This window comes from Eulemur rufifrons, chromosome 15 (assembly GCF_041146395.1).
Source record: "Eulemur rufifrons isolate Redbay chromosome 15, OSU_ERuf_1, whole genome shotgun sequence".
Classification (NCBI taxonomy): domain Eukaryota; kingdom Metazoa; phylum Chordata; class Mammalia; order Primates; family Lemuridae; genus Eulemur; species Eulemur rufifrons.
The window spans coordinates 63204657-63348835 of NC_090997.1; the positions used below are offsets into that span (position 1 = coordinate 63204657).

At 44.1% G+C, this 144179-nt stretch overlaps 1 protein-coding gene across 2 annotated transcripts; it reads left to right on the forward strand.

Annotated features, from left to right (window-relative positions):
- The first annotated feature begins 65898 nt into the window (after positions 1 to 65898).
- GPR6 (G protein-coupled receptor 6) lies at positions 65899 to 68305 on the forward strand. Of its 2 annotated transcripts, XM_069488644.1 has the most exons (3): positions 65899 to 66058; positions 66294 to 66398; positions 66674 to 68305. In XM_069488644.1, exons 2-3 carry the CDS (start codon positions 66331 to 66333, stop codon positions 67782 to 67784), a joined length of 1179 nt encoding a protein of 392 aa, XP_069344745.1. In that variant the 5' UTR covers positions 65899 to 66058; positions 66294 to 66330; the 3' UTR covers positions 67785 to 68305. The 2 variants fall into 2 exon arrangements, with proteins under 2 accessions (XP_069344745.1, XP_069344746.1); XM_069488645.1 differs by lacking the exon at positions 66294 to 66398.
- The last annotated feature ends 75874 nt before the right edge of the window (positions 68306 to 144179 follow it).

Sequence of the window (144179 nt, forward strand, 5' to 3'; positions counted from 1 at the left end):
TCGATAGCTTATCACCCTGGCCTGCTTTCAGCAATAATCCTATCAAGTCAGTTCAACTAGAGACCCTTTATCCTTGATGTTTCCTTCTAGTAATTTCCATCCACTGATCCCCACCCTGCTCCTTGATTATGAATCCTCGTTTATCCTTGCTGGAGTCGGAGTTCAGTCCAATCTCTCTCTCTCACTGCAAGACCCTATCCCAGTTGCCACGGCCCCCATGAACAAAGCCTGCCTTCCCACCTTTGGCAAATACTATGAGTAATTCTTTCTTTAACAGATCAAATGAGGTAATACTCCTTTAGGAAAAACTATTAGAGTTAAAATGTCACTGCTTTTCCTGATTCTTGTAATTAAAGTCTATTAGCCTCATTCTAGGGGAAGATGATGAGTTTTAATTTTCAATGAATGATGCAGCGTGTGAATCAACAGAGAGGAGGGTGGTGATATTAACGCACATGACCTCCGTTGCTGCTTTTCCTGACGGCCCGGCCACCAGCCACTGCTCTTCACAGGTCAGCAGCTCCAGGTCGGTGATCCAGCCCCGACCTCCCAGCAGGAGAGGTGGGGGTGTGAAGGGTGTGAAATTGTAGCTGGCAGGTGGCGGGAGAGAAAGGCACAAGAGGGAGAGGGCAGTGGTCTTGTGGAGAGCGGGCTGAGGGCTGCCAGCCACACCCACAGTTCCTTAGTGTTGGACGTGCTTCCAGGGTGCGGGCACAGGAGCTATATGGACAGTGAAACTGCCGTGCGTGCAAATGGAGTCTGAAACTTTCGGGTGTCCTAATGCTGGGTCAATAAAAACCCTTTTTTCAGTCTGTATTGTCAAGTAAAGCACAGAAATAAAGAAAGTGAAACTTATACACAGCTGATTATACGAGGAACTCAAAGTCGCAGATGATTGAGGCTATCTCTTTCTAAGGCCTCCGTGCTCACCCCAGACCCTCCTCACCTTCCCCCTCCCCAGGAAATGAACTTGAGTCCACCTTTTGCGAGCATGGCTATGCTGAGGATGGGAGCCGTTCACAGATTAGCCAAGTTCATATCTTATCAAGTTGGCTTTGCTGCTGGGTGCATTGTTGGGGGAGGTTATGGTATGGGTGGGGATGAACCCAGCGGAGTTCTGTTCTCCCCGCCCTCTCCTTTCCTCTCTCTGGTGATGACATTGAGGTTGTTTTCCCGAGTGGCAGCCTTCCTACGTCCAGCCTTCTGGGCTCATGTTTGTTTTATGCATTTATTCATTAATTCATTCGTTCACCAAATGAGCACCTGTCCTGTGCCAGGCAGGTGCTAGGAGCTAGAGATACAAACTCAAATAAACACCGACTCCAGCTAGCTCTTTGAGAAATAGCCATCTTTAAATGTGCACATACAAGGATATAGCGAGCATTTACTATATGCCAAATGCTGCTCCAAACATTTGCTATGTGACGATTCAATTAATTTCTACAACAACCCTTTGAATAAATAACATTAGCATCCCATTTGATGCGAGAGGAATTAAAGCCCAGAGAGGAGAGGTAAATCACTCTACATCATCACACAGCTTCTAAGTAGAGGGACCAGGATTCAAACCAGGCATTCAAGCCCTTGACTGAGAGCTCTTAACCACTCTGCCCAAACTATAGTGTCTCTTGCCAGACCCTAAGATAAGGCAGGGCTGCTTTGGGGCATGTGTAACAGAATATGGCAAAAAAAAAAAAAAAAAAATTAGGCGTAAAGGACTTCCCCCTGAAGTCCTTTGAAAAGGCACAGTGTTGACACACAACTTAATGAGTGGACAGCAGTGAACAGAGGCAGTGGTCACAGAGGGGGCCTCCACCTGTTTTAAGGTTACCGAGGTACCAAGGCATCTCCAGGAAGCAGCAGCAATTGCCTCCTTGGCCAAGGAGGCAGTGGCATCTCAGGGGCATCAGTAGCTGAGGGCATGAGGAGCTGGGCGCCCCATGTGGCAGGGTGGGCGCAGGGGCCTGGGCAGCTAGGGTACCAGGTGCTTATGGGAGAGCCCCCTGGGGAAGAGACACCTGAGGGACTCCTCTAAAGAAGCCAGGGTTGATTCCACATCTTTGCAATTGTGAATTGTGCTGCAATAAACATTTGAGTGCAGGTGTCTTTTTGACAAAATGTCTTCTTTGCCTTTGGGTAGATACCCAGTAGTGGGATTGCTGGATGGAATGGTAGGTCCATTCTTTGAGGAGTCTTTATACTGTTTTCCATAGAGGTTGTACCAATTTGCAGCCCCACCGACAGTGCATAACCGTTCCTTTCTCTCTGCACCTGTGCCAGCATCTATTGTTTTTGGACTGTTTAATAATGGCCATTCTGACAGGGGTAAGATGGTACCTCATTGTGGTTTTAGTTTGCATTTCCCTTAATATTTTGAAATTAAAAATAATTAAAAAATAAAATAAAGGAGCAAGAGGTGCCCGGAGTGGAGAGGTGGACAAGAACAAGAGATCCACTCTCTCTACGTGTTCATTTGCCCCCAAGTGCAGTGAGAACTATGGAAATAGAGTTGTGTCTAGAATCTCTGGTTCTATCCTGTGGAATTGTTCTGCTTCTTCAGAGATCTGGGCACAGGTGCTTATATAAAACTAAGTTTCACCCACAGTGACAAGAAAAGAGCTTGACGTGGAGATTAAAAGTGGGGCGAAAGCAACCTTGCTTCTCCTGAGACCCTAAGCCCTCAATGTCTAAACGGGGAAACTGGAACCCAGAGGTGCCAGGTGGCTTCCAGGCCACATGGTGAGGGCGTTTCTCCAAGTCGGGACCCTCATCTCTTTCTTGTCTGTGTTTTTGTGTCTGCATCAGATGTTATATATTTAATATCGTCTGACCACAAATTCCATGAGGATGGGATTATTCTTTGCCTGTCTTTGCACCCATCTCAGCATTAACACGTGCCTGGTATAGCATAGGCCCTCAAGGAACACACGCTGAATGAATGCATTGCTGGTGGTTGTTCTAGAAGAAGTGCAGCTGGAGAAGTGTGTGCCTCTGGCTGTTTGCTGGGGCCTGAGCTCCTGCCTGTTCCCAGCATGTGTATGTGGCAGGCATACAGGGTCCTCCAGCCACTAGAAAGATCCTACCTCCTAGAAAGTTCTGGTTCAGCAATCCACCTTGCACTTGCAGGAAAATGTTTCATAAAAGAAAGGGGGTTTAGTCTCTGAGCGTGGCTGAATTTGCTACTTATTTATGGCCTTAGAGTTACTTCTTCAATTTTAGTGCTTCCTTCAAATCCTTTTTTTTTTTTTTTTTCTAAAAATGACCTGACTCCCCCCTCTATCCTGTTGCTGGAAGACATGTCTCTGTAACCTTAAAATACCTTTCTGTCTCAAACATTGCTCTTGGCTGTGCTTCCTCAGTGGGAACCAGGTTTATGTCCACAGAAGTGTTTTTCCTTCCCTCCCTGTTTATTGGTTTGTTTGCTGCCATTAAGTACAGTTCTGTGGTTTGGACTTTTTTCTTTTTTTTTTTCATTTTTTTATTGAGCCAATATCATTCAGTGCTGGGAGGCAGAGAAGCTCACGAAGGCTCCTCAGGCAACATCCTGATCCAGCCTGATCGTACACTCAAGATTCATGCAAATCCCCTCCATGAGAGCGAAGAGAGCTGTGCCCCATCCATCTGCTGGTAGCGTGCTTTGCACCTGACCTCGTCCTGTGGGACACTCACCTGGCCAGGCCACTGTCCTCCTTGGCAGAGTGAGAGGCTATCTGCTTTCCTGACTCGGGGAGTTGTGTAGTCTTGTTAGAACCACCTGGGAAGCTCAGGTAAAATGCCAGTGCAGGGCCCCAGCCCTGGGATTCTGCTTCAGCGGGTCAGGGGCTGGGCCTGGCAATGCTCAGAGTTCCCCAGGGGATTTTCAAGGGCAGCCCAGGCTGAGAACCCACACTCCAGATTCAAGGCAGGACTGAGTGAGGTGTCTCTGTTGCCATTGCATGAGAACTCTCATGAGATTGGATAAGCTGCCTTCTAAGGTTTCTTCTAACTTGGAGAAATCACTGGCTCGGTACGTAATGGTGGTTCGAATCCAGGTAATTCAGTGAGGGGAAGAAAGGCTTGATTTATACAACCACATTACTCAACAGCTCTCAGCTGGTGGCTTAAAATAAAAAAGTTAGAATCCAGCAGTTTTAAGCCATTGCGAAACCAGTTCTGTTTTAAGACATGAGCAATAATAAATGATACATAACTAGAAAGCATAGGATAGAAATTAGAGGCCCTGGCCTCAGTTCTATCTTTTTTTACTTGCAATGTGGCTTTACAAGAAATTGCTCTGATTCTGTGTCAGCCTCACATTTGGCCTCTAGATTTGCTCTGAAGATCAAACTGTGAGTGCCTGGAGATGTGGTGGGCTAGGCTGTACCAGCCTTAGACCAGGAAAGAGGATCTGTCGGGACCCCTGAGCTTCAGAGGGCCCAGCTCTGACCTGCCACCAGGGCCCTCCCCGGCGGCCAGAAATCCACCGGATTAAAAGGATGTGCCAGCTCTGAGCCTTGGGTCCTTCCCTTTCTGGGCCAGGCACCAAGTATGTGGGACCTGGTACCCTCTAACTCAGTGTCCCTGAGCCCACTTCTGGGCCCTGAGTGGGCCTCTTCCCCCTGCCATCCTCCCACACCGACCCCTACACTGGCACTTATATCCCTGAAGGTTGGGGGTGGCCGATGGTGGTTTTTGCAGGTGTGTGGACATGTAGGCTGAGGTGTAGGAGCTGGAGCCAAAGGTGAGATGACAGGTGTAAGGATGCCATAGTCTGGCCACTGTTGGCCACCACACGTAGGCATGGCACTGAGATTCTAAATCTGAACTTGGCCCTTCCAAGTTGTCACGAGATATAATTGTCAAAATAAGAGGATAGAACATACTTTTCTTGGCAGTTTATTAGCTTGATTTATAACTTCTAAAGAGTTAGACGAATGGTCCATGGCCATGCTTTATACTCCTGCCCCGGTGTGCAAACTGTAGGGCCGGTCCGTGTGCAGGCTCTCGGTGCAGCGCTGGGGTGTGCACAGGGCTGCACGTGCAAAACACACAACGGCCTGTCTCCACGGGTCAAGGGGCTGTCTGCATTGTCATTGTGTGTTATGAAGAAGGTGTGTGTGTAGATCATTTCCACTTGCTGAGTGTTTCTGTGCATCCCCATCAGATTTTCCACTGCTCGACTTGGAAATGCACGTGCTCTTACAGTCACGTGGCCCCCTGGGACCACAGCAGTCACTTTGTGAGCAGTACGCTGGTGATAACACCTCCACAGCAGTTTTCTGAACAGTCAGGGGAATATGAACAAAGGAAAGAATTTCTTCTTTAGTGGAAAAATATTCTAAAAGCACGTGCTTCCTCGGCAGTCAGTTACCCTGCGTAGGTGCTTCTTTCACAGCATTTGCAGACATTTGTTTATGTTCCTGTCTCCCCGACTAGGTTCTGAGCTCTTCAAAAGCAGGTATTATTAATACATCTTCATCCTCTTTAGATTTCCGGCACCCAGCCCCAAGCTCCACATATAGATAATGAGCATTATGTTGTAGTATAATAAAAAGTATATATTTAGTCTTACTTAGTCTCTGGTTACTGGCACAGGGCGCCTAAAACCCTTGGAATTTCCTGAGTGATGGGAATGTCTTTTGTCTGCTAATGAGCTGACTTAAGGGGTAGGGGGCTGGGGGAGCCACCAGAAAAACCAGTCAAGTGATGAGAGGGTTAGACTTTCCAGCACTCCCTTCCTCTGGGGAGAGGAGAGGGGCTGGAGACGAGTTCAATCACCGATGGGCAATGATTCCATCAGTCACATCTCTGCATTGAGGTGTTGATTAGCCTCTCGAGCTATGAGCCCAGGGGAGCTTCTGGGTTGGTACCGTATCCATGTGCCGGGAGGGTGGCGTACCCCATTATTCCCCCACACTCTTCCATTTGGCTGTTCCAGCATTGTATCATTTGTAATAAACAGTCATTGTAAATAAAGTGCTTTCTTAAGTTCTGTGAGTCATTCTAACCATTTATCAAATCTGAGGTGGCATCACAGGAGCCCCTAAATGTGCAGCCAAGTCAGACAGGAGTGCAGGTAGCCTGGGGACCCAGGACTCGAGACTGGCATCTGAAGTGGGGGCAGGCTTATGGGACTGAGCCCTTAACTTGTGGGGTCTGCACTAACTCTGAGTACTTAGTGTCAGAATGGAATTGTTGAACACCCAGTTGGTGTCAGAGAATTGGAAAACTGGTTGGTGTTAAGACACTATATTTGTTGTTCGAAAAACAACACTACATGGATACTATACTAATAATTGAGAAAAATTGTAAAGCATGAATTAAATTTAAGTGGGCACTTGACTCTATTTTTGTTAAACATTAAGAATTCTATGGCAGTTTGACATTCCTTGTGTTGAAAGATAGGGCCCGTGTCACCTTCTTGAATCTGGGCAGGTAGAGTGTGACAAAAGTGATACCCTTTACTTCCAAGGCTAGATCATGAAAGGTCATGTAGCTTCCACCTGGTTCCATCTTGGAATTCTTGCTCTGGATGTCCATTTTGGAGCCCAGCTGCCATAGTGGGTGATACCCCAGCTAGCAGGCAGGGCCACATGAGGTGGTCTGGTCTAGCTGAACCCACCCATCAAAGCATTCCCTGCCAGGTGCCAGCCATGGGAGCCAAGAAGCCCCCAGATGTTTGAGACATCCCAACCATCTGACTTCCCAGCTGAGACCCCAAAATCCTAGAGCAGAGACATGCCTTATCCAAATTCCCAGCCCACAAAATCCATGAGCATAATCTCATGGCTGCTGTTTTACACCACTGTATTTGGAGTAGTATTTTCACAGGAACAGTAACTGGAACACAATGTTCTCAACATTGTGTAATGACCAGCTGTTTAAAACTCCTTTTCTTTATTTTGAGTGATTCTATTTATTCTAAGGGCCAGTATATTGCAAACATACATAAAAATTAGAACCTCAGGATTCTGTTAACTGTTGGTTATTGAAAGAACAGGTGATTTTCTTAAGATAATATATTATGGCTCTTCAGGGGGCAGGGAAATATTTTCACATATGGCAATTATTTTACTACATAAGTCTTTCCACACATCTCTGATTACCCCTTTAGATGAATTCCTAGCGAGGGATGCACCCGGTAGAGTGGTGGGCATGCTTTAGAGGCCATCGAGTCGCATGACCAAGCTGCATCTCACTTCTAGCTCAATGTCCTTCCGTCCCCCCGGCTTGGGGACCCCTGCTGGGAAGCAGGTACTCGCTGTTCTTTCCTGCTTCCTCCTCCCCCTCACTCTGCTGCTTCCAGGTCCTCTGGAGCAGGGGGTAGGGAAGGGTGGAAAAGGTAGAACAGGGACAAAAGCCTTTTTCACCTGGGAAGGTTCTTTCTTGGGCTTTTATGTCCTGTGAGTAGATGCTCAGCCCCTTGTGGAGCACTTGGGTAAGTCCTCTGGGAGATCTTTGGGATGCCTCCCTTAGCACAGTTGCCTTGAATGGGGGATGTGCTTCTATTGCCTGCCCCCAATTCCAGCCCATGCTAGAGAACCCCACAGGCTCTTGCTGCTGGATCCATCTCTCTGCAGACACTCATCTCTGGGCAGCACGAGTCTGGCTTCCTTCCACGACATCCACAGGGCCACAGGCCATGCGTGCATCTCCATCACACAAGAGCAGGTGGGGGCAAGAGCAGGTGCTTCTTCTCTTTGCTGTGCCATCTCTAACACGCTCAATCAGTACAGAATAGGAATCAGCAATTTCACTCTTAAAGCAAATGTTCAGGGATGAGATGCCTGTGTCTCCTTGCAGACACTCCCAAACCCTAAGACTCATTTGGGTAAGGGCCTGGGGAGCATCCTTCCCTGGGCCAGGAATGCCCTATCCAACACCCCCCACCCCAATTTCCATATCTTGGGCTTCCAGAGACTGGAGTGGGGTGGATGTGGGGGTAGGGACACAGGCTGGGGGGCTGAGCACTGTGGGGCTGGGTTGCGGAGCTCCCATAGGATGGAGAGATAGGCAGGGCCTCTACTGCTCACTTCTTTGCCTTGAATTCTGATAATCAGACAACAAAAGCTCCATTTGACATGCTCTTATTGGTCAAATAATTATAGAGTATTCTCCATGAAGGAATAAAATGTTGCCATTCAAAATCCAAGGATATCCATTTATTGACATATGTTTAATGATAGATATATTGCTAAATGAAGAACTTACATGCCCAAACCACATAATTCCACATTTGTAAAATACATATTGTATATTAATAGATGCATAGAAAAAAATCATTAGAAGAACATTCACCAAACCATTGTCTTCCCAGAGGGATAGAATTACAGGTGATTTCATTTTTCTCTGTGCTTTTTGGGGTTTTCAAATTTTTGGATGACCACATGTTATTCTGATAAATACAAAAAAAGTTTCTGAAATATAAAACTAAGTGTTAACCTTAGTTTAACACTTATCCACAGCCCCCTACTAATGTTCTTTTTCCTTATTAACTTTTGAGTTTTCAGTATCAATGGAGCTGTTCTCCTTCAAATCAAATGAAGGAGCAGAAATAAAACCCTCACGTGCTGGTGCTAAATTCTCAGCAGGCAGCAAGAGAACACGTGTGCGGGGCCTGCATCAGCAGAGGCCAGTGGGGCTCAGACGAGGCAGACCTAGCAGTGAGGGTTTCAGGAAGAGTCCCTGGAGCAGCAGTCTGGAACCACCTGGCAAACTTTTAAAACTACTGATGCCTGGGAAGCAGGATTTAAAAAGCCAGAGTGATCCCAATGTGCAGCCAAGGCTACAAGCCCATCTTCCTCATTTTCCAGGCACCTTCTCCAGGAGTTTCCTGTGTCCTCTCCTATATTAATTGTCTGGAAGTATTTGATTACAAATGCAGTCTCCAGAATTATAACTAGAAGTAGGGGACAGGAAGATAAGAGTTTTAGGCCATGTACTGGATTGGAGAGTGTCCCCAAAAGATTCATATCCACCCAGAACCTTAGAATATGACTGTGCTTGGAAATAGGGTCTTTGCACATGTAATCAAGTGAAGGTGAGGTCATACTGGATTAGGCTAATGCTAAGCCCTAAAGCCAATGGCTGGTGGCTTACAGAAGAGGGAGATTTGGAGACACACAGACACACACAATAGGAAGAAGGCCGTGTGAAGATGGAGACAGAAATCCATCTGGGGTGATGCAGCTACGGACCAAGGAATGCCAAAGATGCCTGCCACCATCAGAAGCTAGAAGAGGGCCAGGTGCGGTGGCTCACACCTGTAATCCTAGCACTCTGGGAGGCTGAGTCAGGAGGATCGCTTAAGGTCAGTAGTTCAAGACCAGCCTGAGCAAAAGCGAGACCCCTGTCTCTGCAAAAAATTGAAAAATCAGCTGGGCGTGGCGGCACGCAACTGTGGTCCCAGCTACTCAGGAGGCTGCAGCAGGAGGATGGCTTGAGCCCAGGAGTTTCAAGTTGCAGTGAGCTATGATGATGTCACTGCACTCTAGCCCAGACAACAGAATGAGACCCTGTCTCCCAAAAAAAAAGCTAGAAGAGAGACACAGAATGGATTCTCCCTTGGAGCCTCCAAGACGACCGACCCTGCCGACACCTTGATTTTGGACTTCTGGCCTCCTGAACTGTGAGAGAATAACTTGTTATTTTAAGCCACCTAGTTTGTGGCAATTTGTTACAGCAGTCCTAGGACAGTAACGCAAGCGGGTTCAAAAGTCCACCCCAGAAGCAGGGGACGATGCCCCCAGCTGTCCCTGTGAGAGGCAGAGGCACCCCTCAGCACAGCCCTTTTCTGGACCACGAAGGACTCTGCTCTGCCTGCCTAGCCCTGTTTGTTTGCAGGGGAAAAAGATGCATCTTCGATCATACATGTCAATTTTCTTTCAATTATGTGTACACAGGACCTATTTGGTTTGCAAGGTGGGGAAAAAAAAAACACTATACGTTTTGTTCCATTGCTTTTCTAGCTCAGTCAGGAGACCTTTCTTATTAGATTCACTCACCTGGGAACTAATGAGAATTGCAAGCCTTTGAAAAGCAATTACTTCTAAGTAAAATAAGCACTTCTCTGAAAGAGTCAGCTAAGGCCGTACGTACTGTAAACAAGGCACTATATGAGTAGAAATTTGCTATTTCGGCTTCAATCTTGAAAAATTCCTTTCATCAAGACGCTCTTTAGCAGAGAATGAGAGAATTGATGAGACCTTGAGTGGTCATTTGCTTTTTTCTCCAGCTTTCCGACGGACGGCACCGACTCTGTAAGTTAAGTGCCACTCCATTGAGTAAATAATGATTGCACGCCCTAGGTCTACCATAGGGGCTGGGACTGCACAGATGCTGCTGCCCCGGGACAACCACAGGGGAGGTGCGCGAGTCACGGCAGAGCGGCTAAGCACAGCGCATGAGCCAGGGCATGGAATGACCTTCCAATTAGACACGGTGAATTGAACATGAGTGTTTCTCTCTGCTCCCTCCTGAGACTGCGCTAAGATGAGAGTAAAGAAATAAAAATAAATGTACACAAACCTAAAGGGACCAAGAGGACTGGGGAAGAGGCCACGAGGAATGAGGACCATCACTGAATTGGGTAGGATGGAAACTAGAGGAAGCGTGGGAAGAGAGAAACCCCCTCCAGAGGCTCTGAGGGTCAAAGCCGACCTCACAGGACTCTGGCGGAATGTTGGGAGAACAATATAAAACTCCTGCACATGAAAAATATATCAGCAAGAGAAACAAAAAATGAACTGATTGATTAATTATATGGAAAATCACATTCAGAGGAGTCCTACAATTTTGGTGGAGAATTTGCGGTAGTGTTACAGCAACTGTTACAACGAGTGGTCCCGAGGACAAACCGAGTGGCACACGGAGAGTCGGAGAATCAAGGTTTATTCGCCGTTTATTCGCCGGCGGGGTCAGAGGGGTCTCACCACCAAATTCTGAGCCCTGTCTACCTGATTTTTCCCACTTTTATTCAGTTGGGGTGACCCGAGGGGTTGGATCTCAAGTGACTAATGCCTGCCAGGTAATAGGTTAGTCGATATGTCAGGTAATAGGTTAGTATTATGTTGATGCCCCAGGTAATAGGGTAGTTGCTGCACCAGCTAATAGGTTTAGTGTTATGCTGATGCACCAGGCAATAGGCTTAGTGTTATGCTGATGCACCAAGCAATGGATTAGTTGATGGGCCGGGTGTTAGGTTAGTATTATGCTGATGCAGGTCTTCCGTGAGGGGTGGGGGTCTCCGGTGGCTGCTGTGCTAAGTAATAGATGGGGGTTTTCCTTATTAGTAGTAATTTAAAAATTAAGCTTTAAAAAAAGAAAAACTCAGTACCTATGGGAAAGAAAGGAAATGGAATTGTAGTATTTGGCTTGGCAGTACAACAACAGTCATGTGAGCCAAATAACATAAACACTGAACATTCACTGAGAATGGTGGCATCACTGAGCTGGAAACAGGGAAAGTGGTGGTAGGACATAACATAAAAGTACTAAATCCTTACAATAAGGAGCCAATAGTTCATGTATAAAATGGATAGATCAGGGAATCATGGTGTAAACATTACTTAGAAGCACTGAGGGGCCCCTAATACGAGACAATTGAACGAGTGGCGAGTGCTTTTTTTCCCCCCAAAGCTGTGCTCAAGATAGGGATTGGTGCAGAGCTATCGACTACTATTTTTATCATAACCTTTTCAGTACCATTGGCTTTTAAAATTACGTAAATGTCTGACTTTGTTAAAAAAATTTTTTTAAAGCTTAATAAAAGGAGGTATACTGAGGAAGCCTTGATTAACTTTATGTGGAACGTGCTCAATGTCAGTCTGCTCTGGCTGTGGTGACAAAGTGCCAGAGACAGAGTGGCTTAAGCAATAGAAATTTATTTCCTTACAGGTGTGGAGCTGGGAGCCTGAGGTCAGGGCAGACGCGGTCTGTTTCAGGTGAGGGCTGTCCTCCTGGCTGGCAGGGAGGCAGGGGGGAGACAAGGCACAGGGCCCGGCTGCAGCCCAGGGTGTGCGGGGGTTGGGGGTACCTCTTTGCACTCATGGCTGCCCCAGGAAGGATGTCCTTAAGCACAAGCCTGGCTTTCTTCTGCTCCTTCACCTCCAGGCCTCTGGGGAGTGGAGCAGTTTGTCTGGCTCTAGAATAACCTGGGGCTCCTGGGGGTGAGTTGTGCAGGTGGAGGTAGCCTGCCCTGCCCTGAGATGTCCCCAGCCTACTGGCTGATGGACCTAAACCGCATCCTCCAGCTTAGCCTCACTCAGCAATAGATATTCTTACCTTTATATGCCACTTTCCTTTCTTTAATTCTTTTATTTTTCAAATTGTTCCCAACATGTGCAAGGAAGACGGGTGGCATTTTTGAGCCTCCTCAGAGACCTCAACAATGTGTTTGGGACACTAAAAATAGTACAGGCTTGTTGGAGCAAAGGCTGGGTGGGGAGCGGACGGAGAGGGGGCGGCAGGGAATGGGGGGGTAGGCGGGAGAGGTCAGGAGCAGGAGTGGGAGCGTCCGGGCAGCCGAGGTGCTGGGCTTCATTCGCTGCGCACCTGGCTGCGGTGGGAAGGATGGTTCAGAGTGGTGATACTGAAGGCCAGGCGACAGGTGCGGAGGTGACACAAAAATGCCCGCATGGAAGCCAGGACCTTGGCAGAGGACATGGCAGGGAGTGGGGGATAAATGTGAGTTATAGCTGAAAAGCAGAACCAGTAGGATTTGGTGATGAGTTGAGTGAGAGATGGCGTTGATTGTGACTCCCACATTTCTGATACAGTAACTGCGTGGAAAATACCTTTCTTTTCTCAGAGATCCTGCAGCTCACCTGGATGACTCAACCCAACAGGGCTGGGGGTCCAGGTGCCTCGGGACACTAACTTGGGAGAAGGGTTGCTGGTGCCTCTCAGACCCTCCCTCCCAGCAACGTGCATGTAACCCACAGCCCAAGTCCTTTGGCGATTCTACTCCTTCAATTCTATTAATAATTGAAGTGTCTAATCCTCAATTCTCCAATGGAGAGGTTAGAGAATCAGAATACTTTTTAAAAAAAAAAAAAAACACCTTTTTTATCTTGAAAAATATTTTAAACTTACAGAACAGTTGTAAAAATTATACAGTGATTTCCCATATACTCTTTACTTAGATTTACCAATTAACATTTTGGCACATCTCTTCCTCTATTTGTCTGTCTATCTATCTATCTATCTCTATGTAATTATGATTACACAGAACCATATGAAAGAAAATGGCATATGTTAAGCCCCTTTAGTCCTAAATGTTTCAGCATATATCTCCTAAGAACAAGGACATTCTCTTCATAGCCACAGTGCAATGATCCATTTTAGGAACTCTAACGTTAACACAATATTATTATGTAAAATACTGTATGGTCTATGGTCAACTTTCACCAATTGCCCCAATAATGTCTTTTATGGCAACTTTACCCCCAATTCTAGATCTATTGTGTGTTACATTTAGTTATCACATTTCTCTTATCTAGTTTAATTTGGAAAATTTGCAGAATTATTTTGTCTTTGTCTTTCATGACATTGACAGTCTTGACAAACACAAGCCAAATGTTTTGTAGAATGGCCCCAGTTTGGATTTGTTGGTGTTTCCAGATGAATATATTTAAGTTATGCATTTGGGGCAGGATTACAACATAAGCAATACTGTGTCCTCAGCGAATCACATCAGAAAACACACCGATGTAGGTGTGTTCCATTATTGATGATGTTAATTTTGATCACTTGGTTAAAGTGGTATCAGCCAAGTTATTCCACTATAAAGTTACCCTTTATTCCTTTGCAATTAATAAATCATCCATGGGAAGATACTTTGAGACTTTCACTTCATAGTTTCAGCATCCATGAATGATTCTTGACTGAATCAATTAGTACTATGATGTTGCAAAATGTTGATTTTCTAACTCCATCATCCATTATAATTTTATTAGATAGCTTTCTATTTTAAAGAAGAGCCTGCCTCTCTTCCTCATTTATTTAGTATAAGTATGAATAAAATATTTTTCATGGGCTATAATTCATCACTATCCTTATTTGTTTTGATGTTCAAATGGTCACAGATTTGGCCAGTGGGAACCCCTTCAAGATGTTTCCTATGTTCTTGCAACATGCTCCCATCATTTTATGAGCATTTTCTTACTTTTAAGAACAGCAAGATGTTCTTGTACTTTCCCTGACCAGCCCTGGAATCAGTCATTTCTCCAAGAAGTCCTGGTTTCGTTTAGTGGGAAATGAAATTTAGAAACCAAGATCTGTGCTCACTGCCACTGGAGTGTCATTGCCATTTCAGTGGACAGAACCAGGAGTACCCACTAATCCTAATCTGAAAGCACAGTGTTCTTCCCTGCTTTTCCCTGTTTTATATTTGTGTCTTCTTTCTCTCATAGTGAGAATCCTGAATCCCCCCCATGCAAATCAAACTATTTACTTTTGTTCGCTTCTACGGTAACAATGTACAAATCATTCCAGAGTTGCTATATCCATACCTCTACCAACAACAAACCTACTAAGTCATAGTTCCAGATTTGTTAGATTTTTTTTTTGTCTTTAGATTGAAGGCATGTAGTTAAAGTACTCACCAAATTTAATTGAATCAATTACTTCTATTTTTCTTCTGTGTAATTATATTATTCATTTCAAACCCAGTCATTTGTTGCTATTTAAGTTCAGTTTTCCTCAACTCTCATCCTTGTTGGTTTAATTATATTTATAAATAAACAAAACATTAGCACATTTCCAAAGTCAAAACTAGATAAAATGTTATACTCAGAGAAGTATCACTCCCTCCTGTATTCCTTCTTCCCCCTCCTGCCCCTCCCTTATAGGTAACCAATTTCACTAGTTTCTAATCATCCTTCCTATGTTTCTTTTTTGTAAAATACACCCATACACATTTTTATTTCCCCTTAGGAGTCAGAGTATTTTTGTTCAACAAAAATATGGAATAATATCTGGTAGATGCAGAGTTGTGGTCCTCAAAGACAAGGAAAAATATATACAGGAGAGAATATCGAATGTATGACTTACGTGACAGAATGGTTGAATTGCATGAGAATTTAGGACTTTCTTTTGTCCATCCCTGGTCACTCTCTGATGGCCAGTCATCCCTCCACAGCTTGTGTACCTCAGGAGGGGTTAGCAGGCAACGCAACATAGTCTGGAATCCAAGACTTACCACTAACGGTTAGTTATTGGGCACATCACATAACTCCTGTGAACCCTACTTACCTTACTGTCAAACGCATATACTGGTACCCACTTTATAGGGTGGTTGAGAAGGTAAAATTGCTTTAGCAAAGCATCTGACATACTTCATACGTTAAATTTTTTCACTTTCATTATTATTAATGTCACCTTGGGGCAGCTGATTGACTTCCTGAGTACAGACAGGGTTGCCAAACAAAATACAGGACACCTGATACATTTTAATTTTAGATAAACAACAAATACTTTTTTATTATAAGTATATATAAATTTTTAGTACAAGTTTATACAATATTGTGCAAGACATGCTAAAAATTTATTTGTTGTTTTTCTGCAATTCAAATGTACCTGAGAATCCTGTTTTTTCTCTTCTTTTTTTCCTTGTGCTAATCCTGGAAGCCTTACTTGAGTGCAGCTGAGGGATCTGGGCTGTAAGTGCTAAAGCTACTCAGACAGGGGTGAAATCCCGTGGAGGCTGGGAAGTCTATTCAGCTTCTAGCTGAGTCTTCCTAAGGTATAATTTTCAAAAAGATAAAATCATACTCTCACACAAATATAAAAGGAACACATCATGTATTTTATTTGACTCATTAATTAATTAAGGAACCAGTAAAATGTTAAAATTGGTTCAAAGGAAAATGTGAAGAACAAAATGTGTGTGTGTGTGTGTGTGTGTGCCATCAGGAATGCTGAAGTGAGTGCACCGATGGATGTTAAACTAGTTAATATCCTATAACACAATAAATGTACATTGGTCTCTTTCTGCTGGATAGAAAACTATGATATCTCTACTGGATACCAGTTGTTTGCATTTCGATAGATAAGAATCATTTCCATTACTTTTAGTTTTCTTTAATTTCTACTCCTGTAGGGCTGTAAAATTGCCCGGTCATTAGAGAGATAAAGGGTCCACTAGACAGTGCCCAGCATGTATCCCTGAAAGAACAGTCAGTGATAGGCTTGGCCCATTTCCAAATCTTTAACAATTTTTCCTGACAGTCTTTACTAATACTTTGCTCCCAGAATTCTGCATAGGAGAATAAACTCCAGTTCGAAATTGTATATTCTGGTTTAAAATATTGGCTTTGTAGTTAGCAAAGATGGGGAATTGAATAAAACAAGAAGCAGACTTAATTTTTAAAAACAAAAGTTGTACTGCCTCCAATTCCTCCTTCCACTATTTAATAAAGTGTATCTGAACCTGGTAAATTCTTAATGAGACAGTTGCTTTTAATCATGTGGAAATTTCTATTCATTTCCTAATAGTAACTTTTAAAAATATCAAAAATGATCACTTAATGAAGAACAAACACTACCTTGAGAAGACTGCCAGCAATTCCATAAACTCAAAAGAGCTTGTTGGTCTGAGTTTAAAAACAAACACAAAACAAAACAAAACAAAAAATGGCTAATAGACAAAACCTTGGGGAAAATATTTTGAAATCAAAGATTTTACTCACCCAGAAAAGGAAATAATTCAACTAATTTACATGGCAGATATATTTTGTGAATAAGCTCCAAATTAAACTTTTTGCACTAGAGGAACCACACTTTAAAAAACTTTCTTCTCTTTTTAAAATTGTGGTAAAAGATACATAACATAAAACTCACCCTTTTAACCATTTTAAAGTGTGCAATTCAGTGGTATTAAGTATTTTCACAGTGTTGTGCAATCATTACCACTATCCATTTCCAGAACATTCTCATCATCCTAATCTGAAGCTCTGAACCCATTAAGCAATGACTCTCCATTCCCCCCACTCCCAGGCCTTGATAATCTCTGTTCTACATCTGTCTCCATGAATTTGCCTATTCTAGGTAACTCATTTAAGTGGAATCATACAATTCTTGTCCTTTTGCATCTGGCTTATTTCACTTAGCATAATGTTTTCAAGGTTCATCCATGTTGTAGCATGAGGAACCACGTTTTATAAAAACAAGCCAATATCCCAAAGATGACTAGGCAAGAGGAAGAAATATATCCCCATTCAACTCCCCACCTCTGCCCTTGGGTTATCCATCTTATGAAAGATATTCGTCAATGTTAATATTTACTTTTAAAGTGCGGGGATGGGCTTTACTTTCCTTTGTGACACCTCATTCCCTACTTCATCAAATGATGTTCAGAGAGACCCTTCCTTTGACCATTTATTAAGCCCCCATAAATTCCTGTGGGAGTCAGGAAAAGAGCCCTGGACTAGATGTGAACTCAGACAACTCAATTAACTTCTAGGGTCTTCAGTTACCAGTGAGATGGAGATAAGAAAAGTTGTAACCTGACCAAGCATGGTGAGAATTGAAGGATATGTGAAAGTGCTTTGCAAACTTTAAAATATTACACCAATATCAAGTAAAGCTTATCAGAGTAGGTCCTTGAGGGACATGTGAATAAACGGCTATCTTTTCACGCAAAGCAGCTGCAAAACTATTTTCAACATAATCCTTGACCTTGAGGCAGGAGCAACGAGACCACCAGGATGGCTGTGGTGTCTGTTTTACATGAGATATTTTTCTTCCTGCAGTCTCACCCTTGGAGGGTCCCAACATTAGCTACTCACTGAGTTATCATAGGACGTAACTAAGACTTTATAAAATATTATCTTGCTCATTGCTTTGTGAGACCAGCAGACAGTCAACTCCAGGTGGCTCGCTGATGGAGAATGGACGAACGTGGAGAGCCCCCACAGAAGCAAGCTCTCATTTTGCCAATAGGTTCAATCTTCCCACCACTGTGTGTCCGGAGTTGCTAATGAGTGGCAAAATCGACTGCTCTCACCTCTTCTCCCAGCAAGGGCTCGCCTCTAGTGGAACTGCTAATGAGCCCGGACGCTGTCCTCAGCGGGAGGCCGAGGAGGAGAAGTAAAGAGTCCTGAATTATCCACTCACTGTCACGGAATATTCTAGCACCGGCTATCAAACTGCAACAACCATCCTCTCTCCAGCTTCTTCTGCTTAGCCAGAAGTCTCTAGAATCTGCTTTTTGCACCAGGGTCTACACAGGTATCTCGTGTCAATCCTCACACCTTCAACAAGCTCAGATCAGAGAGGATTTCAGTGACTCAGATTTATTTTGACCACTGGCCCCTGAGGAAGCAGAGAGCCCTTTCACCAGGGAGCCGGCCGCCCTGGCCTGTGTCTCCCCAGCAGCCTGGCTAATGGCTCCTCTAGAAATGCTGAGCACGGTGGAAACGCTTAAGGTCAAGGAAAGGTTAGAAACATGACCTCAATTGGGAAGGTTGGAGAGGCTGCCAGAAGAGGTCAACACTGGAGCTGTGCTCACCTGTGCCTGCCTGTTGGAATGTGTGTACACACGCGTGCGCGCGCACACATTCTAGAAGGGTGTGGGAGGGTGCACAGCAGGCGGGGACATACTTCGCTGCAGGGGAATGCAATGGGGGTGAAGGTGGGGACACAACTGTCCAGCTTGGCTGTTCCCCCCGCCCCCCGTCTGATTGGTAATAACAAGCGTGAATAACTTTCGTATTAAAAAAATTCCATAAAGCCAAAATAAAGCCAAAGAGAGTAAACAATCTGGGGTTTTCTTGTTGAACAACAGTATTTCCTATCCTGTAAAACATTTCATTTTACGGTGGAGTTGCATCATTCCCAGTCTCCTGAGAGCCTAAACCATAAATGCGGATGTGTTTGCCCCTTTCTAGGTAAGAAGAAAGAATGAATTTCAAAACAAAATTGGCTATTCCATGGCACCCAGGGCTGCAGTTACCTGAGAAGAGAGTGTTGGAGACGGGAGAGCCCGGACGGCGCGAAGTGCAGCTGCGTGGTGGGTGGTTACGGCTCCCGGTCGGTGCGGCCCTTCCGCGCAGAGGCACCGCGGGGACACCGGGTTCACGGGTACAGTAACCCGGGTGGTTATTAATGCAGCTAAGTTGCTGTGGCCTCTGCAGCAGCTTCACAACTGGGAGCCAGCAACGACTTCAGTTCGGTTCACTCTGAGGACACAAAGGGCCCATTCTGAAGTTTCTCCTGCCCGCGGCTCCGTGTACCTGGAAGGCGCAGCCTGGAGCTGCCATAAATTTAGCTGTAAACCAAACAGTTTGGCCTCAAGGCTCATCTTCTCTGGCCTCCTAAAATCTCACAGCCCGTCTTATGCTCTTTCCTCTTCTATGAGCTTCATGCAATTCTGGAGAGAGAAAACAGTAGTCAGAAAAGTAATCTTCATGACAGAAATTTTTATAATTTAGGGAAGGAACTCATGAATATCACTCCCACCAAAGATGACAACGAATGCAAGCAGAATAAAAGAAAACCTACACGGATCTTTAGTTGCACGGCTCTGGAGAGTCCTTGGGGAAATCATGCCTCAGAGTAAAACGGCAACATCAGTTAGGTGGTACAGTAGTTAGTTCTGTCTCCCAACAGCAGCACTAAAGAGGTCCTGCCACAGATTTTAGTTAGATCTGGAAGATAAAGGATGAGAAAAGATAAAGGAGGGACTCCCAAGACAGGGCCGGTGGTTACCTTGTATGTAACAAGGGATTAGCTGATATAACAGAAGATCCTTCCTGAGAGCAAGTATTGATAAACTGTAGACAGCACCTCCAAGAACCATCAGAGACTCTCCTTCGCTTGATAGATGCTCTCTTCTTTCCCTGTGTTGGTGTAGATTGCACCTTGCCCATGGGGATCGAAGGCACCTGGGCTCTGTGGACTAAGACTCTTCTCATAGCTTCTTGTTTTGGTCCCTAAGACTTTCTGCCTTCGGCCTTACCAGGCTTCATCTCCCACTTACTGTCACTGATGGGCACACGGCCTGGGCTGCTTGCTACACAGGGCCATGTGCTATCCTGCTTTGTAGACTTAAGAATGGACACAGGGTTCCAGGAAGGTCTCTTCTGATTTCTTTTATCTTCACCCACAGGGATGAGTTAGTTACCAGAATGTGATATATTCAGATTTATCATTCCTTTTCCAACTTTTCCCAAAAATACATTTTTGCCCCTTGTAACCTGCTTGGCCTGACATCACATATTGAATGAGTCAGAGCTGTCTCACTTAAATGCAGCTAACACTAAAATTGTGCTATCGATTTCTGATGCTCTCTTTACTTTTTCCTTGTTGTTGGTTTGTAAAAGTTGCTTCAACTAATATTACTCTAAATATGTGATGCTGGTATTGGCCCTGTCTCCTTCACTTGCCTGGTTTAGAGTTATCGACGTCAAATTTTTTTTTTTTTTAAGATTTCAAAAAATGGATTTTTCCAACTAGACGAGGGCAGAATGGTCTGCGGAGACCCTGAGAAGGACTCAGGCCTGAGAAGAGCTATGATGTCTCCTTGGTCACCTGGCAAAGTCCTCTCATCGTTCAAGACTCAACCTAGAAATTATCTCCCTAAGAATATACCCTTGGCCCCCAGGCCAAAATGGATTTGCCTCTCTTTGTTCTCAGTTAGTACCTACCACAAGATTTCTCTCCAACTATGCAACATAGGCTCCAGAAAACTCCTAGAGAACCCAAGAGTTAGGAATGTAACACCTTCCAAGAAAATGCAGGCTGGAGAGTATAGGTTATAAGTGACTCCATTACTCTATTAAGTTCACTAAAATAAAATAATAAAGACAGCACTTTAGATAAAGAGAATATTAATGATATTTATATATTCTGCATTAGTAATCGTGTACTTTGTATGATTAACATCCATTTGTTAATAGAAAAATCTTTAGCCTCTCCCTTCCTCGGCTATTTCAGTGAAATGCTTAAAAGAAAATATTTTGCTTTTTTATACATAGTAAAAGGGATTTACTTTTCTGCTTTTCTACCTGAATATTCAAAGCTTTTCCGATTTTGTATCTTGGAGCTGTTGGCTCCTGTCTCCCAGCTCTCACCAATTCAAAATAGCTTGGATCATGGAGAAGTTTAGCTGCACAGATGTATCTCAACTACCTCCCTCTTACACAGTCCCTGGGCCTGTGCTCTGCCCATGAGAGCTTCACACAAAGCCCTCACCCTCTGCCTCGAGGGTAAACATCTCTGTTTCTCCTCTCTCGACTTCAGGAAGCTCCCAGTTTACATTCCCTCAGTTTCCTTGCTCTCTCCCCCAAGAGTGCAATGAAAATGTCTTCATTTCTGCCCTGTCATTCATAGTATCTCCCTTGTCCTTTCTCAGCCCCAAGCTCTGTCTCTCCTCCCCTCCCCTCTAATTATCTCCCATGGGAATGATTCGATGCATAGAGACCAGAACTAGAATTCGAATGGGATCCTCCAGGATTTCGTGCCAGGGAAGCTGAGATTCTGAGGGACAGCCGGAGTGATCATCTCTTCAGGGTCTGTCTCTCTCATGGACTGTGCGTTCTTGAGGGTGGGGGCATTTTTTAATTTGCCATTTTGTCTTTAGCACCAAGTAGAGAGCCTGATAGGCAGGAAGCCCCTGGTTCATAGTGGCTGAGGGGACACATGCTTGCCACTAGAGCACTATTGCACCCTGGTCTGGTCTATTTCTGTTGGATAAAATGAATGTTTTGGATGTCCTCTCCCCAGTTATAATCTCTGCTACTAAATTAGAATACCATAAAAAAAGGAAGGGCAGGAAAAAAAGAAGACAAAGGAGCTAAAAAACAGGCTCTACCTAGCTAAATGTGGTCAGGGTAGGAGAACCAGGCTGGCCAGGGAGTCTTTGCAGAGCTGCCAGGAGGTGGCGGAAGGCTCGGTGGCTCAGGAAGGAACTTCAGAAACATGCCACAAGCCTCCCCTGCAGCTGCAGACCCCTGCTGCTGTCTCCAGCCTGCTGCCTGCTGTCGCAGTGAGAACTGGGGGATTCTGGCCCTGCGCAGGCTGCCCTTTCCGTACCAGATGCCTGGGATGCAGCCCGTGTGTTGGATTGGAACCCCAGGACCAATGCGTCTGCACGGATTGTCCTGCCGCATCTCTCCCCAGCCCTTCTCCAAGGTCCAGTTTCACAGCTTCATGTGAAGCCATTAACACAAATGTTCACTCTGAGTTCTGATTTAATCTCAGCTTGGGTACTTTCCCAGGCTGCCCGATGCCAAGACACGCACAATTACAACCTCTCTGGCTGGCTGACTGGCGCGAATGCACTCTGGGGGTGGGAGCCTGCTGCTTTTATAGGAACTAAGCGACACTGTACTACTTCTTCTCTCGCACATGAAAAAGGGGGAAAAGCTGAAAGAAGCTGTTTTCAGAACAAGTCAGAGAAGCCAATGCCATCCTATCAGTAGGAGGCAGGCTGGGCTGCCATGGGGATGTTGTGTGGGGCGGGGCGGGAAACAGACAGAGACAGGGAGACTCTTGCCACTGGCGACATGGAGATGGCACACTCAGAGAAACCACTTACCTTCACTGCTGCAGCTGCTGAGAATGCCCTCAATAACCACAGCAGACTCAGGGATACGTTCACAACAGAATTAACACATGGAGTCGTATTAGTCCAGGGCCTAGAGGAAAATAACATTCCCCAGATTATAGTTAATTCAAGATCCCTTCAAAATACTGGATCTACTTTTTTGAGGCACCCCCTCGTGGAAAAATTGACTTGACTTTTTATTTAGAGCAGTTTTAGGTTTGCAGAAAAATTAAGCAGAAAGTACAAAGTTTTCATATATTCCTCTGCCCCAATATAGTTTCCACTGTTAATGTCTTACATTAGTGTGGTACATTTGTTATAATTGATTAGTCAGTATTGATCAATTATATTTTTATTATATATCTATATACATTATGTTTTTAACATAAATTATATATTTATTATTATTACATCAATTAAGGTCCATAGTTTACATTGGGGTTCACTCTTGGTGTTGTACATTCTATGGGTTTAGAAAAATGTATAATGACATGTATCCACCATAATAGTATCATAGAGAGTAGTTTCATTGTCCTGAAAATCCCCCATGCTCTACCTGTTCATCCTTCCTCTCCTCCCTCCCAACCCTGGCCAGCATTGATTATTTTTTTCTGTCTCCATAGTTTTGCCTTTTCCAGAACATCATATACTTAGAATCATAAAGTATGTAACATTTCAGATTGGCTTCTTCCACTTAGTAATACGCATTTAAGTTTCCCCGATGTCTTTTCATGGCTTGACAGCTCATTTGTTTTTAGTGATGAATAATATTCTGTGGTCTGGAAAGTAATGGATAAACCACAGTTTATCCATTTACCTACTGCAGGACATCTTGGTTGCTGCCAAGCTTTGTAACTATGAATAAAACTGCCATCAGCATCCATGTGCAGGTTTTGGTGAACATAAGTTTTCAACTCATTTTGAGTAAATATCAAGGAGTATGATTACAGGATCATATGGCAAGAGTATGTTTAGCTTTGTAAGAAACCACCAAGCTGTCTTCCAAAGTGGCTGCACTACTTTGCATTCCCATCAGCAATGAACGAGGGTCCCTGTTGCTCCACGTCCTCGTCAGCATTTGGTGTCAGTGTTTTAGACATTAGCCATTCTAATAGGCACGGGATAACATCTCACAGTTGTCGCTGGCTGCAGTTCCCTCATGACATATAACGTGGAGCATCGTTTCTTATGCTTTTTTGCAAGTTTTATGTCTTTTTTGGTCAGGTGTCTGCTTAGATCTTTTGCCTATTGGCTTTTTTTTCCTTAAATAATTGACTGATACAGTAACTTTATGGGCTAACTGGCAAAATTGACCAGTTTTTGCCTCTTCTATAGACACGGATTTTAAGCAACTACAAGAAATAGTTGTTTTAGACTAGGGCAGTAAAGACAGACCTGATCTATAGAGAGATATAGGGTTTTTGTTTCTGTTTTTGTTTTGGTAACTGTAGAACACTCCAAACTAGTTTTTCTGGAAATAATTAAGAAACATTTCCTTTTTAAATGCCACCTTTTTTCCCATTAAGAAACTATACATTTTGTGAAAGAAAAATAAAACTCAAACAATTTTTTAGCACTGAGCGCAACTTTTACCTGCAATAGCAAAGCATGTGCCAGGGAACCCAGCTGGTGGAACAACTGCCTCCCACGGCAAAGAGGAAAATCTTTATAGTTCAAATTGGTGTGTGGCATCAGCAATTCTGATAGGACCCAGCTAGGTCCTTTTGATAAAAGCTAGATATTCCTGACTCCGAGGCTACTCTCAGGGTGCTGAGGATCGCCCCCTCTTTGGCCTTTAGGAAAACTCCTTCATGGCTTGAGCCTGAGTTTAAAGATTACAGGAAGGTAAGCCCTCCTCAGCCACCAGTGTGCGTATTTTAATACTTTGATATGTATTTCCAATTATTTTCCAGAAACATTGTTTTAATTCACATGTTTACTGGGAGGATAAAACTGTACCTATAACCTTACCAACCCTGAATAGTTTAAAAGTAAAGTCTTTGCCAATTTGACATGTGAAAATGGCATTAATTTTCATTTTTAATGACGATATCAAACATTTCCTCTTTTTTGTGTATGTGTGTGAATGATATATTTCCTTAGAGACTCGCCCACGTAAGACCTTTGCCTAAGAGAAATGGCTAGGACTGGGTCTTTTGTGGCTTCCTGTAAGGAAAGAGGCAACCACAGCAGATAGGGGCTGGTGGTGTGTCACTGGGGAGGGTCATAAATGGTCTGCCAGAGTGACCATCCCCCATACCGGGGTATGCTGGTGTAGAAAGGTCCTAGCTAACAAGAGCCTGCCGGGTAGATCCATCATTTGGAATGATTATATTCTGTGCCCCATAAAAGAAAAAGTCAGACTTCAGACATCTACCTCATCTAGAGGACCCACTGTTAGATATTAAGTGCACCTGTCATAAGTGGCCTCTTCTGTTCCTCATTTTGCCCCTTTACTGCAACCCTGGAGTCCCTATGGCGAGTGAAGGGGAAAAGAGGTGGACAGAGGTAATTCTGTGGGTCTCTGAGCTTGAGTGAAGTCTACAATTGGAATGGAGAGAAGCTTTAAATGGGATGAGGACTGAAGTTTTGATATTAGATGAAATTAGACTTTTAATATCCAACAGGACCAGAAAAGTTAAGGGATCTGTCTGAGATTTCATCCAGGGTTGGGGATGAATACTCTAACAGTGTGGGTGTAGAATGGCAGTGGAAGAAAGAAAATAAAGTTATTTTGTGCTTATATCCTGTAGAATTCATACTTGTTTCCTCAGGCAGCTGTAACGTAGTTGTCTGCTGTGGTTTGAATGCTTAAGTCCCCTCAAACATTTGTGTGTTGAAACTGAATCCCCAGTGTGATAGTCTTAAGAGGTGGGGCCTTTAGGAGGCGGTGAAGTCATGAGGGCAGAGCCTGCAGGAATGGGACTAGGCCTCTGTGAAAGAGACCTCACCGTGCTTGGCCCCCTTCCCTTCCACCTCCCACCATGTGAGGACACAGCAATGAGGCGTCATCTTGGAAGCAGAGAGCAGCCCTCCCCAGACACTAATGCTGACACCTAGATCTTGGACTCCCCAGCCTCCAAGACTGCAAGAAATAAATTTCTGTTCTTTATAAATTACCCAGTCTCAAGTGTCTTGTCGCAGCAGCACAAATGGACTAACACTATGTCTGAAATCAAGGTATGGGCAGGGCCATGCTCCCCCGAAGCCTCTAGGGAAGGACCTTTCCATGCCTCTTCCAGCTTCCGGTCACCCCACATGTTCCTTGGCGTGTGGCAGCATCACTCCCGTCTCTGTCCCCATCTTGACTTGGAGTCTTTCCTCTGCATGTGTATGTCTCTGTGTCTTCATGTGGCATTCTCCCTGTGTGTCTGTGTCCAGATTTCCTCTTCATATAAGAGCACCAGTCATAATGGATTAAAGCCCACCCTAATGACATCTTCTTAGCTGGATTAAATCTGCCGAGACTTATATTCAAATGTGGTCACATTCACCGGTAGTAAGAGGTAGGACTTCAGAATTACCTTTTTTGTGAGGACACAACTCAACCCACAATAGTTCACCTTGTCAATAAACTGGTTCCATGTGCGCTGACTTCCAATCCAATCTCCATGTGATGGCACTTTGTGGCCTACTCATGGATATGCCCAGTGTTTCGTTCTCCTTCCCTCGTCCTTCTCAGGCTGTCCCCTGCCCCACTGTTCTCTTAGAGAGTGGACAGGGCAGAGACCACTCTGAGCAACGTTCAGTATGAAGCTAATTGTAGTCTTTCATGTATGTGGGGCCCTACTAAATGCATTCTGGTTGTGATATAGTCTTTTATACACATCTCCCCAAAACACTCATAGTTAAATTGGGTAAGTGAGAATGGAAATGTCAGCCTAGAGGCATGATCAGCCACAGTTTTTAAATTTTACAGTTGACACTGCACAATATCAGAATGCCATTCAGCAAATCTTATATTCTTTGGAAAATAATATTTTTTAAAAACTGCATTTGGTTGGGTGCTCACATCTCTAATCCTAGTACTTTGGGAAGCTGAGGCAGGAAGATCTCTTGAGGTCAGTAGCTCGAGACCAGCCTGAGCAACATAGCGAGGGCCTGACTCTACAAAAAGTAGAAAAATTAGCCGTGCATAGTGGTGCACCCCTATAGTCCCAGCTACTTGGGAGGCTGAGGCAGGAGGATCACTTGAGGCCAGGAGTTTGAGGTTGCATGGGTTATGATGTCACTGCACTCATACCCAGGCAACAGAGCAAGACCTTGTCTCAAAAAAATAAAAAAATAAAATAAAAGATAAAACAAAAAAGACAGCATTAAAAACATTTTAAAAGTAAAATTTCCAAAATGCAGAACCATATTTCTAAGAAAAGAGAAAGAAATAATTTCTTCCCAAGTGAATGCTCTGACATGATTATGTATGAAGGGGAAAAGAAGTGAAGAGTAATCAAAAGTAACAGCTCGGCACCTCTGTCCTGGGAACTGCAGGAAACAGCAGCCCTGTAACGCATGTGCTGATAGCTGGGGACTGAACTGAGCTTGTTCCTCCCAAACTGCAAAGGTTGGAGAAGACACGGTAAACAAAGGATTGAGGGCATGATGTGTGTGCAAAGATTACAATCAGAAATCATCTGGTTCTGTAATTTTAACATTAGAACACATCAAATACTGTTGCTGATGGGAGAATGTTGGAGGAGTACTAAACCCAGATGCTGAGTGAAAAGGGTGTGGAGAAGGAATTACCTTGCTGAACTTAGAGAAAATATTTATCTTCAGACAAGAGTAATATCTTGCAGACTTCCCACAGCCTCCTGCCTTAAATTTCAAATTCAATGGCAATTGGAAAAACTGTTGATTTCTTCCCAGGTTCCCTCCATCCTTCTGCTCATCAGTTCATCAACCCATTTATCAAGAGGATTGAATATAAATTCAGGCTCCACTTCTGTGTGACTCTAGACAAGTAAAATAGTTTCTTAGTGCCTCAGTTTCCTCATCTGTAAAATGGGGATAGCTGTGTGGAGCTTATAGGGTTTTGTGGGTGTTAAGTCAATTAATATCTATTTGTCCCTTAGTAAGTGCTCAATAACTTTTACCTTTTTTTGAGACAGTGTCTATGTTGACCAGGCTGGTCTCAAACTCCTGGCCTCAAATAATCCTCCTTCCTGAGCCTCCTGAGCAGGTGGGATTATAGGTGGGAGCCACCATGCCCCGCAACTTTTAACTATTTTATTGTTGTAGTTTTTAATCATAGACTCTAAGAGCAGATACAAATTTAAAATATTAATAAAAAGTTTAGGCCGGGCGCGGTGGCTCACGCCTGTAATCCTAGCTCTCTGGGAGGCCGAGGTGGGCGGATTGTTTGAGCTCAGGAGTTCGAGACCAGCCTGAGCAAGAGCGAGACCCCATCTCTACTAAAAATAGAAAGAAATTATATGGACAGCTAAAAAAAAAATATATATATATAGAAAAAATTAGCCGGGCATGGTGGTGCATGCCTGTAGTCCCAGCTACTCGGGAGGCTGAGACAGGAGGATCGCTTGAGCCCAGGAGTTTGAGGTTGCTGTGAGCTGGGCTGACGCCACGGCACTCACTCTAGCCTGGGCAACAGAGTGAGACTCTGTCTCAAAAAAAAAAAAAAAAAAAAAAAAAGTTTAGTTCTCCCTTTAGGAAAGAAGGGAAGAGACTTCTCTTACCTCTCCCTGCCCCCCCCCTTTTTTTTCAGAATTTCTTTTTCTGTCCTTTTCAAATGTACATAAATCTTCAGAATGATTAAAGAAGCCTCTGCCAGTCTCACAACTGAGGAATGTTTGCTCAAGGACCTGGGAGACATCTTTTTGAAATGTGAGAATCAAGGGAGATGGTGCCTCTGTCTCCCAGTTCCTGTGGAAGGGTGGAAGCCTAAATTCAGTGGGCACCTTGTCCCAATTTGCAACGCTACCTCCTGTCATAAAGATATGAGAAGTTTGTCTCCTCCAGGTAAAGCCAAGCGAGCAGTCTTCTCATGGTAGCAAGGGAAAGAGCACAGAGCTTTTCTTGTGTCTGCTTTTTCTCAATTGCTTTCAGCTCAAAATAATCCTTATAACCTGAGTGGCATATTTTGGGGTGGCATATTGTGAACCCCTTCATTGTGCATCACATTCTGGTTTAATGCTTATTCAATAAAAAATTGTTTTTTCTTTACTACCTTTGTGGAGAGATTTTCTGGGTTAGGAGAAGCCTTTTTTTCTTTTATATTTCCCCAACACTACCCGATACAACTTTACTGAGTGTCAGTCTGTGCTAGGCACAGTCTTCCTTTGCCCATTTACCTACATTATTATATTTAATCTTCTGCTATGATCCTATAAAGTAGGTACTGTAATTCTTACCTTTTTATGAATGCAGAAGTTAATGAAAATGGATTAAATAAATTTCTCATGGTTGTAAGGGTGATGGAGCTGAGATTCAAACCCATGATCTTCAGGCTCTCAGCCTCTGCCAGGCGAGACAGAGCTGAGTCACGAGGGAGGACCAGAAGCCAGGGGAGGCTCCCAGTGGAAGATGACCCCAGGCGGTGGGCCAAAGGGAGAGGAGAGGGAAGAGTGGGCTTCAGTGAAGGTAGTCCTCCTCCAATGCCAGTTCCCCAGCGCCCTTCTCCCAAGAACCTCAACTGAGACATTTTTATGTCTTTCCACAGCTGGAGGGCTGGGGTACCCAGGGCCCACCCACTGTTACTGGTTGTGCTGGGACAGCTCAGGGGGTGGGAGATACATAAATACAGGGCAGGCACCTGGCTGGGGTGGAGTGAAGCCTCTTTCTTGGCTGCTGGCCTAAGAAATGTCTGTTGCAGCCCCAGACAAAGGGCGCAGGGACTGCTGACGCAAGGGAGGGCACCATTGGCTTCCCCGGGGCTCCAGGGCCCTTGAAGGAGGCGCCTGGTGGGAATCTGTTGCCAAGGCCACCCTCCTGGCCCTCCTACCCAGCAGGCCCAAGGCAAGGGAGGAAAATTCAGGAGATGCAAAGACATAAGTTAAAATCTCAGATCATTGTTCCGCCACACAAGACTGTACATACACCTATACAGCCTGCTTATTTTAAACAAACAGGAACATGCAGGCATGTGGCAGAGTGGCACATTATGGGGTGGCGTATTTTCTCACAGTTCTGGAGGCTGGACATTCAAGATCAAGGTTTCGGAGTTTGTTTTCTCCTGGGGCTCCTCTCTTTGACTTGAAGGTGGCCACATCCTGCCATGTCCCCATCTGGTCTTTCCTCTGTGCACCCATATTACCTGTGTCTGAGTTTCTCCTCCTTATAAGGATATCAGTCTGACTGGATTCGAGCCCAGCCTGAATACCTCGTTTAACCTTAATTACCTCCTAAAAGACTTTATCTCCAAACATGGGGGTTAGGACTTCAACAAAGATTTGGGGGAGGGGCATGATCCAGCCCATAACATCCGTTAATCTTTATGTATAAATACACATTTTTCCCAAAATGGGGATTATCATGTAATTACTACTTTGTAACCTGTTGTAAAAGAATTTTTTAAATGTGTTTCTCTATGCTGATTAGACACCGAATAGTTTCTGATTCAAGATTGATGGCCGGAGTGGATGCATGTGTTCCCCCCTCCCTCCTAAGACCGAACCAATGACAATAGCTCACATTTACCAGGGGCTTCCTGTGTGCCAGGCACTGTTCTAACCACTTTGCATGTATTCAGTTACAGTCATGCCTTGCTTAACGACAGGTTCTGAGAACTGTGTCATCAGGCGATTTCGTGGTTGTGTGACCATCACAGGGTACTTACGGAAGCCTGGGTGGTACAGTCTACTGCACGCCTGGGCTGCCTGGTGTCGCCTATCGCTCCTAGGCAGCAAAGCTGTACAGCAGGTTACTGTACTGAGTACTGTGGGCAACTGTAGCACAAGGGTGAGCATTTGTGTATCTAAACATATCTAAACACGGAAAAGGTGGTAGGAATTTTTCAGCTCCATTATAATCTTACGGGGCCACGGTTGTGTGTGCTGTCCCTCACTGACCAAAACGTCGTGGCCCACGACTGTATTTAATTCTCCCTACGCCGTGAGGTAGGCATTATTATCATTACTATCTGCATTTGTCGGAGGCTGAGGGGTGAAGAGTCAGAGGTGTCTGCCTGGAGTGTTTATATACTTTGGAGAAGCACAGGAAGAGGGAGGGACCTGGTGGCCCTGCCATGGTCAGGGCTGTCTGCCTCTCGGGAGTCCGCGCCTACAGAGTGGGCCTCTCCCCCGGAGGCAGCCGTGTGTCTTGACTCCTACTCTAATCCCTGCTGTGCACGTATTCCCAGCACCTTGCTGTGCACCTCATGCGTAATAAGGGTGTACAAAATATTTGAAATGTATATGCATTGAGATCAGCATCCATGTTTTTAAAGGTTTAAAGGCATTTTAAAACTTCTACTCAGGGCGGTGGCTCATGCCTGTAATCCTAGCACTCTGGTAGGCCGACATGGGAAGATTGCTTGAGGTCAGGAGTTCAAGACCAGCCTGAGCAAGAGCGAGACCGACCCTGTCTCTACTAAAAATAGAAAACATTAGCTGGGCTTGGTGGTGCGAGCCTGTAGTACCAGCTACTCGGGAGCCCGAGGCAGGAGGATCACTTGAGCCCAGGAGTTCGAGGTTGTGGTGAGCTATGATCACAGCACTGCACTGTAGCCAGGGTTACAGAGCAAGACTCAGTCTCAAAAAAAAAAAAAAAAAACCAAAAAACAAAACAAAACAAAAAACTGGTCAAAACATTAAAACTTCCTGGGAGTGCGGGGCAAACAGTCTCAGTTCAGTGGCTTTCATTTTCAGCCACAGTTAAATATAACACATTTTTTCTTATTAAATAGAGGAAAGGAACTAAAGAAAAGCAGACAATCCTATGCTGCTTCAGCAAAAAGCCTGGGCCAACAGCCACAGCATCAGTGCTACTGTCCCCCTTCACCATTTGCAAAGTATTTTCAAGTGGGACAGGTGTGGGCCTGAAATGGAAATAGCTGCTCACCTAGTATGAATGACAATATTCTCACTGTCGCCCTTGTCATGCGACTCCATTTAAGACACCTTGTTTCTCCAAGACCATCATCATCCGGGATCACTCCCCAGCCCAGCAGGTTCTGCACACTCTCCCCCTCCCCGTGCATCCCATGATGCACTCCCAGCCCTAGCATGTGCCTAGAAGCCTCCCCTCTGCTCCACACCTCTCTCCACTAAAGCCTTGCAAAAAAGTCCATTCCACCACGAAGCCTTACAGAACCACTCCCCTAAGCACCTCACTCAACACTTTCTTTGCCCCTGCAGTCCACGGGTGCCTGGATTCCTTGATGAAAGAGTCAACCACTAATAATCCTGCTCCCCCTCGCACAGAAGCAGAAGCCACACACAGTGTCATTGGCCCCGAGGAGTCCATGTTGTCAGAGTGCACTGCTCTCCGCCTCTGTGGTGCAGGCCCAGTGTCACGTCTACGTGCTGGAAGGGTGTGTTGTCATGATGACTGATAGGGTTGCCATGGGTGGCTAGTCATTGTGCCTGCCCTCCTGTTCTGTTTTACTCACCAGATTTTTAAAGGTTCTGAATCACTGGAATGGCTTTCTCTAAGGAAACGTTACAAACATGCACTTTCTTCACCTTAGTGATCAGCATATTCTGATGCTGGTTAATGTTGTTTTTTAAAAACTTATGACTATACTTGTGACTGTAGTTTATTACAAAGGATATGACTCAGAAACAGCCAAATGGAAGAGACAGCAGCCAAGTGGAATAAGGCAAGGTCTGGGGGTAGGGGGGTCCCAAGTGCAGGAGCTTCTGGTGCACCTGATGTTTAGTAAATGCTTAAGAGTCATTTTGTTGCCTCCTTTGGTATCTGTCTTCTTTTTGAATGGAATAAGAAGAAATGAAGATGTGGAGAAGAAATGGACGACTCTGTCATTCTGCAGCTCCTCCCTCCTGTTTTGCTGGAGTTACTCAGGCTGGATGAATTGATCTCCATCATAATCGTGAAAAGACAATTCTAATCACGCCACCAGCAATTGTCCATCTCTCTTGCCAAAAACAAAACGCCCAGGTTCTGAGTGCTTTGCCCTCTCACAAAAAAATGTAAGAGAACAACAAAACTTGTGTAGTCTTTATTAGCCTGGTTTCTCTGTGTCCCCTGACATACTGTACCAGAAACACAAAGTACTACATTTAAGGGAATATAAACAGGCAATTCTGAAGAATTGCAAATAATTGCTAAAAGAACAGAGCTTGAAAGAAAGTTAAAAAAAAAAAAAAGAAGAAGAAACTCACAAGACAACTGATTGTCTATTATTGTAGGTCGCTTGTCCTTCAAAAAGGGACAAACACTCAAACGTCCCTTCTGTTGCCATACAGTGTGTTCTGAATGGCCATAAGTCTCTTCCTGCTACTCAGCCTTCTTCCCTGGCATCGAACAGGTTTCTGACCATGGGCATCCACGCGGTAGTGCAGGCTATAGGACACTGTGATGGTGGACTAGGGTTTTCCAATCTACGTAATAACTGTGGTGTGTGTGGAGCCAGGCAGGTCCCCAAGCCCTTGAGGAAGAAGATGTACTCTTGTTTCTGCAAAGTCTGGGCGTGGGGGAGGGAGCAGTGAGCAATGGGAAGAAGTTGCTGCGAGTAAAATTCCTGAGCCAGAGCAGGGCAGTGGGGTTTGCTGAACCCGCCTTTTGGGGATCCTGGCCAACCACAGCTTAAGACAGGTGTTGGAAAGGAAGCCAACTTAGAGAGCTGCCTGGCAAAGGGCCAAGACGTGCCAGGGGCTGAAATTCAGCAGTGGCAAAGGAGAAGCTCTCCTCGTCCACGTCAGAGGATGTACATCTCAGTCTGGTGACCTTGGGCAAGTCGCTTCACCCCTTAAGAGTCTCAGTTGCTAAACTGTGAACTGGAAGAGCCACCCAAGTGACACTAGAGTTTAATTCCAAAGATAAAACCAGATAATGTACATTAAAAACATTTATTAAACTAAAATTACTCTTATCATATGATCCAGCAATCCCCCTCCTTGGTGTTTACCCAAAGAAGTTGAAAGCCTATGTCCACACAAAAACGTGCACACAGATGTTTACAGCAATTTTATTTGTAATTTTCAAAAATTGGAAGCAACCAAGACATCCTTTAATAGGTGAATGGATAAACTGCGGTTCATTCAGACCATGAAATATTATTCAGTGCTAGAAAGAAATGGCTGTCAAGCCATGAAAAGACATGGAAGAACTTTAAATGCATATTACTAAGTGAAAGAAGCCAATCTGAAAAGGTTACGCACTGTGTGATTCCAACTATATAATATTCTGGAAAAGACAAAACTACAGAGACAATAAAGAGACCCGTGGCTGCCGGAGGTTAGGGAGGGATGAATAGACAGCACAGACGATTTTTAGGGCAGTGAAACTACTCTCTGTGATACTGCAGTGGTGACACGACAGTGGTGGATACATTGGGCAAATGTATAAGGTATACCTGTATATATGTAATATGTATACCTTATACATTTGTCCAAACCCACAGAATGCGCAACACAAAGAGTAAACTCTAATGTAAAGTATGGACTTTGGGTGATAATCATGTGCCAATGTAGATTCATAAATTATAACAAACGTACCACTCTCGAGGGGGATATTGATAGTGGGGAAAGTTGTGTGTAGGGTTGGAGGTGTGATATATATATATATATACACACACACACGCTTTATATATATGTACTTTATGTCTATAAATATATTTTAAAACGCACTTATTAAACTGTAAAGCCTAAAACCACATCTGGCAGCATTATTTATTTTTTCATTACTTATGATTGGTGACCTCAGTTGTAAAGTCCTCTGGTATTGCTTCACTGAATCTTTGAGCACAATATCATACTGTCAAACTAGTTTTCTCTATACTGGAAACTTTATAATTAATAAGACACCTGTAGAAACAAGTGACTTTTGCTCACAAGGCACCGCAGACTGCTACTTTAGAAGTGAATTCCCAGCTACAGCTCTTGAACCGCACATGCAAACAGGACCATCAGGCAGTCGGGTGGGCATGGAGATCCCCACAGAAGGTCCCCCGGAATGTGTAGGGTGACAGGCTCGGGAGGCCACATGTGGGATGACTTTGCTTGGGTTCAAATGAGGCCAGACACGTAGCCCCCTCCCCCAAGAAAATGCCACGGTCCCACCCAGTGGCTGAGAAGAAAGCTTGGAGCCAGGTTTTGATCTAAGAGGGAGGCAAGGAGTTTTGGCCAAGGCCTGAGGGCGAAGAAGCACCAGCAAAGGGGAAATGCTTGCTGGCGCCAGCTGCCCAGGCCCAGCTCTCAGCCTGATTCGTTGTGCTCCAGGGCTCTCACTGACCCCAGGCCTGGCCGTCCCCAGGCACATCCCAGTGCTGGCTGCTGCTGAGCCTGCAGAGGAGCTTGGGCTTTCTCCACTATCCCCTGCCGGCCTGCCGCAGCCCTGTCTGTCTAAGGCTGCGTCTCAGTCCAGGGCTGTGGGGTAGACTTTTTCAGTGCATTAAAAGTACGTAATTACTACTTAATTTTTAATATTGTATTTTAAATAAATAATGGCTTGTTAAAAACACCACAGTATGATTATCACACCCAACAAAATTAACAATAATTCACAATAAAGCCCATGTTCCATTTTCCCTGGTTGTCTTAAACATAGCTTTTTAAATTGGCTTGTGAAAGTCAGTATCCAAACAAGATCCATATGCTATCTTTAGTTGATAACGTCTTTGATTTTTGGAAGCATAGCCCAAACCCAATTAAACTAGGAGGAAATTGTGGAAAGATGTGGCAGGAATATCACTGGGCCTCGAGGGCCTCTGGATGGAGGGACCCGGATGACAGGGAGACTTTCCATCTGCTGTCTCTGCTTCTCCCGCTGTGCTTATCTCTTGCTATAGACTGGCTGATCTTCATGGCAACAACAACAGCTATAAAAAAAACAAACAAACAAACAAAACATGATTTCAATGAAAATATCTGAGTTTTACAATCTACAATTTCACCTTTCAAAGACTCTCTTGGTCCCAGGTTCCAGAGTCTGCATGCAAGCCTGTGAGGGACAGCTGGGAGCAAACACCTGCTCTGGACCAGGCAGTGGTGGCCCCAGGGCACAGTCATGCGGTACATTTCTTGGGGCCAAGATTTCTTAACCCGCTGGTATTTCTGATTTTTTCCTCTATTTTCTACCTGTCCTGCTCACCAAAGAGAGTGTTGTCTCCATCCTCTCAGCATTAAATTAGAAAATCAAATGAGATAATATATGTTAAAGGAATACATATAAAGTGACATTATCTCTATTAGTTTTATTCATTGGGAAACACCCACGCTGCCGCCTAAGGAGAAGTCCCTCTTGGCTAAGCAGCCCTATTCTACTTTTTTTGCAGGGGGCTGGGGGAGAATAGTGTGGAAAGACACAGAGACTGGGTAGGAGAAGCTGCAGAGGTTGAAAAACGCAGGGCTGGGAAGAGAAACAAGCAGGCCAGGCGTGGCAGCGCATCGCGGTGGTGGGTTGCTTGGAAGAGGCTCCAGAGAAGCTGAGGCAGAGAGGAAACTGGGGAGGACCGCAAGTGGACAGTGGTAGGATATGGATTGGAATCCCTTTACGTTCTTCAGGATATCGGAGCAAATATTGAAATACCTTTACAGTCAACGTTGGCTCTTGGACACACATGCGACTCCATGCAGAGAATAGGCCATGTGAGGGCCTTATTCATGTCAGATACAAAGTTCTGGGATACTAACAACACTGAGAATGGCAGTGGTGATGATGATATAAAACATTTATTGGACACTTACTATGTGCCAGGCCCTATGCCGAGTGTTTTATGTGCACTTCATGTTCCAAACAGTATTACAGGCAGGTATACTTGTTATACTTTTTAAAAAACCCAACAGATGAGGAAACTGAGGCTTAGAGAGGGAAAAGGACAAGTCCAAAGACATACCTAGTAAGTGTCAGAGCTGGGATTTGGAAGAGTGTGATTTCAGAGTGGAGGCTCTGCAACAGATGAGCGTACAAGGTGCCAATAAAGTGGAGGTTGCCGTGCAGTAAGGAATTAGGTTATTCCTAGAAAGCGGGGTGCTGGGCAGACAACTGCGCTAAGTCAGGTAACTGAACCCCAGCAGGGTGCCATAGCTTCTGCAGGGCTTCTCTCAGTGGAGGGTTGCCACTTGCCATTGGGTCAGATTAAGATGTCCTCATGTGGTTTTCAAGGTCCTTCCCTAGGCCCTACTGACCTCTCTCCTTGGCATCACCGATCAACACTGGCAAGTTTGATTCAATGGCTGCTTGATCTGCCCACCCAGCCTTCTTACCTGGGTGCTTTTTCCAAGCAGTCACCAGCCGGTAACATCACACCCCACCTAACCTGTGTCCTTGCTAATTTAAAGCAAGGTGACATCAGAGGACCAGGAAGCATCAGAAGTAGGCCCCAGGGAAAGCAAGAAAGTGAAGCTTTAGAGGGACATTGGAACCACTCAGGTGAGCGTCGGAGGCCTGCCGAGCCAGGGACGTGGTGGTGAGAACCCAGAGAGAGCAGAGGCCAATGCTGGCCACCACTGCGGGGAGGGCTGGGATTATGAGGACATGTGAGACACGGCCTGGGAAACCAGGAATGACAGGCAGCAGCGGATTTGAGGGAGAGTGGTCCCTGCAATTTCAGGTTGAAGGAAAGACAATGAAATGTTTTACTCCAAAGCTGATGTAGCCCCAGAATCATAGGTCTTCTTGCTAACTTATCTTAGGATGATGCATTTCGCCTATGTCACAAAAGTCACAGGTTTGAGTCCACATTTATTGTCTGAATTATCTCTCATCCCAGGTGACCATTTGTAGGGCAACTCACTGAGCATATATTACATATTACTGAGGTCGTGCTCAAGGGAAGAATTTGAAACACATAGAAATCTCCTCTCTAGTAAAAAGGCCACAAACGGGCAGATTTCTTAGGGTGCTAGTTAGCCAAGCTCTTCTCTGAGGACTTCTCAGTGTATTAGGAAGGGGCTAATCGTGTCGCTGTCTCTGATTACCACCGGCTGCAGTGAGGGCCAGCCTTCCCTTGGAGCAGCAGGATGAGGCCGGATGGAGGACCCCATGGGGCCATCGATTCCCTCATCGTTATGGGTCAAGGCGGTTGTCATGTATGAGAGTCCAAGACCCATTAGCGATAATGCAGTCAAAATGGAATCTCGAAATGGTTCAAGCCCAAGGCAAGAGCAGAATCTGTGAATTAAGAGATTGAGTCATCCTTTCTAAGCATAGAAAAAAAGATATCAATTTATAGACTGTCACCTCAGAACCTGAAAGGGAGTTCAGAGAAACGGAAAAAGGAGGAATTTGCAGAAGCTGCAGTTGGCTTGTATTCTGCTAGTTATTTCCAATGCTAATGGTAATAATGCTTATGCAATACTACCACAAGCCGGGCACTGTTCTAAACCTTCTCCATATGTTAACTCATTTAACCTGACCACTTTGTGACCACCTCACTGATGTGACAAGTGGGGTGCCTACTCCTCTAGGTATCTCCTCGATTTCTGCCCTTTACGGTAAAATGCTTTCGGGATCAGTGGAAGCCACAGATGACCGGGGCTTGTGTGATGTAAGGAATAACTTAGTCATTACCCTCTACCGAGCGCTTGAAAATCGATTATGAGCCACTAGATAAAGATGTGGACATTGGTTAAATGCAAATCCATCCGTAAGGGATAACCCTTCACATTAACAAAAAGTCTGTTAAATATCAACTATGTATCAGGCACTGGCATAAACATTATTTCATTTAACTCCTACAGTCCTACAAGAGAGGTTGGCGTTTGGTGGAAACTGAGGCTAGAGAGACCAAGAAACTCAAGTCCTCCCAGATAAAAAGCAGTAATTCCAGGATTTGAGCCCAAATCTTAGCTCTAACAATATCCAACAGGTTCCTGCTGCTGTACCTTATGGCTGCCTTAGCACTATGTTCATAGTTTTTCATTTACTACCAGTTAATTATGTATTTTTAATAAATAATAGCTTTTAAAAAACATAACCACAGTACATTTAACACATTCAACAAAATTAACAATAATTCACAATAAAGCCCATGTTCCATTTTTCCTGGTTGTCTCAAATATATCTTTTTAAATTGGCTTGTTCACATCAGTATCCAAACAAAACCCATATCATGCATTTGGCTGATATAACTTTTTAAAAAATCTGAAAAAATTATAAACCTACAGAAAAGTTGTAAGAATACTACAGTGAACACCTGTATACCTTTCAACAAGAGTCATCAAAGTTAGTATGCCTCTAAAATCTCTTTTTATCTATAATTGTTCCATTTATCTTTAAAAGTGAACCATTTATTTCTGAATTAAATTGGGTCGTTTGACCTGTAGAATTTCCCACGTACTTAATATTTCTGATTAATTATTCATGGTTTCATTTAGTGTGTTCTTCTATGTCCCATATTTCCTATGAACTAGATGTTAGATCTAGAGTTTGGTTACATTCAGGTTCTTTGGGTTTTTGTGGGGGGTGGGGGAGAATAATACTCTGTAATAATACTTCATAGGTAACGTATACTTCCGTTTGTATCACATCAGAACATACATAATATCTAGTGGATTTAACCTTGTTCTTTGGGTTCAGATGGTATAAACCTGATCCATACATTATAGATTTCCCGTCAACTTTTAACCTAAAGGCTTTAGCAGCCATTGATGGCTATTGCCTTGAATCATTATTTCTTTGGGGTTTGCAAACTGACTATTTCCCAATTTTTTCATTCTGATTGAATTTACCACTAGTGTTTCTTCTATAAAGAATTAAGTAGCAACTAATAGATTGCCATGAGGTCAAGTTTGTATAAGAAAGACAGGATAATTACAGAATCCCAGTTGAACAAGCCCTTTTTAAGCCCCTGTTCATATAGTGTTTACTGATATCCCATTGGCCAAAGCAAGTTGAGCCCAGAGTCAGTGGAAGAGCCTGCAAAGTTACCTACAGATGTCAACTAATAGATTGCCATGAGGTTAAGTTTGTATAAGAATGGCAGGATAATTACCTGATTCTTTGTCTTTATTTGTCAATTTTCAGAATAATGAGTTGGTGCTCTAGCAACTTCCACAGGAGACTAAGGAGGTTTCACATATTATGACAATGGGGGAGGGATGAGGGAGTGAGGAGTATTATTTTGAACCCAAGGATGTTTGATATATTTAATTTATTTCAATCCATTGCAGTAATTATTTTAATGTTCAAATTATCTCATCCTTAGTCAATGGGAACCCCTTCAAGTTGGGTATCGTATCATTTTTATATGATCACAGTAATTTTGACAGCTTCCTGGCTTTTAGGCATGACACGATGTTCCAGTTCAAGAAGTCTTTGTTCCTTTTGATGAGAAATGGCATCTAGAGACTACAATCTGGGAACTAGGGGTGGTTGCTGTTATTAAGTTATTGTTGCTTCTAAATCTTTCCGGTGGACATAACTAAGAAGTATCAATTTTCTGGAAAAAGAAAACTAAATCCTTACTTAATACTGATATTTTCAAATTAAAGTGAAAATTATAGGATTTTATTTAAACTTCCTGAGTTTATAATTTATATTTCCATTTTTTTTTTCCTTACACTGAAAGTCTTGGTCCTATCCTAACAATATTGGACAAATATATTTGCTCTTTTTATTTTCTGATTTCAAAATAACAATATCAACATTACCATCTACAATAAGACCACTGAATGCAGAGTAAGATTTTTTTGATATCTCTGTGGTTCTTTTTGGTCCTTGGGATAGGTCCCACTAGAGTTGTATGGTGAAAATGTTGTGGTTTTATGAAAAAGTGTTCAACATCTCTAATCATCAGGGAAATGCAAATCAAAACCACAATGAGATATCACTTAACGCCAGTGAGAATGGCCTTTATCAAAAAAACCCAAAACAACACATGTTGGCGTGGATGTGGAGAGACAGGAACACTCATACACTGCTGGTGGGACTGCAAACTAGTGCAACCCCTGTGAAAGCATTATGGAGGTATCTTAAACAGATTCAAGTAGACCTGCCATTTGACCCAGCAATCCCATTACTGGGCATATACCCAAAGGAAAAAAGGTCATTCTGTAACAAAGACACATGTACCCGAATGTTTATAGCAGCACAATTCACAATAGCAAAGATGTGGAAACAACCCAAATGCCCATCAATACATGATTGGATTAGTAAACTGTGGTATATGTATACCATGGAATATTACTCAGCTATAAGGAATGATGAAGATACGACATCTCTATGGTTCTCCTGGAGAGAGTTGGAACCCATTGTATTAAGTGAAGTATCCCAAGAATGGAAAAACATGCATCACATGTACTCACCAGAAAATTGGTTTCCCTGATCATCACCTAAATACAAATCTGGGAACGACACCAATTGGACATCAGACTGAGGTGGGGGGTGGGGGAGGGGATGGGGGTATGCCTACACAATGAGTGCATTGCGCACCGTTTGGGGAGTGGTAACACTTGAAGGTGCTGACTCGGGAAAGGGGGGGTGGGGAAAAAATATGAAACTATTCTTTTTAACTTGCACTGTTCACTTAATAATTTATCATGAATAAAAAAAAAAAAAGAAAAGAAAAAAAAAAAAAGAAAATGTTGTGGTTTTAAGTCATTTGAAACAAACCTCCACCGTGTGGTCATACCAACAACTAGATATAATATTAGATTCTTTTTTTTTCAGTTTGTTGTCCATTTCAGGGGGAATCTTTCTATTTAGTTAATTAAAAATTATAAAAAAGATTATATAAACATTTACTGGTTCCAAAATCCAACTATAAAACAAGGTTTATTCAGAGAGGCATAGCGTCTACTCTATTCCCTTCTTTCCCGTACACTTTCAATGGCAGCAAAAATTACTAATAATTTTTGAGCACTAACTATGTGTCAGGCACTATTTAAGAACCTCACCTGCATTAAGTGTTTTTATCCTCAAGACAGCTTCATGGGGTGAGTGCTATCATCACCTCCATTTAATAGACAAGGATCCATGCACAGAAAGGTTGCATAATTTGCTTACAGCAGATAACTTATAAACAGAGGTGAGAGGGTTTAAGCCCAGGTAGGCTTGCCCTGAAGTTGAAGCTTTTAGTTACCAAATTCTACTTCTACGTCCATTATGGCTGAGAAATAAGAAACCAGCTGTATTAGTTATCTGTGGCCACAGTGGTACTGCATTAAAAAAACAAACATAACGACAAACCACAAAACTTCAGTGGTGCCACAATAAACATTTATGTAACTTGCAAGTCTACAGTGTTCTGATGATGTCAGCTGGCCTCACTCACACATCTGCAGCCAGCTGTAGGTCAGCGGGGCAGCTCGGCTGATCTTGGCCGGCCTTTCTGGCATATCTAGGGGTTGGCTGGCTGTCAGCTGGGATGACTGGGGACCTTGGCTTTGCTCCAGGTGTCTTTCATCTTCCAGCAGGCCAGCCCAGGTGACTTTCTTATGGAAGTGCCAGGGCAAAACAAAGTCCCAGTTGAACAAGCCCTTTTTAAGCCCCTGTTCATATAGTGTTTACTGATATTCCATTGGCCAAAGCAAGTTGAGCCCAGAGTCAGTGGAAGAGCCTGCAAAGTTACTTACAAATGTCAAGGATCCAGGAAGGGCTGAAGCATGGGGCCATTAGCACACTCAAGCTACCATATCAGTTTTCATCTATTTAAATGGATATTTTTCCCCGTTGGTCCTCACACTTGCATACACCAGATTCACTGGGGAACTCATAGCATATGGAATGTATCAAATGCCAAGCTCAGAGATTCTGATTCAGTAGCTCTGAGAGAGGCCCAGATATCTGCATTTTTATATATTTTTTAAATTTTAAAGTGTCTAATTGAAATGAAATATCTGCATTTTTAACAAGCAGTCTGGGAGATTCTGATGCACTTAATCTTTGGAAGACTTGACTGCTTTGCTAACCAGGTAGGTTTTCAGCTGGCTTGGGGCTTCTGCTTCACTTCTTTTCTTTGAAATGGTAGGACAATTGGTGCAACAAACGCATCATCGGAGCCTGTATGACCAAAACGTTCCCCTCAGTGTGGGCTCAGAGAGCTTGTGAAGTTGCATGAGCCGCAGTGAGCCTATGTTTTGCAGCCTAGGATAATATTTATATTGCATTAAGCTTGGTGGGCAGACGGTTGTGATCATAACATTCATCACACAGGTGGGACTTACAGCAACCAAGAATGAAAGAAAACGCAAGGCGAGGCAGTATTTCTGGGTGCAGATTCCGTCAAGGTTTATACTAGGAATTTGTAGTTGGGGGAGATTAGAGATGTAAAAGCCAACTCTATAGCCACCAATTCCTTCCTGCATTTTCTTTCCAAGTTCCTCTTCTATCAGTGAAAACTGTCCCAGGCAGGGGCTCCCCCTCCATTTTTTAGACCATTTCATAAAGTGGTTGATAGGATGACGATCTTCTCCTACACTTTGATAATCTTATTTAATCCTCACAAAAATAATTCTACGAGGTTGGTGTTGTTATCTAGATGAGGAACACAAGGTTCAGAGAGGTTAAGTAACTATTTGCAAAGATGACGTATAAAAACATGCAGCAGTGGATTTAGCTGTGCTCTTAACCGCTGCACTGAGGTCCAAAGTCCGAGAGGGAGCCCGAACGCAAGAAGGCTAGCTCCAAGACCTGGTAATCGCTGCAGCTCGTAACTCCCATGTATTTCTTCTTCTAAGGAAGGGGCCCCTAGAACGGGTCTTGGGCTGGGTAATTAGCCTGCACTGTGGGTTTGTTTTGCTCACTGAGGTCCCAGATGTCACCATTTGTTCCTGCCCACCCTGCCATGCTCTGCCACAGATACTGATGTCCAGCCTCCCATAGACTTAAGCCTCTCCAGATGCCAAACCCGGGGGAGACTGGCAATGTCAGCCAACACTCTCAGGGGCAAAGGGTGGAATGCACATGGATGGCCCATGGGCAGCCATGTGGCACTTGGGTGAGCACCGACTACACCTTTTCTCCTGCACTTCTTGTCCCTCTCCCCATGCTCCTGTCTGTGACTGGATTCTGGGCCTTCATTGTCATTCCCATCTAGAAATAGCCAGTTCCGCCACCCCCAGGGCAGACTTTCCAGGTCCCCAGACGGTGGACACAGTAGTCCATGTCAGAGTCGGTGCCCTTACCTTTCCCTAAGCCCTCCACCTGCATGTCAAATGGGCCTGTCACTTCCTTGGATCCAGCAAGCACTGCTAGGAGCAGACAAGAGGTTAATTCTGTGGGTTCCAGGGCATCTTCTTCACAGTGATTCTTGGGGCCAGGCCCAGGGCTGACAGAAAGAGGGGGCTACTACTAAGGGGGCAAGAGCCTGGGAAAAAGGAAGAAAGAGTGAAAAGTGGCTGATGCCACCAAGGTGGTAAAGGTGTTTCTTCCCTTTCCATCTTAAGCATAATTACCATATATTACTGTCAATCTCTGCCCAAAAAGACACTCACTAACCATTTATTCTAGTACTCTGAGGGAAAGAGGCCCTATATTAATCCACTTTTTCCTTAATTGTCTTCAAACTTCTTCCTCTAAGGCTTCGGTCCCCAACCCCCGGGCCACAACCTGGTACTGGTCCATGGCCTGTTAGGAAATGGGTGTGCATCACCGCCTGAGCTCTGCACCACACCCCCCCCCCAACAACACCACCACCCCACCCCCACCCCCAGTCCATGGAAAAATTGTCTTCCATGAAACTGGTCCTTGGTACCAAAAAGGTTGGGGACCACTGCTATACGGTGGGCCCCTTCACCTGGCTTCTACTTCTTCTAGTAGGGCCCAGCAGACCTGACCTCGACCACTGCCATACGGTCTCCAATCACCCTGGCTTCCTCTTTCCTGTCTTTGAAAATGAATTTTCCAACTAATATTCCAGTCTTCTCTGGAGATCCAATTTGTGAGCAGGGCCATTCCCATCTCAATGTTCTTGCCAAGCTATAATAGCAATAATTGGTATTCACTTCTTCCTATCATCTTTCCAATAATCCATGTTTCTAGGATATTTTTCCCTCAATTTTCATTCTATATCATCAAAACTCATTTTGTTGTCCTCATTGCACATACTTAAAGGCTCAGAGTGAGTTAGTGTAGCATCTATGTCCCCCACTCCCCTGCTATCTGTGCCTTCCAGATCAGTATCCACAGTAGATTTAATTAGCACAATATTTAGCTCTGCTTCTTGCTCATTAATAAAGACATCACAGTTGTGCAGCCTTCCGTGACAACCCTCGTGAGCCACATGCCGGTGTAAGAATGTGAGAGGAAGGCCGCGTGATCACTTGTGTGATAATCGCCGTAATGATGTGTTCGTACCCATTTCCCCAAAGCTTCAGCAGCCTTCTCAGAAGCAATTGTCAGACAGTTACTGGAGTTACTTTCAAAGTGATATTTTTTAAATCAATTAAGCCTTTACAAGATCTTTTTTAAAACATTCCCTCCGTTCCACTGTCCGCATCTGCTTATTGACTCAGAGCCCCCAGAATGGAGAAGATGAAAACAAAGCGGGAGGTGCAGAGCTGAGGACAGTGAGCACGTGTTCTTCAGGGCCACTGCGGCTGCCTGCCATGGCCGCGGACGCACCCTGTTTGTCCTACCTTGAAAGGCATCTGTTGGGCGTTTGGGGTTACCTGCTGATGTTCTCATCTAAGCCAACTGGAACTCGTGTATGAGCAGGGAAATTTCATAAACCAATTCAGAGAAAAACTCTATCTGCAACACTTACTGTGAACTCTTCCAGAGCTCCGAGGGTATGTAGGGCAATGCACAGAACCCTTTTACGTGAACGGTTACTTACAGTAGGGGTACCGAATACAGCTGTTCTGTGCACACTATCAATGTAACTGATGACAAGACATGAACTGTCCTCCCACGAAGATGTTCATAAGATATCTGCGAAGAGGCTGAAAGTGGCACAGAATATATTTGGGAGTGGCACATGAGGGGAAAGTAACAATGACTTATAATCGTACAACATGGGGGCTGTTAACTAGGGCTGCAGCAGAGGTTCCTTAAACACCCCTAAGATTCAGATTCAGTTGAGCAGGGGCTGAGGCCCAGGCATGTGCATTTTGGAAAGTGCTCCCCGGGTACCTCTTCTGCACAGGTGCCCCTTTGGAGAAGTGCCAATAGCCCTCCATGATTTCCAAAGCACGTCTCCATTCTGCACAACTGCCCAAGGAGATGGCCTCCGTGGTGTCAGACTCGGGCTCGGTTCTCTTGTCTATATGGGCCTCTCAGTTGACCGCTCTCATGAAGGGGTTTTAGGGACACCACATTCTTCTACTTTTCCTCTGAGCACAGTGACTGCTGTTTCTCAGGGTCTTTTGCCGGATCCTGTTCCTTGAACGTCATCTCTAAAGGTTGGAGAGACCAGTACTCAGCCCTTGCACCCCTCCTCTCTCTTCAGGAGACCATCTCCTGTCCCGTGGCTCCCAATACCTCCCTGTGCTTCCAGACTCCTCAGTCCTGTCTCCAGCTCTGATGTGCCTCTTGAACGTTAGAGCCACATGATCAGCAGCCTGGATAATATCTCTGCTTGGATATCTAAAGGACAGTGCAAGCCCATCATGTCTAAAGGAGAATTCTTTGTTTTTTTTTAAGTGGAATTCTTGATCCCTCCAAACCTGTTCCTCCCCTCGGCTTCCTCATCTCACTCAACTAGCTGCTCAAGCCAAAAATGTGGCCTGTGCTCTATTATTCTTTTCACTACATATCCAGCCCATCAGCAAGACTCATTGACAATTTCTACAACACACAGCCACAAAGTGTGCATTTCTCTCCACCTGTCCCCTAACACCCTAGGCCAGCCCACCATCATCTTCTGCCAGGACTAGTGCAATAGCCTCCTACCTGGTTTTCTTGTTTCCAATGCATCTTCCTTAGAGTGACCACAAAAAACTTTTAAAAATGAAAAAAAAAAAATTGTACTACACTGCCCCTTCTTAAAACATTCCCACGACTTCCTGTCTCAGAATAAAAATCCCAACTCACTTCCTGGGCTTACAGGGTGCTGCAGGAGCTGGCTGCTGCCTCCTTCTCCCCTTCGCCCACCATGTTCCAGCCATGTCGGCCCATCTTTCAGTTCCTCAAACAGTCCACGCTTGTCCCCCTATGTGGTGTCTGACTACATATTCCTTCTGCTGGTTGCTTTTCCCCTTGTTTTTGCATGGTTGTGTCTTTCTCGTCAGTCACATCTCAGCTTAGATGCCACTTCTTCAGAGACAACTTCCCTGACCCCCCAATCTAAAGCAGTTGTTATATCCTCTATTTCACACTCCCTTGTTTATTTATCTGCCATTTATTACTTTTCTCACTTATTTATGCATGTTAGAATGAGAGCAGGAACTTTGTCTCATCTTCATTTGAAATATCCCCAGCTGTAGACAACTATTGAACGAATGAATCAGCTTACTTGTCTGAATCAACCTTGCTGTGAAGGAGGCTTGATCACCCCTTTTCTCAGATGAGAAAAATGTCATCCAGTTGGACCAGATGACCTGCTCAAGTTCCCATAGCTACATCAGAGCAGGGCAAGTCTCCCGAGTCTAAATCTAGTTCTCTTTCCACTGAAGCTGAGGCTGCCTCCACATGGAGAATTCCACCTTGAACAGATGTCCTCACTTTCCTTTCCCTCCTTTAATAAATGAAAAGTTCTGCGATCCCATGCAAAATGTATGTGTGCAGACTGCGGATCTCAGTGCAGACAGAGGCAAACTTTGTCTGAGTCCTAAGGCTCAGTGGCTCACCCTAAAAAATTTTGGTTGAGCAAATGTGATGTGACCTACAGGAAGAGAACATAGTGGAGCACAACAATAATTAAACTGGGGGCTGTGTGTGTGGCATAGATGAGTATGTGCACATACCACTCATCCTCAGCTTCTTTGTGCTTGTACTGAGCCCTGGCTCCTAGGATGAGTCATGGCCTCCAGGTTGCATTCCTTGAACTGAATCTCTAACAACTCCTTCACCAATCATTGTTTACCTAGGTAACCAGCTGAGAGGAAAGTTTGAATGCACCACAGGAGAGAGTCTGCATGCACCCCTCTGATCAGAAATGGGGTTGTCAATTAGTTTGCAAGTTAGAAAGAGGTCTCCAGACTCTGCCTTTGGTAGGTGACCACCTGGCATTCTTTTTCCAATTGAACCTGTGGAAGTACACACATTAACAATGGCAGCATTTACCCAGGCCCGTGTGTTTCAGAAATGTGTAGGAAATTGTTCCTATAGCAACAAAGGGATGGCACTTCAAGTGTGTTGCTCCTGCTGGATCACTGAATGCCATGGGTGAGTTCTTCCTTTTCAGACTGAAGCTCTCCTTGAAAAGGAAAATGATCATGTTCTTAAGAAAACCATAACCTCCACTTAGCTTCCGGATCTACCATTTCCGAAAATACAGCCAGGGCCCTCAAGGCTGCATTTCCAAACTCTCCCGAGGACATCTAAGGAATAGAAGAGACTCAAAACCTGCTCACTGCCTGTTGGCTTGTCCCTTAAGCCTCTGCTCTTCTTCTGGGCTTTCTAGTCAGTTGTGTTTTGTTTGCCAGCTATTTGCAAGTGTTAGCACCTGGGCTTGAACTCTGGCCGTCACCCCTCCATTTCTCTTTCTTTCCATGCTTGAGCCATGGAAAACTGTCATGGGTAGGTGTGAGGATTAGCAAGCCCTTGTGGCCCTGGAGACTCTACCTGAGTGAGAAGAACTGTCTGACAAACAGGGGAAGTTAGCTGGGGATTTTATCAGCTGTGTGATGGTGAAAACATAAATCTCTTAATCTCTCTGAGTTTTAGCTTGCTCATTTCTAAAATAGGATTTATGCATTATAGGATTATTGTAAGGATTTGATGCAAAAAAGTAGAGAAAGCACCTAGCACCTTGCCTGGCCAGTGTGGGTCTCCAGCAATGCTGGTTCCCTTCCTCACAATTTCCTCTCCTAAGGCCACCTTCCTTCAGGAGGACAGAATCTTCCACAGAGAGAGGCAAAGACATAGAGAGGAGAGCGCTGCCTGGATGGGCAGGGAGGGAGAGAAGACGGATGGACACCAAAGGATGTTGTTCTTTGGAGTAGGGTTTGGGGCATGTGTTGGGTGGAATCCAGCCCAGAAGGCTCATGAGCACGTTCTAGGATATTTGATGGAAATCTTCCAGTTGGCATGAAAAAGTCTGAATAGTACTTTCTTGGTCAGTTGTTATCCTCTTTAGTCTTGTGTTGCTCATGAGTTTCACCAGAGCCCTGCAAACGAGGTTTGAATCCAGAGGGACAGGAAGAAGGTGAATATAGCAGACTGAAGAGAAATGAAGGCAGCCCTGTGCCATCTTTGCAGGGCCTCCTGGTGGAGTCGTCACACACCTCTTTGTAGTGAATCGTGACGCTACTGGGTTGGGGGGAGGTGGGGTGGGTCATTTATTTAATATTTTACTTCTTAATTCTTCAATCTGTTCACCTTTGACCACAGACCTGAGAAATCTTTTTTTTTTTTTTTTAACTCAATTAATAACACATTGCCTCCCAAACCAGCAGCAGAAAAATCATGGCACATGGATTACTCTTCCATACCCAGAGACCAACCTCTGGCTCCTGGCAGAAAATGGCCAAAAAGTAACAGTAGGAAAAAGAAGAATAGGGAAACTTCCAGATAGCTCATGCATGAACTAATAAACCTCTCTGTAACGAATTGCCTCTGGAAGACGCAGACACTTAATGTTAGAAATGGGGACACTGAAAACATTGGAAGGTGAAGGCTCCCAAGGGGCAGTGGTTGATTCTCAGGAAGGATCTTCCTGGAGGAAGGACCCAGGCATCATGCAGGAGCCTTGCGGAACCTCTGTCCCTGCTCTGGCCAGTCCTCCAGGGCGGATGTACATAGAGATAGGGGATCCAAGCGGAGAAGTCTAGAAACTTGAGGAGGATGCCAAGATGGCCTGTTGCCTAGCAACCACCCCTGGGCTCCTGTGGGTACTGCTGGTGATAACAGCAGAAACAGGAAAGCCAGGAAGGTACTGCACCCGTTTCCAAGGGGACTCACGACACTGAGCCCAGCCAGTTCTGTCTGGCCTACACAGGCCCACCTTTATATGCAGTGAGAGGGCACTGATGACTTGCCAGGTGCCGTGGCTGGGAGGGGCCATTCTGCACTTTCCCCACCGTGGAGGCCAGGGCTGCTGAGCAGGGGTGAGGCTGCCTGCTGCCTGCGGGAACCAGAGAGAGCCACAGCCTGCCCCTAGCTACGGGTTCCTGGGGCCACAGGCCTCCAGCCCCGGTTCTCACTGCCAGGCTGGTAGCTGACCATTGGATATCGAGTTTGGTGGCAGACGCAGCTTTGAGATGGAGGATCCTGGGATCTGCAGCAATGTCAGTGGTTATTAGTCACTGAGGCACCCACCTGAGGTCTGAGTTCACAGCTACCTCAATCCTAGAAATACCAGGGCTGCTGTGCCCATTGGGGAGTGCAGAGGCGATGTAGGGAGGCACACTGTCCTTACCCTAATTGGTTTGGCTCAGAGAAGGCAAATACTCGGCTGTATTTATCATGGCTGATTGTTACTATTGTCACTGCTCACACAGAATTTTGCCCATCAGTTCTTGTCCAAAAGATTTTCTGTCTCCAAATGATAAAACTAGCAACATCCAGCCTCCACTCCTGCCTGGCCCCTGCACTCCATGCCATTCCTGAGCCCCCACACTTGTGCATATGTGGAAAAACTGAGTGAATTGGTTAACCACATGGATTCTGAAACCAGCCTGGATTCAACTCCTAGCTACACCACTTACTAGTTGTGTGATGTTGAACGAATTACTAAACTATTCTGTGCCTCTTTTTGGAATTTGTATTACAAAATAGAGTATCTCCCTCATTTTTTGAAGATGATTAAATTAGATACTGTATGTCAGCAGTTCCCAACATTTTTGGCAGCAGGGATTGGTTTCACGGAAGACAATTTTTTTCCACAGACTGGGTCAGGGGGTGGTGTCATGATTGTGGGATGATTCAAGGGCATTACGTTTATTGTGCAGTCAAACCTCTCTGCTAATGATAATCTGTATTTGAAGCCGCTCCCCAGTGCTAGCATCACTGTCTCAGCTTCACCTCAGATCATCAGCATTAGAGTCTCATAAGGAGACGCAACCTAGATCCCTCGAATACACAGTTTACAGTAGGGTTTGAGGTCCTATGAGAATCTAATGTCTGGACTGATCTGACAGGAGGCGGAGCTTAGGTGGTGATGTCAGCGATGGGGAGCGGCTGTAAATACAGATGAAGCTTGGCTCACCCCACTGCTCACCTCCTGCTATGTGGCCGGACAGGCCACAGACTGGTACCAGTCTGTGACCCACGGGTTGGGGACTGCAGATGTGTGAGATCTATGTGCATGCCTGGAACATGCTACTGTGGGTGTGGTGTTATCATTATTACCACCTAACACACACTGTGCCTGGCATAACAGAAAGAGCATGGACTTTGGTCTAAAGTAGTCCTAGGTTCAAATTTTGCTTCTGCTACTTAATGATGTAACCTTAGACAAGTTACTTAATCTTGGTTAGCTTCAATTTCTTCATCTGGAAAGAAGAAATTAAATATACCACAAGAATACAGTCAGCCCAAGGGAGGTCACACAAATAACACATCCGGCAGTGCTTGGCACATGAAAGGTACTTCTTAGTCTGCTAAAAGTCTTTGCTTTCTTCAAGGCCAGCTTAAATACTGTCTCCTCCCCAATGTCTTGCAGACCCTATAGAAGCAGTGATTGTCTCCTCCACATTTTCACAGTTCCTGTTTATTTTTTCAGTAGAGCTCTAGCCAGGACCCTGCGGTAGCGCCCAGCACAGTTCACAACAAAGGAAGGGGAAACTGCCTTAACCTGAGTATGTGGCCACCACCTCCACCCCTGGACAAATAGCTCCAAGGTCTAGAGTCTCAGTAAGTAAGGTCTAGAGTGTCATTCTGGTGAAAGAGGGGTGATACATTATGATGAAACAAATTTCATAAAACTCTTTCTCTTCCCAGAACTACCAAGGGCTCTTAACAACATTCTTTCATTCATTCAACAAATGCCATGTGCCAGGCGCTGGGCTGGGAGCTGGATAAAACAGACACATTCTTTCCGCCCGGAGGCCCCAGTCCAGTGGATGAGAGAATCATTAATAAGATGTTGTAAGGGTAGCCAGGCTTTGTTTTATTCAAGTACAGCAAGACATGCAGACATGGAAATGACTGTCGTGAGGGAAGAAGTTTTCCTACTCACTGATCTCTAGGAATGAGGCAGGCGGACCATGCAGGGCCCTGGGGACAGGACGGTGGGTCAGGAGGCAGAGCGAGCAAGGGGAATGCATGGCAAGAGCCTTCATCGTGGCTTCCTCAGGAAGGAACAGGGGAGGTAGGAGAAGCTGGCTCCATGAATAATTTCAGCGGGCTCCGGGGTGTGGGGGCTGTCCCTAGTTGTCTGGCCCTGGGGTGCTTAGGGTGGGAAATAACCCAGAGTGTAAGAGCCTGGTAAAGGAGGTGGCTGGGGCTCAGGGGCTCTGGATTGGCTGGTTTACATATGAAAGCTGCGCTCACAGGTGAGTTGTTTACTTCGTCTCTGGGAACTGGCCAGCCCTGGGAGGGGCAGTCCCTCCAGGAACTGCAAGGTGCAGACATCAAAGCATCAGATATTAGAAAACATGGTTAGTACATAAGAGAATCCTTCAAATATGTCTTGCAAACTCTGCTGGTGCTGTGAAAGAAAAATACAGGGGCGAGAGGAAATGTGACGGGTACCTCACCCGCACCAGGGGCCGGAAGTTTCCCCTGCAAAGCAGTCCGAGCACTCTAGAACGCACTGGTGGGGCCACGTGACAAGCTTGCTTCTCTCTGCAGGACGCACCTGGGCCCAGCGGCCCACTGCAGGTCAGCCCAGCTGTCGGGAAATTGGAATGAGTAGGGGGTTCTGGCTAAGGCTCCTGCCCCCGTGTGGCCATCGGGGTTGGTCTGCTGGTGAGAGCCCCTCTCTGTCTCCTCATAGCTGTATGTGGCTCAAAGTCATTTTCTCAGAGTCTTAGTAAAAATTCTTAAAGAGAAAAAAAATGTTTAACCAAAACAAAAGCTATCCTACTGACACAATTTTCTGGAAAGGTCAAGTGGGAAGGCAGTCACACCATTTTCTGGAAAGGTTGAGTGGGAAGGCAGTCTGCCGGCTCAGCTGCACCTATGGTGACAAAGCTTCCCCACTCCCAGCCCACGCCAGGCAGTAGGAGGGCCACAGGTGCCGGTGCTGGAGGCTGTGTAGCAAGCTCTTTGTAATTGGTGTGTCTTAGCGAACTCTCCCTTCCGAGAGAAACACAATTCCAGGGAAAAACAATGAGGCAAAGGATGCAGGCCAGAGAACAGTGAAATGTTTAAGTCAAATCTGAACTTTGTCTAGAAACAAGGAAAAGAGAAGTCCTTGTTCTTGTGAGAATGTTGGCCTTCTGCTAACACAGCAGGCGCGGCCACTGAACAAAGACATTTTGCCACTTGTTCCTCTCCTTTCCTGATGCATTCAGGTTTCTCAGGATGCCCTTTACCCCTGCCTTGCACTCCAAAGGACAGGAAAATATAACATCATTCAACCATTGTTACATGTATAACATGTATTCGATGTGTATAACGTTTCAAAGAGCATTTGTTGTGTATCTACTATGTTCCCAACCTGTGCTAGGTGCTGGGCCATGAGTGACAGCCCCGAGGGTGAGATATCTAGAGACAGAGAGAATTACCAGGTTCTGTATGGGGGGCCCAGTGGACCCCTGGTCATGATCCATGGAGGAAAAAGGCCCCAGTGTGCCTGGGAGAAGTTAGGACAGGCTTTTGAGAGGAGGCGGGGTTGCCAGGCTGACAAGTTGGGGAAAGTATTTGAGGCAGAGTGAACAACATGGGCAGAAGTCTCAGAGGCAGGAAATAGCATGGTCTGCTAAACCTCAGAGGGGTGTGCATTGCTGGAGTGGGAAAAGACGGAAGGAAAGAGAGAGGAGGGAGAAAGTGCTTGGGGGAAATTCTGGATGGGGGCAGATCACAGCAAACCTTAGGTATTGTGATTTAAGGATTTTTGAATAGGCCGGCGCGGTGGCTCATGCCTGTAATCCTAGCACTCTGGGAGGCCAAGGCAGGCGGATCATTTGAGCTCAGGAGTTTGAGACCAGCCTGAGCAAGAGTGAGACCTCCATCTCTACTAAAAATAGAAAGAAATTATCTGGACAACTAAAAACATACAGAAAAAATTAGCTGGGCATGGTGGTGCATGCCTGGAGTCCCAGCTACTTGGGAGGTTGAGGCAGAAAGATTGCTTGAGCCCAGGAGTTTGAGGTTGCCATGAGCTATGATGACGCCATGGCACTCTAGCCCAGGCAACAAAGTGAGACTGTGTCTCAATAAATAAATAAATAAAAGAAACATAGGCTTCTCTCCTCAGGGACCTAAAGGCCGGGCACCTTCGTGTTCCCTGTGAAAGAATCTTCAGAAGTTTTCTGCAGAGTCATGAATTGCTATGTGTGTAAAGATATAATCTGTAAATACTCCCACAGGAGTGGAGTTTTCCCCGCCTTTTAGAGGATTCCTGTTAACCTAGACGTGCTCGGGAGTGACAGCCAGTGTAGTAAGTGAACCAATGAGCAAAACATGATGGATTCCTCGTGGGGACATACTGGTGATGTGTGAGGTGCTGAACAATATTTTTCACAGCAAGTGTGTGAGAATAGCTAAAATATCAACACTATGTTTCATCGACATCTGTTTTTTCTTCATCTGATACCTCCCTCTTATTTTATTATTTTAAGTATTCCTTATGTTTCAGGATAATTTGCCCTTCTAAATGTAAGCAAATGCCTGGAAAAAGATTAACGTAAAAAAATGACTTTTAGTCATGTGGAGCAGCAAAAGAAAAAGTCCCAGCTGACTTGAAGCCAACTTAAAATTAAACCACGGATACTCGCCTACAGTTTAGATAGTCAAACATAATGTAAACACTGTGTTTTTATTAGAAATGAATGGGGACGCCTGCAACTTAGAAATGTATGCGGAGGTGTGGTGGGGGTGGGGTCCTCCCAGATGACCAATTCTGGCCTGGCTTCTAACTCCACTGCAACCTTCCTCAGGACTCAGATCCACAAGGTGTCTCCTGTCACTGCCCCGTAACACAACACCACACACACTCACACACACTGCAAACACATACCTGTGTGGCACAGTGCATGATGCACATCTGCCCCCTCCACACACCCCTGCACAACACACAGGCTCAGCAACATACGCCCCCAAACACATATGAACACCCATACCTCAAGAACATGTGTGCACCACCCACACAAATCATGTATGACACACAGCTGCACCGCATGCACACCCACTCTGCCTGCCCTCTGGGTCCTCCCAGGCCCCAGTCTCAATATGTTGGCAGAAGCAGCTCACTTGGGCAGGGAAAGGTGCTTCCTAGACCATATCAACTTCGCTTTTGCTTCAACTTACAGTGTCTCCAGACACTGTGGTAATCTAGAAGCCTACCACAAATATCCCAAAATCATCACAGTGGAGCCACAATCAATACCTCATTCCCAGGACAGTTGTGAAGCCCTTTTAATTAAAGTCAAGACAGTCCACAGACTAGAGATGGGACAGTGTGTCTTTTCTCTTAAAAACTGAACATGGTGTTAAGTGCTGATTTGATTTGCAATTTGTTTGAATGGAGTATGAGAGCAGATACGACCGAAACTTGGGACAGATGGTTTCAATAAAAAAAATTTTCAGCTAGAAAAGTTATTCCATGTACAGGACTTGGCCTTGAAGTCTCAATAGAGCCCTAAGTATTTTATGGCTTTAAAATATATATAAATGTATTAGCTAGGATTTGGTTCAGCTGTCAAGTGACAGAAAACTCAAAATAGTAGTGACTTAAACAAGATAGAAGAGGAAAAATAATTCTCTCTTATGTATATATAGGTTGTTCAGGGCAGCTGTGGTGGCTCCACAATCATCAGGGACACAGGCTTCTTCTCTTTTGTTGCTCCGACACCTTCAGCATATAACTTCCGCTTCAGGGTCCAAAATGGTTGCTCTAGTTCCAGCCATCGTGCTGACATTCCAGCCATCAAGAAGCAGGAAAGAGAAGAAGGGCATGCCCCTTTCTTTCAAGAACACTTCCTGAAAAGTAACATGCAACACGTGTACTTACATCTAACTGATCAGAACTTATGAATAGTCACATGACCACACCTAGCTGCAAGGGAGGTCTAGAAAGAAATATGGTATTTATTCTAGGTGGTCATGTGCCAGCTAAAATTTTGGGTTCCATTACTATAGAATGAAGAGAGAATGGACATTAGAAGATAGCTATTAGTTTCTTCGACACATTAACAAAAACAAAAAAGAATAAAAGTAACCTCTACTCAGATGCAATCACTGTTAACATTTTCAAATGTATGTATGTGTGTGTTTGTAATTTCTTTTATAAAACTGAGTCCATATCGTATGTACCTTTTTTCCATTTTGTGAATGTCTTTTTATGACTGTGTGTTGATATCTATCCTTTGTTTAAAACCTCAAAAGAAAAATCTAATCTAATTCTACCTAATAAAATAAGCACATTATACAAGTCACTTGAATCAATAATTCTTTCTTGAGGCATCATTCAGTTTGGGGGAGAAGGAGGCTATTCCACACCACGCAAAAAGCTGGGCAGGATTGAGAAACTACGAGAGGGCAGGGTCCCTGGCTCAAGGAACATGTAAGGGCACCCAGACACCCCTGAGAATGCAGGTGGGAAGGACACCTGGTGGGACCCACCTGTGTGCACCTGGGAAGCAGTGGGGGTGGGCGGGGGAGGAGAGTGCAAATCGGTGCTGCTGCCTCCTCATCGCCAGCCAAACCCTCAAGTGCTGCTGGCTGGAGAATTGAGCTCATGATATTTTGGGAAAATTATTTTATGAATTCTGCAGTTCATAATAATTAGGGCTTTATTCCCTTAGCAACTTTCCCTAGGATTTAAAATTCTTCCCTAAAGAGCAGAGGATTACGTTTCAGATAAGCATCCAGAGTGGTGACTTATCTTAGCAGCAGCTCAGAAACCTCAGTTCCTGTTTGCTCTCATTTAATAGGTCTGTTTTATTTACTTGGTGCCCACAAGTGTGTCACAGGAACACATCTCCTTTCTGCTTACCACTCCCTCCCTCACTGTCTTCCCGAAGCATCAGCTCGAATCAGCTCTCACTCAGGGTCCTCCCCTGGGTCCTGCTTTTTCTTGCACCAAAACCAACCTTCTCTACTGGACTTGCAGCCCCCTCTGTGATCTGTGGCTCCTCCCCTGAGACGGCCCTCTCCCCACCCCAGATTGCACTGAAGCCAGCGTGCACCCTCAGGTCCCCTTTCCCACAGCTGACACCTTTTCTTAAGGGAAGTAAGACTTTAAGAACCTAACAGACTATCTCTTATGAGCTATATGGTAGTGAATGCTATTTAACGCTTTTGAGCCTATGTTTCCTCACGTGTTACATAATACACATGAGGGAATAATAAAAAGGAGTAATTAAAACAGTCCCACAGGGGCATGGATGGGCCAAATGAGATCACACATGTAAAGTGTGTTGCGTTGTGCTTGCCCCATGGCAAGGGAGTATGTAAATGTGACTTTCCTCTCCCCACCATTTCCTCCTCTAATTTTTTTCTCTGTCTAGGTCCTTTTCTCTGCGCAGAGAATTGCAGCGGATTGTGCTCCACCTGGATGCCACTTGTGCAGGGCTGGGCTGTCCAACTGCCCAGAGCCTATTGGCTTCCCTTGCAGCTAAGGTCCTCGTCCCTGACCTCCCTGGGGAACTCTGTGCCAGAACTTGAAAGCTACGGTCTCCCAGCTATGCCCCAAACCTCCACTGTCCTCATGGGCCAACACCCTCCTTGGGTAAACAGGACAGGTCTTGGCCAGAGAGCCAGCCTTTGAACAGTCAGCAGCCTGCCTCAGGGCCTGCCCCCCCCCCCCCCCCAGAACCTTTTATCTCCCCAGAAGATCTCTAGCCTCCCTTTTCTCTTATAAATGACAGAAAAATTACTGTAAAGCCATGCATGTGCCTTTCTGAGGCCAGAAGCCTCAGTATATGTTATCTTTAAAAACCACCTTTATAAAAATGCAATTCTCCAGGACAACCAAAGCTAAAGTTAAAAAAAGAAAAACGGTAAATTTTTTGCTCAAGTTTGACATGCAAAGGCTTACTATCTATAGTAGATTTCATCAGCTCTATAAGAACAGCATTAAGTCCTAACAGAAAAAGGTAGAGAATATATCATTCAAATAAGAGGAAATTGAAATTATCTTACAAAAAAAGACAAATGTTCAACATTATTGGTAATCAAATAAATATAATTCAAATCTTTAATATAATCTAAATCTTTAAATTTAAATCTTTAAATCTGCCCATTGGACTGAAAGAGTATTTTAAAATAATAAAACCCAGTGCTATAAAAGCCGCACAGAAACTAGTGCACCCTCAGCGTGCTGCTGGCATTGTAAATTATCATAAGCACTTTGAAAAGCCATTTGGCAGTGCATTTCATGAAAATGCTTCTGCCCTTTGGCTGACAATTTTCATGCCGATAATCATGCAAAACAAAAATAATTATGTGCGTGAAAGTAATCTTTGTAGGGTTATCTATAATAGCAAAAAAAATAAGCAATCTGAATGTCTAACAGTAGGGGAAATGAATTAAACGTTGCCCCATGTCCTCAATGTAATATTGTGCAGCCATCAAAATGATAATTAAATACCCTTCCATTCACCATCTGACATTTCTCTGATGTCCTTATCCCCAGACCGCACAAGGAACTAGAAGGCAATCCCTTGATTTTCCAGCTCCCCACTTAACAATAACATGTGACCGCATCTGCACGTGTCATCCTGCCTGTCTCTGCCTTCCAGACCCTCTCTGTCTCTGTTCCCTACCATCTCACTCCCTCAAACAGCTACTCTCTCTGAAATCAGCCTGGGCCTCTCAGGTCTCTTTCCTCTTGTTATCTCTTTCATTTTTAAGTAACAACTGTCCCTTGAACCTACATCTCTCTTTAGCTGTAGCCCTGTTGCTCTCTTCCCCTTCCAGTCAAACTCCTGGCTAGGGGCAGTGGCACTGGCCTTTCTCACCCCTTCTTTACCCCCCATTCACTTCAGCTTGGCTGCCCTGGGCTTTCAGCAAAGTCACCAACAACATCCTAGTTGCCAAGTTCAGTGAATATTTTTTCTTCCTTGACCTCTCACCTCATTTGATCTCTCAGGGTCCAGTTTGACTCTTTCCCTCCTGAAACTGACTCTTTCTACTCTGTTCTCTCTGACTGAGGCTGGGTTTCCATGACATGTCCTGCCTTTCTCCCTGGTCTTCTTAACATCCTTGGTGGCTCCCTCTTCCTCCATTCATCCCATAAAGACTGTACTCCCCAAGGGACTATCACTGGTCATCTTCACTTAGGTTCTTCAACTCCCTTTAACTGGAGTCAGACAAATGGGGTTCAAATTCTGATCTTCTCATTTTCCAACCATGGGGCAAAGTTATTCTACCTCTTAAGCCTCAGTTTTCTGTTCTGTAAAATGTGGTTAGCAATAGAACCCACCCCATGGGGTGGATAACAAATGGTATACATTCAGTGAATGGTAGCTATCATGATGATTATTATATGACATGCTAGTTTACTTTCCAGTCTAGACTCTGCTGAGCTTCAGAATAACTCTTGTAGTCAATGTCCCACTGGAGACCTTTACCTGGGTGTCCTCAAACTCAATATGTCCACAGTCGCATTAACCATTTTCCTCCTCCCCAATCCCATTCATAACCACACCTGAAAACTGGGAGTCACCCTTGACACCTTCTCTCCCTTCATCTGTGCCTTTCTCCCCACTTCTAGACCATCCTATAAATACTCCAAGTGGAATTCCCCAAGCGTATTCCCCACTACCAGAGTGGTGAAATGCCAGTGTGATAAATGCCGAACACAATGAGATCGTAGAGGAAGGCAGGACTATGAGGTAGAAGGACGGGGGTCCTGAGACCAAACCTGTCAAAGGCTGCCTGCCACGCAGAAAGGTGTGTTTTAAATTTCACGTGAGTAAGAACCAATCCCCTCATACTTTATGCCACCAAGATTTTAAGGACCATCTTTCACAACAACTGGAGCTACTTTAACTAACATAATGTCCAAAATATCTGCCGGGTCTATCAACTACGCCAATCCCGACTGCCACCACCCTCCATTAAGCCTTCACAATCCTGTCTTTGTAGGTCACGTAACAGTCTCCTCACAGTGTTGCCTGACTCCTCTCTTTCGCATTTCTCTAGTCCATCCTCCATGCAGGTGTTGGTGGGGTCTTCATAAGTTGTTAGAGGACCCCAAGTTTGATGCTATCAACCAGTTCTGCTTAAGACGATCTGGTACTGATTCTCCATTACCTTCAGGATAAAACCCAACTCTTGCTATGGTGTAGGAAGCTCTTCCTAAGTTGCCCCCATCTACCTGGTGTGTCTCTGCTCCTGCCCTTTTGTCCTACATGCCAGCCAGATTGAATTACCCACAGACTCAATGCCATGTGCCAGGCTCCCTTGACTCACACCTTTGGGTAGGCAGCCCCCTCTGCCTGGAACACTTTGATGTCTTCCTTACCTACATGGCTGTTACTCATCCTTTAAGATTCAGTGTGGGCATCACCCCTCTGAGAGGCCTTCCCTGACTCCTCCAGACTGGGTGAAAGTCTCCTGGGTGTCTCCACTATCCCTGTGATCACATCCTTTATAACATGTATCACACTGTTTCATAGAATCCGTTTACTTGTCTAAGAGGACAGACACATATTTTGGCATTTTCATTTTCTAGCACAATGTCTAGCATATAGTTGGAGCTCAATAAATGTTTATTGAATGAATGACTAGGCAAAAGTATAATTACAATGCAACACATAAAAATATTGACAACGTACACTTTATTACCAAGTGAAACTTAATTAATACATTGTATATATAGCACACTGCACACTATGGAATATACCTGCATAAAATACACATACATGTGGGTAAATTCTGAAAATAGTCATTCAAGAGTCATTTATTTACCACCTGTCTGTGCCAGACCATACCATGGGAAAGATTAATTAGAAGTCCATTTCCTCAAGAGGCTTACAATCTAGGGAGAAAAATAAGCAATCCTGGTTAACTGATGGGAGTAATGGTAAATGATTTTCTTTCAAAATTCTCTGTAATTTTTTTAAATAATACATTTAAAAAGCAGCTTACAAAACAGACAAAGGTCATCTATAACATACTGTACATAGTAATATTGAAGTTATAAAATTTGGTTTCCATCATTTTGAGTCCATGTATCCAAAGAAAAGCTTCTTTGAGTCTACCTACATATCTTTGCACACATTGACTGATGTTTGTTTTGCTTCCCCATGAGATTATCAGTATCTTACATACAAACAGGTGCTGGGAAGCCCATGACTGGCTTAACTTTGCCATCTCGTTTAAGGGTAGCCCTTCTTTCCGTACAAAGCAGAAATGTTGGGGTAAGGTAGGGCCGGGAGCCTCTATGCTGGAAGTGGGGAGGAGCAATTTTGAATTACTCATCCCCAAGCCCTTGCTCACTCATCCTTCAGAGAAAGTTAGGGGAGCAGAGGCTGAGGACTGTAGGAGGGGAAGCTCTCCCATGATAGAGCGGCAATTCACTCATTACCAAGGGAGGGCATGAAGCCATTTGTGAGGGATCTGCCCCCATGACCCAAACATGCCCCACTCAGCTCCATCTCCACCACTGGGGATCAAACTTCAACATGAGTTTTGGAGAGGGCATATATCCAAACTATATCAGCTAGTAATCTAAGTTGTAAGGTTATACATTTCTCCATGACCTCATTTCAGTCTTTAGAAAACAAACACATATACCCTCAAATGCAAATGATTTGTTTCACACACACACACACACACACACACACACAAATGTTCATCAACTTAATTAACCCCAAAATTCAACTTTCCTGCACAGTGTTATGCATCCTGTAGATATGTAGTGATAATAATGGTGGTCTACTCCTTATCTAAATCTTTTGGGAACGTTAGGTGACGATGACCTCCCAGGATGGCAGCCCTTTGGAGTGGAGACTGCGTACCTGGCATGAAGTAGTAACATCCCTGATGTGTTTGGACATGCTGAGGAAGTAGGTGTCTTGGAAGTTATGACATAGCACTGATGCCTGAGAATGAGAGGAAGCCCTTGGGACAGGTGGAAGTGGAAAAAAAGGAGACATTTTTAATAGAATCCATCTATCTCAGCATGTGTCCCCAAAAGATTACGGTCCATCCAACATTTGGATCTGGACAAACCATTTAATGTATTCAGCGGGTTTTTGTGATTTCTGCCTCTTTCAGCAACAATCCTTCTTAATAAACAGCTTCATACATCTCACCAAACACCTGCTCTCTCCCTGAGCTGTCAGCACAAATACCTATGCACCACCAGATAGACTTATACTTTCCAGTAGAAAAATATACTGCTTGTCTCTAAGAACCAAAAAGATGGAATGTGTGTATGTGTGTGTGTGTGTGTGTGTGTGTGTGTCTGCATATGCCCAGAGAGAGAGCCAGAACTGTTAGTATGGGTCTTTCCGATTCAGTTTTATAAGGATCTAGACAGCTTGGCTGACTGCAGCTCTGATTTTGTAAAACAGAATTGATTCACAAAGATCTGGGCCAGAAGAGGGCACACCTGGGAAATGGCTGTGAGCTTAGCGCAGAGAAACGGTGCAGATGCTGAGATATCTTGAACTCGATTAACAGATTGGAGGGTCCAGGGCAGCCTGGACCTGAGCCAGAGTTTAATGCTTTCTCATGGGACAATTGAGTTCATTGCAGCCAAGAGAGAACCAAGTGTCAGCCTTCATCTTGGGACAGAAATGAGGTGAGTGTGAGTGTGGAAAATTAAATGTCCATAGAGGAGGCCTAGTTACTGTGTTAAACCCGAAATCACACTGAATGACTTGAAGTTAGATTTTTGCTGAAATTCCTTTATTGCGAGTATTCCAAACTGCAGTCCAATAATTCAGGAGTGTCACTGCACACTAAACTGACAGGGAGTTATATGATTGCATAGATGAGTATTCTCAACCCTGGCTTCTCTTTAGGATCTTTAGAAAACACCATGCCTTGGCCTCACTTCAGATCAAATGAATCGAAATCGCTGGGTTATTGATCTAGAGACGAGCAGTTTTAAAAAGCTTTCTAGGTAATTCTAATATGCAGTCAGGGTTGAGAACTGATAGCTTAGGCTGATATGGGAAGGAAATACCAAAGGGAGCCAAAGATAGATTTGAGGTTGACAGGTTGTGATTCTTGGGCATAATCTGAGACAAGGAAATTTTCCCTATGTTTATGCTTGGATAGTGCTGGAATGTAAAGAACCAAGACACTTAAGGTTGTGATGGGCTTGTCACAGAGTTGGCAATAGTGAGTTTAACCTATGATTATTCATCAGAACCAAGCTTTGCACACCTCAAAACATAAATAAGACCAGAGAAGCTGGCAGATGAATAATACATTTAGTTGTGTGTTTTAGTCAAGTATCAATTCTTTGTGAACTAGAAACCCACTCCAGGTAGCTCGAGATTAGGAAGGTTTACAGCACAGGTAAAAGGGTAATTTCAAAGCATCTAGGGATCTGGACTCCCAGAGTCAGGAACCAGACACTCAGAGACTGTGGTCACTCCCTCCACCTCTCAGTCATTCAGTCTCCTTCATTTCTGCTCCGCTCTGCACGTCTGCTTCATTCTTCCATTGCAACTGGCTTCCTCTGATTATTAATTTCATACAATGGTCCAACACAAGTGTTCCAGCCCTAACTTTTCACCATCTTTCAGGTCCAGAGCCCGACACTCACTGACCATTGTTGTGGCATCTCTTAGTTCAAATTTTTGAGAGGGATCTGGTCACTAGATGAGGAAACGATGGCTGATGTTATCTAGGAGATTAACACTGGACTTAGGTCAGGTGTCAATCTCCTCCTATACACTAAGCTGGGGGTAGAAAATGTCATGTGGTTCAGAGGCTGAACATTCTAGGGGACCACTGAAAGGGCAGATGCTTGTGTAGGAGCTATGGGCAAAGCAGGTGATGAAGTACATCTAATATCCATCTATAACTAATGAACCACATGCTTTTTCTCTCCTATCTTCTGCCTCCCAATAGATGAGTGGACATGAGATAAGGAAGGTTTGAAAGAATGTGCTCTGTCTGCTCTTGGGACCCAGCTAGCATCCAAGAGAGGTAACCACATGCTGGCATGACCCAAAGACAGTTTACAAACCCTCAACAAACATTTATGTACATGATTCTACATGTGGTGTCTTCCTCTGGAAGCCACTGACAAGTCCATTCTCAGCAATGTTGAAGCCTGAGGATGTCCAAACAGAGATCCGGTGGTGGGTTCCATTTTAACTCCATACTTTCTGCTACATTGTGGCATGTAAAATGGAATATATTTAGACATTAACAAGGTTTCTCCTCCCCTCAGGCCTTTATCAGATTGTTGGGAAAATTTGCAGTTAACATGCTATTACAGTAGTTTGACAGTTCACTTGACAGCTCTGAAATAACATTCTTGGCTCTGAGATGACAATCTTGTGCTGAAACACAAAATGACTCTTTTCAGAAATTTAGAATTTCAGCCAAGTTTTGGATCCATGAAAATGGTTGTGTGGATGTTTCTTAAACTCCTGAATGGACAAATTGTGTGTAAATCTATTTTATGGCCCAACATCAGTTATTGCAGCAAATAATCAAACTGTCCTATGCCCCTTTTTCCTCTAGTTAAGTTCAAGTGCATTAGGCAGGAGTGGTCTAGAGTTGGAGGTCATGTTTAAAGGGAGTAGCTCAGGGTCAACCCATCCCCCAGCCCATGGACAGTCTCAGTACATCTTTTCCCCTCTTTGGGTCCACGGGCCTAGAGGGAAATGAAGTCAGATGTGGGAGGAGGATACACAGGGAGAAGTGGGGAAAATGCTAATAACAAATGTTGCCTATTTTCACTTTGCCCAGACCATGTAGTCTCTGGAAACTATGTCTGTGGCCTCAGCACAATGCCATCATGCCCATGTGCAATCATTAATTTTAGAGTCTCAGATGGCATCAACTATTTTAGCTTTTGCCCAAGCACAGCTATTGGATATCAGGCTGATTGAAAAGAAAGAAAAAGAGAAGGAGATGTAGAAAAAGAAGGAAAGGAAGGGGAAGAGGAAGAAGAGGAGGAAGAGAATAAGGAGAGAAGGAGGAAGAAAAAGAAGACGAAGACTAATGCTTGTATTTTACTGACAAAACAAAACACCTTTCAACCAAAAGGATGATTTATCTGGGCTGAAAATAAAACTCCTGCCTACTGAAGTCTGGTGCAGCTGAGTTATCACTATTTTTGTCCTGTAATTTGTTTTATAGGGTACTAATTAACAGGGCAAAGTCTGTTGCCAGGAAAGCAAATCACATTTTGCTGCTTTCTTCTCCCCTAACCCAACACAGACCTGGTCTTTAATTAAAGAGCAAGTTCCAAGGGCACTATCAGCCTCTGAAATCAGGAAACACTGGGCAGAGAAGATCATGGTGAAACCTGCTGTGTAGAGTCGAAGAAAGATAATGGGAGAGAGAGAAATTGCACAGGTAACCTCCCAAAGAGATTGTTTTCTTCAAATGTTCCAGATGCCCCCTTTTTGCTCATCTTTTCTCTGCTCCCCACAACTCAGCATTTCTTCCCTAGCTCTTCATAGCTGCATGTGTACCACAAACACCCTTTTAAAAAGTGGATTTCTTTCCCCAGATCATTCCTGTCGCTGAGGCAGCACTTCTTGTTTAAAGATAGCTACTCTCCCGTCAGACCCCATCCCAACCTCCCCTTCTCCGGGGCTTCTTTTTTGAACTGGCCTCTCAGAGATCTTCGGGACGGGCTTTGCTGCCCCGCAGGTGCCACTCATCCCTACCCCACCTCTGTCCTCCCCGCTCACCCCCTGCGCCCGGCCTCAGGGTCTTCTTTGCTCCTTTCTCCCTCACCTTCTCTCTCCCCCATCCCATTCCTTGAAGTTACGGACTGGAGGTGGCCGCTGTGGCTTCTTCTTCCTTGAACACTCTGAGACATCTTGCTGGGGGGCGGGGGGTATGGGATTGGAGAGGGTAGGTTGGGCTGGTGGGGAGAGCGCGTGCCGGGCTCGCACCTGCCGGCTGGAGCTAGGAGCCTGACGTCACCGCACCCTGCCTGTCAATCCCGCGCGCGCTGCTCGCAGCCGCCTTTTCTGCCACTGACTCGGTCTCTCACTCGCGGCGGCGCCGGCACAGCGACAGCGCCCGGCGCTTGCCTCCTCGCCGGCCCCGGCCGCCTCCTGCAGGCAGCTGCTCCGTCAGCGAGGGGAGCGCAGCCCCGCGCCCGGCCACGGCGCCCATGACCAGTGACTTCCTGAAGCCCTGACTGCCCAGGTGAGCGGCCCGGGGAAATTTGAGGGTTTGGGGAGGGGAAGGGGTGAAGGATAGCCAGAGGACGGGTCTTCCCAGAAGCCGGAGAAACGAAGCTTGACTCCGTCCATCCCCGTACACACACACCCCAGTTTCTCTACACACACACCCCAGTTTCTCTCCTCCCAAACCTCCTTCTCAGGGGTCTCTAGGCTCCGGGGCTTTCCCGGCTACGCGATCTCAGAAACTTCGCTTTCAGCACCGCGGACAGCGACTCCGCAGCCCGGCTCTGGGGAATGCCCGGATCGCGCCGGCCACAGCCCAGCTGGATGCTCCCAGGCGGAACTCTAGCTTGGTTATTAGGGTGCCTGCGCAAATACAAGCACACACGGGATTGATCTGGGGCATATCTGTGCAAAAACTCAGAAGTCTGTGTGGGCACACGGTACATTTCACTCACGCACGCAACAGGTATTTATTGTGGGTTCGCACTTAGCGCCGGCTTCCGCACTCCGCTCTGCGGTCCCGCGGTGGTGTGGGCAGCTCGAGCAGGGCAATGCGAGCGGGTCACCTGTGCGCGGGGAAGTTTCCAGGCAGCCAGAACTGCACACCTGACGCCGGCACTCCCTCTTTATGCAGGGTGCAACATCTGGCAGCGATGAACGCGAGCGCCACCTCGCTCAACGAGTCCCAAGTGGTGGTAGTGGCGGCCGAGGGAGCGGCAGCGGCGGCCAGAGCAGCAGCGGCGTCGGACACCGGCGAATGGGGGCCTCCTGCAGCGGCAGCGGCGCTAGGAGGCGGCAGTGGGGCTAATGGGTCCCTGGAGCTGTCCTCACAGCTGTCGGCCGGGCCGCCCGGACTGCTGCTGCCAGCTGTGAATCCGTGGGACGTGCTACTGTGCGTGTCGGGGACAGTGATCGCGGGCGAAAATGCGCTGGTGGTGGCGCTCATCGCGTCCACCCCGGCGCTGCGCACGCCCATGTTCGTGCTGGTGGGCAGCCTGGCCACCGCTGACCTGCTGGCGGGCTGCGGCCTCATCCTGCACTTCGTGTTCCAGTATTTGGTGCCCTCGGAGACTGTGAGCCTGCTCACGGTGGGCTTCCTCGTGGCCTCCTTCGCCGCCTCGGTCAGTAGCCTGCTGGCCATTACGGTGGACCGATACCTGTCCCTCTACAACGCGCTAACTTATTACTCGCGCCGGACTCTGTTGGGCGTGCACCTCCTGCTCGCCGCCACCTGGACGGTGTCCCTAGGTCTCGGGCTCCTGCCTGTGCTTGGCTGGAACTGCCTGGCAGAGCGCTCAGCCTGCAGCGTGGTGCGCCCGCTAACACGCAGCCACGTGGCGCTGCTCTCCGCAGCCTTCTTCATGGTCTTCGGTATCATGCTGCACCTGTACGTGCGCATCTGCCAGGTGGTCTGGCGCCACGCGCACCAGATCGCCCTGCAGCAGCACTGCCTGGCGCCACCTCACCTCGCAACCACCAGAAAGGGCGTGGGAACGCTGGCCATGGTGCTGGGCACTTTCGGCGCCAGCTGGTTGCCCTTTGCCATCTATTGCGTGGTGGGCAGCCACGAGGACCCAGCAGTCTACACCTACGCCACGCTGCTGCCCGCTACCTACAACTCCATGATCAATCCCATCATCTATGCCTTCCGCAACCAGGAGATCCAGCGCGCCTTGTGGCTCCTATTCTGTGGCTGTTTCCAGTCCAAAGTGCCCTTCCGCTCCAGGTCCCCCAGTGAGGTCTGAAGGGTTCCTTCCGTGTCCTCCCACCAAAACCACACCCCCAACAAGCCAGCCTTTGGTGAGCTTCTAGGTGCCTGCTGATGAACTCAGATCCCAATGGTGTGCCTCTAACTTTGGGAAGAAAGAGGGAATAAACATAAATGCAACAAACTCACAAGGACAAAGAGGCTTGTTGGCACTTTACATATACAGTGTATACATGTGTACATATATATACAAATATTTGTATATTCTGGAGGTGTTCAGGATGTAGAGCTTCCTGTTATGTGAGAAACTAACAAAAAGATGTGGTTGTATACTCAAATCATACATCACATTTGTCAAGTGAAGACATTCCAATACTGCTTAATTATAGCACTTTATTTTTAGCTGCTGAACTGCCAAAACAGTGTTGCCATTTTCAAGGGCAGGGGAAAGGGAGTAAAAGGTGTATTTTTGTTGTATGTGATAGACTATTTTGCTGCACATGCATCAACAAATTACAACATATTTTGTACACAAATAAACACACTATAAAAATGTAATTTGGAGTATGTGACTGGCTATAGAATTATTATAAGAGCTGAATTATGAGTGCATTTACTTTAAAAGTTTATTATGTATCATCTCCCTCCTGAGAAAATCTTAATGTAAAAAATCATATGCATTTGAACATTATTCATAAATTTTCACTGAAATACCCACTCCAGATCATTATGGTTGGGGAGGGGGCAGGAAGGGAGTAATATAGTCACATAACAGTACTCACAGAATAGCAAAGGGTTATTATTGCTATTAGTGCAAGTTAATCTACTACTTGGTTACTGGGTTTGGAAAACAAATGTCAGAGGATGACTGGAACCATTTCTTCAATATCATGACATGTGCACTTGTGAATCCTGAAACCACAACTTTCAGTTGTAGTTTTTCCAGTATGGCAAGAATTTTAAATGCTGAAAATTCATATTGACTTAGAACATTGTTGCTGGCCAGGTCTGGTAGCAAAATGCACAGCCTTATAAAATGAATAAATTTTTCTAAGACAGGCTTCCAAGACACAGACCTCAAATCTTCATGAGGTCAATGAAGGTATGTCTAGTATCCTCTCTTCAAGTGCTCTCATCTTCAAAACAGGGCATTAAGATCCTCAAGAACTAAACATTCCCATTTCACTGATGGGTATGAGTCATAGTTCCCCTCCTCCCCTTCTTACAGGATGATGTGAGGCTAAATCAGAGAACACATGTAGGCACGCTGGGAGCCCCTGTGAAGAAATATGCACACAAGCACAAGTAGTTACTAATCTTAGGCCTTAGGAAAGTACACACAAGCAATTTTTTTCTTACATTCCACAAATATTTATTGAGGGCCTACTGTATGCAACACAATTCCAGGGCTGAGAATATGAAAATGAACAAAACAAGCAAGAAGTCTCTGTGCTCATAGTGCTATATTCTAGTGGCAGAGATGGCCTACAAGCAAATAAACATATATATAATGTCATGTTAGGATAAATGCTGAGGAAAAAAATAAAGTAGGATGAGGGATGGCAAACAGTGGAGAGTGCTTCATTGGTTAGGGTGACCAGGGAAGGCCTCTCTGAGGAGATAACATTTAGGAGGAAAGCCAAGCAAAGTGAGGGTGTGAGACATATGAGCATGTGTGGGGAGAGATTTTCAGGCAAAGGAAACAGCAAATGCAAAGGCTTCAAGGTGGGAGCATGCCTGGCAAGTTCAAGGAATAGCAAGGAGTATAATATGGCTGGATGGCGTGAGCAAGGGAGAGAGAGGTATGGAATTAACTTGGGGAGGGAGCTGGGACTGGATCATTTCAATCTTTTAGGCCACTGCAGGAACTTGGGCTTTTACCCTGACTGATAGCAAAGTGACTTGATCTGATTTATATTTTCAAAGAATGGCTCTGCCTGTCCTATTGAAAATCGTCCCTAGACTATTTCCTGCTGTCAGAGTGGGAGCAGGAGATAGGGGTCCATAACCATAATCCCCGTGAGAAACAACAGTGGCTTGAAGCAGAGTAGCAGTGGTGGAGATGGAGAGAAAGGGTGGGTTCTAGAAATAGGTTGAAAGATAGATTGGATGTGGGACATGAAAGAAAAAAGTTCAGAATGACTCTAAGGCTTTTTCCTTGAGCAAATGAATGAATGCAGAGGTCTTTAGTGAGCAAGGAAAAACTGGCAGTGGGGTACATTGGGAAGTGTGATAATTAATTTTATGTGTCAACTTGGCTGGGCCATAAAGTACTCAGATATTTGGTCAAGCATTATTCTGGGTATTTCTGTGAGAGTGTTTTTGGGTGAGATTAATATTTAAGTTGGTGGACTTTGAATACACCAGATTGTCTTCCTCATCTAATCATTCAAAGGCATGAATAGAGCAAAAAGATTGGCCTCCCTGAATAAGAAAGAATTCTCTGGTGGACTGCCTTCAGACTTCATCTGCAACACTGGCTCTTCCTGGTTGTACAGCAGACAGCCTTGAGACGTAAACTACATCATCAATTCTCCTGGGTCTCCAGACTGCTTGCCCACCCTGCAGATTTTGGACTTGCCAGCCTCCATAATCAGTTGAACCAATTCCTTATAATAAATTTCTTCACACATACACACACACACACACACAGCCTATTGGTAGAATGTATGTATGTATGTATGTATGTAGATAGATAGATATACATACACCTGGTTCTGTTTCTCTGGAGAACCCTGACTACTAGTACAGGAAGGGTGGGGAATTTGAAAAGTTTGTTTTAGACACCTAAATGTAGAGCTCATGTGGGCAGTTTATTCATTTATTTATTTCACAAAAATTTCTATACACTTACTATATGCCAGACACTGCTCTAAGCACTTCATAAATATTAGCTCATTTAATCACCATAGCAGCCTGAATTGGTCAGGTCCCAGCAGGAGACAAATGGCATACTCAAACCAGGTGATCGAGGGAAGTTTAATGCAGGGACTAATTAGAAAAGCGTGGGGATGGTTAAGGGAAATCAACAAGGGATGATGAAGTTCCTCCAAGCTAGCACCAGCAGTGCTGCCAGAAGGGGAAAGGGAGACAGCAGTTACTGGAACCAGGAGGGAGGGATTTCCGCGTTGGCTGCCCGGTAGAAGTTGTAGCTTTGAACAGAGGAAAGAAGCCACTGCCAACCTATGGCTTGACAGGGAGAAATCTGAAAGAATAAATTATTGGAACACCCTCACTTCCCTCCATGCCACCTCTTGATGGTGACTTCCATGAGCCAAACTCAACGAGAAGCCAGAGATCAAGACAACTCTTTGATGCAGTCCACTCAGGCTAGCGTCCCTGGGCACCGAGCAGGTGGAGAAGGGTACAAAGCAGATCTGCCAGTGCAAACAGAACATCCAGCACAAATGCCATGAGCTCAGTGCTGTTATTGTACCCACCTTACAGCTGAGGAAATGAAGACACAGAGAGGTTAGCTGTACATGTCTGGAGTTCAGCAGAGAGATCTGAACTGGACAAATGAATTTGGGACTTATCAACATATAGGTGGTATATAAAGCCATGGTCTGGAAGCAGCCACCTCTTTGTACTTGTAGACAGAGAAGAGAAGAGAGCCAAGGATTGACCCCAGGGAACTGAAGCACTTAGAAATCAAGAAGACAAGAAGGATAAAGTAAAAGAGAAAGAGAAGTGGTCAGCGAGGTAGGAGGAAGCCAAGGGAGCACTGTGACTCAAAATAAAGAAGAAAAAAGTGTTTGAGGGAGGTCATCAACTGGCTCAATAGAATAAGTAAAATGAGGACTTAAAAAAATGACTAGAGATTTTATAATGTGAATGTCCTTGGTGAACTTGACAAGAGAAGCTTCAAGAGAGGAAGAGAGAAAAAAAAATTGACTGTAGAAGGTACGAGAGAAAATGCAAGAGCAATCTAGTCTCCAGCAACTCACAGCAGAACTGTGACCTTTTCAGCAGTATAAACCACACATGTTTTATAGATGTAGAGTTTTATAGTGTCTATAAAATTAAAGCTAGGAAGATAAACATTATTGCTCATTTATTAAATTAAAATTTTCTAAAGAACTAACCTTCATAGACTCTTTAGCATCACTAGACACTATTTCAGGTCCTATGAGCATCTGAAATGCATTTAAGTGGACTAAAATACAAAAGCTCTGGCTGTCGACTTTCCCAAACATGGTGGGGAAAAATATGTAATTTCAGAGATGGAACAAAGAAGTCAATATTATTATACATTTTATAATTACAGAGAAAAATTTCTTGCCATCAGCATATTAAGAAAGTTCAACACTAGAATAATAAGACACAGACTGTGAATCTGACTTAAGTCCACCTAGTATTAATATTCCATATCAGCCTCTACCCTATCAAATGTTTGGGAAATCCAAGAATAAGAAGATACTAAACAATCAGGTTGTTATTAATGCTGACTTACACACTTGGCCAGGCTGTATAATAGCAATAGTCTTGATATTAACCAACCTGATAATGTGAGAATATAAAATGTGGGTAGATCTTGAAACATTTCCATAGAGAAATGTCACATATTTATTTGATCTATTAATTATTAATTAAGAATCACCTATTTCTGGGAGGCCAAGTCAGGAGGATCACTTGAGCCCAGGATTTTGAGGTTGCAATGAGCTATGATGATGCCATGGCACTCTAGCTGTGGTGACAGAGTGAGACGCTGCCTCTAAAAAAAACAAAAAGAAAGGATCACCTATTGGAAGACCCTCTGCTAGTTGCTGGAAACATACAGTCTTTGAGAAAGACAAGACTCGCTCAAACATCCAACTGCTTACCCACTTTGTTGTCTAATGAGCATCCTAAATTTAACACATTAATAATTGGGCCACTGATCTTTACCCCCAACCTGCTCTTTCTCCCTTATTTACTATCTAAGTTAATGTCATCTTTCTAGTTGTTCTGGCCAGAAACCTTGGAATCATACTTACTCTCCTATTTCTCTCATACCTCACATCCAGTGTGTCAGCAAAACCTGTTGTCTTCACCTTCAAAATATACCCAGAATCCAGCCACTTCTACCATCAGCACCACTATCGCCATCTCTTGCCTGAATTACTGTAGTAGCCTCCTACCTGGTCTCGCAGCTTTGGTTCTTGTACCCTTCAGTCTATAGTCCATAGTCTACACCATGGCTCACCCCAACAAACAGTTGGTCTTTTGACTCCTCTTTAGATCTAGGCATGAGTGCACCAGGAATGTACTCTGACTTAAAAGGACAAACTTGGGGAAGAGGTTTCTAGGCCCTGGAAACAGGCCTTGAGTAAGAAATTCTGGAGTCCTGGGTACTGGGTGCCTGGTCTAGAAGTGAAGCCACAGACTCTTGACCCCAAGAGAAGGTGCACAGCAGGAGGAGGCCCAGAGCAGGGGCCTCTGCAGCATGAGGCTCTGGGCAGGGCCCCACCTGGTCCAGAATTTTAGTTTCCTATTGCTGCTGTAACAAATCACCACATCCTGGGTTGTAAGCTTAAAACAACACACATTTACTTCCTTACAGTTATGGAGGTAAGACGTCTGAAATCGATTTCACTGGGACGAAATCAAGATGTCAGCAGGACTGCACTCCCTCCAGAGGTTCTACAAGGAGAATCTGTTCCCTTGCCTTTTCCAGCTTTTAGAGTTGCATTCCTTGGATCATGCCCCCTTCCTCCGTCTTCAAAGCCAGCTGCGTAGCACCTTGCTTCAGTGGTCACATTGCCTTCTTGTTGTATAATCAAATCTCCCTGTGCGTCCCTCTTAGGAGGACACTTGTGATTTTACATTGAGGGCTTGCCCAGATAATCCAAGATAACCTCCCTATCTTAGAATCCTTAATCACATCTGTAAAGCCTCCTTTGCTACATGAGGTAACAGACACAGATCTGAGAACCACATCAGTGAAAAGTGCAAAAACAAAAGTATGCACAGAATGGGAAATAACCATAGGAAAGTCAGGAAAATGTTGTGGAAGGCCCCACTAGGGAGGTAACACAAAACTGAGTCTGGAAGAACAAAAGAAATTTACAAGGCAAAAGGTACTAAAGGGGAGTGTTTCAGACCAAGAGGGAAACGTGAAGCACAAAAGCATGGCCCATTCAGAGAATTGCAGGCCATTCCATATGGCTGGAGTGTATAAGATGAGGACCCTGGAGAGGAAGTGGCAGAGGCTGAGTCTGGAAAGATAGCAGGAGCCAGCACACAAGAAGCTGCATTGAGAATGGATAGCAGATGGGAAAGACTAGAAGCCAAAAGATCATTTTGGAGGCTTATTGCAGTAATCTAGGTGACAGACGATGCCAGCCTCAGCTAAACAGGGCAGAAGGGGTTTGGAGAAGGAGATGAACTCAAGAGATCTCAAAGAAGTAGAATGTCTCAGAATAAGTGGGTGATTGTAGGGGTTGAGGAATCGTTTACGAGTCAAGGGTGTTAAACTGGGTGGGGTCAGTGGGCTGGGAACATACGGGGAGAGGCAGGTTTAAGGAAGAGGGTGATGAATCAAGTTTTCTGTGTATTAGATTTCAGGATCTGTGGGATATCCAAGTGCAAGCTGCTGACCCTGTGGCTTTGTAGCTCACAAGGGTGCTTGGAATGGAGACGTGATTTCTGTAGTAATGACTTTACGATGGAAGTGAAGCCATGGTGGGGTATGAGAAGAGGCCAAGGTCACAGTTTGGGACACAGATATGGGAGTACAATGAAGGGAAGCAAAGGAGAGAAGACCTAGGAGGGGCATCCAGTGGAGACCTTGAAAAGCCAGGACAAAGTAATCAAAGGTGTAAAGGCTGCCAAGAGATCAAGAAAGACAGGGGTTGGAAAGTACTAGATTTAGGAACATGGTGGTCATTGGTGACCTAAGTAAGAGCAGCTTTAATGAAGAGTGGGATGAAAACGAGATTGAGTGAGTTGAGGAGGAAATGGAACTTTCCAATTTTTTTTTTTTCATAAATTTAGCTTACATGGAAGGAGACAGAGTGGTAGCTGGAGGGAAATACAAGCCTAAATAAAATAGTCTTTCCTCTGTTTGGTTTGTTGTTTAAAGATGGGCAAGAACTGAAAATATTATTAGGTGGAGGGGAAAGTATCATATCATTGGAAAAGCTGAGGATAGGAGAGGGGAAAAGATGCCCAGCGGTGAGGCTTGACAGGAGGAGGATGGGGTCCAGGACACGGTGTCAGAGGAGAGAGGGACCTAGACAGGAGGAGGTGGGGACACAGTTTCCCTGCTGTGACAGGAGGCAAGGTGGGAATAATTGGCACTGATAGATCTAAGTTTATGGGAGGTGGGAGGAAGTTCACAGAGTTCCTACCTGACAACCTCAATTCATCTGAAGGAGGAGTGCCAGTTAAGAGACTATTACAAGAAGTATCAAAACCTGAGCTGATGACACTGGGAACAAAGCTGCACTGAGTAGTACTGTAATCATTTAACCAGAGTTAAAGGTCAGACCATACCAAGCCCTGCAAGGATGCAGAGCAAGTAGAATTCTCATGTATTGATGGTGGCAATGTAAAGTGGTACAAATATTTTGGTCTCCTTAAAAAGTTAAACAAACTCCCCCCATATGACCCAACCATTTACTAGTTAGTACTTACCCGAGATAAATGAAAGAGTATGTCCATATAAAGACTTGCCCATGAATGTTCATAGTAGCTTTATTTTTAATAGCCCCAAGCTAGAAACAAATTCAAATATCCATCAACAACAAATAAATAAACAAACTGTGGTATATCCACATGATAGAATGCTACTCACAAAGTAAAAGGAATGAACTATTTATACATGAAATGAGTCGACGAGTCTCTAAATAATTATGCTGAGTAAAAGAAGCCCAACAAAAAAGAGCAAACAGTGTAGTATTCTGTTTATATAAAATTCTTGAAAATGTATAGTGATAGAAGGCAGATCAATGGTTGGGATTGGGGAAGTACAAATGGGAGAAAGAGGAGGGGACTGAAAAGGCACACAAGGAAACTTTGGGATGATGGATATATTTATTATCTTAATCACAATGATGGTTTCATTGCTGTATATGTATGTCAAAAGTCATTAATCGCCTTTCACAGTTTCATCGCCACTCACGCTCCAAGCTACTTGAAAGTATGTGCCAAAACTATTTACAGTGTTTTCATCTTAATGGTAGGTTGTTTATGCCAGCAACAAAGAAGCCTGGACAGCAAGTGGCAATGAAATCATGAAAAGCAGTTTTCACAGCTTGCTGAGAATCGCATATTTTTCCTTGCAAGAAGTGGTCCAAAGCCTGGAAGAAGTGGTATTCAGTTGGTTCAAGGTCTGGTGAATAGGGCGGATGACAGAGAGTTTCCAAGTCCAGCTTCTGTCATTTGAGCAGCGTTGTTTATGTGACACGTGGTCTTGCAAGAGGATTGGCCTGTCTCTATTGACCAATTTTGGCTGCTTAATCTCAAGCACCCTAATAACTTCATCCAATTGGTTGCATCTGTGGGCTTTTTTTAATGAATATTTGGTTTTAGACTGTGTTTTGGCACTTCATCTTTATCTAACCATGTGCCAAATGCTTGAGATTGTTATAAAGATTCTATTTTTCATCACATGTAACAATACAGTGTAGAATGGTTCACCTTTGTGTCATGACAGCAAAGAAAGGCAAGCTTCCAGACGATTTCTTTTCTGATGCTGATTTAATTCATGTGGCACCCATCTATCCAGCTTCTTTACCTTGCCCATTTGTTTCAAATGATCCAATATTGTTGGAATAGTAATGTCAAATCTTGCTGCTAATTCACGTGTAGGTTGAGAAGGATTTGCTTCCACTACAGCTTTCAGCTCATCATTATCCACCTTGGTCTCAGGTGATGCACATGGCTCATTTTCAAGATTAAATCACCAGAATGGAACTTCTTGAACCATCGACATTCTGTGTGTTCATTAGCCACATCCTTCCCAAATACTTTGTTCATATTTTGAGCTGTCTGTGCTGCACAGGTTCCATGACAGAATTCATATTGGAAAATAACACAAATTTTTTACTTATCCATGGTTTCACAAAAATTGCTCTAAAAAATTATTTTGAAAGACAACCACAAACCAAAATGTGCATTTGAAAGAATGAGGATGTACCTTCACAATTAAAAAGAAAACAAGAAGTATCAAAGTGAAATGTCAGAGATATCAACTGTCAAATTTAGTACTTAAGGAAATCAAACATTCCGTACTTAATAACCTAATACATGAAAATAAAATGTAAAGTCCGAATATGGCGTGATTTAGTAGTCAGAATAGGCTAAGTTATGCTACAGAAACAGACACTCCCCCAAATCATAGTGGCTTAACACAACAAAGATTTCTTACTTCACAATGTTACCTGCAATGCCTGGGCAACTTCCCAAGGGAATGCTTCTCTATGCACCAATATAGCCAACCCTCTTCTGGCTCTATCTCTGCAACTTGAGCCCTTCTCTATAATCACTCACAGGGAGGGGAGCACTTGAAGATAACAGCTGTTAAAGTCTTAGGCCCATAAGTTACACTTCCACTCACAGCCCATTGGACAGACCTGGTCATAGGACCTCACCTGACTACAGGGGTAGTACTCCTGAATGCTGAGAAAGAAAGGGGAATCAGAAATGGATCAATTTGAGATTTTTTTTAACCACTCATAGCTTCAAGAACAAATACGTTGTCTTTATCATCCCAAAGTGAACATCAAGTTCCAGAGAAGAGAGCCTCAAGATTCATACTCAAAATTTCAATACTTTTTAAGACTAGACGGAAGTCTACTGTCTTTTAATAGAACGTATGTCATGATGATGTTGGGTTACGTTGGCGGAACAAGTGTAAAAAGGTCAAGACTTGAGGTGACACAAAGAATATGCTGTTCCAGAGAGAAGCCTGATTTTCTAAGCTCAATCAAACTTTGCCCTGGGTCGCACAGGAGGAGAGAAGTGTGAAGGTTTAGCACAAACCCTTTTCCACAAACAAACACTCCCAAGCCCATGTTGTTGGATGCGTTGCTGAGATTTTGTGGATACACACATTGAGTGAAAGAGTGCTAGTTAATGATGGTCAGGGGGATCCAGAAACACCTGAATTCCATCCACAACCTTACCAAGTCTCTTGGGAAAATAATGAGGGATGGTATCAAGTCCACCTTACTAGTTGTTGAAGGGACAGAGGGAGGAAGGAAGTTTTTTACAACTATGAGCTGTGGATTTGGCACAGAACCCAAATGCAGAGCATTCCTGAATGCTGGGCTGGGCCATATAAACTGTCCTTTTTCCTTAAGCCAGGAAGGTCTAAAGAACCTCAGTTCAAAGCTTGATTTGCTTTGCCCAGTTTAAGTCCTCAATACTCAAACCCAGGTCTAGATCTTGCCACGAATTATTATAAAACAAGCCAAACCAACTTTAAACCTGCAGACCTGGGGAGGAGAGAAAGACAGAGACAGAGACAGAGACAGAGACAGAGAGAGATACCCAGTGGCCAGTTATCCTGGACCTAGCTGCCTCAGAGGAGGGGCCAGAAGGAACTGGCCAAGCCTTCAGACAAAGAGCAGTGCTTGTCCCTTCCACTCCAGGCGGGAGGAAGGGAGAAGCAGTTAGCCACTTACCAGGTGGACCAACTGGATCAGCACTCCTGCCATTTAAGGATGAAGTGAACAGGAAGGTGGAGAGAGAGAAAGAGAACTGTGCCTTACAGTGTTCTAGGGTTGTCATAAAGATTAAATGAGTCAATAAATAAAGTTAGAATAGTACCTAGTACACCTGCCTTTCCTACTGTTACTGTTGTTGTTGTTAAGCAGACGTTATGAATGCTGAATTTCACATAGTCTAGCTTTTATAGCCTCAAGCACATTTTGCTTTTCAAGTGTCCCCCTATTGCACCCATAAAATATTTTTCATATGTGACCTGTTTTCAGTAACCTGCAAATCTCAAAAATTGACATTCAATATCTTTAGCTGCTTCTCTGAAACTATTATTGATATAAAGTTAAGATTTATCTTCAAGACAGCAATCCAAATCAATATTATGTACATTTTTTCCAATGGACTGAAATTAAGGTCTATGTATTTGCTATAAAATATTTGTCTTTAATTTTCCAATAGAATGTTGATATTCAAGAATACCTGAGCAGAATAACATCAACACCAATTATATCATTTCTATTCTCCAAAAAACCATATTCTTCGGACAGAAAAGAAAACAACCAGCAAACACACACATATTATCTCTGTCTCCACAAAACTGGGTTATTCCCTAGAGAAATGCAGCTATAAGAAAGGAATTTTTTTAGGATAAACTCCAAAGATGCTGTCTTAGTCCTTTTTGTGCTGCTACAACAGAATACCTGAGACTGTGTAATTTATAAAGAAAAGAGGTTTATTTAGCACAAGATGGGGCAGCTGCATCTGACACCTTCTGGGGAGGGCCTCGCGCTGCACCAAAACATGGCAGAGAAACAGAGGGGAAAACACGAGAGGCAACCTTGATTTATAACAACCTGCTTTCTCAAGAAATAATCTATTCTTGCAACGGCTCATCCAGTCTTAGGAGAAAGACATTAATCCATCTTAATGACCTAATCATCTCTTAAAGGCACCACCTCCCAGCACTGCCACATGGGGACCAAGTCTCAACGTGAGTTTTGGTGGGGACAAGCCATGTGCGGGCCATAGCAGGTACACATAACCAGCAGGGCCAGTGGCTGGCTGAACCTACTGAATACAGACGGGTGGAAGGAAGAGGAGAGAGGAACCTACAGTCACTAAGAGAAATCTGAGTACAGTCACTTATCAGTACCTGCATATTGGGTCGGGGGAAAGGGGTCTGTGTATTACAGACTTTCTGAGTGTGCAGGTAAGAGCCCTGTTCTGGAAGCCCCACTGTGTGTGTCAGGTTAAGTCATAGTGTAACCAAACCCAACAATGATTACAATGTCTTGCAGTGGGGAGTTACTCTAACACTGGAGTACACTTTGTATTAACAGAATAATTGCCCCTTAGCTTTTACAATTACTATTATCAATGGGAACACACAGTAAATGAACATGAGACAGCATTCTTTCTTTTACTGGAAGAGTGTTAAATTTGTGTTTTGCAAATATTGTACACAAAAGTGATAATGAAAATGATGGCAGAAAGTAAAGATAGCTAAATAATAATTTGTTTCAGAACATTTTGATAAATCATATTTCCACCACTGTGGATGAACATCCACTTTATTACGGAAACAGCTGACAGCTGATAACATTATCTTTTGTTGCTGAGGCATTTAATCACCATGCGACAGGTGTCACTGAGCAGGCTGGTACCGAGCCATGAGCAGAACTTCCCACACCACGCAGAGTGCACGTGAAAGCCAACCCGCCTGGATTTGCAGATGGCGCCTAACTCTGGGGAGCCTGTAGCTATCTATTTGTGACCTTCTTCTCCACATAGGGGCCACCTTCTCTGTCCAGGGAGCCAGTTGGGCCTGCCGGGGGTTTGGATTGTATAACAGCATCAGAGAGGGTCAGGGCTGAAAGGAACCTTAGAGGCCGTCTTGTATGACTCCCTTGGGTTTCCGTGATATTGAGCCTCAGAGAAAGTGGGTCACTTACCCAAGGCTGCACAGCTAGTAAACGGGGAAAACAGATCTGGAGCTCAGTTTACCCAGGGCTCCTGGCTTTTCTTCGGTATCACATGAGGTGTTCAGCATTCTGTCAGCCACGCAGGCCCAGGTGTGGTCTTATCTGTCTTTATAGCCCCTCTCTGCCCCTCCCTCTGCTCGCAGACATGTCCCTTCCTTATAATACTAAGACAGCAGCTGGGCCAGGCCTCTACCGCCAACCCTGCTGCCCAGATTGAGCTCTGAGTGTTGTTAGGCTGCAACCCAGGCCTGACCTTTGGCAAGGAGGGCGCTGATGGAGCTGTTTGAAAAGCCTGACAGACACCCTCACTTCTGTACTGCAAACCCAGGGCTCTGAGCCGATGGCCCCCTAGCTCCAGAGTCCCAGGGCTGTGTTGTGGTGGGGGAAGGGAGTGTTGACCCCAGACTCTGCTTAGCATTCTCTCAAAGCTCAAAGTTTGGCTGCCTTTTTAATTTATTTTGGAGCCCCACAAGGCAGAATGATACCACTCAGGAGGCAGTCTGGTGGCAGTGTCCAGGTCCATTGTCATCGAGGACAATTTTTGGCTAAGCATTCAGTGAGTTGGTACACAAGCTGCATCATCAGCCCTTAACACCAGAGCCAAACTCTGCTGGGCCCTGTAGTTCAGTCCAGGACCTGCTCTATGTCTTGTCTGATGCCTGAAGCACCGTCTCCAATGACAAAGACCCGTGGCTGGCCACCCTGAGGGCTCTAGGTAAAGCTTTTAGCCTAACAAATCAAAAGAGTTTTCCACCTCCTCCAATTAAGTTTAATATAGACTAAGGGGTTAAAAGTTTAAAAATCTTTCCATTAAAAAATTAGAAGAAAAACAAGTGAGTACCTGTCTATCAAATTTCTGGAGTGGGGAGGAATTTCTAAGCTTAAAAGCAATGAACAAAGTCACAATGGTACATAAGAAATTAAAGTATATGTGCAAAAACAAGCCCTGCCATAAACAAATTAAAAGACAAAGAACATACAGGAGAAAATATTTTAAAAATATATATGACAAAGGGTGTACTCTCCTACATAAGAAAAATTTTCACAAATCAAGAAAATGCTAATAAGCCCAATAGGAAAATTGACAAAAAATGAAAGGTATTTCACAAGGGAAAATAAATGACTATTCAATTATATTACCCAAGGAATGTGAATTAAAATAAGATACCATTTTTTATTTAGAAAGTTAGGTAATTTTAAAATGAAAGTATCAAATATTGATCAATCATAATGTGCTGTTGGGTTTAAAATATACATAGAACTAAATGTCAGACAACAATAACATTCTGTTGGCTAATAGTAGAAATTTATGAATTAGAAAAAACTGTATGGTGGAGAAAATTAACAAAGTTTTGTATTGTTTGGAAAGAGTAACAGTACTGTGTTAGCTTCCTAGGGTTCCCATGACAAATTACCACAAACTGAGTGGCTTAAAACTAAAGAAATTTATTCTCTCACAGTCCAGGAGAACAGAAATCTGAAATCAAGGTTTCAGCAGGGCCACGCTCCTTCTAAAGGCTGTACGGGAGACTCCCACCTTCCCTCTTCCATTCTTGGGTGGCCCCACGCATTCCTTGGACCTTGGCTTTGTAACTCCAGTCTTCACACAGGCTTCTCCTCCCTCTGCCTTCTCTCTGTCTCTTATAAGGTTGTCTATCTATCATTGGATTTAGGACTCACCAAGATAATCCAGGAGGATCTCGTTCTGAGATCCTTAATTCCATCTACAAAGATGGAATATTTTTCTAAGTAAGATCACAGTCACACACAGATTTTATTCAGCTTTTATAGTTGCTCTTGGTAAGAGGATTGGTTTATTACAAGCTAGTCCATCATAGTCAGAAGTCCCTACTATATTTTTAAGGGGTACCATTTTGCTCATGATGAGCACATTCCTGCAGAACATATGTTTTCTGTGCATATGGTTTATATTTACTTTACTGGTGGTATGTGGTGTGGGATCACATTGAGTTTCTTACCGTTTCCTCTCAGCACCATGCCTTTAAGCTGCCCTGGTAGCCAAGTGGATATCAAAATCCTGCTTCTCACTGTTGAATCTCACAGCGTGCTTCCACCCCATTCCGCTCTCCCAGGAATGACGCCCGGATTGCCTCCAACTTCCTAACACCACAAATGATATCAGAAGGAACGTTCCCAGGTATGTCTCCTTGTGGACAGGCCTGAAGTTTTCTTTCAACTATTAGTATATATTCCCAGGAGCATAATTACTGGGTCATTAGACCCAGAATTTCTTAGCCAAACAGTTACTAAATTTGAATAAGTGGTACTATATTGCTTTCCAAAATGGATTCACATTAATTGTCCAGTATCACAGAAGGGTATTTGGAATTTTCTGTATAGCAGAATGGATACAGTAGTGATGCTAATCACCAGAGTCTCACCCCCCACACCTGCTTCCTGCTCTGGCTTCCTTAGTCTTACCACATGAACGGTCCCCACAAGCCACAGCAACTGGACAATGGCAGACATCTATGCTATTCTGAGCCAACCAAATTCTTTCTACCAAAAATTTGGGATAAGAACACTAAAAAAACCCAGTTAGACAATCATGGACACTTCAACTGAAAGTTTATATAAAGTCAGAACTGGATTAGTGCAACCACCATCAGCAATTTTTGCACTGATAATTAAATAGGGAAAGTCTGTGAAGAGAGTGAATTGGGAGAATGGAGCTGCTCCGTGGCTTCGTTAGAGATGGAAGGAAGTTTATCTCCTTGGCTCGCTTGACTTGGTCCTCGTGGATGGGGTTCAATTTTGTTTCCCATTTTTGATGTTTTCCATTTCTGATGTTCCCATTTAGTTGCCTTTTGAATCCTTTAAAAAGAAAGTCCTGACTTTATCTATACTAGCTCAAATGAGCTAAGTCCCTAGCAATCAAATAGCTCCTAAGAAAATAAATAAAGTCCCAGCTACTCAGGAGGTTGAGGCAAGAGGATCACTTGAGCCTAGAAGTTTGGGGCTGTAGTGTGCTATGACTGAGCCTGTGAATAGACACCTCACTCCAGCTGGGCAACATAGTGAAACCTCATCACTTAAAAAAACAGAAAGAAAAGAAAAGAAAAAAATCAAAACGTATAACTTATTTTCCAGCCTAAGTAGACAGAGCACATTGTTTTTGTAAATAAAGTTTTATTGTAACATAGCCAGCTCATTCATTTATACATTGCCTATGGTTGTTTTAGAGCTACTATACACAGGTAGAGTTGAGACAGCATGGCTCACAGTATGAAATATTATCTAGACTGCCTCTTAATCTTTAGGTGGCTGAGTGGCATTATTATGAATATCATCTATTGCATCTGCTTGGGTACAGTGCTGTACTCAGGCTTCCTGGGGTGTACAAAGGGCTGCTTGTCTCCACTAAGTGCCTCCCGAGAGCTGGGATGCTCTAGCAGCTGGTTTTATCTCTCTCCTGCTCACGGCCTTCTGCTCTCTGTGTTCCTTCTCGCTGCCTTTGGTGGGACTGCAGCACCAGTGTCAGCTCTTCCTATGTCTGGCAGCTCCTGTGCCATCTGCCAGGGCCTCCCCCTACTGCTGCTTTCTTCCCTCTCTTTCCCCTGCAGCTTTTCACTTTGCACTTTTGTCTTTGAACGTTGGGCTTTTAGGGCCAGCATCATTCATCCTGTGTTCTGCTGGGGAGCCGTCCAGACACACTGCATCTTCTTCAGTCTTCTCATCTGAGGTCCTTGGTGTTTATTTTAATCATCAGTCACTTTTCTGTTCAGACTCCTGGTCCTCTACCTCGTAGGCAGTGCTGGGAACCAAGCAGTGGAAAAGCATCAAGGATTTCAGCAGTTCTCCAGGACACATTAGACACTAGGCGTCGGAACTAGGAGCACCCGGCATCTTCACTCAGACACCGCTCGGCTGCCTCCTCATGCCTCTGCCCCTCCTCCCCCTGCCACACATGGCAGGGGCAGCCAGGGTCCTGGTAGCCCTCTCTGAGGATTGTCTTGGCACACAGAGAACCCCTAGAAACTACATCCCGCCCTTTAGAACCATCACTCTGGCCACGTTTGGAGTGAGGGGTGTGAGGCAGGCAAAGGCCCTAGACACCCAGCCCATCTAAAGTCACCTGCGAGGCAGGTTTATGCAGCAAAGCCCTGGTAGATCAGGAAGGATGTGATTTAATGTGATGCTAATCTGTGGCTGAAGTCCTGGGAGTCAGACTTGGGCCTCAGCTCCGGCTCTTTTCTTGAGTGGCTGTGTGACCTCAGATAAGGTTCTTCACCTCTCTGGGCCTCAGCTTGCTCATCAGCAAAGTGAGGGGTTTGGACTGAGATGAGCCTTGATTTCTCTTTTAGCCACCACTCTGTTCTAAGCAGTCGACTGGCCAAGATGCCATCTGTGAGGGAGCACAGAGAAATGCCATGCTGGCTGAGAACTGGCCCATTCCTAAGAATCTCCAGGGGATCCCTGGCTTAGATATCTTGGGAAGGGGGTCACTGTATCCAGAGGCACTTTCTGGTTTTGACTGAGGCAGAAATGCTTTGGATCTTGATGGAATTTCATATTCTAGCAGTTCCTTCACTCCAACGGCTCCAACCACTTTGGAGGAAGGTCCACGAAGAGCAGAAAAGTGACTCATTCACGTCTGTTCCTCTGCTTAAACCCTCAGTAGCTCCCCGCTGCCACTTAAATAAAGTCAAGTTTCTTAACATGACCAGAAAAATCTTTCATAATCTGATTTCTGCCAGCTTCTCCCTGGCCATCTCTTTTCCTCAGACATGCCCAATGTCTTTTGGTTTTTGAATATAGTGGCTTCCCTCTATCTCCAAGGCTTGTGTGTACAGTTAAACTCTCGCCTTGACCATTCTGGCCTCACTGTCCCCCAGTCTTCCCGACTGGTGACTCACGCTCAGGTTTTAGCTCTCACGTTCCTCCTCCGCGCTCGGGTGTTAGCCCCCACGTTCCTCCTCTATGCTCAGGTGTTAGCCCTCACGTTCCTCCTCCAGGCTCAGGTGTTAGCCCTCACGTTCCTCCTCCGCGCTCAGGTGTTAACCCTCACGTTCCTCCTCCGCGCTCAGGTCTTAGCTTATACATTTCTTCATACTCTGGTCTAAATTTGCATGTTCCTCCACCTTAGACTGGCTTAGGTCTCCATGGGGTATATTCTCTAAGTGCCTTGAACTTCTGCCTAGCTTGGTACTTGTCACCTTTTATGATAATTATTTCTGTAAATCGTCTGTCTCCTTTCTAGACTGTTAGCTACAAGAAACCCTGTCTGTCCTGTCAGCACTGTATCCCAAGGCCTGTGTCAAACCTGATATATGAAAGGTACTCAAAACACACATATTAAATGAGGACTAAAGAATGAATTTTCTTCCTCTTCATGACCTTCTTTCCTTGGCACTGCCACGGCAATTGGCCCAAAAGCCCCAAAGATGTTCTAGTTAAGTAACTTAGTTAACTAAAATGCTAAGTGGTAGAGAGATTGAGAGGGTGGCAGATGGGGTTCTAGACCATTCTGGGTGACAGTGAGGCTATTAGATGTTGTCAGCACATTACAGCTCAGAAAGATAGGTCATATGGTCAAATAACTAGTTAAAAAGCAAAAAGTGAAGAGTCTTTCAACTTTTAGCCAAATAGGGCACTCAATCTTTCTCACTTTGATCTCTTGACTCATTAGCAAAAGTTCATTTCTAACTGCCTTAATGCCCCAGGATAGCAGGATACCCCAGCCCCCAACATCCTACAGTGGCCTTGAGCAGCTGCACACTACCCCGCATGGCTAAACTGCACACCCCTGGGGATGTTCTGGGATCCCAGAGGCAGGGGACAGCCCAGAGGCCAGCAGGGAAGACTGAGACACCCACCTGTTACTGCAGGTTCTACTAAGTCAAGGAGATATGCATTAGAGACCCAGCGAGATGCCCATTAAATACGATTTACATGTAAGACGTACTGCAACCAAGCTTCCTACATTTTCAGAGGCAGCTACTGCAGCTAAACAATTACTTTTCCAGTCAGAATAGTTAGAAGACTCCATATTTACAAAAAGTAAGCTAGAAATATAATTTTGGGTTCAATCTGCTTTTGCTAACACAAAATAAAGCAAAATACTTGTTTTGTTTTATCAAAATAGTCGTGATTTAAAATGTTCCTTTAACCAAAGAGCAGTACCCTCTACCCGGGAAGGTCATCCTATTCCATCCAGCCTCTAAGATCAACTGAACTGACTTTGGTGAACAATAGCGTGTGAGGAGTTCCCTTGGCCATCCTCTGACATGGCCATTTTTTTGTACAGCAACCTCGCTCCCATCCCGCATCCCATGGCCCCTTAACTTCCAGTGCCCTGTCTTTCCTTGCCAAAAATTGGGCAAAGGAGCCAAACTAGCCAACCAGACTGTCTTCCGTAAGATCTGGATCTTGAGTGCGATGCCTCGAGGATGGAGAAAGACTGCACCCATTCTAGTCACAGTGCCCAGGGAAAAATGCTGGGTGCTTTCTACTGCCTGTTTTTGTCCCTCTCCTGGTTTTCTATCCTCCTGTCCCTACATGAGCTCCTTACATTCCTTTGATATATTTCCTTTGTACTTAAGGTGGCCAAACTCAGTTTCTGTTGCTTACAACCAAAGAATCATGGTACAAACTCAGATCCTCATTTGAAGACATTTTAAAGTTTAAAGCTATCGTTATTTTAGGTTTGTGACATGGTATTAAGTTTAAGAAGAAAAATGCAAAACTATAGGTACATTGATATCATTTGGGTTAAGACAAAACAAAACAACTGTCTTTACAGGGTGTAAAAGACTGCAAGAAAATTTACTAAATGCTGAAAGTGGTTATGTTAAGACAAAGGGGTGCCTGATTGCTTTTTATTTTCTCTGCATTCCAAATTATTTGTGATATGACACATTAATAATGGAAATATTAATGTATAATAAAGAAAGTATAAAATGAAGGATATGTTGTCTAGTATTAAAGACAATATAGTATTTTGACCTTCTTCCAAAAGTTACAAATATATTACTTGGCCTCTTGTTCCAAATTTCTAGTTCAATTTCCTGCCAGGATTCTCAATGCACGGTAGCGGGGTCAGCTCTTAATCAACTCTTAATCATCGTGGCGAGGAGCTGGGATGGCGTGGGCTCGCAGCAATCATCTCTCGGTAAGAACAGCCGCCCTGCAACACATTTTAGAACTAAAGATGAGTCACTCAAAAATACGCTTTGCTGGTGGGGTTTTACAAAAAGTCCTACCAGTGACTGGTAGAAGCCAAGGTACGTACGGGGGAGCCCACCAAAGTGAAAAGCCAACTCTAACCCACAGAAGTTTTCAAAGGCTGAAGAACATTTCCTTCTTTTAGGTTAATTAATTCTAAATTAAGAATTTATTTGGAAATAGAAAAAGACAAGAAAGTGCATGCTTATTGTTCTGTTTAAGAATAAACAGGATAAGGAAGGTAAACTCTGAGCTGACTACATAATTTTCATGTTAATGTCTGATTATCTTTAAGCAGGAAGACTTCAGTACCTTTATTTCCTATGTGTATTAGTTTTCTACTGCTCTGTAACAAGTGTCCACAAAGTTAGTGTTTTAAAGACAACACAAATGTATTCTCTTTGCTATGGTTTGGATGTTTGTCCCCTCCAAACTTTATGTTGAAATTTGATCTTGAATGTTGGAAGTGGGGCCTAATAAGTGTTTGGGTCATGGGGGCGGATCCCTCATGAATAAGTTAATGTTCTCCCTTGGGGGTGAGTGAGTTCTTACACTATCAGTTCCTGAAAAAACTGGGTCTTAAGAAGAGCTTGGCACCTCCTCCCTCTCTCTCCTGCTCCCCCTCTCGACAGGTGCTCTCTGCACACGCAAGCCCCCCTTCATCTTCTGCCATGAGTGGAAGCAGCCCAAAGCCCTCACCAGAAGCAGATGCCTAATCTTGAACTTTTCAGCCATTGGAATCATGAGCCAAATAAACTTTCATTCAGCCTCCGGGTTTCCTTTATAGCAACATAAAATGGACTAAAATACTTTTAGAGTTCTAGAGGTCAGAGGTTCACAATCAATCTCACAGAACTAAAGTCAGGAGGGCCGGTTTCTTTTGGAGGGTTTAGGGAGAATCTACCTGCTTTGGTTTGAATGTCCCCTCCAAAACTCGTGTTGAAATTTATTTGCCATTGTGATGGTATTAAGAGGTGGGACCTTTAAGAGGTGATTAGGTCATGAGGGATCTGCCCTCATGAATTGATTAATGATGTTACATTGGGACTGGGTTAGTTATCTCAGCAGTGGGCGTCTGACAAAAAAGGAGAAGTTCAGCTTCCTGTCTCAGTCTGTCTCGTTTGCCCTTCCACCAAGGAAGCATGAAGCAAGAAGGCCTCACCAGATGCAGCCCTTTGATCTTGGACTTCCCAGCCTTCAGAACCATGAGCCAAATAAACTCTTATTATTTGCAAATTACCTGGGATGTGGTATTCTGATATAGAAGCAGAAAGCAGACTAAGAACTATCCTTGCTTTTTCCAGCTTCTAGAGGCTGTCTTTATTCCATGGCTCTGGGACGCCACATCATGTCACCTTTTCCCTCCTGCTTCTGTCATTACACGGCCTTCTCTTGTCTGACTCTAACCCTCTTGCCTCAGGGTTAAGGATCCTTGTGATTACATTGGGCCATACAGATAACCCAGGATAATCTCCCCTTCTCAAGATCTGTGACTTAATCACATCTGCAAAGTCCCTTTTGCCACGTAAGGTAACATTCCAGGTTCCAGGGATTAGAACATGGACAACTTTAGGGGAAGAACCAGCATTACTCAACCCACCACAAATACTTTAAAATTAACAAATATTTTTGAAAATACAGAGAGCAACTTTTTCTAGTCAAGAAAATTATGTGGGCTGGGCGCGGTGGCTCACACCTGTAAACCTAGCACTCTGGGAGGCCAAAGAGGGTGGATCACGCGAGGTCAGGAGTTCGAGACCAGCCTGAGCAAGAGCGAGACCCCATCTCTACTAAAAATAGAAAGAAATTAGCTGGACAACTAAAAATATATAGAAAAAATTAGACAGGCATGGTGGCACATGCCTGTAGTCCCAGCTACTCGAGAGGCTGAGGCAGTAGGATCGCTTAAGCCCAGGAGTTTGAGGTTGCTGTGAGCTAGGCTGATGCCACGGCACTCTAGCCCGGGCAACAGAGCTAGACTCTGTCTCAAAAATAAATAAATAAATAAATAAAATTATGTGAATATCTTTCATGTGTGATAATTATACTATAATGTGGCAAAAACGTACCCAGATTAGAGAGGGCTCATCTTTGAATTGCTTCATCAATTGTTCTGACAGAGATGAAAATTTAAAATAAAATCAGCATTTGTTTCATAGATGAGGCCAATAATTTTTTAATAATAAAACTGTATGTTTTAAAATTAAAATACTGATTAAGTTGAGTCTTCTTGACTTGATTAATAATGAATCTATTTTATTGCAGGGAATCAGAATTTCTAACTATTACTTGCATCCCCCAGACATGCTCTTTAACTTGTGTGATAAGTGAAGGATTCTCATTAGCATCCTTTCTGTTGGTCTGAGGAGGAGCTGCAAAGTGTTAAATACAAGTATAATATCACTCCAGCTCGGAAGTGCTTCGGTCTTTACCAATCTGCAACCCGGTTAAGAACTAGGACATGAGGAGGAACCACACCTGAGCCTCCAAAACAGAAGGTACTGAAGACCCCCCTTAGCATCCACATTGCATTTCAAGGAGAGCCCACTGGGCCTCACATAGAGGCACATGACTTTGACTTTAGGCATCATTCTAATAAACATGATTATCTGATTTCCCAAAGAGATAGAAGTTGATGGAAGTATCAAGTTAGAGGTTGGGGCTTGTAGAGTATTTCACTATAGGTGGACACAATGACCTCGCAACAGGGAGAGCCTGGAAATTAACGAATATGCAGGCATATCAAGTGTGCACACACACACGCACATACCAGACACACTTTCCAAGACTTCATTCCAGTAGACAAAAAACTCCCTTGTCCTACGGAGTCCTCTGAACAAGTGAAATAATTATTCAAAAGGTTTACTTTGAATTGCCTAAAAAAGACATGTGACGTTGGGTCAACACTTCTTAAGAAAACAGGGACGTATTTGGGTTATTTTGGAAAGAGTTTCATAAAAATTAAATTTTTTTATTTCCTAATTTGCTTGAAACCATAAAGTCTCAACCATCCAGAAAACTTGGCTCCCCTAAATGACTTACTTTCTGGTATCCAGGCAGATATGACTTTTTTTTTGTAAATTAAATTTTTATTAATTTGCATTCTACTGTTTCAGAATTTTTGAGAATTCTATCTTAGCTGGAATGACTAAAATTTTGCCTTTGTATAATCTACAAAAAAAGGGTTTGCCAAGCAAACTAATAACATAAATAAGACTTCAGAAAGATGGTCTGCTTGTTTAAAAATGCAAATAAAAATCATTTCTTTGAAATGTTTCTGTGCAAGTAGAAGCTACATAGATATTTTCTTTTCTTTAACTCTTAATGCGGAAACATCTCATTATCAGTTTCAGTTTATGTACCTGAAATAGTTTTGAAAAAATATTTCTTTAAACATATTTAAAATTCACACTGATGACCTCTGTTTGTTCAAATTAATGACTCTGTCATTACATGGTAATTAAATCAGTGATGAGCAAATAATTGGAAAACTAAGCAAAACCAAAAGATTTTTAAAAGGCACAATCACCATTTATGACCACAATTCAAGATATAAATTATATCTAAAAGCCTTATTTTGTTATGTTAAAAAGATCAAAAACCATTTTCAATTGAGAAATGCAGTCTAATGTATTTAACAGCCAGCAAAACTTACAAAACCTTCGCAATTATTTTCCGATTATCCTAATTTTTCTCCCATAGCGTTACCTAAAAACACAGGGATAACAATTTCACATTCTGTAAATCATAAACATCGTAACCAACAGATGACAAACTGAACTTGGAGATGTAGGAGAGTCTGAATGTATCTAGTGAGATAACCAGAGACCTGGAGTTGTTCACAGAGATGCAGATGGAAACACATCTCTTGAGAGATGAATCCAGAAGGTTAGGGTTAGTATTTAGCATTCTCTAATTTAAAGCTGGTTTAGCATCTTGCTACTTAATGTTCAGAAAAGTTTATAAATGGCAGTTGTATCTGATTACACAAACTATGTAAGAAAAAGAAATTAAATTCAGCCAAACAGTTATTTTGATTCCTCTAGCAGCTGAATTTGGCCAATCCCAACTGTTTATAACTAGTTAGGAATTGGTTAATACCTCTGATTTCTAAACGATTGGTTATTTCAATGTTGGTATCAAAAACAAAAAGCTTTGAAGATATAATATTGTATCTGGGATTTGCTTTGAATTAATCGTGGAGTAGAAATGGATCATTATGGATGAAATTAGAAAATCAGATGGGCCATAAATTGATAACTGCTAAAGCTGGGTGATGCGTGCACAGAGATTCGTTATAGAATTCTCTCTACTTTTGGTATTTTAATATTTTCTGAAATAAAAAATAAAAAGGAAAAACCATCTCTGTTGAAGACGGTTGAAAGAAAACAAGACTACTTACTAGCTTAGCTAGGCAACCTCAGCCCACCTGCTGTTTTCATGCAATTGGGTACAAGAAATTCCTGGGTGAACAACTATGAGATTTCTATGTAATGGTAATTCTGTCATTTTTCAAGCCTTCGGCCCTTCATTGGGTGAGAATTGACCATGATTCAATATCTGATTCTCAGTGAAAATGGGTATATATGTACGAGCACACCTACATCTGCACATTTAAAAACGTATAATTACACCCCTACCTTGTTCCCAAAAGGATTTAAGATATTTGTGCACATGTGAACTAAAACTTAAATTAGTTTTGCCATTTAAAATTTCTCTCCCTAAAATAAAGCTCCATGAATATTTATTTGCTATTTGCATAAAAAAGGCAAACACCTTGTCATGAGACCCTTTTGTTCAGCTGGCTCACATCACTCAAGCTCATAATGGGCGCCTTTCCTACTTATGCAGAATGTTAGGTTTGCTTTTCAGTGAAATGTGACTAAGATCAGAAAAGTTGCCCCGTTAAGAATTTTGCTTTTCTTCACTGACATCCAGTTGAAACTCTCGTTTCATGGCTCCTTAGATTGTTTTTGGTCATGGAAATGGCAGCCCACACCTTGTACCTTTACACGTGTAACTGCAGTTATTCTACGACCTCCCGCCTAGAAAGGCATTTTCTGCTGGAGACTCTTCTGCATTCTCCCTTGTTATCTCATCACCCATCATCAATAAAAGTCTCGGAATCAAAAAGTAGGAAGCAATTTCCTTGCTAAACTGGAGCAAAAGGAGTCAAACCACCAAAGATGACTCTGACAATTTAAAGGTTAAGAAGTTGGACAAAACAATTTTCTGTTCACGCACCACCAGTAGGGTTATTACCCCATCACACCCACTTATAATCAGTCTGCAGACTGAATCCCACTTGCTGAAATTCCCTTAGTCTGCAGGCAATTGGAGCTTGACCGCCTGGGTGACACGGCAGGGCAGGGCACACTCCAGGAATGAACACTCCAGCCCGAGGGACACAGGGACTTGGGAAATAGTGGAAATTCATTGCAAACCAAATTAACCCGGAGTAAGGAATTACAGTCACTTTCTCCATTCAATATGACTGAACAGCTATCGGTGCCAGGCACTAACCACAGGTTAAGAATTCAAGGATGCCTAAGCCCTGGTTCCCATCCTTACTGTGCCTATGAGACCTATAATATGTCCTATCGACAAGGTCAATTCTTATTACATATACTTGTGAACATTTAATAGATCAACCAATGGGAGCAATGAAAAGTTGGTAAATGTGGTCACTGACGAACAAATTTCCCTCAAGAGCCATTCGGAACAGCCTAGAAAATTAGTTTCAAGCATCCAGACCAGAGATAATTCTCTAAATTATTTGTGAGGCATTGAACATCAGTCCTGCCTTCAAACCCTCCCCACTGGCTTTCTTGATTGTCCGCTTAGTGGGGCAGGCACCAGCCAGGTGCTTTAGATTACTGGCTCTCACCTAGGCTGCCTTTTAGAATCACCTGGAGAACTCGTAAAGCTCCCAATGCCCAGGTGAAACCCCAGACCCATAAAGTCAGAATTTCTAGATGTGGAGTCCAGGTACCAATATTTTTTTAAACTCCCCAGGTGATTCGAATATGCACCCAAGTTGAAAAGCCAGTACTTCAGCTATATAATCTCATTTAATTTTTAAAACAACCCTAGGAGACAGGTATTTTTCCATCCCTATTCTGTACACGAGGAAATAGGCTCAGAGAGGTTTCTAAATTTATAGGTGGTTTCTAACCGATGTTTGTCTGATTCCAAAACTAAGGTTTGAACAAAAGCTTTCATGGCATTGTTTAAAGAAAACAGTTATTAAGATGCTGATCCTGAGGTTTCGAAACTCAGTGGCACATCAACAGACTAGTTTACTAGCCTCAGAAGCAAAAAGCAGGACCCCTAGTGAATGAAACTCAGGAAAACAATTTTTTGAAAGGGGAGGAGGTTGGGTGTTCTGGATGTTGGGCTATAAGGACACTATGATGCCTTAGTTCCATAGCTTGAAGGCTGTCTCCAGGCTGAATATTAGCTTGATTGCATTGTACTGAAATGATTATTATCTGGTTAGGGCCTGAAGGGTGGGTGCTATTTCACTTGAAGAGCAAGAAATTACCCTTATCTATAAACAGAATGTTGGTGAGAGAAGGAACTCTTTTTTTCTCTTGAGTCAGGGGTTCTAGGGGTAAGTAGTAGAGGAAAACTGGCACCTGCTTTAGTGGGGCAGGCTGGGGGCTAAGCAGCACTTTGTATTCTTAAACCTGGCTACATATCCTAATCCTTGGTGAGAGCTTTTTAAATATGCAAATTCCCAGGCCTCACCCTGGGATAGAATAGATATATTTCTTTTTATAAAGCTCTACTAGGTGGAAATCACTTAGCTAGGGGACCACAGACTGAAGATGAGCAAGCTACATTTTATCAGCTAAATAACACATGACATCTTCCTCTGTCTATTTTGCTTTTGTCATCCCCGCCCACGGAATAGCCTTGTTTAAACACTCTAGCCTAGTCTCTTGTGTGCTGTGGGTTGTGTGTCCATGCATGTGCCACAATATTAGGAGAGAAGGGACACTATCCCTAGACTAGGGTGGTGGCCAAAGTGGTATCTGTGAAAGCTCTCCATTAGGAGTTAAATCGAAGAAAAACCTGTTTCAAATTATGGTCATTACTGTGGGCTTAGACAACAACCTGAGCACTGGTTTCCTCATCTGTCAAATGGTAAATGAATAAAGAATGTATATAATGCATTTAATTCAATGCCTATAGGTGCCCAATGCACAATATTTTTTAAAACCTAGCTACCTTCCCTATGTGGTAATATATAAAGATTCTCTCTTCACTGTGAGGTTTTTGCTATGAAATGCAGCAGTGTCCTCCCATCCCTGGTCTCCCTGGTCAAGGAGAACCATGCCCAGGTGGAGGACATGAACAACCCACTGTGCGGTGCACAAGAGAGTAAGACGCAGGTCAAGCATTGGACAGTTACAAAAGCACAAATTTGAGTGACAGAGGATTCATTATTCATATTTCATAATAAGTCTATGTTGCAGAAAATAATTCAAAGTTGGAGTCTTTAATCTGCCAGTATGTACTATGTATGTAAAATAAAATGTAATCTACATAAAGCTTTCTGGGGAAATCATCTCTTGAATTAGACAAGATCCAGTATTTGCCTTTATCAAAGAGAATTTTGATGTAAAACTAAGTACAGAGGTGAATTATATGCTGGGAGCTCTACCAGTTGTCATTTTCCAAGTCTTCTCACTAATTTACCCCTTAACACAGACCCAAACCACCAGTAGTTACCATCACACTCAGCAACTCTTTGCTGTATTTGCCATGTCCATGACGTTGAGATGGGTGATGGGGCTGGTTTGGGGGTAAGCGGTGGGGAATTGGGATGCATAAAGAGAACCAGAGCATTCTCCCTGCCAGAAGAGCCAAGCAGCCCGGTCACACTAAGCCCGTCTCCTTTCTGCAGCTCTGAGGCCCGCACCATCTGTCCAGCCTCACCTGGCCTCACCTCCCACCGTACCCCATTTCTCCCTCCGCTGCCGCATCACTGGGCCCTTTGCTCTTTCTTGGCCCAGCATATTCCCACACTGGGACCTTTTCCATGTGGCCCCCTCTGCCTAGAGTGCCCTCCCAGCCCCACTGCTGTGCACAGACACTACTGCTCTTGACTGGAGGGGTGGAAGCACGAATGTCAGCTCTTCTGGAATGCCCTCTCCTGACTGTCCAGTTCCAATTAGCATCCCCTTTTCTCTTCTCTCTGCTAATCTCTCTAGTCCTCTGCTGAATTCCTTCATACTATGAAGCCTCTCACCATTTATTATTATTTTCTTTGTTTACTGGGGTTTTACTTGTCTCCCTCACAAGAATGCAAAGCCCACTGTGATATTCCAAGTGCTTGGAAAATGGTTGGTGCCCAATAAAGACTCCTTAATAAATGAATGAGCAGCAAATCACATAGCAAAGCAAGAGGAAAGATTCAAAACTACAGAAATTAAAGAGACTGGAGTTCAGAGGAGGAAGAGACAACCGCCTGGTGCTGAGGTGAGATGTTGGATTCCCTTTCCTGAGTGGCAAAGGTTAACAGTTTCACTGAACTTGTGGGAAGGGGTGGTGGCCACATCTCTAGTGTTCTCTTGCAGACAGCCACAGGGGTAATCACCTAAGAAGCCACTGGATATTTGCAGTGTCTTGCAAAGATGCCAGAAAACAGTACCATGTTTTCAGGTCCCCTGGGTCCCTCTTTTTCATCTTGAACTTGACTCTGAGGAGCTCATGGTGAGTGGCCCTGAAAAGCCATACCTTAGTGCCTATAGCATCCTTGCTCTTATATTGAACAAGAATAATTCACATTTATTGAGCACCTATTTATGTGCTAGGATTGGCGTTATCGTTTAATGCCCACAACAACCCTATAAAGCAGATATTACTGAGGAAACTGAGGCAGAAAGTAATTAAGTGACTTACCAAGGTCACCTAAGTTACGAATTGATAAGGCTGAGGGTCAACCCAGTTGTCCGACTTCAGAGCCTGTTCTTTGAGACCCTCCGAGACACTGCCTCTCAAAGCTGTTCATACACACTGTTGGTTGCTTTTACTCCTACCACTCTAGCCCAAATGGAGTTTGCTAAATATTTAAAAAGCAGTTCTTTAGTTTGACAACCTATTTTGGGAAACTCCATTAATCTTCTCTTTTGAGACTGTGGGAGCTCAATTAATTTCTCTATGACAGTGCTGTGGTCTTCACATGCACTGCAATGCTCTTAACAACCTGACTGTTCAGCATTTCTCCCAGAGCAGGAGAAAATCCCTTCCTGGGCTTACCCAGCTTTGGGGCCACATGGTCAACCTGCTGATTTGTTAAAAGTCTTCAGAGGTGTCCTTCTACGATGAGACAAATCCTCCTCTTCCTCCTCTTCCTCCTCTTTCTTGACAGCATGCCTTTGGATTTCTTCCCCACCTTGGCTGGTATACAATCTCAAATTAAAACGCCAGCTGGAAGACTGACACACACGCAGTCACATGCCACAGGCTCACATGGAAGTGGCAAATGCTGCTATTCCTGAGAGATCGCTGGTATCACACAAGGGTGACAAGGCACTAATCTTTAGTTGTTCTCATCCAAAAGAATGCAGAGGCAAAAAAGCACACCTTCCCTGAAAACTCAGAAGTGGCGTTGGCTTTTCTGGTTTGGTGTTGGCATATAGTTGTTGGAACTGTGCATGCAATGTGTGTGTAGAGGGGGAAGGAATCTTTTTGGCTAACTGTGCAGAATATGGCAACACCAATATCTGTTAGGAAAGAGTTTGGGGAGACAGAAGCCTCCTGTTTCTCTTCCTCATGTGGCTCTCACAGGAACGGGTATGCCCGGAGCTGCTTTTCATCTCAAGTCTTTATTCTGACAAAATGTACACAAAGGATTAAAAAGGGTCCAACATAGTATTCCACACAGTGTTACAGAATACCATGTTACCAGAAATGCATGCTTTTTCTACCCTAGGTTTGTTGCAATTCAAAATTGAATTTTTTTCTCAGCCTATAAAAAAGTATAAAATTGTTTACAACCAAGTTCTAGAAAACCACTGAAATACATTTTTAATCTTAGGTGAAGCATCAAATTCTACCTTTTTTTCCTGGTTGCTTTTTGTGACCAAGCCATTCCAACAAGTTCATTTGGAGACATTTCTAAAAGTCTGTGGTCAGAAACAGGCAGAGCTGAGTCTTCTTACTGAACGAGAATTTTCCTATCCACCTTGAGATACATTAGCAGGGGTCTCCTAGAGCAGGAGATCCCATGATGGCATGACCAGTAATGCAAGATGTCAGATCCTGAGTACAGTTACCGCATTGGGTGACTATTGCAGTTTGTTTGGAAAAGAGTTTTGCATAATCTATTAATGTCGGACATATCCATACCTTATACCTCAGCCATTTTCATTCCTATAGAATCAGAATTTTCCAAAGTGGAGCCCAGTCACTGTCATTCTAGCAAATGCTTCAGATATGTAGACATATGTAAGAATGTTCACAGCAGGGCTATTTACAATAGTGAAAAGGTGAAAACAACCATAGTATCTACCAACAACAGAATGGGTACACTTAGGTCTAGTCACACAATAGAATGCTACACAGCAATGAAAATGGAAAACTTCTCACACACATGGTGTTCGGTGAAAGAAGACAGACACAAAGGAATACATGTTGTTCGAGTCCATTTGTATAACAAAGTTCCAAAGTCTTAACTGATGGTGGATACACTGGTGTTCACTCTGCCATTGTTACCTGGGCTATATATTTGTGTTTGGTACACTTTGTCATATGTCAGTTATACTGCATAACAAAAAATGATTTTTAAAAGAAAATAAATAGGGAGGAACTAAAGTCCATGCATATGGTCCATACTCTCAACTTGGAAAAAAAAAAATTGGCTTCATCTTCATCATTTTTCCTATTCAAACCTGGGTGTTTGAAGCCAGAAGCCAAAAGCAGGTCTTTCCAGGCGGTTTTATGATTGCTCTAAATCAAATCAGCTCCAGAGTTCCAGTTCTACTTACAAAAAATACCTAGTCTTGAACTTTAGAGTTCCAAACTCCATGTGATCAACTTCCTAAAGGCTTTTTACTTGATGAACAAATTGCATGCCAAGAAAGCGTCAAAATTCTATCAAGCTTAATTATGCAATTTCTGTCTATAAATGACATACCTCCTGTACCCTACGAGACCCACCCTGCACTAATAGGATGTGACAGCTGCATCGCCAACAAAGCCTCCCCCGCCTTCAATTCTCTTCAGAGGTGAGTGCCTCCTGCTCGGGAGGCGCTGACAGCCCCCTTGGGGAATGCGAATGCTGTAAAGTCCCAAATCAGAGACAGTGTGACCGCCCAGCTCACCCAAGGACCGTCCTGGCTGGTGGGTTCATCACATTCTCACCTTTTCCACCAAAGTGCATTCCTGCTGGAAGCCGTGGCATTCCAGCAGTGTGTTTTTTTTTAATAGGGTAGAAAGATTTTTTTGCCAAGGTTGTATGCAATATATTTCTGTCCCCTGGCCAGGGAACCAAAAGGTATCTCCTCCATGAGCTTCCTGCACTGAGGACTTGTCCAGAAACTCATACCGTTACCACCTCTAAGTCGAAGGGGAAAATAGCTGTTCTCCAGGTTCTTCTTGTCTTTTTACTCTCTTTGAATGAATAAACAAGTGATTGAAAGCTAAGGTTTCTGAGTCTTAACAGAAATAAAAGTTCTTCCAGTGTTGGCTACACACACATTCTTTTCCAACATATTTGGGTTGGGGAAAGGAAACATGCAGTGAACTGGAAATAAAGAGGAATATTCCCCTCCACAACTCCCCTGCATCACACACCCAACCCCTTGCTCCATTTTCACTTGCTTTGAGTTCAAAAGGAAGAGGCCAGAAAAAAAAAAGAGTGTAGAAATTAGTCAGCATACGCAGCCTGGGTTACAATAACAGGACTAGGGTGTTTACGTATTTTTCACTAGTGTTATCAAAACAACTCTTCTCTCTACAAAGGTACAAATTCTAGTAAAGGCTACAATATTCTTTTGGTGCTGAATCTACTGAAAACATTTTGAAAACAGTTATTCTGAAATTATTTGCATGCGCTGGTCCCCTATTGAACACGAGTACTGAGGGAAGTGTTTGTGGATGATTTCCTAGAGCTGTTTCAAAGGAAAGGATGTTCTTTGCTTTCCCTGATATATTGTTAACGAGAAAGAAAAGGGAAAATGTCAGGAATAATAACGGGAAATCCAAGGGTTGAAAAATTCTCTAAACTAGGGGTTTTCAAAGTATAGCTTTCGACTGGCAGCCTCGACACACCTGGGACCTTTCAGAAATGCAAATTCTCCACCTCACTCCAGACCTCAGAATTTCTAGATGTCCCCAGGGTTTTTTAGTCTGATTCCATTTTCACTTTCTTTCTTCATGTAAAAACAGCTACTAACACGTTTGAATTTCTGTCAAGTCATCACTTGGGGTACTTGTGTGAATGGACCCTGTCCTCATTCTAAACCATATGGTTTCACATTCATACGGAATGACCCAGTTCTGCCTCAGGCTGCTCAGTGGCTCACTGATCCGGTTTCCCATAGCTGGGAGGAGAAAAAGGAAAATTACCAATGCAATTTCTCCTCAAGAAACAGCTTGTTTCTCATCTTTAATTAATTGTTCTCCCCCACCCCCCAAACTCTATTATGAGTTAAACCAGGAGTCCCTGAGCCTCTGTGAGACAAAGGAGCTACTTTTTCTATCCCTGAACATTCGAGATCTCCTGAGGGAAGGGGGTGGGCTCCGTGGAGGGAAGGGGGAGGGGGCCCGGGTAGGTGGGAGGGGGTGCAGTGAAGTCCAGAGCGGGTGGGGGGTGGGGAGGAGGACCATGACAGGCACCCTTGGGTGGAAACAGATCTGGAAGCCACAGTACCAGGAAGTCTGTCTGACTCCATTGCAGATGTTCTTTGTCTTCATAAAACCATTTGGCAGCCCTTTTTGGTAAATTCGAATAAATGAAACAGCATTTTGTGGCAGCACATGGTCTCTCTTTCCAGTAGTACTTCTATCTTTGTTCCATTTCATCACAGAACTATGAGTTACTCAACAGTTGTCTGTGATTCAATATGAAGGATTACAATGGCAAGGAAGAACACACATAAAAAATTTTAACTTTCCCTCAACCATTCCTGATGACTATAGGAAGGAGAGAAAACCCAAAGCATTTATGAAACCAAGAACTGCTCTGGGAAACCCGAGATGATTCCTCCGATTTCCCTAACAGGTGTTTCCACAGGAGGGGGATGTACACGACCTGAAAGTCAGGGGACCAGGGGCCCATTTCCAGCTCTGTCATGGAGTCACGGAGTGGTTGGACCAGAGTCCCGATGTCCTCCCAGAGCCCCTGGCTCCATGTCTATAAAATAAAGGGTTGAGATTTCCAAGGCCCGTTTCAGTTCCAGCTTCCTAAGAATCTATAAAAACTTAATAGCCAACAAGTGGAACCAACCCAAATGTCCATCAGTAGATGACTAGATAAACAAAATGTGGTATACCACACTATGGAATATTATTCAGCCATAAAAAGGAATGAGGTTCTGACACATGCTACAACATGGATGAACCTTATAAACACTAAGCTAAATGAAAGAGGCCAATGACAAAAGACCACACATCGTGTGACTCCATTCCCAGAACAGGGAAGTCTACAGAGAGGGAAGGTGGATTACTGCGTGTGTTTCGGAGCCCGCAAATGTAGGCTCATGTACCCGATGTGCAGTCAAACCCAAACACTGTGAAACTGGTGCCTGGAGACAGAGATGTATTCGATTTGGCCAAAGTGAGAAGACGGGAGAGCGACATCTCTCTCAGGTCTGCTCTCTGAGGAAACACAGCAGGGAGCTTTTATGCGGCCAGGGAGTAACAGCGGGGTACAGGAGCGGAATTGTGCTGCTTTTAGCCTCAGGTAACACCTTAAGTAACGACACTTCTGGGCATCCGTAGTTAGTGCAACTTTTTCAGGGCCCTTCATTTCTTCAGCAAAATAAATTCATAGATTCTCTTCATGACCCTGGAGTTATTTTTTTCTGCTTGACAAAGAGACAGTGCATCTGCAGCTAACACGTGCTGTAAGGACAAGCGGTGCTGAGCAGGAAGCAGCCTGTTAACACGTGCAAGCAACCAAGGGCCCAGTCCGATTCTACATTATTTTAGTCGTTAAAAATGCCCAGGTACTAAAATTTCCAGAGGCCTGGCTAGGGTTGGGGATAAGGAGATGACAGCTGAATGTACCAACAGCGTTTCTTCTTTGCGGTGATGAAATGTTCTAGAATTGACTGTGGGGATGGTGATACAGACCTGTGAATACACTAAAAACCATTGAATTGTATACTTTAATTAGGTGAATTGTGTGGTGTATGAATTATATTGCAATAAAGCTGTTCAAAGAAGAGTCTATAAAAGCTACGTTTTCATAAGTTGCTAAGTTTCTGACAGGAAACAAACTCATGGAGTTACACCAAGAACACCTTTATGAGATGGAGAAGAATTATTATTTCATATAAAGCAAGTCCCACAGGGTTTAGCACCGCTCTCGTACAATAAGGCCTGAAGGAAAACTGAACCCCAGGGCTTTGGGCATAGCCAGGGAATGACACAAAGTGAATCTGAGTGGAAATGGGATGAAAATCATAGAGGAATGAGGCGAGGAAAAGTCACAACATGGGAACCAGGACAAGAGCTGACTCTGCGTCCGCAGAGGTCACTGATGTGAAAACAGATCCCGAAAAGAACAGCAGGTGCTCGATGACCCTGAGGGGGGAGAGGCCCAGGTAGCAGGGCCCCAGGAGGGGACCGGATGATGAGGAACGAACACACTGGCGGGTAACTCGGCAACACGTGTGGGGAGGGCGGAGGGCAGCTGGGGTAAGGGCAGGGAGCAGTGCCCAGAGTGATGACTCCCTCGCCCAGGGGTATCTACCACCCCGCACAGCCCAGCTGCGGGCTGAGGGCTTTTTCAGGTCACCGCATGATAGCTGGCACTCAGCAAAATGCTCTCGGCCCACAGAGGCAAGACCTGAAAACTGAGCAAGTCAAAAAGCAACACCTTAAGTCAGACCTTGGCTGACTCTCCAAACTGGAGAACAAACGAGCATGCTTTGACAAAAGGTCTATAACGGGGCGGCAGCGTGCTGCACGACCACAGTTCTTAGTGGGCAAGGGGCTTGGTGATGCTGTGGCAGAACACGACCCTCCCCCATTCTCAAACAAGACACAGTGGGCAGCCAGGCCCCCCTGACCCTTTAGCACTTGTGGAAAAGTTGAGTCCTCGGATTTTCAGGAGAGGGGCTCCAGCAGAGTCCCAGGACTCCCCAGTCCAGTCAGCCCAAGGCAGTGTTTGGGACCAGCAGAATCAGTATCACCTGGGAACTTAGAAATGCAAATTTCTGCTGACTCTGGACCCAGTAATCTGTGTTTTAACAGGATGTGCTGAAGTTGAGAACCGTTGACTAAGCCACTCCCTACTTCAGTGACCCCAATTTTGACCACCTGCGAGCTGAACTCTGCAACCTTTCTGAGGAATGTTGAGTTGGAGGGTCAACAGGAACAGATGCAGAGAAACATACAAGTGACATGCACCAAGGACAGAAAGCCACCCCAGGCTGGGCGAGGCACCTCACAACTGTAATCCTAGCACTCTGAGAGGCTGAGGCAGGAGGATCGCTTGGGCTCAGGAGTTCAAGACCAGCCTGAGCAAGATCGAGACCCCATCTTTACTAAAAATAGAAGAAAATAGCCAGGCATGGTAGTGCACGCCTGTAGTCCCAGCTACTTGGGAGGCTGAGGCAGGAGGATGGCTTGACCCCAGGAGTTCGAGGTTGCTGTAAGCTAGGCTGATGCCACAGCACTCTACCCAGGACAACAGAGAGAGACTCTGTCTCAAAAAAAAAAAAAAAAAAAGAAAGAAAGAAAGAATGAAAAGGAAGAAAGCCACCACAGCTTCACCAGAGCCCTATCACCCATGCAGGGCCCTCTGGTGACTCACTGTTGTGAGTGGGACCCAAGAGGTGAGACAAGGTCTCATTGAGACACACCCTCACCCCCTCAGCAGCTCCCCTCATCCTGCTCTGCCCCACACATTGCTCACATGGTGATGATTCCGTCAGAGTCCCTGACACTAAAATAGTCCTTTTTGGTTTGCGAAGTTTCACTAACAACATGCTTGCTTCATTTATTGCACACAACAGTGTTGTGTGTGTGTTGAGGGGTAACCTCCACCCAGAGCTGAGAAAGTGAAGGTTCACAGAAACTTAGAGGCTCACTCAGAATCACCCGGTTGGGAGAGAGGAAAACCAGGACCACACCCCAGTCCTCCTTCTCAGGGTGCTGTCCTCACACCGCCTGCCTTCCTGGGAGAAAGCTCTTAAAAGGCTACACAGCCAACCCAAAGACTGCAGTTGTAGATTTCTTCACTCTTTCTCTGAGGGATCCTCAATCACTTCCAGAATCTACTACCAGCCTGGGCACAAAGCACTCCCGCTGGCCAGCTGCCCCAGCTGGCCTGTGGGTCAGGAGACCCCTTTCTCCCAGCCTGGGGCCATGCTGACAAGCTTGCATGGGGACTTTATCTCCTTCAGCCCTCCCCAGGCTGTTCACAGTTCTGGATTCCAGTAAATCCTCCACCATGTTATTCGGTAATAGTGAGGAGACGTGTTGTTCCACTCAATAACCAGTTATTGGAGAACTTGTTCCACGCAACTCCAACATTGAACAATTCCATAGCCTCTTACTGTGTATTGAGAGAGAGAGAGAGAGATTGTCATCTGACATAGGTACCTTTGGGAAATACTGTGTACTGTGTCCCCTTTACCATGAGCATCAGCTTTTTAAAGGCTCTGAGAATTGCTGTAGGCAAGAAACCTATTGGAATTTATCTGTCCAGCTTGCCCCAAGTGTATTTGATTGCAGACTACTCTTGCACGGGAGATCTAGCTACTCACAGCATGTGAGTGTTCCGCAGACTGCATTTAGGATGATGGGCTCCTCCCTCCTCCCGCTTCCCTCACTTATCTCCCTCGGTTGGGTTTGTCTGAAGCTAGTTCACTGCCTGCAGCCTCAGAGGACCACAGTTCTGATTCTTGGGGTTCTCCCTAGCCCAGCGTTCTAGGAATGGAGGCGCCCTGTCCCTGGAGCCCGCTGCCTCTCCTGCGTCCCTCCCAACTGCGAGAAAGGACAGAATGGCTCCCTCCTCCTATTCTGAAATCCACAGCCCACTCACACTGCCCACCGGGTTCCTGGTATCCTGTCTGAAGGGTGTTTTTGTTTCCTTAATTCCAGGACAGAGACGGCTGTGGTGTTCTGAGCTCCAGGAATGGGCCTGCAGCAGGACCCCAGCCCCACCTCTTCCCAGGTTTCTTTGGTGAAGGACAAGTCAGGCTTCCCCTACCAGCAGTTTCCCACTTGTTAGAGACACATGATGGCAGAAACCCAGCCAGTCCCCAGGGACAGTAAAATGGAGACTCATAGGGCACAACTAAAATGCAAGCCTGGGCTTGGGAGGGAGGTCAGCGCCAGGGCTGGAGCCGGGCGCAGGAGGGAGGCTGGGAGGGACCTCAGAGCTTCCTGAAGGTCGAAGGGAGAATCAGAACCTGGGGACTTGGCTCACGAGGACCAAACGCGAAAGAGAATCTAAGACGAGAGTTCCTTTGCCATGCTCGACCTGAAAAGCCCCTTGTGCTGTTCTCCTCACACCCATTTGATTGAGCACATCTTGGAAAGGCCTAGAGTTGCCACTACAAATTCTGAGAAATTTCACCATAGAAGCCAGGGGAGGCAAATACCAAAGTTACCATTTTAAAATTTTTAGCAAAGACACAAAGGAGCAAAATTAGTAAAACAGATAAAACTCCTCAAAGGGTAACATTTTATACAACATTTTTCTGTATAATACCGTGGGGAACTAAGAAAGGAGAACAGATGTGAAATCACTTCTATATAACAATTGCAATAGAAATTTTGGGTATCTATTAGAGCCTTTTATAAATGACAACCCTCTTTAAGCTGAGGATGACTTTCAATTCACCATCTACAGCTACCATCTAAACTCAGAAAACTACCCCCAATTCACACATTACTCACTCCCAAACACTGTGGGGTTTAGAGCTCTTTCTCTCCAAGGAAATAGTTTTTATTCCAATAGAGATGTCCTATAGGAGCAAGGCAAGCATATTAGAGAGAACAAGTGCAGCTGGTTATCAAACATAATTAGTCTATAAAAACGAAAATAGAGATCAAAATTGTATTCACTCAAAATCAGCTCAAAATTATTTGAAAGATGGAGCAGAGGGAAAGAGAGGAGAAATTACAGTCTTAGTGATCTTAAATGATCTACTATCTAGAATAGAAAAGATATTCTTTCCCTGTACTGAGCAAGCTGCCCCTAAATTCCCTCTTTGAGGCTTTGGCAAAAGATGATTTCTGAGCAGTGGCAGCAAGCCTAATGCACTCATTGTCACAAAAGCCTGAGATTACATTATATTTCTCCTAAATTGGTCACCTAATGAGATTGGCTCCAGGTAAAAATCAAAAGGTGTCTTCCTGCTATCTTTAGCTCTTGTTAAGGGAGTGTCTGTCTCTGGCACTTCCAAAATTTAGCACTTGCTTTATAACATCAACAAAGATAACAAAGGTGTGGCTGGGTACGTGCACAGTGTGCTCCAACAGGAGCCCACGATCTTCTGTGGCCCACGAAGATAACCGCTCTTGGAGCCAGCCCTGAGTCTGGCTGTCTTTCTTGATGAGGGTCTCTCTTATCCACAGAGCACATGAAGACAAAACTCCAAACTCTTAGTAATGAAACATTCAGCTTCCTCCCTGTTCTTCTCTAGGCATCTTGTTTTAACATGTACCCGGGATTTGTTTTCATCAGATATGGTTAGACATGCAGACACAGAAATGACCGTTATGTAGGAGGAAGTTTTGACTCACAGAGCCCCAGATAAAGGAAGCACGGCACACCATGCAGAAGGCTACATGGGGAAAGCACCAGGTCAGTCAGGAAGCAGGAGTGAGGGGAAGGCACAGGCAAAAGCCTTTACTGTGGTTTCCACAGGAAGGAATGAGTGAGGTGAGGTAAGCAGCTCAGGTGTGGCTGGTTCGGACAATTTCCGCGGGCTCCAGGCAGACCCATCTCCTGGGCTGCGCAGGAGCCCTTCCCCCAGCACTGCCCCATCGCATCACTGGAGCACCACGGCTAAGAATCAGAGTCAAAGACACTTGCATGTCAGAATCACCTGGGGGAATGTATTAGAAATCCAGACCCATAGAATCAGGATTTTCCAAGGCGGAGCCAAGATTTTGCGTGATGGTTAATTTTACGTGTCAACTTAATTGGACCACAGGGTGCCCAGATATTTGGTTAAACATTATTCTGGGTATATATGTGAGGGTGTTTCTGGATGAGATTAACATTTGAATCAGTAAATTGAGTAAAGCACATTGACCTCCCCAATGTGGTGGCCTCATCCAATCTGTTAATACACACTGTGATTCTTTCAAGTGCTTCATGCCTGCAGATTTCAGTCTGGCATGTGTAATCACCAGTTCCCTGTCTCTTCTCATCCATGAAGACTTCTCTACTTCAGCCCACATACAGTTCTGCTTTCTCTTGAACACTTGGTGCACTACAGTCAGAACTACACATGTATCTATAGATCTGTGTTTTGTATGTATCCATATCAGGTATTGTAAATCCTATGAATTTGTTCTTTTCAATCAAAAATTTAATCAAAATCAATTTTTAATCAAAATTGTTTTGTCTGAGTACTGACCTATTCTAGGTCCTTTGTATTTATTTCCCTATAAATTTTAGAATCTGCTTACCAATTTCTGCAATATTCCCTCTGGGATTTTGGTTGGAAATGGATTGAGTGTATAGATCAATTTGTGGAGCATTGGCAATATAACAACATTGAGTCTTCTCATCTACAAGCATTGTATTTCTCTCTGTTTGCTTAGGTCTTCATTAGTTTCTGTAAGCAAAATTTTATGTTTTTTCATTGCATAGGTTGTGCACATATTTTGTTAAATTTATCCCTAAATGTTTAATATTTTTGATGCCATTATAAATGGCATTATTAAATTTCAGTTTCTAATTATTCATTGTATATAAAAATATAAGTTTTGTATGGGCCTTATATCTTGCAACCTTGCTAAACGCACTTATTAGTTTTTGTAGCTTTTTATAGATTTCTTAGGATTTCTTTGCATAGACAATCATGTCATCTGCAAATAAAGACAGTTTCATTTCTCCCTTTCTGACCCGTATGCCTTTTATATCTTTTCCAATCTTATTAGACTGGCTGGCATCTGCAGTATAATATTGAATAGAAGTGATGAGAGTAGACATTCTTACTTTGTTCCTAATCTTGGGAGGAATCCAGTCAGTCTTTCTCCATTTCATATAAGGTTAACTATAGACTTTTGATAGATGCCCTTTATCTAGGTGAGAATATTTCCTTCTATTCCTAGTTTTCTGGGAGGTGTTTTTTGTTTGTTTTGTTTTGTCTTTATGAATCAGTGTTGAATATTATCTAAAGCTTTTTATGCATCTAATGAGATGATCGTACTGTTTCTTTTAGTCTGTTTACTGTGATGGATTATATTGTCTGATTTTTAAATGTTAAATCCTGCATTCTTAGGATAAACCTCACTTGGTCATGATGGTCCTCTTTGTATATTGCTGGATTCCGTTTGGTAATATTTGGATTACCAAATAAGGATTAATGCCAATAATAGGGATTTTTGTGTCTGTTTTCTTTTTTATCAGAGCAATCTGGGTAACAATTTTTGTGTCTTTTTTCAAAAGAGATATTGTTCTTGAGCACTTTTTATGTGGCTAATATCTATATTATCTTATTTTGATTTTCACAAAAATTTTATGAAGATAATATCAGTGCATCCTAAAGTGGATATAGGCCTTCAAAATCCCTGTCAGTCAGGCACTTATGCCGACTGACTTATTTATTTATTTATTAAGCTATTGCTTGTTGTATTAATAAGTCCCTTATAGCTCTGGAGCTGAAGAAATGGACACTTGTTCAAATTAACCAACTTGCCCACAGTTACAGCGTTAATTTTTGATAGAGCTCACAGTGGAACAGTCTCCACACTGCCAGTGGGTAGTGCTTGCCAAGAGGCGGGGTTCTCCTGGCGTTTCTGTAGTGATGCGGGTGGCTTCGCCCAGTGTAGTCCTGGCCTGGGTGAAAGGTGTGGTGTTGACATCCTGCCCGTCCTCTGCTCCCTGCTGCTCTTTCTTATAGACGATGATAGGATTTCTGCTGCAAAAGATACTCATTATTTTACTTTGAATAGTCTTCTTGGGAAGTGTTTGAAGAGCTATTGATGTTCCAGACTGTTCACCAAGACCCATTCTCTCCCTGGAAAGAGAAAACAAAGAGGCCGAATGCCTTCCATTCTTTTAGGGGTACAGCAGTACTTTCATTTATATTGTGGCCCCAAGAGGTACCAGAATGGATGCTCAATAAATGTTGCTGACGGAACGATTCTTTTCCAGCCAAGTGTAAGTTCTCATACCCAGAATGCATGATGAGTTGCACACAAGGCATTAGCCCAGTAACCACAAAATGCAGCGTGCCTGCCGCCCTTTCTGGATCTGTTGTGACACGCTTGTCCTCTCCTTCCCCTCTGCACCCTCCCCAGTGCTCTATTCACACTGTCCTGGAAACTTGCTCTCCCCACAACATGAGATAGTGGGAAAGGAACGCAATTTGTGCTAATATCCCTGTCAACACGAAAGGAAAGACTGAGGCCTGAGTCACACGGGGGCGGGCTCTGAGTCTGGCGTGGACCTGCAGTTTGTGGAAGTGAAAACAGATGTTAACCTGTTGGGATGCCCGTTACCAAAGGGATCCTGTGACGTAGCCTCGGCAGGAATGGCTCCACTCACAACAGCAACAAAACACAGAAGGTGCTTAGAAATAAGCCTTGCGTTGCATGTCTGAGAACTTACAAAGAAAACGAAAGAGCTTTATCAATAAACATAAATGAAGAAGGGTGCTCTATAAGCCCCAAATATGGAAACAGGGCCTGGGAGAACTGCTACATAACGGATAAAATGCCGGTTGTTCTCTCATTACTTTATAGATTGAAAACTGTCCCATTCAAAATAAAGAAGGACTTGGAGACCTTCCAAAAATTTTATGTTTTGAGTCCCTACAAGAATGGACTCAACAGGCTTTGGCTTTAACTGTCTGACCTTTAACAAATTATTTAGCCTCTCTAAGCATCAGTCCCTTATCTACACAAAGAGAATAGCAACAGTCCCTACCTTAGAGAACTGTGGCCAAGACTCAATGGCGGCGTGCAAATGCAGAGCCTAGCGCTGTGCCTGACACGAGGTCAGTACTCATTATGTATCAGCTGTTAAGATTATTTGCTAATTTTAACCAAAAACAGAAAAAAAGTATTCTTTTAAACAGAAGCAGAGAAAACTAGTTCTTACCAGATATTTAAGTATGATTTCAAACGATGAGTAAAAGCAACAGGCTGCTGACAAAAAAGATGGATGTGTAAATAAATAAAGAGAATAGAAAGTACAGGGGACTTACTTATTGTGGGAATTTATTATGTAATAAAGGAACCATCACAAAATGATGAGGAAAAGAAGGATAACTTAAATGTTCTTGGGACGATGCTCAAGCTCTTTGGAAAAAAATAATTTAGATTAACCTTTCATCATATACACTGAAAATAACTTCCATATGTGTATTAAAGAGTTAAACATCTTTTTTACAAAGCACAGAAAACCCAGCAGAAAACAAAACTGAGTGATTCTGAGTGATTATCAAATCTCTGGCAGGTTAATTATCTTAAAGCTATTAAATGATCAAAGAAAGTATAAAAGTAGAGATCAACAGAACTGACTACATGAAAGTGTAATAGTTCGACAGGACAAAAACTGAAAGAAAATAGATTACAGAAAATAGTTTTATTTAAAATCTAAGGGATTCATATTTATAGTATATGAAGAAATCATGAAGATTTATTAAGAAAACATTAAGGCTCTGACTTATAAATTAGAAATGCTATGTACAATCCACACAAGAGATAAAATTAGCATAATACATATGAAAAAATGTTCCTCATTACTTAAAATAACCACCACAACCAAAAATTAACACAAGAGGGAGGAACTAAATTATACATATTAAATTAGCAAAATGTAGACAATCTGATAAAACCTGTGCATTCATATATTGCTAGGTTTTATTATAATTTGATGGAGAACTTCGACAAGCAATTTGTCAATACACATTAAAAGCCATAAAAATCTTAAAGGCTTTGACTCTGAAATATAATACCATCTGAGGAAAATATTCCAAAAGAAATAAATGGTTTACTGAAGTGTTATCTATAATTGTGAAACAATTAGAGAAACCTAAGTGTACAAAGAAATAATTAACTTATGCTATATTTAAATTAATATAATATTAAGTCACTTAAAAAGACAATTATGGATATATTTTGACAACATTAAATTTTATATGATACATCATTCAGTAAAGCAGAATATAAGTATAACATAATGCGATTAGTTGATATATTGTGGTGGAAATATTGTGAGTAAATTTTTTCTGTTTTATATTGCTGGTTATTAATAATATTATCCTGTCCATACAATTAAAAAATTAAAAGTTTCACAGCTAATAAAACTTAAGTAACATAAATATCCCAAAAATGTGAAAACATTTGTATCCATTTGAATTGTTACTTTTTGTCCTTTAATTTAGTTAAAATATAAAATGGAAGAGATTTTTCCCTAGAATTAATATCTATTTAAAATTTTAAAATAATTTTTAAATTATAAATCTTTCTATTTATTTATTTTTTAGAGACAGGGTCTTGCTCTGTTGCCTGAGCTAGAGTGCAGTGGCACCCTCATAGCTCACAGCAACCTCAAACTCCTGTGCTCAAGCGATCCTCCTGTCTCAGCCTCCCAAGTAGCTGGGACTACAGGCATGCACCACCATGCCTGACTAATTTTTTAATTTTTTTTGGAGACAGAGTCTCACTATGTTCCTCAGGCTAGACAGCTGGATGTGATAAATACATCATTTGTAGCAAAAGGCTTGTTTTTACCTCTGGCCACTGTAAACAGGCTGTGATTATGTTTCCCTTTTTGCTTCAGTTGCAAGGAAGCTCAAAGTCAATTTTGCAGCCCACTTCTGCTGTTGTACAGGACTTAATGTTAGGTAGTTCTTAGTCCATTTTGTGTTGCTATAACAGAATACCACAGACTAATTTATAAAAATCAAAAGTTTATTTCTCACAGTTCTGGGGGCTGGGAAGTCCAAGATCAAGGCACCGACATCTGGTGTGGGCCTTCTTGCCTCATCTGGCAGAAGGCAGAAGGGCAGAGAGGACAAACGTTGTGTGCCTACATGGCAGAAGAGCAGAATAGAGAGAACGCACTCCCACCAGCCCTTTTTATAACAGCGTTGATCCATTCATGAGGACAGAGTCCAGTTTGGGGCTTATGAATTAAGCTGCTATGAACATTTACATAGAAATATTTTTATAGACATTTATTTTCGTTTTTCTTGGGTAAATACCCAGGACTAGAATTGCTGGGTCACATGGTAAGTGTAACTTCATAAGAAACTTCCAAACTAGTCTCCAAAATGATTGTACCATTTTATACTCCCTTTAGCAATACATAAGAGTTTCAGTAGTTTCAAATCCTTCTTAACACTTGATATTGGCAGGTTTTACTTTTCAGTTTTAGCCATTTTAGAGAGTGTGTCATGGTATTTCAGTGTGTATTTAGTTTGTATTTCCCTAATGACTAATAACCTTGAGCATCTTTTCATATGCTATTAGTATATCTTCCTTTGTGAAATGCGTGTTCAAATCTTTGCCCGTTTTTCACTGAGTTTTGCATCTTCTTACTGAGTTCTTTATATCTTCTGAATAAAAGCCTTTTATGATTTTAGATAGATTTAAATGTTCACAAAATATTTGAAAATATATATTTATATTTAAAAATATATTTACATATTTGTAAATATAAATATTTTATTTCATTTACATATAATATGCAATATATAATGTGATATATATGAAATATATATTTTATATAAAAATTACATTATAAGTATATAAATTTAAGACTATTTTCTCCAGTTTGTGGCTTACCTTTTCTTTTTCTTAACAATTTCTTTTGAAGAGTAGGAGCTTTTAGTTTTGAATAAGTCCAGTACTTCAATTGTTTTTATGGTGTGTGCTTTACCTACCTCAAGGTGACAAAGACTTTCTTTCATGTTTTCCTCAAAAGTTTTGCAATGTCAGCTTTTCTGTTTAGGTCCGTGATTCATTTTGAGTTAATTTTTGCATATGGTGTGACATAAGATTCTAGGTTCATTTTTTTCCAAATGGATATCAACATCATCTGTTGAAAAGACTATCTTTTTCCCATCTAACTACTTTAGCTTTTATTGAAAATCAAATGACCATATATGTGTGTATTTATTTCTGGCTACGTATTCTGTTTTACTGACAGTTATAACTATCATTATGCCAACAGTTCACTGTCTTGATTACTGTAGCTTTAAAGCAAACATTGTAGTCAGGTGCTATAAAATCTCCAAATTTGTTCTTTTTCAAAATAATTTTAGTTATTCAGATAATTTTGCATTTTCATATAAATTTTAGAACCAGCTTGTAAATTTCTATTTTTAAAAATACCTGTTTAGAATTCTGATTTGAATTGGGTTGACTCTATTGACCAGTTTAGGGAGAACTGACATCTTAACAATATTGAAGCTTCTAATTCATGAATATAATATAGCTCTCCATTTATGTAGATGTCCTTTAATCTCTCTCAACAATGTTTTGTACTTTTCTATATAGAGAGTTTAGATGCTTTGTTAAATTTATACCTAATTATTTCATCTTTCTATATACTATTGTAAATAAATGGTGTTATTTTTAAAATTTCATATTGCAATTATTGCTAGTATATAAAAATATAATTAATATTTGCATATTGATATTATATTTAACAACCTTGCTAAGCTCAGTTTTCATTTCTAATAGCTTTTTTTAGGATGTCGTATATACACAATCATGCAAATAAGAACAGTTTTACTTCTTGACTCTTCAATTTGTTGGCTTTTATTCCTTTTCCTTTTTCTTACCTTATTGCATTAGGTAGGATCTCCAGTATAATACTGGACTGGAATTATGAGAATGGACACCCTTGTCTTCTTCTTGATATTAGGGGAAAAGTGTTGTCTTTCACCATTAAGTATGTAGTGAGCTCACATGTGGGATTTATGTAATGCCCTTTGTATAATGATATGTTTAACCTGCAGCTAGTCTATGACAGCTCTGCACTTATTTCTGAGGACATATGGAGCCATGAAACTCACCCTTGGGCAAGGAATGAAATAGTAACATATTAGTTAGTAATTTATAATGCACTAGTGAAAGTCCAAGACTCCCTTAGAGACTCCATGTATCAGCTTGTCTATTTTGTTGGTTGAAAATGTATAGACTGATGGCCAGAATCTAGTTTACTTCATACACAACCCGGTTGTGTATAAAGTTAGAGAAAGGAGACTGGCTCGGGATTTTTACAGTAGTTCTGGGGTGGGGCCAGGGTGAGGGGTCCTGTGCAGGGTTGGGAAAGGGGCTTGCATTTTTTTGAACCTCCCACTAGTGACAAAAGAGAGAGCACCTGGACTTTTTATCAGCTTGTCCAGACATGGCACAAGGGGAAGAGGGAGGGTGAGGCATAAAAGCTATCAACAGTCAAGCATCAAAAAATGGAGTCAGTTCTCATCTGCAAAATCAGGATTATAGCACCAACTGTTCAGGGTGGTTGTGCAGACAGAAAGAGGAAACACCTAAAAGAGGGCCCGGCACACAGACGGTGGGCCATGAACAATGGCCGCATGGGCTCCCTCCTGCCTCCGGCCCTGATTCGCACTGATCCGTCCTGCCCTGCTCTCGCCTTTCCTCTCCACCACTCCCAATCCTCAAGGCTGGTGCTCCCAGACCCAGTTAAAGTGCTCACTTTCCCGACCACTCCAGTCCACTCACACTGCTCCCACGTTCTCTCTCCTCTGGGATCCCCCACCTTCTGCACTTAGGCCTCAGCAGCCCTGGACTGCTGCTTGACCAGTTCTGTCTCCTGCCACTTCCCAGCTGCTAGCGAGCTCCTCCAGGGCAGGGCCACGCAACTCCTGCTGCTTTGGTGCCCCCGACAAGATGGTGCTCAGGCAAAGCTGTCGGAGTGGACGTGTGCCCTCAGCCACAGGCATCCGAAGTCTTCTGAAACCCCAGCCCCTGACATTTTACCACCCTTTGCCCATTTGCTGAAATCTCAGGGCTGGATCTGTTGGCCTGTGAAACCCCACAGGCTCCTGTGGAACAGGCCACTCCAACCAGACTCTCTAGCAGGTTCTGCCGAGCTCAGATCAGCATCTAATCACGTTTCCATCACAACACGGTGAGAAACGTGTGACTGGCCCTTAGCAACGGTCTCTCAAGAAAGCTACCCCTATAGGGAGCTCATTAAGTTAGCTGAACACACGTGAGGCAAAATCTAAAAACAGATCCATGCTGTCTGAAGCCTCATGCAGCACGTGGCAGAAGCTGGCAAGGCCAAGGCTGAAGCTCTGCTCACAGCAAGGGCAGGGGAAGAGAGACAATCTGCCGGCAGACAGCTCCCGAACAGGTCCAGGCCCCTGGGGAAGGGAGCACTGGATTCCCTCTCTGGGCTGAGGACCCTGGGGAGGCCAGGCCAGCCACTCCCACCCTCATTCCCCACCCCCACACAGACAGAGGACAAGCTGCTCCCTGTCCCCAGGAGTGGGGAGCCCTCCTCCACCCCCTTAAACTCCTCGTATCACTTGGAGCACCTGGAACTGGCTGTGAAGAGGGATTGAAATAGTAAAAATTTAAAGTATAAAACTTAAAATTCATTTCAGTCCAGCAAACCTCAGGCACCCACTATGGTGAAAAATACTGTCCGGGGTGACACAGTCCTCACCCTTAAGAGGTTTACAAGAACACACAGGACATGCAACAAATACCCACAACTCAGGATCACACGCAGTAAATGCTCAACGGAGACAAGGAAAGCGTTGTGAAAGCAGAGAAGAGAAGGGAGGAATGACATTGAAGGAAGAATCAGGGAAGGCTGCATGGAAGAAGCAGTGTTTGCTCTGGGCCGTGGCTCCTGACTTCTGGCCCCCTGCAAGCTGTGCTTCCCCAGAGTTCAATTGAATTCAGCGAGTGCTGGTTAAGTAGTTAAGTAAGAAAGTGTTCTGACAACTTGATTATTGCCTGCTCCCTGGTTGCTGAGGGTAACCTGGAAATGTTGCAGCATTTTTTGTCTTTGAGGAACCAAGTGGAAGGTGGCTGGAGTGCAGGCACCAAGCTCTGCAGCCTTGCACTCTGTGCTGGTCTTCCCCGTTCCTTATGGAGACCATGGGGGTAAACAGGCTCCTTAGCTTGCTTTGGTGCAAAAATAGGAAAGCAGACTTGGGCAGCATATGCTGGTGAGTTACTACTTTTAAAATGGCTTTGAAATGCAAGACAGTCTCAGCCACCTTTGCTGAATGCTATCCTTAAAGCAAAATCAGCACAAGGGGTTAACACTGACCCTTTTCTCTGGAGTATACAAAAGGCAACCTTTCTGCATTAAAGGGGTAGCAAACCTGGACGATGACACAGGACAGCAGGCCAAGGCTACCAGAAGGTCATAGCAGGCAATAGGAAATGGGATAGGAAAATAATAACACACTCACACACTGCCAGAGAGGGAACTTCCAAGAGTGTCCAGAGTTTAAAACATGGCCACCAGACGTCCTGGCACCGGAGCTTGGGTCAGAAGCACCTGGGTACACACATGCTGCAGCTGGGGAAGGTGTGGCATTATGTTAGCTGTGACAGTCCTGTACCATCTTCAGAGTCTAATTTCTAAGGAAATTAGCATCAACATTACCTACAGTTTGAGCAAGCAGTGTGGTCCCAGGCTCTCAGCAGCTAGTGCTGTTTGCCTTACTCCCACCCTCCCTGCTGATAATTAATTAGTTCATTTATTTATTCCTTTACTAAGTTCATTCGAGACATGCTTGTTGAGCATCTACTATACGCTAGGCATTGTACCCACTAAAATGAAGAAGACATGGATGATGCCCTCAAGAAATCCCCAGCCTTGTGAAAGTGTTCTAAAGCCACCAGTGGTGCCCCATGCAAAGAAAAAGGTCTGCAAGGAAACGGACCAGAAGTGGTTTCCTCTGGGAAGGGGGTAGGATGGGGGTAGTATTGAATTCTTTACCAACAAGAGACTCAACTACAGCACCCAAGTGTAATTCTAATTTTTAAAAAATGACTGTAACGTGAGCAGGCTTTTCACATGCAACCAAATGAAAACGGCTTTGATTTTTGATTCTGGAATAAGCTGCTATTTCAATCAGTCAGAAGTTCTGTGAAATGTTCCCCGCTGGCTCCTGAGTGAAATGTCCCAACCCTGCAGGCTCCACTAGCACCAAACAACATTTAATTATTTCCTATGTCACACTGTCCGTGCGGAGTTTTGCTTCACGTGCGTGGAGCTACTCGGGCTCATTTTAGTGCCATTTTCAACTTCCCGTTGACCCAAATCCCTCTCTGGCTGCAGGGATGGGGACTTTGTGTTCCAGTTACATAAATTCTGGGCCTTGGAATAGTGCTGCGTGCTGACAGCTCTCTCCCCTGCCCCTGGGCCCTCACGTCCTGTTCTCCTGCCCTTTCAGATGACCACAGCTCCCTTCTGCCCTCCCCCAAGGGGAGGACCAGACCCCATTTCCTCGGGGGAAGAAGGCTTCTTAAGTGTTCTCTGAGAAGGTTTAAACAGAAGCAGAAACCACTTAAAAACTAATGGCGGAGTTCAACTAGAATCCATTGCTTCTCAGTATATGGTCCCAAGACTGGCAGCATCAGCGTCACCTGAGAACTCTGAGGAAATGCCAGTGTTGGGCCCTACCCCAGACCTGCTGAAGTGGAAGCTCTGGGGGTGAGGCCGGCAGCCTCAGGCTGATCAGGCCTGCAGGTGCCTCTGCCGCAGGGGAAAGCGTGAGCACGCTAAAGGGACAACATGAAGCCGAGATGAGACACGACTGGCTTCTGTAGCCACTCGGCTTGACTGCCTGCCTCAAAAGGATGTAAGTGTCCACTTTCTCACACATGTACTTCTACAGGTGGGCACGTGAGACTAGGAGTTATATTCCTTGGCTAGGGCTGCCATGATAAAATAGCCACAGACTGGGTAGCTTAAGTAACAAAACTGTATTTTCTTACACTTCTGAAGACTACAAGCTCAAGATGCAGTCGTGGGTGGGCTGGCTTCCTGAGAGGCCCGTCTCCTTGGCTTGCAGATGGCTGCCCTCTGTGGCCTCTTCCCGGGGTCCTCCCCGCCTCGAGTGAGACCCTGACACCTCTTTGCCAATTTCCTCTCACAGGAACGGCAGTCAGATTGGATTAGGGCCCGCCCTAGTGGCCTCTTTGAAATCAGTCACTTCTTTAAAGATCCTATCTCCAAGTGTAGTCGTATTCTGAGGTACTGGGGGGTTAAGGCTTCAACATACGAGTTTTGGGGGACACATCGCAGCCCATAATGGAATCTTCTCAAAATGGACAGTTCTGTCAGGACTCACCAGTCCTGTCTGAAACCCCCTCCCTGGGTGTGGGACTGAGGTGAGGGGTGCCGGGTTCCCTCTTTCCTTCCCCTCAGCTCCCTCATCACCTCACGCCACGCTCCAGGAGGCGGCTGAGTCTATAGGCCCCACAGCCGCTGGGAAGTCAGCCATGCCACTGGGAGAGGAAGAAACGGAGGGGAGATGGGAGAGCAGAAGGGGCAGGAGAGACAAAGATGAGAGCGTCAATGAGCTCAGCAGAGAGAAAGGGCAGTTGAGGGAGGCCCACCTGCCTTTGTTTCCACAATCAGCGGTGAAATAACCTCTCAATGCCACCCAATTTGGAAAGCCAAGCAGGGTGCAGGGTTGGAGCCCGGCCAAGACTATACCACTGGTGAGCTGTGTGGTCTTGGAGCAGCCACTTAAATCCTCAGTGCCTGTGTTCATTCACTCGTTCACTAGTTCATTCATTCATTTATTTCCTAGGTATTACTTCCTTATTTGTAAAATGAGAATAGTAAACCCAAGTTTGCAGAGTTTTTAAGCAGATTCAAGTTAAATGGCTATCACAATGTCTAACCTAGTAGTGATTGGTTTGTGAATCTAGCTTCGGTAGAGTGTAAGCCCATGAGGACAGGGAGTCCGTCTGTGTTTGTTTATGTCTGTCTCCCAGGACACGGGACAATGAGTGGTACTAAATCCATAGTGACAAAGGAAAGAGAGACGGAAGACGAGGGGGGACTGGGAGAGAAGACAAGGGCCAGCATGGCACACTGAATGGTCCGTGAATGACAGAATGAATGATGAATGACGAATGACTGCCACCACCTGGGATGGCCCAGACCCCAGGCATCCTCAGAGCGTGGTCACCTTCACATCAGACCTCAAACCACATCACTTCCTTTCTTCCTTTCTTCCCCAGCAGGACTTCCAGACACTCCAGATCAGCCCTAACCCAGTCCATGAGGCAACTGAAATTTCCCTTGGACACTCTGCCACCTCCATCTCCTCCCCTCTTTAGGTTCCCCTCATTTCTGACACCAAGACCTCCTTGTGTCTCACAGACTGCTCAGGGCCCTCACCGTAAAGGGAAAGCCCAGAGGGAGAGAGGACAGAGCTCTAAACCCTCCCACCTTCTCCCTCAACCCTGTAGAAGGCTGCTCTCCGTGATGTTCCCAGACCCTAAGTCTGTGGCGTTAGCTGATGAACAGGTTCTCACTGTGGTGCGAATGTACATGGCAGCATGGTGTGTCGGGCGAGGCCTGTTGCTTTAAGCCAAAGACAATAATTATGGAAAGTTGGTCTTGGAAGGGACCTTTACAGACCAGCCAGCCTGACCCTTCATCTCCAATGGCAAATTGGCAGCTCCACAAAAAATATAAAAACTAACACTGAACCCCTGAATATTAACAGAAGGTCTCCTTTTGGCCACCTGAGCCCCAATGTCCCTGTAAACCAGGCTGTTCCTGCTGACCTACATTGTTGGCTTGGCAGAGACAAGCAAAAATCCTCTGTCTCGTTGCCTTCTCAGTGCCCTCAAGCATTGCCAGGCATGTCCTATTATCACCTCTAATTTGACAAGAAGTCATTTCCTGACACATGGAGCTCTCCCAAGAAGCCACCCACGTGACCGGAGCCTTCAAACCGGGATGCTGCAACACACTAGACATGAGACCAGCACCCCGCCCCAGCTGCCCTCCTCCCTCACACACTTCCTTTGGACCATAAGGGAAACCACATTTGCCTTTTGCTTCTCCTCAGAGCAGAAATCACCAGCCTAGGGAAACAGCTACTTCCCAAGCTGTTTGATCCTAGGAAATTGAGGGCCTGAGTTTTGTGTATCTCCAGCAAGGAGGTGGGGATTTAAAGACAGACCTGGCCTTCCCTGCCCTGTGGCCCTGGCTGAGCTGAGACCTGTCCTGGTGCTGGGAGCCACGCACAGCCATGCACAGGCCTGGCCTGCCCCACGTGAGCCCAGGACAGCTGCTGACCATGGAACCAGGACAGGAGGAGCCCACTGCCCTTCCGTGGACTCAACGGCAGGTGGAGGTGGATTGGCCCCAAATGGGGGAAACGTTAGTGCCTGGAGGGGTCCAGCCATGTGTTCATATGTCATGTGTTTTGAGTCTTATCCTCAATCAGTGAAGACATCCCCTCCATCACACATGTCCTCTTGTAGACTAGAATATTCTGGGCATCTGGCAAAAGGGGAATCGAGTATGGGAAACATTTAATTTGTGTTTCCTGGAACATTTTATGTAGTCCACGGTTACCTCCACATGCTGTTAAGTTATTGCTAGTGTAACTGAGTCCAAGCTCATACCGCTCGTCACCACAAGACAGCCAATAAGTCAAGAGACAAGGTGTTGGGACAAAGAAAGTGACTTTTATTCAGAGAGCCAGCAAACAGAGAGGATGGCAGACTATTGTCCTAAAGGACCATCTTAAGGCTCTTTAGCCTCCTTCGTATGTTAAGGGAAGGAGGAAGGAGGGGTTGCAAAAGTTAGCTGAGGGCCACAGACATTTGGGTGTCCCCGAGGGTCTGAGAGGTTGTGAAACTTCTTTGTTCTTGGTCAGTTAACTTTGCAGGATGAAGGTCACCTCACAATATTCCTACAAGTCTTCAACATAGCGTTGTTACTTGTGGGCATACTTTCCTATCGCCCTGGGGGTTAGTTTTGGGAAAGGGACAGCTATCATCTTTCTTTTAGAGTTGAACTACAAATTAAATTCTTCCAATATTTAGCTGGCCTATGTGCAGAGCTAAGCAGAAGCTTTTAATCTGAAGGGTAGTATAGGAGGGGGTTAGAAGCAAAATGGAGCTAGTCGTGCTAAGCCTCTCTTCCACTGTTAAAATTTCCGTCCTGAGGAATGGCTTCCAGGAAAACTCCCAAGGTCCATGGAGCATTCTCATCCACCCAGGGGATGTGCACGAGAGCACATTCTGGAAGTGTGGGGTGGTGATGGAGAATCAAGATTCGGAAGGGATGTAGCCAGAAGCAAGTCTGTGGAAAATTCATCCAGTCCTTACAACTCACATACAAAAGAAACTTAGCGGTTTTCAAACATTTGACAACAAATGTAAAAATTTACATGACATTGCCGATAAAGAGTTGTGAAGCTAGAAGAAAATTTACTAAAATATTTTGTTCAGCCAGGTTTGAGGAAAAATGAATTATCTTTCTCATCTCACCACAAAAAATTATTACAAAGTCATTGCCACATGAAGAGGTGACTGAAGAATATGGAAGCAAAAAAAATAGTATGTTGTTTAAATGTTATATTTGTGGCATTTCTCACTCATGACTTCTTTTCTCATTCTAACTAAATACTTTAAAATCTAGTTTTTAACGTGTATTTTTGTTTTAAGAGAGCCTCCAAAATTATATAAGCTTCCGGCCGCACAAAACTTGGATCCAGCCCTGGCAGGAAGTCACTAAGGTAACAATTTAAACCCATCAGAAAGCAGTCAACCATGTAACAACAGCAGTGACGTTCTTTCTGCAATCCCAAACAGCTATTACATCTAAGAAAGGCAATTTAGCAGAGGGAAGCTTTGGGTTCATAAGTAATAGAGAGTTACGTGGTTAACTTGCAGAGGAGTAATGCACACTAATTTTTATGATTTGGTAGTTGGGAGAGAAGGTGAGAGCCCATGTCAGTGAACTTTGTCCTTGTTTCTGGCAGGGTGGGGCTGAGTGGGGCCAGGGGTGTGCCCCACAGGGAATCATGCCCCACTGCAAGGATATACGGGAGGACGGAAACTTCCCCCGACCTCCATTAGAGGAGGGAGGACTCATATCTCTGGAACGAATCTCTCTACCCACTTGTCCAAGCCTTATAAGAGGTACAAGTGCTTTTAATCTTCTGAATCTACTTTGACAGTTCATTTTTCCTTGACTTTCATTTTCTTTCTTTTCAAGTTATTTTGTATTTGGGGAAATGAGACATCAACAAAAAATCAAATCAGCAACAACGTGTTTCTGCGGATTGGGAGGATGGCCAGGAGCACGCGCTGGTGCTGGCTGGGGCTGGGAATTTAACAGGGTTCCCTTGGTTCTGACTATTGTGCCTCCTGAGCCATGACAGGGCCCGAGGAAGACTCAGTGTGACAAATGGCTCACCCTGCCCACTGCCTCTTCTGTGGCAGGCTTGGAGCCCAGTCCTAGATGGTAGAGAAGGGTACAAGAGTAGCTATGGCTGGTACACCAGGATTCTCCAAGTGAGGCCGCCAGGCCACTTTTTCCAAAATCACCCAGAGGCTTCTTAAAATGCAGATTTCCAGGCCACCCCAGCACTTTGATTTGGGGTCTCTAGGATGGGACCCTGAATCTGCATTTTTAACAAAGTACCCAGGTACCACTCCTACCCAGAAGCTGAGATCTAACCCCGTGCCTAAGTGAGTCAAGAGCAAGTGCCCTAGACTAGGGGTCGCCTTTCGTGGGTTTATAGATCTCAGGGATGGCAGGTCTCTTAGCCCTGGGCCTCCCAATTGAGCTCCTTCCCCATCCCCATCTCAGGAGGCTCTTCCAGCTTCTGCAGAGCAGACACATCTTTAGAGTGTCTCAGTTACTGGGGGCTCATTGTGAGGCTCAGGAAGTAGGGATGCCCCCTCCCCAGCCTGCTGGGAGCCTGGAAGGCTAGTCATTAGTAGAGATCTAACAACACAACAGCAGCTCTGGTATCCAAACCCTTCTGAATCCAGCCTTGACGGCCTCCTACCGAGGCTCCCTATGGGCCAGAAGACTTAGAGGTTAAAGAGTCTGAGGTAGCTTATAGATTATTATGTGTTGGAAAGCATTACTGTCTGGGCTTTAGAGCTGTGACTCTAGTTCTTTAAGTTCTATCATATCCTTTGTCATGTTGTCTAGCTGTTTAGCAACTTTTTCATTTTTTTCATTGATTTCCTGAAAATATTTTTTTGCTGATTATTATTATTATTATTCCCATGCTGAGCACAGAGCCTGGCGTATAAGAGGTATCAGTAAGTGCTTTCAGGATTGAATGAATGGAGGCCTAAACCATTCCATGGAGTGGAAGAAATCCCAGACACAAACCAGACACCAGATTGGTCACTGTGTGAGATCACTGCAGTGTGCATCGGAGAACGCTGCGGTCCCGTCTGCAGACCTTCCCAAGCATCCCTTAAGTTTGAAATGGAAGGGTCAGTGTTGTTTGTGCTAAATCACAGCCTAGGCTGTGGCTCCTCACTGACCTTCGCAATGTGGGTGGGCATTCCACGCAGCCCTGCAGGACTCCACAAGACTCAACGCAGACCATCCAGGTGGTCACTCTGTGTTTGGGCCCCCTCTACTTGGCAAAGCCACCAGAATCTGAGATGATCATTTCAAAATGGTGGGTGCAATTTTTAACCAGTGATAAAGCTCCAAGTCATACCTCTCAATCCAGACGTTAATTATAAGCCACCCCAGGACAGGGCAGCCCTGTGCACCAGAGGCTGGCTACACACAGTGTTTGTTCTTCCTCAGACAGAGAACGTGGCTCTCCCTGATGAAACAGATTCTCCCAGAGCGAATGCAGTGAGCCTCAGCTTCATGAGGCCTGAAGTTCTCCTCTTCTTGGTGGATCTGGATCAATCAGTGGCAAGAACATAGAGCCAGACTCGCTGGTTTTAAGGTTCAAATTCTGGCCCCATTACTATTAATAATTATATGGCCAAGTTTCTCCCTCTGAAACTCAATTTCCTCATCTGTCAAATGGATATAATAATAGTGCCTATCTCACAGGTCATGGTGAGAAGTAAATGAAACAGTTCATATGAAAAGCTTTCACCAGTGCCTGGCACGTGGCAAGCCCACAGTAAATGTCTACTATCACTATTGCTATTTTTATGTTTTGGTCTGGGGCACACACGCAAGAGGCAATGGTCCGTGTGTCTGGGTGTCATTTTCCCTCCGTCCTGCACCCACACCCGACTGGGATCTGGGCCTTCAGTGCAGTGACCCAGCGGGCTCCCTCCTCACCACCAGACAGTGGCCACTGGGGACACCTCCCCAGATCTCACCTCCTACCTCAAGTATGCCCCTCTGTGTTTTCAAATTAAAAGCAAATGGAGAAGAGATATTTCAAAACATTTCTAGATTAAACTTGAAGAACACTGCAGTGAAGCCCAGCCTGGTCAGCATTGCTTTCCTGTTTTCTCCTCCACCTGTTCCCCTCGGAGAGATGAAGGCAGATCATTCTGGAGGAGAGTACTGTACCAGGTGGCCCTTCTGTTAGGGTGCGGTCAGGTAAGTGTGGGGGGCTCCAGGGGACACTGCCAGACACTGGCTCGTCGTGCAGCCTGGCAGGATTTCTAACAAAGTCCTTTGATCAGTGTTTGACCTGGAGGCTCCGGAACAACATTCTTCCCCAGCAGACTAGCAGGAGCGTATAAAGCAGGGCAACACTGCCACCTGTTGATCGTCCAGAGTGACTGTCTGATCCCAAACAAATCTCCGCATGTACACACTTTTAAAAAATTAATCTAGCTTTTTGCTAGTGCAGAATACTTGGAAAAGCCAATATTCTATATTTTTGTACAATGTGTCAGTTTTTACACAAATAATGAGTAAATACACTTTTATTCATTATTTTAATACTAGTTTTAAATATTTTAAAAATGTTTAATACTAGTTCCCTATTCTCAAAGTCACCTTTGGATAACCAGGTGCCCATTTCATTTATATATATACATATATATCATCTATATGAAAGTTACGTGTGGCCAAAGGAGCAAAGGGGTCTTGAACTCAAGTCCGGAGTTCTGGGTTTGTCCTTGCACAGCCACTAACTAGCTGTGGATCTGGGCAAGTCCCTTTGCCTCACAGCCTCTCTGACCAGCCATTGCAGAAGTCCTTTTCAAAGAAATTTAATAGAAAGAGCCCTGTTTGACACCTTCCCTAGTGTACCCCACTGCAACAGTTCACCGAGCCCGCTGACAAGAAGTACATCAACAGGAGACTGACTGGGGAAATGGCCACGAATCCATCCTCCCTCACGTCTATCGGGATGGTCTCCTCTCATCCTCTCAAACAGGGTGTGTTCAAACTACCCTCAGCTGCTGCTGTCTTTAGGAGCCCAGATCTCCCAGACGGACCTTAGGAGCAGGACCTTCCCCAGCATCCAGAACCCCTGAGGCCACCAGCTGGGGACTCATAGGAACTTGCCACCTTTGACTGGCAGCAAGCAGGATCGGTCTGTCCTTCACACCCCGGACACCTGTGTGCATGCCCTGGAGGTTTGTGGGTTTGTGGCACCAATTAGGACTTTTTTCCACACCTGGCAAGACGGGGGCTTGCCAGGTGGAGAGGCAGCCTCAGAAATGGAGAACTAAAGGGGTTCCGAGGTGCCTTTACCATCCCGATGTTACATCCTAAAATAAAAATGTAAGTTACACATTTGCTAGAAGTCAGTTATAATTTACATGAATAAAAAAATTAACCTTATATTGTAAAATTTTCCAAATACTACTACTCCCATTGATCGGGTATTTTTAAATGTGCTTATTTATTTTACCTCACTCCTTCTCAGGGGCACTACCTCAGGGTTGAGCTTAGTTTGCTTGGCCTCAGACTGCAGTGTGCACGGGCCAGTGGGGAGGACGTGGCAGCCGCACTCACCAACAGCAAATCTCTCTTCGCAGTGAAGCCCACTCGGTGATGACTTGTGAATCTAGAGCCTAGTCTCCCTGAAGGAGAGTCTCTTTTTCATAGTTTTACCTTGTCTTTGCAGTCAAGCTGCTCGGCAGCCCCCAAAGCAGTGTTGTGCAGGCAAATGTGTAACAGCCTGCTTTCTGAAGCCCTGATGGGCACTGGCCAGTATCTGTGGTGTCAGGTCTCTGCCATGACCCAACACTGAGTCGGGAAGGGATTGTATAATCAGCAAACACCACTGCAAAGTGAACTTGCATTCGAAATAGATGAATTCTAAGACACACAAACTTTTCCTGTACTGTTTTATAGCATGCATAAAATATTCTTCATAAAAAAACTTATGATTTTAAATCTGCAAAAAAGGTTGAAACAAAATTGCTTTTTTCACACTTACACCCCTCTCCCTCGGAAATCTGGGAAGAGGTCCTCACAGGAGACGGCAAACAACAGCCTGGGGGAAAAGCAGAATCACGTATTTTACATCCCAAATCAGGAAAATGAGACGAGGAGAAATATCTGGGAAGGAGGACCAGAGACACGCAAACGTGCCAGGTGCAGACAAGCCTGAGAAGGAGCCGGGCCGTGATGCAGGTGGGACTGGCGTTGGCCCGCATGGCCGAGCCCGGGCAGAGGAACCAGCGGACGCTGTCCTGCACAATGAACCACACAGACCGCGGTCCCGGGAGCAGCCTCAGCACCTGTCGAACCTTCAGGAAAATGAGGTGGAGAAGCTGAAGCAGAGGCCCAGGGAATCCCTGACAAGGTTAAAATTGGCATCATTCAGACCCGCCTGAGTGGTAATCTACGGCAGACAGTGTGCTTTGCTCAAGTCCTTCACATGCCACTGAAGCTTATTGGGAGGGAACCGGCCTCAGAACAAAAATGTGAGGCAGCAAGAGTGTGTTTCACCCCCTGTTCACCTCCCTTCCCCGCCCTAATCCTCTCCTCCTCTCCCCGCTTGCCCAGCTGTCGGCTGCCTTCCAACTAACTGCGCATCCAAGAGGACTGACCCATCTGCTTCAACTAAGAATGCCTTCAAGAAGCAATTTGCATTTTGTTAATGGATTCACAGACAGAGAAGCCTTCAAGAAATCAGCAGTCAGAGCCGGCCTCTGGGGGCGGGAGGCCAGGCCTCCGTCTCCAACACTGGGGGGAGGAAGGCCAGGCTGGGCGGCGACTGCAAGCGGAAGTCAACATGTCGGTGTTCACAGACAGGGTGATGACTTTCTCTGGAGGACAAAATGGGAGTAAATGAGTTTACACTTCAGCATAAATTATATAATGGCTATAAGGAAAAAACTACAGATGACAACAGTTGTTTTCAGCGATTTACCACACTAGAATGGGCTGTCCTGTCATTGTCTGACTCAGTGATTTCCCTTCCTTTTCCTCTTAGATGCTGTATTTTTTTCAATTTATTTTTTAAATTAAACTGATTAACACATAATTTTGCTTTTAGAATTACATTTTAAACTACATTACATTGGGAGACATCCAGAGGCATCCTGGAAACAATTTGGAAATGGGAGTATTTTTTTCATCTTCGCACAATGCAAATTAATCAAAATTGACGTGATTAAGCAGAAACTTCTCCAGCAATGTGTCTATTAAAATGACCTCTACCCAGCTGTTTATGAGTTTCACAAATCTTGTTTGCTTATTTGTTCATTTGTTTTTAAAAATGTATTCCCTTATCCTCACAACCTACTCTCATTCTTCTTCCATCACTTTCACATGGGTAAATATTCCACTTTTTTCATGTATGTGTTTTTGCTTATGTGCTCCTATAAAATTTATGTGGTTGTTTTATATACTTGTACTTTATGTGAGTGCTATTGTATTCTGCAGCTCACTTTCGAGATCTCTTACTTTTTTCTCTGAGTATAATAAGGTCCACCCAAGCTGCTGTCTCATGGTAACTTGGTGGGCTATAACTGCTGCAAACCCCCCATGCTGGGCTTTCATCATATGCTAACTCTCTGCTCTTCATTTGAGGGGCACCAAGTTCATTTCCAGCTCCCTGCCACCACAAACAATACTGCCATGAGCAACCTCCTTATGGATCTGCTGACAATTTCTTTCAGATAAACACACAGGAGAGAATTGATGGGTCATAGGGGATGCATATATTAATACTACAATTTCTAAATAGGACCAGATTGCCTGCTCCAGAAAGATTAAACCAGTCACTCCTTCCCTCCAGCAGCACATATGGGTTCCTAGATTCTTACAAACACATGGCGTCACCCACCTTCATGTTTTTGCCAGGTTAATTGGTATAAATTAATATCTCATATTTTAATTTGCAGTGCTTGATTACTAATTATTTTAAGCATCTCCTCATGTGTATTATATTAAGTGTTATGTAATGAGCTTCCCAGATGGCTGTAAATTGCCTGTCCCTACATTTTACCCATTTTTCTATTGCACCTTCAGTCTTTTTATTTTTTTATTTGAAGGAGGTTCTTGTAGAGTCCAAATATTAATCCTAGGTCTTATTTAGACATTGCAAATATTTTCTTCTATCCTGTCATCTCTCTATCTTAACTTTATCTTTGATGTTTTTCATTCAACAGAAATGTTTAATTTTGATAATTCAATTCATTTGTTGTTTGTTCATTATATTTTTGCACTGTGATTTGTGCTTTGAAATTTTGTTTAAAAAGTCTTTCCCTGCTTCCGGGTCACAAAGACACCTGTTGTATTTTCTTGGATTAAGTTCATGATTTTTACCTTTTACCTTTTGGTTTCTAGTCTATCTCCAGTATGCCAGTGGTGTAGCATTGGGTAGGGATCTAGTTTTATTTTCCTCTGTATAGTGAGCCAGATTTCCTAGTTTTTTACTAAACAATTTGTCCTTTCCCTACTGATTTTTGGCTTCACCTCTAACCTTTACTAGTTTCCACATACACCTGAGTTTGTCTCTAAGATCTCCATTCTGCTCCACTGATCAACTTGTCTATTCTTACTTCAAAACTACACTTTAAAAATTAATAGCATGTCAATATCTAGTAGGATTACCCCCTCCCCTATCTTTACTCCTCTTTTTAAAGGTTGATTAGTCATGAATCTTTATTTCTTCATATAAATGTTAGAGTAATTTAACCAACTTCCTCAAAAAAATCCAGCTGGAATTTTGATTGAAGTTACATTTGATTTACAGCTTGATTTGGATGTTAATTGACATCTTTCTAATATTATGTCACGCCATTCAAGAGCATGGAATAATCTCTCCATTTATTGACACGTTTATGATTTTTTAAAAGCAGTTTTAAAGTTTTCTCCTTAGAGGTATCATATAGACTTACTTAAGTGAATTCCAGGATATTTTATAGTTTTTTGTTTCTATTATAAATGGTACCTTAATTTTGACTATATAGTGTAAGAGATGTGTTGACTCTATAGGTTGATCTTTACCCAGCAACACTGCTGAATTTTTATGACTGCTAATGATTTATTATTTATTTTTATTGATTTTTTTTAAGAAAGATAATTATATCTTCTAAGGGTGATGAGAGTTTGAACTTTTCCCTTACATTCTTCACACACATCATTTTTCTTCCCTTCCAGCATTGTTCAAGAACCCCAGTGCTCTATAAGACAGTACCAGTGAAAAGGGTGGTATTTTTCTGATCCTTATCTTAAAGGAGATACATCTAAAGTTTCTCTGTTATATGTAAGTATGTATTTGCTGAAAGATTTTGGTGTGTAAACTTTATCAATTTAAGGAAGCTTCCTTCTACTCCTGGTATGATAAGAGGGGTTTTTTTTTTTTTAAATCATAAATAGGTATAGATCCTTTTCAAAACTGTCTTCTGCAAATATTGAGATAATTATACAATTCTTCTTTAGCCTTTTAATGTGGAGATTAAAGTTGATGTTGAGCCATCCTTTTATTCCTGGGATAAATATCCCTTGATTTTGATGTATTATTTTTTAAATAAACTCTTGTATACAGCAAATATTTTATTCTCTGGTTATGCATCTGAGTTCATAAGTGAAATGAGCTTATAATTTTGTTTATCTTTGGAATCAAGATTATACTAATAAAATGAGCTAGGCAGCTTTCATTTTTTCCATTTTTCTGGTGCAACTTGTATAAGATGGGAATATCTGTTTCTTTAAAGTTTGGTAAAATTCACTTATGAGACTGACTGAGCCTGTGATTTTTTAGAAGTTAGACTTTTGACTTCCTTTTCAATTTGTTTAATAGCTATTGATCTAGTTCCAGCTCTCTATTTTTTTCCTGTACCAATTTTAACATTTCATATTCTTCTATGAATTTATTTCTTTTGTGTATTTAAGTTTCCAAATTTAGTGGTAAATAGGTGTCCAAGTGCTCTTCTATGTTCTTTTAATCTTTGTGTCGTATTTCCCTCTTTCCATTCTGTATTTTAATTTATATCTTCTCTCCTTTTTCTTTATCAATTTTTCCAGATATCTGTCTTATTGATACTTCCAGCAATTTTTTTTGGTCAATCTTATCAGTTGTTTTTAGTTGTTCACTATTTTGTTGATTTCTGCCCTTGTCATAATTATTTCCTTCTTTCTTGTTTGCTGTCACTTTTTTGCAATTTTTCCATTAATTGCTCACTTCACTTATTAATATTTTTTGTTTCCTGATAAATGTATTTAAACTAAATTTTCCTGAAATTTTCAGGTGGGTCCCACAATGTTGATGTGTAGTATTCACTGTAGTTCTGATATTTCTTCAATTTCTTTATAATTTTAACTCAAAGGTTAAGTAGTGGCACGTTTGCTTTCCAAACGTGAAGGATTGTTTACTTCTATTTTTCATATTGACTTCTGAATGTATTTATTAGTTTATTGCTTAATAGATGATCTATTTTTATAAATGTTTCAAATGTGCTGCAAAAGAAATCTTGGCTTGCTTAATTTCATTGTTAGGTCTTTGATATCTCTGCTTTTTTTTTTGTCTGTTTGATCAATCCGTTTCTCTAACTACAATTGAAGGATTATCTATTTCTCTCTGCAGTTCTTACAGTAGTTGAAACATTTTGAGGCTTTCTTATTATATGCGTTTATAATGGATATATCTTTTCTTTCTGTTATTTCTTTTATGCATATATAATGTCTATCATCTATCTCCTGTGATATTTTTTGCCTTAAATTCTTATTTTGTAAGATATTAATGTTGCTACCCTGGTTTTCTTTTAGTTCATAATTACTTGGTATATGAGGTCTATCCGGAAAGTATCCAGCCAGAGACATTTATTATATTAACAATGGCGGGATGCTTTCCAGACCGCCCTCGTATAGTTTTCTATCTATTTTTATTCTCAATTTTCTGCATTATTGTCCTGAGTGTGTTTTTTTAGATAACATATTGATGTATCATATTTGCTTTTGAATTCAACCTAAGAGTCTATCTTTGGTGAGTTTTTGCTGTTGTCTTAGGATTTAGTTCCACTGTTCTATGTTCCACTTGTTCTGCTCTCTTTTTGTTTTTTTCATTTCTCTGTTCCTAAATTCCATTGGGTGGACCAAGGTTTCTTCTATAAGATTAAAAATTCTGATAAAAATACATTCTGGACAAAAAATACATTCTGGTTTTGTCCTTATGGTGATTGACCTTCCATACTCATGTTTACATTTGTTTTCTTAAACTTACTGCTGTCTATATCGTCTCCTTTGCTTACTGTGAGTCTCATGTCCCCTTGGGCTTCCTCTCACCTTGGCTCCTACACCATGTTGATAGAATTTCAGTTCTGGGTTATTATGTAAATATTTTCCCTCCCCTTCTAACTTTTAAGACAATAGTAAACTTTACCAAGATATATGATTACCCCTACTTCCCATAACTCTTGCTTCATCTGGATTTATTTCTCTTATTATTTAAGAACTTCCTAAAGTGTTTTCTTTAAAAAAAATTTTATTTCAAAATATTAAGTGTTTTTGTTACATGGATGAGTTGAATAATGCTGAAGTCAAGGCTTTAAGTGTGCCCATCACCTGATCAGTGGTCCCCAATCTTTTGGCACCAGGGACCAGTTTCATGGAAGGCAATTTTTCCATGTACCAGGGGTGGGGGGGCGTGGTGTTGTGGGTTCGAGGTGAGGTGCGGAGCTCAGGGGGTGACCCGCGGCCCATTTCCTAACAGGCCACAAACCGGTACCAGGCCATGGCCTGGGGTTGAGGATTACAGACCTAGATAGTGTTCATTGTACCCAAGAGATAGGTACACTTTTATCCCTCACCTGCCCCACCCTCCTACTTCCTAGTTTCCAATATCCTTTATACCACTATGTGACCATGTGTATCCATCGTTTAGCTCCCACTTATTAGTAAGAACATGTGGTGTTTGTTTTTCCATTCCTGGGTTACTTCACTTAGCATAAAGTTCCACAGTTCCATCCAAGTTGCTGCAAAAGGCATTATGTCATTCCTTTGTATGGCTGAGTAGTACTACATGGTGTATGTATGTGTGTGTGTGTGTATATATATGTGTGTGTGTGTGTATGTGTATAGATAAATATGTGTTTCACATTTTCTTTATTCACTCATCAATTAGGTTGATTCTACATCATTGCAATTGTGAACTGTGCTACAATAAACATTTGGTGCAAGTGTCTTTTGGATATGATGATTTCTTTTCCTTTGGGTAGATAACCAGTAGTGGGATTGCTGGATTGAATGGTAGGTCTACTTTCAGTTCTTTGAGGACTCTCCATAATTCTCATAGAGGTTGTACTAGTTTACAGTCCCACAAAAAGTGTGTAAGGGTTGCTTTTCTCCCACATCCATGCCAACCTCTATTGTTTTTTTATTTTTTAGTAATGCCCACCTGACAGGGGTAAAGTGGTAGCTCACTGTGGTTTTAAATTGCATTTCCCTGATGATTAGTGATTGTGAGCATTTTTTCATGTGTTTCTTGTCCATTTTTCTTTTTCTTTTTTTTTTTTTTTTTGAGACAGAGTCTCACTTTGTTGCCCAGGCTAGAGTGAGTGCCGTGGCGTCAGCCTAGCTCACAGCAACCTCAAACTCCTGGGCTCAAGCGATCCTCCTGCCTCAGCCTCCCGAGTAGCTGGGACTACAGGCATGCACCACTATGCCCGGCTAATTTTTCTATATATATATTTTTAGTTGTCCATATAATTTTTTTCTATTTTTAGTAGAGACGGGGTCTCGCTCTTGCTCAGGCTGGTCTCGAACTCCTGACCTTGAGCGATCCACCCGCCTCGGCCTCCCAGAGTGCTAGGATTACAGGCGTGAGCCACCACGCCCGGCCTCTTGTCCATTTTTCTATCTTCTTTTGAAATGATTCTTCATGTCTTTTGCCCACCAAAGTGTTGTCAATATGGGTCTTCTTGTGGCAAAACTTCTGAAGCTTTATATGCCTGAGAATAATTTTATTGTGTCCTTTCATTTGATTAACAGATTCATGGATATAATTTTTAATCCCAGAAAATTTATCCCCATTATGACTTCAAATATTGCCTTTTGTCACTTTTACTTTTCTCTCTTCCTATGTCTCTAATTATGTGGATGTAGACATTTCTCTATCTTCCATATCTCTTAGCTTAATTTTTAAATACATATTTTCTTTCTCACCTTACCCTTCTGTTGTGTTCTGAGTAGCTGTATCCATCCTACTAGTTGTTCCATCTATAGAGTTCCTTATTGTATTACTCACCTTTTTCATACCCAATATTTCTAATTTGCTCTTTTTTGTGATTTTTTATTCTTGTTAATATCTTTTAATATTTCTTTAGTTATATTTATAATGCTTAAAGTCTTGGGCCATCTGTTCAAATACTTCTGCCAGATGGTGTATGTTGTGCAGTTTGTTTATTAATTCATTTGGTAGTTGTATTGCTCTAGACATTTTGGCTTGTGAGTTTCTGTTTCTCTCCTCCACTTACCCTAGCTGGTGATGTTTCCTCTACTCCATTTTGTGATGTGTATTGGGAAGAGTCCAACAGTGGCTAGGGCTCTTGGGGGAGAGCCCCAGGCACTGTGGAATAACTACGGATTCCTCTGGACTGTTCGTCTGGAGTAGCCAGACAACTCCTCTGGTCAAGGTTTCATCTTCAAACCTTTGGGTAAGACTGGATTGAAAGCAGGTAGTCCCCATGCCTGGGGGTATGGAGAAGGAGGAGGTAAGGGATGAGTTTAGGAGGTGAGCTGTTCAGTCCACAGCTGTTTTCACTTCTTCCCCCTGGGGGCTTTGGTCTTGCCTTGAATTTGCTCTGCAGACACCTATAGTCTAGGCTGCTGCCACAGAGCCCTTCACTGGAGAGACAGGCAATGACTGTCATCAGGCTGTTCAAGGGAGAAGCAAGGACAGCCCTCAAAAGGTTTTTCTCCAATCAGTCTCTTCACTGCTGCCTCTGGGTCCCTCCACCCCAGCCAGCTACAGCCACCCCCTCCACAGACAAAGGTTCAAGATAATCTGCCCAATGGCTTATTAGGGGTTTTTGTTTCTTTTGTTGTTGTTTTTATTTGATTTCCCAGATGTACATTTCCTACTTGCATCTGTTTCTGCAGAGTTGATTAGCAAGCAGTCTGATCTAGTTTACCATCTTGGTAGGAACCTAACATAGTAAATATTTAATAAATGTTTGTGATTGATTAGCAAATATAACAAAGAAGCACGTCCTTTTTTCCAGGTTTGTTTTTTTTTTTTTTTTTTTTTTTTGAGACAGAGTCTCACTCTGTTGCCCAGGCTAGAGTGAGTGCCGTGGCGTCAGCCTAGCTCACAGCAACCTCAGACTCCTGGGCTCAAGCGATCCTCCTGTCTCAGCCTCCCGAGTAGCTGGGACTACAGGCATGCGCCACCATGCCCGGCTAATTTTTTCTATATATATTTTTAGCTGTCCATATAATTTCTTTCTATTTTTAGTAGAGGTGGGGTCTCGCTCTTGCTCAGGCTGGTCTCGAACTCCTGAGCTCAAACGATCCGCCCACCTCGGCCTCCCAGAGTGCTAGGATTACAGGCGTGAGCCACCGCGCCCGGCCTGTTTTTGTTTTTAACAGGAAAAGGTTTTTGACTAGTTGCAAGGCTTGGGTATACCCCTGACAAAAGGGGATAAGAAAGAGAAAGGAATGGATTTTTTATTGTGTGCCCACTAAATGCTGGGTATTTGCTAAGTGATAAATATGAGAGGTGGGTATGAAATTGACACCACAAAATTTGCCTTATTTATTTCTCTAAATCACACAAACCACTCTAGGCCGCCACAAACCTGGTGAGTAGAAAAATCAATCTCAGTAATTGAGGGAGCTTTTCCTCCCTTGAGTCATACGGAAGTCCTACGAGAATGAGTCTTATGCAGCCTAGAACATTCCTGAAAGGGCATCTACTTGTCATGTCCCACTGGCCTCTGGCCTCTGTTGGGGGACTCTTTGTGCAATCTTTGGAGACAGGGCTGCTCTGTCCCGTCTGTGCCAGGCACCAGCCTGGGGGGTTTTCCTGAGGTTTCTAAAGGAACAACCCATAATATACCGTCTCCCTCCCCCCAAATGCACATACCACTTCTAGGGGGCTAAAGAAAAGTGAGAAGGGGCCAATATTCACAAATTCCAGAATCCACACCCACTGATCTCTTAGTTTTAGGGAATCTCTCCTTCCCTCCCACCCCACACTTTAAAATCAGGGCCGTTTTCATCTCCTTTTCTCCAAATCTTGCCTCCATCCCCTCTTGGCTGGGACCATCCAGCCTCCTCCTCCTAAATAAGTTTGAAACAATAGCTTTTTCTCTCCCCTGTAGGGTGTTGAGTTTAAGGACAGCTCAGAATTTTAAAAACACAATCCCACTTTCTCCAAGGATGAGGGTGGCGAAAATGAACCGGTTAGTTTGCTGTTGTTTGTAAATTCTTACCATACTGTATATGTGCTGTGTTATTTGACTCCTCCAACAGTCCTGCAGTAGTTGCTGCAGTGCGCTGCCCAGGCCCTACCCAGCAGGGCTCACGCTAAGTCTCGTTACCTGAAGTCACACCTTCTCCCCAGGGCAGCCCATGTCCAGTGGCTGGCTGAGGGGTGCTGTGGGTGAGGCACAAAGGCCGTGGCCCCTTTGACTCAAGGCAGTACAATCTGAAAGGCCACCCATCGGAGATCTCTGTGAAGCTGTGAGGCCTGTGACTGTTCCCACTGCTCCCCTCCCCAGTCCTGCCACCCTCCCTCCCCTGCAGGTGTTGTCCCCATCTCTGCCTCAGAGTCTGTTTCCCAGGACCAGATCTAATAGAAGCCCCAGGAGATAGATATCAATATTCCCACTTTATAGATGTGGACATTGAGGCTCTGGGAGTTTAAGTAACTCGGTCAAATGGGAAACTTGGTATTTGATTACAAAATCTATCTGACTCTCAAGCCTTTGAATATGTTTTTGGTCTGAGGGATTCCTGCCCTCACATCCACTCAACTCTTCATTCCCAGTTCCCCTCTGCTAGGCACCTGTCTCTCCATGGTTACATCACACACTCACACACAGACACTTCTTTGCACAGGCTTTCTACTTCTTTCATGTCAAAAATTCCCAAAGCGGAGCGGAAGCCCCAGGCACTAAGATATGCTTCAAATGCCTTTGCAATGTCAGCAGCAAGACGCCAGGCTCCAGGGGAAGGGACAGTCAGCTCTGGCATCCCCTTGGTGCCGAGGCAATGCTTCCCTGCAGGGTCCTGAAGTGGAGAGGGCGCCAGCCAGGCTCCAGGAATGCCGCCCGCCAGGGCTCCTCCATAGTGGACTTGCGCCCCACCCCTCTTCCCCATTCCTGGAAAGATCAGAGCTGGGCAAGTGCTGTTTCTCAGTTACCAAGGCAGAGTCAGGAGTTGGCGCATTCTTTAAGAACAAATGCCACCTGCTGTCAGAGCGCAGCTAATAACTTTCCTTCGGGGGCCTTTATCACATTCACTCACTTCCCCCTCCCTCTGCCACCCCCTCATCCCCACAGCAACCTGCCACATGCGGAAACATTTTTAAGTGCAAACACAGTTGGTCTTTGCCTAGGACCTTTCAAAGAGGTGGTCCCGTTCGTGTTGTGGCAAAGACACCAGGGCCCGCCTGATGGAGGAAGGAGCCCCGACTGAGAGGGAAACCCCACCTCGCACAGACGGCCTGCTGCTCCCCACAGCAAAGCCCTGCTGGGCCCTGGGTCACAAGAAGTGTAAAGAAGAAAATACAAAGAACCCCCTGCTGGATTCTAACCACGGGGTCCTCATGTGCACAAACCACGCGGAGGATCCAAAATGACTGCGGGACTATGCGTGGCTTTGTGGGCCCCTGAGACCTGGCCCGGCCGCAGCCCTCATGCTTTTCTCTCACAGAAGTGCGCAAGTGTCAGAGCAGATGGGGACAGGGCAGGGCCCTGAGGCTGTGCTGTTGCTGTGGAGAAATCTGCAGCCAGAGATGCTCTGCACGGGTACGGCCACGGGGCAGAGGCTGGGGTCACTGTTCCACAGCCAGTCGAGTACCCACAGCTTGGAGTTGCAGCCTGCTCTGTTGGTCACTAAGGTGACAGCTCCATTTGTCCTGCTTGTTTTGCTTTGTTTTATTCTAAATGTTTAACTGAAATATTAGAAGAACAAGACAGTCAAGTGGATCACTTTAAAAGCTTAGAAGAGTCCTGCCATTTTGGCAGCGGAGAGGACAGTACCAATGGCAGAGGCACAGAAGCTTGTGGGTACCCAGCCTCGGCAGGGCGCTTCTCCTCTCCTTGTCGTGACGGAGCAGCTGTGGCTCCTGCACCCCTCTGTCTGTGCAGCCCCCGTTTCCCCCACAGCCCCCTCCCAGTGCTGAGGAGCGGGGCAGCTCCTCTCCTGTTCCCTGGACACTCGCCATCGCAGTCGTGCTCGGCAGGGCATTCACTGAGTCCCAGCCACCAGCCAGGCCCTGCATGAGGGCTGGGAACATGATACGAGGGGAAAGACAGATTTAATAGCCATCACAGAGCTGACCAAGTCTAGGGAGGAAGACTAACACTAATCACAGAGCTAGACAAATCAAAGTAAAATTATAACTGTACCCAGTGCCAAGACAATGAAGTACATGGTACCATGAGGGCATATAACAGGACGACCTGCCCTAGTCACGCTTACCCCAAGAAGCGGTGATTGAGCTGACTCTGTGGGAACAGCAGGCAAAGAGGGGATGGCCATTTTAGCCAGACGAGGGAAGAGCATGTGCAAAGGCCCTGTGGCAAGAGGGAGTGTGGGCCTCTAGGGAACTGAAAGAAGGCCAGTGAGGGTAGGAAGGGGGAGACTGGGGGAGTTGTGCTGTGAGCTGAGGCTAGAGAGGGGCCTGATCAGGCAGGACAATGGAAGTCTTTAAAGGATTTGAGGCAATCACATGAAATAATCAGATTTGCACTTTTAAAAAGTCACTATTGGCTGTGGCAGAGAACAAAATAGAAAGAGAGTGGAGACCAGTTAGTAGGTTACTACTTGGACCAGACTGGTATCTGTACAGATGGAACAGGGAACAGGTATCAAAGGTATTTTTGAAGAAGGATCAGCAAGACTCGGTGGTAGACTTGATGTGGGGGTGAGGGAGAAGAAGGTGTCAAGGAAGATGTGTGGGTTCTGGCTTCATAACTGGTTATGTAGTAAGAAAGTGATCGAATGTGAGAAAGATAATGAACACATTCCGATGTGCTGAGTTTGAGGTGCTTAGAGACATTCAGGTCAGGGAGAGGAAGAGGCAGCTGGTTATTTGTGACAGGAGCTCTGGGTCAGGCATCTCATTTGCGGTGGAGGTGGTTGCTGAAGCCCTGGGCGTGGCAGGGTGCACTCGGGGAGCCAGCACAGAGCGGAGGAGAGAGGAAGATGGCTGTCACGGGAGAAGGAACGCCAAGATATAACGGCTGGCTGGAGAAGACTGACAGGAGCTTCTAGAGAGCTGGAGACAAAGCAGGAGAATGTCAGGTCTCGGAAGCTAATAGAGAAGAAAGTGTTTCATGAAAAAGAGGACTTTGTTTGTGGCCATAATGGACTAACAGGGACCCGATTGACCCTCCTGCTTTAGACAACTACTGAAACAGGCAAGGTACATGAAACTGTGGCTTTCAGACATTGAAAAATAGGCAGCACTGGAGAGTGATTCCTGAGAAAAGAGAAATAAATGAGGTGAGTCCTCCAATTGTCACAGCCAACTGCCAGGCTCCAGGCAGGGAGGGACAAACTAAACAGAGCTCCGTGGTCTTCTTGGGTGAGGAGACAGAAGAGGTCAGGGAGACCAATCTATTCTTTCCCCTCTCTCAGGGATCTTGAAGTGCTTTGAAATGTGTCTCACACTGGGCCCTCCCTGGGCACAGCAGGCAGTTTGGAACCGGCTGCAAATAGCCTAGTGAGCAGGTTAGAATAGGGCAGGGGCCCTGGTGGGAGAAGCAGCAGAGGGGCCTGTTCTGCCTGGAGAGTGCAAGTCCAGGGGGAAGAGAGGCCAGCTTTCCACAGTGGTGCAGGGTCCGGTGAGAGGGGTGATGCAGGCTCAGGAGATTTACACAGACTTCAGGAATTCCAGGATGTTAGCCAGGGCAGGCACCTCCTTCTCCCCCTGCTGGTGGTTTGTCTTTGGAGAAACCTGCCTGGAAGTTCAACACTATATCTATTTGTTAACTTCATAATAAGAAATAGCTCCTAGAAGCCCACCCACTATGCCCAGAAGCCCATCTCTGTGGGAGAGAGAGACATGGCCACCATTTTGTCCAACTTTCATCCTCCAGATCACTTTGGTATGTTTTGGTGTATGCAGTCCCCAAGCTCACCTCTTCCCTGCGGGCAGCCCATCCTGGCACACCTCAGAGGTAGTGACAGGCCAAAGGCCTCCTTTCTTTGGTGTCACCCATTAGTTAGGACCAAAACCTTCATATAGAAGTGATCCCCAGATCAGTCTGCCAGAGGGCATGAGTGGTAGGAGCCAGAGAGCCAATGCTGCTACCAACAGCGCCCCCCGCACCCCCTCAGCCCCTGCAGCAACACAGCCCGGAGGGAAAAGCGAAGCAGAGTCTGTACCCAGAAGGTCAGCTCACAGTGGGCCAGGCCTGTTCACTCCCAGCAGCATTGGGGCCTGGCCAGCCTGGGAGGCCAAGGGGGGATGGGGGTTAGGAACTGATGGGAAGGGAGCTCCGGGACCACCACCAGCTGTCACCATGCCCACATTGCCATGCTCAACGAACTACAATTCCGGTTTGTGATCTGTGTATTTCCTTGAGAGCTGGGTGAAGAGAAAGGCTATATCACTCACTACATTAGTTTTATGAATTTCTACTTAGAACATTTGTGTCTGTCAAATAAGACAGGAGCTCAATTAGGCTCCAAATGTCACAATTTCTAGTAATTACAGACATGCACAAACAATAGTAAAAGCTCAACAATGGGTCTGATTTGAAACATTAACTTTTAAAAATGCTCACAAATGAATCATTTCATCTACAATCAACTTCTATTTTATTTTTTCTCCTAGAGATAGCAAATAGATAATTACTGGAGAAAAGAATTGGGGAAACATTCCACACACATAATTTGTGTCTAGAAACATAGAAATAAACATTCCTCTGGAATGTACAAAATGAATCCATATACAATCTGTTATCATTGTAGAAGACCTTCTAAAATGGATTCAGCGCAAGAAATTCCACTTGAAAAACATCTGTGATTTCAGGCATGTCAAACTTAAAATATGCATGTATGGATGGGTGGGAGTATCGCACACTCCCATAATAGGGTTCCTGTGCTCCGCACTCTCTGTGTAACCCACGCGTAAGTGGGTATGAAATGATTAAATAACAAAATCCCAAGCTGCTCTACCCAAGGAGAATGTCTGATAGAGCTACATAGAAAAGTAGCATAGAGTCAGCAACTGCTATGCAGTGGGGAAGACTTGGTAACTATAGCAACTTGCTTTAGAATTTGTTCTTTCCCAGCCAAAACCAGGTGAGCCCTGTCAGCCCTCCTACTGTCACACCAGGGGGAGAGAGAAGCTATTCAAGAGAGGCAGTAGGCCAGCCACACAAAGGACACACGAGGAAAGTAAACCTCCTTAAGATTTGGCACTACGTGGGTGTATGAAGTAACAAATTGGGAACAAGAATGAGTAGTACAATGGAGGAAGGCTGAACATGGAGAGTGGATTTTAAACTTCTGAAACAGAATGAGAATTATCTGTAATGAATCCATCAGGCCAATGGTGACCATTCTAACATACACTGGCACGGGACCCAGAAAAAGATCAGCACACAATCAAGAACCAGGACAAGTTACTACAAGGACCCAGACAGGGTGGACTTTTGTCCTTCAGGCTCTGGGAAAAGGCTTCACCAAGTGCACGGGGGGTGGGGGGGGGGAGGCATTGGAGTTAACACCAGAATCCCACCCCCATGTACAGATAGATTTTTTTTTATAGCTTTGGCAATTTTTTTTTAATGTTTAACTATTAGTAAACTGCAGTTGATACCACAGGGTAAGCTCGTTTCTTCTCATCAACTCCTTTACCCTGAAGCAAAAAAAAAGAGCTCCTCAAATATGGTTGGTCAAAGGTTGCTATGCGGTTGGACCTTGGCGACCTTCAGTAATCTGGTCTCCGAAGTGTGCAGCAGGCAAGCATCTCTCACGCCGAGGGGCGTCTGGCACACGGTATGTCACACTGACTCAGGCTCGGTTCCCTCATCTCACTGCAGCACTCCGTGCACTTGGTCACTGCATCTGGAAACATTCCTGGAACGTTCCCTCCACGTGACTTCAGGAGAACTCTCTCTCCTGTCTTCCTCCGGCCTTACTGGCTGCTCTTGCTCACTCCCCTTTGCAGGATCTTCTCTCTTCCCCGACTCTAGATGACCTAAGCCTTGGAATCTGCCCCTCTCATTCCCTACGTGACCTCATTTAGTAGCATGGTTCTCGCTGCACCCGCACGCTGATGACTCCTGTATTGGTAGCTCTTGGACTCAACACTGATACAGCCCACTACCTTCTCAATGTGTCCACGTGGATGTCCAACAAGCATCACAAACGTAGCATGCCCTAGGCTGCCTCCATCAAGGCACATGCCAAATATGAGCCCTCCTCACTCGCTCCTCAGCGCTACCCTGCCTCCATGTGCCATCATCTCTCCTGGATCACTCCCGTGGCCTTTGCCTTTGCTCTTTCCTACCGTCCATTCTCCACACAGCAGCCAGAATCTTTTAAAAACACAAATCAGATCCCATCATTACCTGGCTCAAAACCTTCCAAGGTCTTCATGCCACACTAAGAATAAAAGCCGGAGCTCCCGCCTCGGCCCCTGAGCCCCATCACATCAGGCGCCCCTCCCCTCCACCCTCCCCATGCCCCTGCCCGCTGCTCACTCTGCTCCTGCCACGCTGGCTTTCTCTGCTGTTTCAGACGTGGCCCAGAGCCTCATCCTTGCTCTCGTCTCTGCCTGGAACCTCTGGAAGAACTCATCCCTCTATCCCAGTATCTGTTCTCTCCTTAGAGACTCTTCCTGCCTACTTCATTTAACACCTCCACCCCACTCTGACATTCCATTCTATTCCTTTATCCTGTTTTTTTTTTTGTTGTTTGTTTGCCACGCTAATTACTGCCTGTATTATCGTAAGTAATTTGTCTCCCTCAGGAGAATGTGAGTAAAAACAGGGAATTTCTGTTGTTCACTGCTTCCCCCCCCCCCCATACAGAATAGAGCCTGGCACACGGTGGGTGATCAGCAAATATCTGTAAATGGATGAACACATGCATGAAGAAACAACTGCACATTTGTGTAACACATTGGCTGTAACATGTAATGGTTCCATGGTTTTTAAACTTCTTTTGATTTTGTTGCTAAATGATCTGGCTCCTTTAACAAATCAGGTGGTACAATAGATCATCCTGCTAGAGAATTAAAAACACTGGGAGTCAAACATGGCCATGGTCAAACTATTCCATGCCTCAGATACAAAAGAGATTTCAGAAATCTAGCTAACAGAGGGGTCTGAATAAAATTAGAACAATAGGATTTGAGAGTGAGAAGAGACTTCTCCCTATATCCTCCTCCCCAAGAGCAAATACAAACTGTTCCCCCCAGGTCCTGTGGGCTCACCTGCCTCAAGCTCACTCACCAAGGCATCCTCCCAGTAAGGTGCCTCTCCCAGAGGAACTCTCCTTCTGGTAGCTAAAAAATGAATAAATAAAATTTCCTCCATATTACGGAATTTTTAATAACTACCATGTATTGAGCATTAATTCTGTGCCACACATTTGACATTCACTAGTTAATCACAGCAACACTGTGAGGGGGTATTGTTTAGCAGTCCCATTTAACAGATGAGGAAACTAAAGCATAGAGAGGCTCAATGACTTGTCCAAAGTTACAAAGCCAGTAAGATGTGGAGCTGGAATTCAACTCAAGGAGGTTTGATTTCAACATTCATGCTCTTAATCACCTGCATAGTCTCTCTGTACTTAGCTAGAAGAGGCCTTATAGACCATTAGGTTCAAGTCCCCCATTTTAATGATGAAAAAGTTAAGGCAATGAGAAGTTGGGTGACTTGACTGAGGTCACACAGCAGGTAATGGATGAGGGGGAGGCGTAGGAGTGGGGGTTCCAAGTCCATGTTCCTTGTCCTTCCTAGTTGGCCTAAAAGATCCCAGTGATATATTACTGCCCCTGGTGAGTGGGCAGCAAGATAGGTGTATGGATGGTAGAACCAGTCCTAACTACTAACTGCTAAACATAAGACCAGTGGAGGAAACTGTCTAAGTTCCTAAGTAGTCTATTAATATAAAAGTGGGTAGGATTAAATATAAATATTTGGGACTTTATCTCAGCTCAGTTTAAGTGGCAAAGTATGCTTTTAATTTAGATTATGTTTTTCTTTTAACTCCTTTCACTACAAGGTATTGTGTAGTGTCTATCTAAAAAGTACATTTAACTAAGTTTTGTTCTGTTGTTTTCAATGAGTAATTATCCTTATTTTAAACCTGGGGCAGACTATATTCTTTATGTTTCTTAATTTTTCTACATTCAGGGACTAACTACTGCATTCTGCCTAGATGGAACCTTCGTGGCTATATGGCATTGCCAGGACACACTCTAATATTCCAGTTCCCAAACACACAAGGCAAAATATGTGACACTGAACAAGTCACTTAACCCATCTGAGCCAGTTTATTCATCTTTAATACAAGGAGATGTGGCTAGATAGTCTGTCTCTTATTCTGTGGGGCCTTGTGATTCTACAAACAGAATAACTATAGTCATAAGTAACACGTATTGAACTATTATCAGGTACCGTGCTAAGTGTTTTATGTGCATTTCTTACTAAATCCTCATGGCATCACTATGAAATAGGTACTATTATTATTCAAATGTTATAGCTGA

Bases quoted from the DNA above. Each gene is read 5' to 3' on its own strand.
- GPR6 (XM_069488644.1), top strand. From the start codon at position 66,331: ATGCCCGGATCGCGCCGGCCACAGCCCAGCTGGATGCTCCCAGGCGGA. The intron at 66,399-66,673 runs GTGCCTGCGCAA...CTCTTTATGCAG, and splicing joins ACTCTAGCTTGGTTATTAGG to GGTGCAACATCTGGCAGCGA.